We start from the raw sequence: 104,788 nt of genomic DNA on the forward strand, positions 1-104,788 counted from the left end.
TAGAAAAAAAATAATAATGGAAAATGTTCTTTAGCAGATCAGCCAGAGGAACTACGGTCGCGTTCTCCCTACGCATATGCAAAAGGTAAAAAAGCGTATTAAACACAGTTAAGCTGATATAAATAGAGCAGACCACTACAGTGTTTGCCTGGAGCAACGCCTGCTGCCCACGATAGTCACCGTACCAGCATCGGCAGGTTTGGGGACGCCAGAGGGGCAGGAAGGTACAGGCGTAAGGTAAAAGGGACCGCTTCAACGTGAAAGGGGGGATTAGGGCAGGTGTAACCAACAACTGCATCATTTCAGCAGATGAGAAACACAGTCCGAATAACAAAACTGAATATTTAAAACATCTTTAGGGCTTCTTGAGAGAGGCTTCTCAAATTCGGGCAAAAACTATGCCTCTGCATGGTCGTATTCCTCTCCTCTTGGCCGAAATCTACAATTATTAAAAATGATGGCGATCAAATAAAGATAACGTTCAACGCTGGGTCAGAAACTTAATTTAAAAAGGGGGCAAATTATATCACAAAACACCGATTCAGTCCAACGAGCTTAGACAAAAATAAGGCTTCATGTAAACTGCAAATAGTTCGGATTTTAGCCTATTCAGCAGAAATTGTTAGGTTACGAGGTTACTATGTGGGCTGAGACTACAGACGAAGAACAAAGCAAATGGTTCGGTTTCAATAGGAAATATAATAAAACCCCCTTTATCTAAAAGTCATCAGGGACAAGCACTCAATACAAGTTAACAAGCAGGAACTGATAAGATAACATTTATATGAGGTCAGAAGTCAAATGCCAGTCAAAGGCTTTTAACCTCTCGGGTCATAAACAGGAATAGTTAAAACACATAGTTAGTTATTTATCGGATTTTAAAGGTATCTGATCATTGTGAGTGAATAACGCGATGATTTAATTCATTGGGATTTATAGGAGAGGAATTCTGTCGTCGTTAACAGAAAACGCAAAGCTTCTAGCCTATAATTCTTTTTTTTTTTTTCTTTTTAATTAAATTCTCCTTTCTGTCTCTCGTAAATCTGTAAGACCAAAGCAGACAGGCGGCCAACGCGATAAACATTGTCTTAAAAGAGGCGCACACTCAGTCAATATGTGGGTTGATCTGTGCAACCCAAGCCTCGCCTGAGGATTCAATGGGCTAAATATTTACAGTCAACGTACGGAAAAAGAACAATAACCACCCTCCCTATTGTGGTGTTAATGCCACGGGAGTTTTGTTTTGTTGCTTTTCTTCGAGCCCGCTAAAGTAAAAAGAAATCTCGTTCCAGAGTAAAAATTATGGGATTTCCCTTCATAAAAAAACCGGCACCTGATACTAAAACTTTACCCAATTTTAAGCGCGTAAAAGTTGTGGGTGAATTTAGAAGAGTTTTAATTACACTTCTAACCCAGCCAGGGAACAGTAACTTCTCCTTTAAGCAGTTTTTATTTCCTCTGGCAGACTGGGTCTCCAAATGTTGTAACTTGCTTGCATTTATGACCGAACGTGCATTTTAAAGGTAACGCTAAAAAAACACCAAATAAAATATACAATATCCATCGTCCTAGAGAGAAACAGGGATTGATGGAAGGCCTTCCTAGGCCCACTGTTTCTTTAAACAGAGTTCACAATGCACTAGACGAACATTGTGGATTTAAAACGCTTTAAAATATTTATCAGAAGTATTTTATCACCATATTCAAATGACACCTGGAGTGCACTCACCTTTATTGACAATCTCTGTTCTGAAAGTCCATTTGCTTCACGAAAGCCCCCCAAGCAGAAAAACAAGGACTAACCGTTTTCATTCAGTTAATGTTTAGTAAAAAACCAAGCGACCTTAATCAGCATGCTGATTGCATCGTCAACTAACAAATAATTTACTACTCTGAGCATTGCATTCCATAAAAGCTCATTAAATTTTCTGTTCTCCAATGGGAGCTTTAGCTTTTGAACCGCATGCTTTTGCTCCGAATTTACCACTTATTCTATTTTTTTGTGTGTGTGATTTTTTGTCGTGTGTGCGTGTGTCCCCCCAACATAGGTGAGAATTTCTACATCTAGGTACACGAAAGGCATGGGAAAATAGATCTCAGATTTTGATTTCTGCTCTAAATTCAAGATCCTTGGGTGTCGGGGGCGGGGTGCGGTTGCAGAGGGAAACAGCTTTGCCAGATTCCCACTCAAGCAGTTTAACTTTGGTGAAATAACCGTCTTCCACGGAGAGGGACGGCGGGTGATTTAGGGGTGTGTGTGATCCGAACAGTTGCGGGGGGGAGAGCGGGGAATATAACACGGCATCATTTTGTCCTATAAATTGGAAGAGCTCGCTTAAACGAGAAACGAAAGGGAGGAAAAAGAAGTTAAAAAAAAAAAAAAGCAAAAAAAACAACCCAAACCAAGCCCCTTCTATTTTGTTCCTGTAAACAATGAACAAAAGAAAAATAGACCAGCCCTTTGGGGTACGGAGCGAAAAACTTCTTGCCTGTCCTAAATATCAGGGACTGTAGCTAGGATGCTTCGGGGGGCTCCTAGGGGGAGCAAAAAGCTCATCTTCCCCAGCCTCGCACACTAAGCTGCGCACAATCGTTGTATTTAATAAGTTAAAACGCAAGAAAATGTCAGCCCCTAAATTAACATGCATCTTCGGATTGCTAATTGTGCTCGTTGCAAATTTGGGTCATTTTGCATGAGTGACTCTAATGTCGGGCTGCGATTGCCGTATCGCGCGGAGGATTCCTGATTCCCCGCGCTAATCCTGGGCTCGGTGATTGTGTCAGGTGCAGTTCTGTATGCTCCAGCAGCTGGTTCATCCTCATCAATGCAAATAAGGCAACTCCTACAATCAAAGCCTCGTGAGCCTAAAGCCTGATTGCTGAGGGCAGGCGGGAGCGCTGCACAGGCTCGCTTTCAAATCACGCCAACTGACAAGACAAGTGTAATGTCCCTCTCGTTCAAAACCAGCCCTTTTTGCCAAACAAAACACACCAACGGCAAGGAAAAAAATTATATATATATAAAATACAGGGACATACATCGGTTTGGGGGGTGTAGAAGATGTAGTCGGGTCTTCCGCGGTTGGTGGGTGAAATAATAAACATATATATATACCCTCTGCACTTGAATAAAAGTGCAGCAGCGGTAATTAACGTAATATTTGAATGCTTATGAGGAAGACGGGCAGCCGGTGGCTGCATACGTAAAGCGAGGGCGGCCTCTTTTCTCAAGGTCGTTTCCTCGGGACTCCTCCAAATGGGAAAGCCCGGGGCCGTCCCGGGCGGTGGGTCCCCCCGGATGCCCCAGGGGAGCCGGGTTTATGGTGTCCCTCACCCGCCCGCGCAGCTCTCCCTCCCCGCCCTCGGGAAAACGCTAAGGAGACACCCTCTCCCTTTACTGAAATGTCCCCCCTGCCTGCCCGCAAAGTTCGGGTATTGTCCTAGCCAACCCTCCAGAAAGTCTCCAAACATGAACCAAACGTTTCTTGAAAAAGATTAAGGGCGTGATAAAGACTGTAAAAACGCACAGGGCACTCCGGCGGGTCCCAATCAACGCATATAATACGTGCCAATACTATCAATATAATGCGTGCAATAGTATCAATACACAACAGGGGGAAATCGGTTTTTGAAGCAGAAAATCACAGACCCCCACGGGCGGGGGAGAGCGGCGACCTGCCGGCCCCGCAGCACCGCCCCGGCGGCTGAAAATCCATCCCGGGCAATACCTGGTGCTGGAAAACCGCTCCGGGCAGCGGGAGCCGCGCCGCGTCCCTCCCTCCTGCCCGCAGACTGGCATCAGGTGTGCGGGGATGCGTGGATGCAGGGGATGCGGGGGTGCAGGAGTGTGGGTATGCGGGCGTGCGGTACGCAGGTGTCCGCAGCCTGGCCCGGAGGCAGGACTCCCAGCCGACCCCCGGAGAGGGAACAGGGGGAAAACACAAGTCCCTTGCAAAGTTTGGGGAAAGAAACATCAAATTTCCTTCTCCCCTTCCCTCCGCGCCTCGCCCCTCATGCCGCCCCCGTTCTGAGGGTTTCGGGGGTGTTGGGAGGAAGTGCCAGAAGGTGCGACAAGTAAACCCGACCCCAAAATCCCTGATTTCCACCGCGGTTGCAGCCACACGCCCGGTCCGCGCCCACTCGCGCCTCTCCCCCTCCCTTCCCCTAATAGGATTAACAGACATTTTCCTAAAAGCAAATCAGAATTTGTCAAATCGTGTGTGACAGTCGATTTGCTCACAATATCCACTTTCTTCCGGCAGGGAGACAGCACCGTCCTCAGACAGTTTAATCCTGGATGACACAAGGCATCTTTCAGGCAAACGTTTGCCTTGGCAAAGCACCTGGAACCCACCCGCCAACCACCTCCCCCCGAATCCTCCACATCTCCCTCGAGCAGCCCCGAGCGAGGGGCCCCGCCGCCTCGGGGACCCCGGCACCCTGATGGCGCGATCCCTGCGCGGGGTTGTTGCCGTGAAAGGATCCCTACTATTATTTTGTAATCTGTTTTCTGCTCTGTCCCAGGTTCATTAATCCCTTTTGATCTCCCCGAGCCCTGCCGGGGGGTGAGGGGTGTCCCTGCCCATCCCCTCCCCACGACCCTCCGACCTCCTCCTCCTCGCACCAGCCTTCGAACAGCGGTGCGGCTCGCAGGCGCTGCAGGAGAGCAAGCTCTGCCCATCCAGAACAGGACTGAATCCTGCAAATTGATACACCCGGAGTCCGGCTTTCAGGTACTGCCCGCTCGAAATGGGACGAGGCAGCTGCCCCCCGCGCCTCCCCTGGCCCTGGGCTAGCGGCGGGGCTGCCGGGCTCGCCACGGGCGCTGCCGGACCCCGGCGGGCTCAGGGAGGTGCTCTGCTGCCTGCAGGTGCTGCGGCTGCCCCTCCCTCCCTTTGCAGGGGGCTTGAAAAGAAAACCCCTATTCCACTCCGAAATACCTTTTACCTTAGGGGTTTCGGGTTTGTTCTGGTTTGGTTTTTTCTTTTTCTCCTTCTTACTTTCTTTTCATCCCCCGAGCAGGAAGATTTTTCGGGCTCTCTTTCTGTAAACAGGAGCAGTTCGGCAGCGGGGAAACCCCGAAGACGTCTCTTACACAGAAGCCCACACAAAGTCTCTTACTGCTTTTAACGTTACAGATAAAGTTTCTCAAGTTGATCTGAGCTCTGATTTTGGTACACGTTGTGAGGATAGAATGAGAAGTCTGTGATTATTTCACTTCCAATAACTATACACCTGCATCTCTGTAATTTTGTGCTGTTTTCTGTGTTTCTCACAGGTGAGGACAACAGATTTGAATCAAAGGTTACTTGACTTTTCAGAAACTTATCAGCTAATTAGAACTTGGTGCAAATTACAGTAAAAATTATTTAAAAGGATAATTACTTTAAATTTTCCACCAGTTGTATTCTATTCTAACGTTGTTCTCCCTCCTGCTTTAAAAAGCATTTCCTTTATTTGCAATCAATGATTTTTGAAGAGTTGGGGGGGGCAGGGATACACCTCACCAAAACGATACATTAGCTTGTGAAATGTGAAAAAATAAGAGTGAGCCTCATATCCGAGTAATTCAGCATGAGCTGATGGAACAGTAGCTCCACAGCTGGCGTCGTGAAGAACACGGCACAAAGGCTTTAAAACTGTGTCAAGAAAGAGGAAATGACACCGCATATGGAAAGAATCTTTACAGCAAGGGAGTCCCCGGCCAGGGGCAAGCTCCTGAATCCATCTGACCAGATACAGAGGCGACTCTTCCCAACATACCTTAAAGCTGGCTAAAGGCTTCCCAGGACTAGACAAGAGATTGCAAAGCAGGTAAATGCCTCCCCTCTTAGAAAGACTAAAAGCGACCTTACACGCATGTCTACAACCTTCTTGGTGGGCTTGATAAAACTCCTTGCAGCTTGAGCTAGCCTTCTGTCTTCTCCCTGACCAGCGCAGAGAGAGAGACACTAAAATCTCCCTGCTTTTTTTATGATACCAGCTGAGGATTTCTGACGTGTCCCACAGTAAGGGACACACATCACTTTTTCACCTAAGGAAAAATTGTGACAGAAGTTCACGACCATTTTAAAAAACAAAAACACTTCAAGAGTACGCTCCTGATCAGTGACTGTCCTTGAAAAGGTTGTTTGAGTATCTACTGTTAACTGACCTATTTTAACAGGGCTCAGCTGTTGCTCACGCTCCTCGGAGCCACCCCATGTAGGTGATTTTGTAGCAAACGCTCCCTCTCTATTGCTGCGTTCTTATACACCATGAGTTATCACAGCCATTACATTTTATGAGTTGGGATGTCCATTTAGCACGGGCTGAACAAACAAACCAGGCAGGTGAATAAAAAAGCAATGTAGCTCAAAAAAAAGCTAATAATGAACACATGAAGACAATCTAATGCTGAAATGGCTCAGTGATACGTACTAATCACTCAGTTTCCAGGTAACAATAGCATACTCCATGGTGAGAATCACAGTTTTGGTCAACACAGGCTATTGACCCGACAGTGCCTGGAGTGAAACGTAAGTCTTAAAGACAAACCTAAGAAGTCAGCTGCCAGGGACAGAAATTGAGCCAAGCTCATTTTTGCTTGTGGGCCAAGTGCAGAGAGGGATAAATACCAGGGTATGCACCAGAAAAGTTCAGCAAGACACAGGCTGCAAGACAGCAGGGAAAACACAGAATGACCAGGGCTAGCAAACAGGTGAGGAAGCTCCTAGCAGAGCTGGTGGGAGAGGTGTGCAGGAGGGCGTGTAGTGCTTGGTGCCAATGACTGCCTAAAAGCCCATGTACACCACACCGCCTCTCAGCTTGTCACAAAAAAAATCAGCCCTGTACAAGACATGAGGGAAAAAAGAGGTGCCAGACCATAAGGTTGTTTGAGATACATACAGGAAGCATCAGCATTTATAATTCTGCCTTTACTCTGGGTACCAACCTAGGTTTGAAAGCACAGCCATGACCTGTACACATCCACACAACTATCGCGCTGTTCCAGGACAGGTTCTCTAGTGTCTTGACTTTATCCTATTTGTACACCAAAATGCCTTAGCCAAAGTTCATATAAAAACTGGAAAATGGTCATATAAATTCTATAACGCCAACTCTGACCATTTAGGCAATACCCAGGGTGCTCTGCTGGTAGACAAAGAGGAACGATTCTTGTTACGAAGGAGTAATGTGCCAAATCAGAGCTATCAAATCAATTTCTTTTTCCATTATTTCCTGATTTTGTGCCCTTCACTGCACAGACAACTAGCTGGTATTTCAAGGAACATGGGAGGGTGGAGCTGGTTGTAACGTATTTACTCAAGTAAGTACTTGGGTCTAGTAATGAGTTTGTTTTAAAATATTCATATTATATAAATGTTAGTTGAAGTTGACAGTAAATATTGAATAGACATATCAAAAGGGCAGCATGTCATCTTCACTTCTCCTACGTCGTCTAACATTCAGGCAGCTGTTCGCTCTGTTTGTATCCATTTTCTTACAGAAAATTAATTTTTAAAAATTGTAGCAAAACGATGATTGAGTATGACAGAAGAAGAAAGAAGAAAGGAGTTTAAAGATCGTGCTGCCCACAAGAGATTGTGACCAAATTCCCAGGACTACTGTTTGATTTGTATTGATAATTAGGACTTAGTTATTAGATCTCTTTTTCAGGACGTTAGAATGCAAGTCACATGGAGAAGTGGGGTCTAAAGCTGTCATAATTTTTCAGCACAAGGGAAGCATCAGGAAAGTGCTGTTATTAAAAAAACACTTCCATCAGTTTTTTGTAAGTGATGCACGACAAGCAAGTGTTTCATAAGCATTCACGCAGATACAGCAAAGATCAAAACCACTGCTGAGACAGGGACACAAAGAAGAAAATAGGACTAAAATTGGTGTGGTAGAATGTCTCAGCTACTTGTTCCCCACCGTGTCTAAAGGCAAAATGCTCCGATTCCCTCCTGTCTTTTACAATGTGGTTTCTAAACATGGCATTACTTACCAAGAGAGCTGATACTGTTTATGTCCTCTTAAATCTAAAACAACTCTCCCACACCCAAAAGACCTCAGTGTAAATGTCTTGCCAACACTCCGGCAAGTGCTAAAGATGCTACATGCAGGAGTCTGGAATGGAGGATGGGTCCACTGGACTCAAAATATTGCTTGCATGATGTGAACAGAGATTTGAAGAGGGAAGAGAGAGTGCCATCTAATTTCCTCCTAACTGAATATTGACATAATTCTGTCTGCTACTTGTGGGTTACCGGGGGTGGATTTCACATTCCTTGTGTCCTCTACAACCCTTCAGAATTTTTATGGGTACATTGTACAAAGAGTGTGTGAATGCAAATGTATTCACAATTACATTTGTTTACCTTCATGACTAAAATACTTTTTGTTTGCTTCTCAGACTTGTTTGCAGTTCTGTTTAACCGATGTTACTATTTGCAAAGCACTTCTGAACTAATATTGCATTATGAATGCCTTCTTGTTCAGCAGCCAGCCTGAGTTCAAACATTTTTGGAGAGAACCCAGTTTTTGTGTTTTTTTTTAGCTTTTTTTTTCCTTCTCAGTAGACAACCAAACCAAAATGCTTTGAAATATTTATAAAACACTCACAAAGGGGGGGAAAAAGCCTCAAATGGTTGCAGTGAATAGAGAAGCATTTTGAAAGCCAAGGGGCTATTTAAGTATTGTCTTAGCTTTTCTTTTCCCCCCTCATAGTCAGCAAAGTCTTTCTGCAGAAAAAACTGCAGAAATCCTTCCCCCTTTAGCTGCCATGTGCAGTTTTAGTTAGAGAACTGCTATTAACTTGTTGCTGTCCCACTGTCTTACACCAACAGACGATGAAGACGCATGTAAGTGCCAGGAAATCAAGACACAGGAAGCAAAAATTATTCTTCCTGGGAGGCTTTTGCCACCAGCAAAAACTTCATGATTTTGAAGTCTCAGATTTAGTTTATTTCTGATTTGACAGAGATAGTCATAGTCTTTGGGCTGTAATTGAGAAAACACCTTCTTTGGCAAGTGCTTTCATGCCACAGGTGTGCTGGACTCACCTCTCCCCTGTAAAGGTCCACTCCTCTGCTTACCTGGAATAGAGGAGGCGGAAGGGAAGGGGAGGGAAGGGAAGCACTTGCCTGGTGCAGACATTCTGCCTGAAGACCAATATTTGCACAACAGGTACATAAACTCACATTGATAAATCCATTTTTGGATCCCTTTTCAAAGATTCAACTCAGCAGTACTCACTGGAGCCTAAGCACAAAGTCCTAAACTGAAACGCTGTTTCTCCAAATTTCAGCTAAGAAGGCGGCGATGGCATTTTGTCTAGTTTTCTGTAAATATAAATGTAAATAGTACATAGGCACACATGTACATAAACATATACAGAGATACATATCAAAGCTTTTCATACATACATACCCATATATAAAAATATATAGTATTTCTACATCTCTATATGTGCAAGACCAGGTGCAGACATGCCTTTAAGACCTGTGATGAACAATTCACGGATTATTGCAAAATAATTTTGCAGAGACAGTGCAAAAATTCTAAAAAAGACTTTAAAACAGACAACTTTTTTTTCCAGGGTGCTATTAAATGACAGGTTCAAATTTGCCCGAGTGCAAATATCACATTAGCGGCGGAGCTAATGAAGCCTGCTCTCCTTTGTGTTTGTGTCTTGTGCTTGGATTTGCTAATGTCTGAATAAGATATGAGGGCCAGCTGATGCTTTTAGCGTGCATTTAGCCTGCATTTAGCGTGCTCTTCCACGTAGATTTTAATATGGGGTGAGCTCACGTTGTAGCGCTACTCTTGCTGGTAGCAATAATGAGGGTCTCCTCTTGTCACTGGCTTCACATATTCATCAGACTTGTAGGAACTTAGCATCTTTGGGGCAGGTTTGGTAGGAATTGGGCAACAAGCTCTAAAGTACTGAGGTGAAGTGATGACAGAACTCTCGTGAGTGTCACACACCAACTAAAAGCAATGACAAACAGTTTAATTCTTCAGGAAACAGGCTGAAATGTTTAAGAACAAAAAACATGCTTTTCTCCAGTATGTTTTGAGTTCTCCTGTGCTCCACAGCATTGAAAGCTGTTAGAGAATCATTTAGAAGAGGCACCTCTACAACAGGGAGTTTGCCAGCAGAACTATTATTTTTTTGTAAATCTTTTTCAGTTTTTATTTTATTATTCCCTTTTAACCTCAGAGAACTAAAAGGGCATGACGGAAAACATTCAGCTTTTTCAAACATGTCCCAAAACTCAAGGGTCCTGGTGTTCAGAACGGTGTATTCCCAGTTAACACCAAAACGCTGGCTGTTTCAGCATTATTTACCCAAAGCCAGTTTATAAAACTCATTGATCTCTCCTCTGGATATCGGGGAACTGACGCTAACGCTGCCTCCGCCCCACTTCGCCTTACAGAGGGATGGCAGAGTTCTTCACATTTCTACCTCAGGGTGACACTGGAATCACAATAAGGCACACGAGGGCACACCTGAAAGCACTCAACAGATGTGTTGTTCTCTTCCATTTTTTAATTTCAGCCTTACATCCCGACTACATTTATTTTAGGCATTTTTGACCCAGATTCGTCCTTCGTGTGGCTGTTCTGAAATAAATGGACTTACACCAGGGATTAACTTGGCCCGTTACACTAACATCCCTATTTCTCCATAATCAGCTTGTATCGAGATGTTTTCAAGGTTTCCTTTATTTTAAACTGAGAGAAGAATCGCTCCTATAAATAACACTCTAATAGACTTAGGGGGAGGTAGAGGAAAGAGAAAAAAAAGAGATAAACAAGTACAGGCAACAAAACTCGATAGCTTTTGTTCTGTGATCACAGAGCACCGTTTCCAGCTAACACTGCTGAAGCGACCCAAGACTTTACTACTGGGTATAAGCAACTCATAATGAGCATCTATGGGACATGCAGTAACTCCCATTAGCGAGGGAAGCTCTTTGTAACTCACATGTTGGTTTACTGCTCCATTTTATTAACTCTCACTCATTAGGCGGCAGCAGGGCTTTCCGCTACGACGACAGCCAACTTCTTCAGGGCCCACTCTGCATGACGGGTTTCCCAATGCTGGCCTTTTGGGGACTTTTCTGAAGAGCGGATGGCACAGGTGAATTGCTTGGGTGTGTTGGAAAGGTAGCCGGAGCCGACAAATAAAAACAAAGGGCTACTTGGTTTTCCATGCATGCAGCCCCCGCTGCTCTCTGCACAGCTGACTGAGCCAGCCCTGTCTCCTCCCCAGACGGCAGGGGGAAGAAGATTCATCACTGACCTTGAGCTCCTCTTCTAGCAGAGGGGCTGGGACAGGGAAAACTTGCCTCCTGACCCTCATCTCCCCTCTGACAGCACGGGACTTGGACACGGAGATGCCATTGCCTGATCCCCACCCGCTCACGGTCATTCATCCTGTGGCACCTTTCGTGGTTTAGAGCCCTACAAATCATCATTCTTGTGAGGAATGCAGAGGCATGTGCTCGGAGTATCAATAGGGGGTGGAGGACTCCTAGTCCCGAGAGTTGCAAACGCTGCTCATTTCATCGAATCCATAGAATAAAGGAGAAGAATATTCTTGGAGTGTCAAGTTTTTGTTTACTTTCTTTATTTTACAAACAGAATCAGTTGAAGGCTCGTAGGAACACTTGCAAGCGCTTGGAATACACTTTTGGATGCCCAAGGAACGGAGACACGGAGCAGAGGCCTATGGCACTTCAGCTGAGCGTTTGAAGAATGCCCCTGTCAGGTTGTTAACTGGCTCCCAAGCCTCCAAGCACACCGGAGTTACTTTGTTCATTGCACTGCTTCCCCGCGAAGCAGAGGACTGATTTTAAAGTTCTCTTTCTGACCTGCAAGGCCTTCGGTGGCCCAGCTCCTGCAAACCAGCGCAAGCCCTTTTCCCCACTTGCACTGCAGATTTGCGTGTGCTGCTCATCATCTGCTGCCAGCTCTAATACTAAAATACCAAGGAACTTCACCTTTTTTTGCATTACACATCTGTGACACTTCGCCAATTTGTAGTCCGCTCACTCATGGTAAGATTTTTTACACACGAATGCTACTCCGGGAAACTGTAGCACGTACTGGCCCATAGCTGATATAATTACATTCTGACAGCTGCTGTTATGACTTCATTTTTCAAACACTTTAGTGTATATTAAAACAATGTAGACGAAACCGTAAGATACAGTACAAAGAACAAAACATCAAAACCGCTCAGTGCTATTTAAAAGGAAATCCTAATGCCACAGACATTTATTTTTAAGTTCTTTTAACATCTAGTGGTTAAGTCACAACATGCCACAGGCCTTTCTCGCACTACTGCACTGCTCAGCAAGAAGGCACTTGCAGGTCAGTAACTTGATTTTTTAGGAAAAAAAGGACATGTGCACTCACTATCATAAAGTACATTCCAAGTTAGCTTAATTGAACAGAACAGTAACAACATCAGAAGTGACACACAGTAGATAAAATGAGGAGCACCTTGTCTTAAGCGGCAAATTCGGAGCCTACGGTTTGATTTGTCTGTCGTCTGTTGTGTTCGTGTTTGGCAGAGCACGTGTTGTAGATAACAACAGTTTTCTATATGTACAAATACATATATGTGTGTGTGAATGTGTATGTCCCTGGCAAAGCTGTTGGAACCAATATATAAAAAGATGTACTTAGTTGTGTACTTTTGTAGTTAAAATAATTTGGTTGTAACTTCAAAACATGACAGAGAGGTTGGGGGTGGCGATTACTGCCTAGAAAACTCAGTCAAGACCAAGTACCTGCGCGGCGACTTACTAGATGCACACACACAAAAACGAACCCGCAGCCTTTGCAGTCATCACTTTCTGTCCCATGGCATGGTAAAACAGGTGACACCAACATGCTGCTGGCACAAAAACCCAAGCGTTTTCTCTCCCGTCTGATTTCCTCTGGGAATAAGGCATATACGGTCCTGCAGTGTGGCCATATGTAAATTCATATGGATGTGTGAATCCGTCTGCTTGTTCGCTGGTACGTGATTTTTCATTCAGTTTGGAACCCACCAGCCTGTATCAAACACATTTGTAAAGTGAAATTCTCAACTGTAATTACACTGCCTGATTGTAGGCCAGAGACATCGTAAGTGCCCCAAACAGACACTCTTAAAACAGAAACTTGCATTTCTAATCCATCAATCATGAGATAGAAATCCACAGGAAACCAAGCTTCATTAGCCCCACTATTCACAGAACCAGTTTAATTAAGCTGAGCAGCCAGCTACCTGAGTCAGAAGAACCACCAAGTAAACCCCCTTCCATTTTTTATGCTAAATGCCCATGTTTTTACTTTAAAATGCTGAGAAACGTTTTTATTTCACTCAGAAGACTCAGAACTATTAATCTAAATGGAGACTTTCCAGTCTGACAGGCTGTCTTCCAAAAAAGAAACTAAAGAATCCTCTCTGGAACAGATTTTGATGGTTTTGCCACCATTTTCCTTCAACATTCTCGTGTCAAATTAGGCTTTAGGTGAGTCTCTTAACAGTCTTTGCCTTACAAAGTGAAGTATCCCCAAAAACGGAAAGTCAAGAACAAACAGAACACATTGCAATGACACGTGTTCTGTGTTCCCTTCATAAGTAACGTTGTACTGACACAGAACTGTAAATTTTCACATATTTGGTCATTTCACATATAAAGGTTCATCTCAGATTTGTGTTCACAAAATAAAAGCAATTTCCCTCACCTGGTGGGTAAACTCTAATGCCAAATACATGAGAGATCCCCATGCTATGGTACTGGTAAGGGAGAGAAATGCCTACTGGCGCACTCAGGGCGTTGACAGGACCAGGCAAAATAAGGGAAAATTTTCAGGTGGCCAAAATTGCACCCAATCTTCAGTGGGTGAGGAGGGGGCAGACTGTTCAGTAGCTGATTTAGATCTCTGAATGACCATCAGAGACAGGTGCACCCCTCCAGTAATTAGCCAGAGAGTCTCAGGAGGTATTTAGGCTATCCAGATGTGAACCGTAAGCTTTACGGATATAATGTAAGTGCTAAAACTGGTGTTACATTTCATATCAGCTTTCAGAAGTCTGACAGCTGGCTCTGCTTCACTAGGTGGAACAGCTTCTTCACAGCAAGCTAAGACGCTCTTTTAATTTTTCTCATACATCCAATGTAAAGAACTTCCACAAATCTAGGAAAACAGACAGGAACATTCATTTCTTCAAGCAGCTCTTTTTCATCCTTTGTGGAATAACAATGGCACAGCTGGAAGAAGAGGTTCCTTAAATATGTCTCTGTGCTTGACTCAGAAGAACACAGGAAAATTCTAGTATGTTTTATGTTTTGGCTTATGCTAGACAACTCAAATCCAAGCATATCGCAGGAAGTGGAGCTCTTATTCTTTCCTCCACCTTGTTCTAAAATGTTGCTAACTATCTGCTTTCTGGGATGTTTTATTAGGTGACATGGCCTTTGCTGATCTAAACTAACCTCCTGCTTACTGCCCTGTCATCTAAGGACTAAGATGGTAGCATAATAAAATAAATATTCTCTAGCAAGGCTCGGTTGCCTTGCTGTAACATTACATTGAGACTTCTCAAGGGTTTCTAAGCGTGTCAGCTCCTTCCAGGGTCGTTTTCCAGTGGAAAATTTCTTGGGCTTTTTGCTGTGAGGGAAGCCGTGAGATAAAATGCATCTTCGCAAACTTCTATAGCATTTTATCACTTTCAAACGATGAGGATCAGATGGAAGTCACTGAAACCTTCCAACTCCTGACAACAACAGAGTGCTGTCCCGCAGATAACCATGAGATTAGATCTCCTTAGCACTTAACTTGAAAAAAGGGGAACTCCTGGGTAGAAGTCTTCCTCCTCTCTGTTTCCTTGAGGCTCTGCCTTTGTCTGGAGAAAGACAGCTGCTGAATCAGAGAGTGCAAAGTTATTTCATAACATAGCTGCGTTGGAGATCAGAAACAATTATCCCACAGCCCTGCTAATCTTCCTTTACAGCACCAATGATGTAAAGGTCTGCTGGATACAAAAGTGAGGATGATCCTTGACAACACATTGTGACCTCACGAGGAACTTCGAAGGCCAAAGACCCCTTTTAGATATTTTCCCACTAAATATGATTAAGACAATGCTGCCTCCCTTGCTGTCTTTGCTGACAGTCATTGCCCATGTGGCCACCGCAGCAGAATAAGATCTGTGGCACAGCCTCACCATGGACACACACACTCAAACTGCTGATGAAACAGCTCATCTTGAATCACAACAGTGGAAACACTCTGTGTAAAGAAGGTGCGACAGTGATCAGCTCTAATGCCAAGCTTAAGGAAGGAGCCTGTAGAGATCGTAATGAAAAGGTTCTCAGAGCTTACCAGCCTTCCGAGTCCTGCTCCTTCCTACACATGGAATATTTTTCTGAACCCTTCATGATGTGATCTCAGTGTACATTCAGCAAAACTGGCAGGCTTATGTCTGCTTAGACCTAAAGCAGAGTTTAAGTCATGCTAGTTGCCGTATAACATGTTGTATGTTTTGTGGGCAGGTTAAAGAATACTTGGTGTGGGGCAGGAAACGGAAACCTGGCGGAAAAGAGAGTTTAGCAATGTGGAATTAAGAGAATGGAGAGGCTGCTGAGACCACACCTGACAGTCTAGAAATGGCCAGGCTTTTTTTGGTAACCTTGCCCATTTCCTGAAGAATGAGGCACACACGTCCCGCTTAACCCAGCCCTGCGTTGGCAGGCCGCATGGGCAGCAAGGCCCTGCCTGCTCTAATGTGTCTCAAAACTTGCCTGCTGTGTGAGACGAGAGGGTCCAGGAGAGCACCAGCACAGGAGAGACAGCGTTTGTATCAGCGGCACTTAACAGCCCATGGGACAATCTTGTTTAGCTTGCTCGCCGCAAAGGCGCTACTCAGCCCGTATAAATCCTTCCAAAAATCTGTTTTGGCATTGTGATTACAACTTTGGCCTCACTTTTGTGTGGCTATTGTTTTTGTTAAACATCCTCCAAGCAATGTCAGAATTAAAATACTAGGGCTCTAAACTCACGCTTCTTAAGAGTCCAAGACAACCAATACACAATTCTTGTTGCAGTTGACAAAATAACTCTGCTTGTTATCAATTTTGATGGCTTATTTTTCACAAAATGCCACCGAATTCTTACCAGCAGAGAAATCTCATGCCAAAGAGTTCCACAGGTAAGTTATGAATTTCCTTTAGCACACTTTTGAGACTTTTGTATTCAGAACCGTTAAATGTGTCTCAAATAGGCCACTCTCCAAATGCATCTCATCCCTTACTCTCTCTACACCAAGACGACTAATGCTTTTCAGTTTTAACTTTGCTTTTTTAAGAACTTACTAAATTTCTTTAGTACTCTCTGTATGCCAGAAACACATGGTGTAATGGCGTAAACGAAACGCGTTTAGAATTTTATTAACTCTGCAGTACTCTTCTTGGTCATTCTTAACCACAACCACCACCAAATCAGCATTAATAAACTGGGAGGCCCAAGACTTGTTCGCTAAAATCAAATGGCTTGAAGAGGTCAAAACTGTCTTGCTTTTGTCCGTAGTACTATAATCTCTGGTATCTGAGAGGATTTCCTTTAAAACCTGTTTGCTCTATGGTTTTATTATTTTGAGTGCGTTTTGCTGGTTTTTCTTTCACCTGCATGTATGTCAAACAATTAAAAACATCAAGATGCCGCAGTTTGTAAGTCCCCATGACAGCTGTTCAGATGTTACTAAATTATCTTTTCCTGGGTATCTGCGTGGGGAGTGAGATTTAGATTCACCATGAATCCCCACTTTGGAATTCTCCGAAAGGCAGGTAAAGCTTGTCAAAATACCGATAGATGTAGACAAAATATTTTGAATAAAAATACTGTTCATGCATTCCAGCAGAACACTCGCACTTCGGTTCCAGTTCGCGCATGACGGGCCGCAGCTATACACTGAAAACAGGAGGATTTACCAGCAAGCGGGGTTGTTGAGACGGGACTACCTGCCACCCGCCTCTTTTTGGGGAGAAGCGAGGCTGGGTAGCAAGGCGCGTCCTTTTATGACAGGAACTACGCGGTGAGCGCACCGCGGATCAAAGGGCGAGCAGTGTTTTGCCTCGGAAGAGCGGCGCGAAGGGCAGGCGCGGAGGACATTTTCCTCAGGTCAAACGGCGCCTTTTCCCGCCTCCACCCCACATCGCCGGGCCCGAGAGGCGGCAGCTGGCCCCGCTCTCCCCAGAGGCTGCCCGAGCTCCGTCCCGGGCGGCGGAGCTTTTAGGAGGGCATCGCTCCGCCCTCGCACCCCTCCGGGACCCGCCGCTCCCCCAGCGGTGCGGTGCCGCCATGGCGGGGAAGGGCGGGAGCGATCCCGACCCAGCACGACTTCCAGCTTCACCTTCCTCCTCTGCGCATGCGCCTCGGCACCGCCTGCCCGGAGACGGACAGAGCGACCAGGGTGCATGCGCAGATGCGCGGGCGTGCTCCTTTCCCGCGCCGCCTTTCCTCCCCGCACAGCTGCTGAATGTCTTCCCAACCCCCCACTCCCGCGTCCCCGTTTCTCTCCTGGTGGGCACCGGCGCTGCCGCCCCGCCGCGGGTTCCCCCTCCTAGGGGTCAAGTAAGGAAGTCAGCCCTCGGGGAGATCCGCCTCACGTGGCCGGGGTCGCGCCGGTGCCCTGCCCGGTGCCGGCTGCCCTCGGCGCGCCTGACGGATGTCGCATAAAAGGACAAATGGGCCTTGTGTCCCGGTGGGGGCCTCCCCTCCCCTTATTCCTCTCCGCTCGAGGGGGCGAAACGGGGGGCATGGGAGTGGCCGGCGAGGCGTGGGGCACAGCGCGCCGCCGCCCCCATTGGCGCAGGCAGTTGTTTGGACAGCTGAGGCGGGCCTCGGCTCGGCGGGGTCCTGCCGTGACCCGCGGGGCGGGCGGGAGGCGGTGCGGCGGGGCCTGGCGGGAGCGGCGGCGGCGGCTTTATGTGCTGGGAGCGGGACCGGGCCGGGCGGCTGGAGCGGCAGCGGCGGAGGCGGCGGGGGGGGCCGGGCCCGGCGCCATGGTGAGCGGGGCAGCGCGGGGGCGACGGGGCGGGGCGGCGGGGCGAGGCCGCCCGCGGTGAGGTGAGGCGGAGGGTGGCTGCCCTCCCGTGGGGTGCTGAGGCGGGGGTCTCAGGGCCTGCCGCCCCCTGCCCGCCTCGGCTGCGGGGGTGGGGTAGGGGAGGAGGGAGACCGTTGGTGTCTGTCATCACTACTCGTGAAGAAAATAACCATGCCGTTTGCTTCCTCACCGTGATCTCACACCGGCTTCCCGGGGGACGTTTCCCCCCTTTTGCCGCTTTTGCACGGAGAAGCGGAGCGAGCGGCGTCGCTCCACGGGCCGCACCGGGAGTGAGGTGCGTGGTTGTAAGTGCGCAGAGCTGCCTGCTGTCGTCATCTGCAGAACCGCTGCAAACAGGCCGTTTGGTTAACGGATTAAAGGCATTAATCTGTTTAGCAGATCAATTAATTACCAAAGGTAATTATAATTTAGTTACCTGTGGTCTTGAGCATATCGAGAAACCTTTGCCAAACACTTTGTTCTTCATTACTACTAGTTTGCTCTCCGTGCCCTGGGTGACGCCTGTAGTGCAGCTGTAGTAGGCGCCGTGGCAGCAGGTGAATATGTTGGGTTTGTGAAAAATCCTGCCTGGGATTAAGTTTCTTGTCAGGTGTTGTAGCGCAGACACGACCTATTGCACCTGGCATAACACACAGTAAATGAACTATTGGCAGCAACAGAAGAGCAAAGTTTCAGTGGTGTAATTGCTGCTGATGACATAAACTTGATGAATATGCGTAGCTTAAATAGTGGAGGCTGAGTATTTCATGGATGGACCTCAGTTGCTGTAAAGATAAACTGAATTTTGTATTTAGGTCTTTCTTACCATTGACTTAGTTACCAAAGCACTGGAGTTGGTTGGTTCTGCTTTTAACATACTTATTTTACAGATAGGAGATAGATGGAGCACCGTAGGGATACATAAGCACAGTTATAAAGACTTATTTTGTATGTGCCATTACATATATTTATCTATCTTACGGATATAAATGCCATTGTGTCATTTTAACTATGGTGACATAGTATTTGTTCAGATGATGGAAGTCTTGCATTGGGAATACTCTTTAGAGTTATACCTTGAGTAAAATCTGACTTCTAACTGTTTGAATACTTTTAATCACCCGATTCTACTAAGGTACTTTTTAATGGTGCATGTTTTAAAATCTGAAAGGAACTGTGTTTGTTTTTTTTTCTTATTATGTCTTTTCCTGTATTCTTTTTCTTTTTATTTTCAGTAGAGGTTAGAATATTTAATCTAAAGGTCTTGAGAGACTCCTGTCATTTGTAGGCGTGCATGGGTGCTGCTGTCTAGCTCTTATATTTGAAACTACTTCTGAACAGTTGCAGGCAAATACAGCTTTTCCTCTCAGCGTAGGTCCTTATTTAAATAAACTGCGTGCTTGCTTCTGTTGCCTCATGAGGTTGAGGCAACTGCTAGCTGCTGGCAGTATGGACAAATAATTTTTGGATGTGTTTCCATGACGTAAGAGAAGGGAAAAGATGACAGTCCACTCTCATGCTGTTTGGAAGCGGTATTCTCCAGTGCCAAATCAACAGGAGAAAGAGGTGTTCATCAGTTTCTTTTGCATCAAGAGCCTTATAAATCAAGTCATCAAAAGAATTTACAGGCAGTGCTCTGCCAAGTTAGGACCGCCAGGACTCGCCTCTGTAGTGCAGTGCCAGCTATTCTCACAACTTAAGCTCTGCACAAGTATCTTAATGCTATAAGGCCATGGTGTTTTAGACTGTTAAGCAGAGATGTTGAAGACTTTTCACTTTTTATACTTGGAAGGATCCCTGTGCTGGCAAAGCCTGCTATTTAGGAAGCAAATTTCTACAGAGAGCTTTCATAGCTCCTGCTTCTGTTAATTGGGAAAATATGGGTAAACTAGATTTTTAAAAATATTTGAATACTAGTAATAGAATATAACCTTGTTTTTTTCCCTTGTAGTAGATCAGTTCTATGAACTATTTTTACTTGTAATTTAATAATACGCTGGATATGTATTGGTGTTCTGCACAACAGACATTCCGTATTGGCTTCTTCAGTAATAGTGATAATTCTACGATTTTGTAAGTGCCTGTTCCAGACATGAGATTCCTACAGCTATAACTCAATTTGCCTGACAGTCACTAGTTCTGTAATCTTTGTGCTTAGAGAGCGTCAGTGGAAAGAGAAGCAAGAACATAGGTAAAACATGACTGGCTGACCGGAATGTAGTTCTGGTTTTAAACAAAACGCCTTGTTCCAAAGGCAGTTGTACTGTTGGTGGCTGCCTCTACTTAGTAGTTTACTGCTCTCATTTTCAATATGTGGAAAGACTAGTCAAGAGGAAAGTGACCTTTGGGTGGGAAAGACCCACGAAGGTGAGCAGTTTGATGGTTGTCCGGAATTCCTTGTGTGTTCTTCACATAACTTTGTGCATCTTTTGTTCATCTCTGCTGTGTTGTAAACAGTAGCATGCGTAGGACAATACAAGCCGAGGGAAAACTTGGCCATGACAGAAGAAAAAAAAAGAAATCTGAGTTTTGAAGGGGTGGCTTGGCATAGATTTCTTTCCCAGAATTAGCTTTATGAATGTCTGATTTTTACAAATAGTAAGATTTAAACTGCCTCAGATTGCCGACTATTCAAGAGATGATTCTGACTATAGAAGTTTTGTGAAAGTAGTCTCTTTCACAGGAAGGATGCATTTTAAGAGTTTGTACAGTGACCTCAGTTTTCTCTGGCCATCCCATGTAATGTTTTCTCCTGTTTAGCAAACAATTTTGAATTGCATATATATTTCAGGAGAGCACTGCCTTGCTTTTTCAAGCTGCAGCTTGAGCGTGGACGTATACGCATGGAGAAAACTTTGTGTATGGAAAAGTCTAGTCTAATAGTAAGAGCAATAATGTGTCATCGATTAAATGGCGTTTCAGATAGGTTGTATCAACTGAGCTTCTAGGCTTCACAAATACTGCGCTTTTGGAATTACAGGTGATGAAGAGTATTTGTTGTATTCTTCTAGAGATCTTGCTGGTCACTACTAATATCAAAACTTTTCCATTTCTCACCTGAAAATTCACAACCCTGTTAGTATGTTTGTGTGCCACCATTGGAAGAGATTGATATGCCCTGAATTGACATCTGTAGAATACTCCAGTGCACTTGTGCAAAAAAAACCAAAACCAAACCTCTTGTTTTTACAAGGCTCGCTACCTCAGAAATTAAGTAGCATTGCATTTCTGAAGGTGAAGGTGTAACTAGGATTCTTCTAGCTGCTCCTTCAGGCATGCAGTTGTATAGCTGTTGCAGTCCTGGTGCATACAGTGGTTGGCTCAAGGCCCTCATCTTGAGGTGCAGGAGGTGGTTGTTGTTAGGGAATGAGTAGTTTCAAAGTCCCATGTAAATCTAGGTGTTTGAATTATGTGTGATATCTAGGTAAGCGGTAAGGAAAAAGAGGGGGAAAACCTGACCTGTTACTACAGGTGTGGGAGAATAACCTTGAGCAAGGTCAAAATGTGGGGACTGGAGTGGTGTCTTGGCATAAAACTATTAATCTTGGCTGCCTTTGCTCTGCACGCTCTGTAAATCAATTCATGTTGAAAAGACAAATGTCCTCTAGGCAGAAGTACTTTAAAAAAATCTGTTTGTTTTTTCTTTTATTTGTTCTGAGATAGCTGTCAGCATATTATAAGTGTGCTTAACTGGTAGATAAGAATATTGTAACTTTATCTTAATTGCTTATTCTTGCTTTTTGTTCTCCTAATCAGGAACTGTCTCCAGGTGTGTAGTATAAAGGTTATAGACTGAAAACCAAAGTCTAGGTTATATTTTATTCAACCTTACACTGTTGCCTTTTGGACCTGTTATCCTTTTTTCATGATTTTAAGAAATCTGGCAATCTTCCCTTTAGTGCAGCTGCTAACATGTCTCTTGTAGACTGCTTACACATTCTCTACAATGTTTTATTAAAAGCTTTGTTGTAGAACGTGCGCCGTGTTGCAGAAGCCAAAGTAAGAATGCGGTACTTACTGAAGGTCCTGGAACTGAGCACCGTGCTCAAGGCTTTTAAGGTGCCTCTAACCGAAGACCTTGCTCCGCAGCAGAAACACAGCCAGACTGCAGTTTATTAGACAGTGCAGTCCCTATGTGGTAGTACTGTTCGAGTCTCATCTTTGACCACGAGGTTGCTTTCCAGCCTCTGCTGTGCAGAGAAACTGACTTAACCATCTTACCCAGTCAGCTTTCCTTTGGGCTGAGCGCTTCTCGGCGTTACAGGTGGGCAGGAATGTCTCCCACCAGCGAGATACTGACTTCTCCCTCCAGTGTCTGGAATGGATTTCAAATTCCAAGCTGCGAAGGTGAAGTGTGATAGGCCATGGATGCCTGTGGAGTCAGAAAGTGCTGAAGGTCTTATGAAATGAATTAAAATAATGTCATTTTCCACAAACTGTTCTGTAACTGCAGACACTTCATTTAATCTGGTCAGCAGTTCCTCATCTCTAAGAGGTGAATTGTGCTTCCATTACTTTTGAGTCAAGCCTGTCAATGATTGTGTACTCAATTACTTTATCACTGATCACACAGGTTGATGTGTTCCAGGTTTTGTTCACCACAGGCTCTCAAAACCCCCATGTGATCGTGGACTTTAACCTTGAGCTGCTTCTCCCTCAATCATGTATCATACTCGGTTAAGCAGGGCTAGATTTTTCTTCAGTTGCGGATTTCTGGCTAAATTCTAACTCTGTGTCCTCTAATTTAGAATATGGCAAATAGAGGATATAAGATACTGGTGGGAACCAACACCTGATCTTCACTTATGTTCCTGAAATGAGTGGTTTTGAATTTAAACTGATATTAGTGGTAACAGGAAGACTTAAAAATATGTGGGAGACTTGATCTAGACAGAGCCTGGGTTGGAGTGGACCCCATATTTTGTGGTTTTGTGTGTGTGTAAGATGTGTTGTTGTAATATGACATAGTTTGGGATGTTGTAAATTTTTTCCCAGGGTGTATTAATAAACATATAAGTAGCCTGTAACCATGTGCAGGCAGAACAGTAGAGGTGGCAAAATACTGTGCTTTGCACATAGCATGTTATTTTGAGTGAGCATATCACCTACTGTATTCCTGTGCCATGTGTTCTTGGCTGATTGCAAGAAGATTAATGCAGTGGAATTTTTTTAATTTAATGTGACAGCTTTACTCTGTTAACATATTGCCTGTGGTTGATTACTAACCTTCAGGAATACAGAGAAAAATTCCCTGATCAAGTGAGTGGGTATATCCGTTTTTTGATTGCTTGTAGAAAAATACCAGAAGGATATTTCTACCACAAAGTCAGATTCAAAATTAAGATTAGGGATATAATTGTGGTTTTTCTTTTTTTTATTTTTCTAAAAAAAATTTTAATGGCTTAAAATTTGTTAGGCCGTTTTGATTTGTAAACTTAAATATTTTTGTAGGTATTTCTGTTTTTAAGAAACACAGTAGTAACCTTTATGGGAGTGAGCACAGTGAATTTCTGGTGAAAGGGAGTGGTGAGGATGCAGAGAGATGTTCAGTGGCTGAAGATGAAATAATCTTAATGGGTTCAGTTACAATTTACAGCCTTCCCTTGAGTAAGGAAATGGGTTTCTGTAGGTGCACTTTCAAATAGTCTGTTGAATTGTAAGTGTTTTACCTCAGCTAGTTGATGTAGCTTTTACACTGAGATAGTGAACTCTGAGGATCATGGCTTGGCAGGCAGGCTAGATGGAGGTAAAATGGTACCTCTCACATTGTGTGGAAGTGATTATCATGAAGTGGTCAGAATAAACATTTGATTTTTAAAATGCATGGTTTGTTTTATAAACAAATCAGAGGATAGATTTCCTGAGCAATTTAGTAATTTAAATATCTCAGATACATTATGCAGGCAGGTTGTTACAATAACGCTTCTTTTCATTTTAAGTACACTTCTTAGCTAGGGAATTGGTTTGAGGAATCTTATGCACAGGACTCCAAGATGCAAAGAATCACTAAAAAAGGTAGAGTGTTTATACACTCTACAGCTTTCATACAGTTCATACAGCTTTCAGTCATGATCTTGGTGACATGGAGCATAAGCAAAAGTGAGGTCTGACTTTTTGAGGTACCTCAGAGAACTGGTGGCACCAATGTAAAGGAGCACTAGAAATTTCAAGGAGGGAGGAGGGGTTAACAAAGAGGGGCGGGCTTGAGTACTAAAGAAACTTAATGATACCGTAAAAAACCCAAGGAAGGTGTTATATCAAGTTATTAAAAAGTAACAAGTACTTCTAAATGATACTTGGCACTTTGTTATGAGATGTGTGGTAACATATTGAAAGTGTTTACGAATGGTGAAAGGTAATTCATGCTATCTTAATCTCAATCATGTTTTATTAAGGAGGATACTGGGCATCACCTACAACATTTAATTTCCCTATAATGTTTTATAAAAGCAATATTGACACAATTCCTCATTTATTTAAATGAAAAGAAAAAAATGTTGAAGGGAGAAAAGAGAAGAACTTCCTTTAGTACAATATTTAAGACCAAAGACGGTATTGCTGGTGAGGAGGGGGAAGGTTGATGAAGAGTGGTGAGTCCTGTAGGTTAACAGCTGGTTGCATAACAGGCGTTGACAGCAGGGACTTGGCTTGTATGTCCGTAGATCCCACTCTGAGGTTTGAGGACTGCGAGGAAGGGACAGCATCCACCTGATTAAGTGGGGCAAAAATCTTTGCCAACAGGCTGGCCAAACTGGTGTGGAGACCTTTAGGCTAGGACTGAGACAGGAAGGAGGTGATAACTCATAAAGCAAGAGGAAAAAGTGGTGAACTGGGTTGGTAAGCAAAGACTGCAGGGTGTTGTGCAGAGAAGTCCTTGAAAACAACTAAGCAGGGCAGAGGAGGACCCACACAAGTATAGGGGCACAAATAAGGAAATACCTGTACACAGGTAGTGAGGCCATCATTATGGGGAGAAGCTTTCATACCTCTTCTGGGAAACTGGCACACTTGGGTGCATCCCTGACCTACTTATACACTAATGCATGTAGTATGGGGAGAAATTTGGAAAGCAAGGGGCTGTATGAAGGTGCAGAGCTATGATATAATTGGGATAACAAAGTTGTGATGAGATAGGTCATATGATTGGAGTGCTGCCATGAATGGATGCAAGCCCTTTAGAAGGACTGGCTGGGTTGGTGAGGAGGGGGACTTGCTCTTACGTGAAAGAGCAGCGGGGATGCATGGAGGTCTGCCATGGGACAAATTATAAGCCTCAGGTTTCCAGGCAACAGTCTTATAGGGTACTTCAGCTACCCCAGTGTCTTCTGAAGAGACAACACAGTGGGGTGCAAGCAATCCAGGAGAATTTTTTTTGTATGCTTTGATGGCAAGTTTCCTAACACAGGTGGTTGGTTGGGTAGCTGATGAGGAGAGGTGCTCTGCTGGACCTCAGACTTGCAAACAAGGAAGAACTGGTCAGTGAAGTGAAGGTTGTGCAGCCTTTGCTGCAGTGACCATTGGATGGTAGAGTTCAGGATCCTGACAGAGGAAATGAGGCAAGTAGCAGGTTCACAATGCTAGACTTCAGTAGAGCAGAATTTGGCCTGATCAGGCCTCAGTGTGGAAGTCTCCAATGGGATATAGTCTTGGAGAGAAGAGATGTAAGGGAAAGCTGCAACCAGCTGGGACGCCAAGCTTAAAGCGTTGTAGATTAGTGGTGCGAAGTCCAGCTGGAGGCTGGTCACTAGTGATGTGCCCAGGAGTTGATACTGGTGCCAGTTGTCTTCAGCATCTTCATTACTGACCTAGAAGATGGAAGGGAGTGTGCCTTCAGCAAGTTTGTGGATGGTGCAAAACTTGGAGTGGCTGCTACATCAGGTAGTTGTGTTGCCATTCAGAGGGACCTCTACAGGCTGGAGAAGTGGGTCAGCAGAGTCTCATGCAGCTCAGCAAAGGGAAGTGCCAAAATTCCTGAGGAGGAATAAGCCCAGGCATCAGTACGTGCTGGGGGTTGCCCATCTGGAAAACAGTTTGGCAGAAAAGGACTCAGGTCCTGGGGATCATTAAGTTGACCACAAGCTAGCATTAAGCCCTTGTGGCAAAGGTGGCCAACAGCATCCTGGGATGAGAATCACCATCTGGTTGACAAAGATGCTCACCTCTGCTCAGCACTAGCGAAGTACTGGAGCACTGCATCTGGTTTTGGGTTCCCCAGTACGAGAGAGATGTGGGCTTACTGGAGAGAGTCCAGCACAGGGCCACAAAGATGGTGAGGAGACTGGACCATCTGTTGCATGAGGAGAGGTTGAGAGAGCTGGGACTGTTGACCGTAGAGAAGGTTCAGGAGTCATCCGTGTGTATAAGTACCTGATGGGGAGGCGTAAAGAAGGTGGAGCAAGACTCTTCTCAATGGTGCCTCGTGAAAGAACAAGAGGTGATGGACACAACACAGGATATTCCATTTAAACATAAGAAAGAAAAAAAACTATTTAAGGTGTGGATGGTCAAACACTGGCACAGATTGCCCAGGGAGGTTGCTGAGTCTGTCCTTGGCTACATTCAAAATGAGTGTGGACATATGGCTGTGAGCAACCTGCTCTAGCTGACCTTGTTCTTGGCAGGGGGGGTTGGACTAGCTGATCTCCAGCGGCCCCTTCCAGTCTCAGCTGTTTCACCATTCTGTAAGAATTGCTCTTTCCTTTCCCAGATTATCTTTGCACTGAGAGAAATTTCTGGTAAAAATAACGTGTGGTTAAATTTCCACGAAGAGAACAGGTATGCTAGGTGGGAGAGGATGTGTTTGAGCAACAGCAGTACTGCATGCTGTGTGGCTAGTAAGATTTGTCCCTCAAAACACCTCACTCCTCCTTTTGGGGAATTGTGGGAGAAAATGTTTCTCAAGTGTATAAGCTAATCTGTGTTTTATTTGCTAGTGGTTAATTGTGTACTGCTTCCGTATGTCAAAATACTTTTGCCTCCTGACCTTCTGGAGCACATTGCATCAGTGCAAAACTAGTGGAGTGCAATTCCCAACTTCTGCAGCTATAGAGGGAGATATTTTATCCTGTGCCTGTATTCCTTTCCATGAAAGTGTTCTAAAAAGCAGTTTAAAAGAGTGGAAATAGTGTATTTGGTTGATTCTTAGTGTCTTTTCACTTGCGTGCTTTTAAGTTTCCCTTGCATATCTGTTTGATACTTTTTACTGTTGCTTGTGATGTTTTAAGCATGAAAATCTTGTGTGTAAATAGAGGAAATACAGTGTACATGCTTCATGCTGGTTTTTAATGTGGTGTTAGTATTAGCTGATGGAATTTCATGTGCAGGGTAAAAGTAATACAATGCAACATTTAACTCATTGTTATTTAGCTTTAGAAGTTTAAAGTTGCTTCATTTAAAAACAAAACAAAAAACTAAAAATCCAAAACCCCAAACCCAACCAAACCACCACCACAACAAATAGAATTAAAGCTTGCTGAGTGACTGGGAATGAGATTAGTGCTGTCTCTGCTGAAGTGCCAAATCTGATCAAGAGTTGGAGGTTAGTGAAGCTGTGCTGATTCCTGTGCTCCCTCCCCTCTCCTCCCCACCTGTGCCTGGAGTTTAGCGAGGAGCCAGGGCTCTGGAGTAACCATAGGCTGCATATCACACGTGGATGTTGTGAATTATTGTTAATTTCAGTGGGTTTGTGTGGTGTCAGCTGTTAAACCGTGTCAGAATGGAAGAGACCACAAAAACCAAGATTGTAATCAGTGATGTAATTTTAAGGCATAATATCTTGTGAAATGCCACGTCCACATGTGGCTTTGCAGTCTGTGAAAGAGGGGACGTATGTTACCAGCCTCGTGACCTGGCAAAGCCTTTTCCCTTCCATGAAGTTATGCACCTGATCATAGCAAGTTCCAGGCGATTTCTTGAAAACAGATATGGTATGTTTCTTTCCTCCTCCAGTTTAAAAAGAACCCCAAAATGGTAGGGATAACTTACAAGGTGTTTTTAATTTGTAATTTTTTTTAAAGGTACTTCAGCACTTTTCTAAAACACATAATGACTTGTTATTAACTTGTTCCTCTACAGGGTGTGATAGGTGTACAGTTGGTGGTTACCATGGTAATGGCTAGTGTCATACAGAAGATCATACCTCACTATTCGCTTGCTCGTTGGCTTCTCTGTAGTGGCAGGTAAGCTAAACAGTTGCTATACTGTGTGATTATGGTAATGCAGTTATGCATCAGAGTAGTAACAGTAAACCATGCTTATTCCGGTTGTTTTCTTGAAAAAGAATTAATCTGCTTTTCTTAAATTTATTACCATAGCATTGTGACACTTGACTTACAGGCTCAAGGTCTAAAGACAGGGTTGCTGTAAAAGAGCAGACTTGTTTGTTGCTATTAATTGTATCAGTCATAAAGTCCAAGTTTTATATTATTAAAGGCACAAGCTACATACTTTAATATTAAAAAGCTGGACTGAAGGCAAGGCACTGAAGAATGGAAGTTTTTTTCTCTACACTGCCTCAGGTTTCTTGATAATCCACCTGCTTATTAGCTTTGCATATATAAGGAGTGCTTAGGTATTTATTAAAAATTCTAATCTTTTTAGTACTTTATAGGACAAGATTAGTATAATTTTTAATATACCCCTTCCTTATAACAGTAGATCAAGCAGACATAATGAGTTGCAAGGGGAGCATTCCCTCTGTGGCTATATCCATAATAACAACGAAAACCAGCAGCTGTTTTGAATATAAATCAGTATCTTAAAAGAATCATGGACACTGTTTTTTCGTTTGGGAAGAGAAAACCTTTGTATGATTAGAAGGTACTGTGCTGTCTTTTGTAACGGTTAAAATTTTGAGAATACCAAATCTCTACTCCCTGATTTCTGAAGGAGTATCATTGAATAATGATGTCCTTCGTAGAAGTCTCAACCAAGCTCTTAGTTTTCCATTGCCTTTTTGGCTCTGCATCTCAGTTTACCAACTTTCTTTTTAATTTTCCCCACTTCATCACCCAACGAGTTGCTAATGAAAAATTACTGTAAATGTTGTTTAGATGAGTGTTAGGTATAATGGAAAACAGTAACTGTCAGGTGAATAACATGAACAGGAATCATACTCTTAACTGTTGACCAGGTTTCAATGTTGACCATGTCTGCAGGGTATTGATCACCTTTTTGTACTCTAAAAAGAGTATAAATTAATGAATATGAAATTGCTTACCATTTATTTTTAAGGTGTGTTAGTACCATTGTGTGTGTTATCAGCAATTATTCAAATGACATTTTGTATTTTTATGTCATATTTAAAAGATTTATTAAAATGTTTTTATCAAAATTTAAATATTTAATTGTTCCTTTTGAAGAATTGCTTGATGATATGCCTGTGTTTGTTCTTCATTCTTGAGAAGTTTTACTTTCTGTGTCCTTGTTCTTAGTCGTGACTTGTGCCAATGACAGGGAGAGGTTTGCTGTCCAAATATTTTTTCATAATCCTTTTCTCCTTTTATCCTCCCACACCTGCAGATTGATAAATACACAAAGCAGGATTTTTGCATTTCTGCTTATGGAATTCTGCTCCCATTGAAGTCAATGGGAACCTTTTATGTTAGTAGCCTTGAAAATCTCATGGTTGCTTTTCAGTGTTCTTCTATTTATCTGGTAACTATTTTAGTGCATTGTAATTTCAGTCATTGTGGATAACCTCTTGAATACAAGAATTATGTAAAAAGCCAGAAATAATTCTGTGTTCCAAAAATAAAAACAAGTCAGAAGCTTCACTGAAACAAGAATCTGAATTTTAATGGCAGAAAGAGAAACAGCTCTCAGCTTAGCTGAAAAACTATCTTTTATGTTAATCCATTTTCCTCAGTGATGTCTTGTTGTCATCAGTGTTTTCCTTGACGGACCTGTGTGCATGGGGTGGTGGAGGGTTTTACACACCTGTAAGCGTACAGGCACAGGCAGACATGCTCTTAAGCAGTCCAGCTTTCCTAGGAAAAGCTACTGCCTGCTCCTATTTTCCTTTGTCGATATACTTCAACTAGTTTTGGGTTCCCAAAACTGGTTTTTAAGTTAGTTGGCTTAAGTGTCTTTCTTCCAAAAGATTGGGAGGCTTTTCTAGGCAAGATAGTCTGAAGTGGCTACAGATAGTCCTTGCCAAATGGGAGGGAGGATAAACACATTACAAGACAATCCAGAAACTCTTAAGTGTCAAGAATTCTCTGAGAGTTGGAGCCCCTCTGCTACGAGGACAGTCTGAGAGAGTTGGGGTTGTTCAGGTTGGAGAAGAGAAGGCTGTGGGGAGACCTTATTGTGGCCTTTCAATACTTAAAGGGGGACTATAGGGGGGATGGGGCGAACTCTTCAGCAAGGCCTGTTGTGACAGGACAAGGGGTGATGGTTTTAGATTAAAGGAGGGTAGATTTAGACTGGGTATAAGGAAGAAATTTTTTACAATGAGGATGGAGAAGCATTGGAATAGGATGCCCAAGAGGTTGTGGAGGCCCCATCCCTGGAAACGTTCAAGGTCAGGTTGGCTGGGGCTCTGAGCAACCTGATCCAGTGGAGATGTCCCTGCTTATTGCTGTGGAGGGTGGACTAGATGACGTCTAAAGGTCCCTTCCCACCCAAAGAATTCTACGTGTCTAGGAGTTGGTTTCAAGATGCCTGTATGTGTACATTCAAAGTCCGTTAAAAGGAAATGTGGACATTTCAAAATATGAAAGAATTGTTAGAATAGACGTAATTACTCATTTACAGAATGAGCAGTTATCACTGACTGTTGAAGAACCATTTACTTAAAGAAATACAAACTTTTTCAATCATTGCTATTTTCAGGGCTTCAACAGAATTTGAATATTCATATTTATTGAAGTGGCAGCGTGGGTATGAGCATAGGCCCTTGCATTTTTAATTAATACAATGTACCTTGCCAAAATGTTGCTTTTAAGTTGCTCAGCTACATTCTATTTTCAGGCCACTTTGGGAAGACAGGAGAAAATGGATGTTTTGTTGTGCATTCATTAATGACCCTCATTCAAATTAACTGGGGCATATCTGTGCTGCTCTTGCTATTCAGACTAACTTGGATGTGTCAAAGCTGCAGACTACTCAGGGGTAGGATCTGTTTTAAATATATATAACCAGATAGGAACTACTTTTTTTTTGGCTCTACCTTGATGAAGATGTTTGTTCAGAGTTCTTAATTTTGAGATTTTAAATGCAAGGTGTATATGGTTTATTAACTAAAAAATCCCAAAACTTGTGTATCTTATTAATTGTAATTATGAATGACTTGCAACATAATTCTGTAATTAAGAGCAAATTCTGGTTTAAGTGCTTGTTTTGGGTTAGTATGTTACACAGAACAAGAATTTTGTCTGTTCTGCTGTAATAGGTATTGTTTTTCTATCTGTCCAGGAAAGATTGTGAAAAATTAGCTTCCAACACAGGTGATTCTCATCAATACAGGACTGCTTGTGGAGCTGTCATGTTGACAGTCTGAACATGCCAAGTTCAGAACTGGGAGATGGTGAATGACCAAGCAGAAAACTATTTCTCTGCTTTTTCTCTAGGTCGTGTGAAAGGTAGGAGGAAGTTAGTATCTCCAATGTAGTTTGTTGTCTTGGATGAAAAGGTAGCTACTCTGGTTTCTGTGTGATTCTCAGTCTTCACAAAGTGTCTTTTGCAGCAAAGTTTGCAAACAGCAAATTTTTCAGTTGGGACGATGCATGATAAAAATAAATGAATGAAATAAATTCCACTCTTACTGATTGCTCAGAAAAACACCTCAAACAAAATTCAGCCTCTCCACCCCAAAACTCCTTGTTCGTGCAAAGTCTGTAGTAGTTGCCACTTTCAGTTTTTGAACTGGCATTGAATTCCTTCAAGAGAAATTTGCATCATGCAATGGTTTAGGTCTCTGTGATGTATTATTGGTTGGTACTGAAGTTCTTTTCTCTTGAATAACTCCCAATATCAGCAGTACCTACTGACACAGGCTCGTGGAAGCCCTTGCTAACCAGACTGTATTCTTTGTAATATTGCTGGCTTGAACTCCTACTTACGGTTACACTAGTTTTTCAGTTATTTTAAGGTGATGTCCATGAGCTCTGTGCAACTGCCTGTTTAATGCTTGCTACACAGCAATTACACTGCTGAAATTTGGAGCTTTTCCTGAAATGTGTTGTAGTCTTGTGGCACCGTTTTAATTCATTCCCACGTCCCTGTCCTCAGCCAGGTTTAGTGTGGTGTCAAGGACAGTGTCAGGACAGAGGGGCTGTGTCTCCTGTTCAAGATCTGCCAGGCAGGCATATGCTCAGTGATTCAGACATTTCATCCAAATTGTACCTATTCTTGCTTGCAGTCTTTATATCCAGTGTCTCTTGCAGCACACCTGTACGCACGATGTGTCTGTGCCATTGTAAGGAAAATAGATGATGTATAACGTTGCTTGTTGTGGCTGCTTGCGTTTGGGACTGTTTCTGCTTTTGGCATAAGTCTCATAACAGTGGACCTCCCTCAGTATTTGTTTTGTAGGCAGTGTCCCATGAAGAATGACAAAAGTTTTTTTTATATTTACATGAAAGGCCATATTCTGCAAATATAAACCTAGGTGGACCAGACCTCCACCTGGGACAGGAGCCTTTCCAAAATAGAGTGGGGAATCAAGTGTTATCAAGTGCTTTGAGATTATTTGGATTTGATGTTTATTTTCCAAATTTGCCTTGCTATTTTTCTGAAATTGGATTAACATAATCTCTAACTTGCCAGTGTAGATTTGAGTGGTCCTACTTGATGAGGTTTTCTTAACGTGAGAAGTACTGATGGTTATGGATTCCATTAACATCTCTGACTATTACCCTATGTTAACCCATGTCACCAGTTAGTGGCCTCCAACTCCAGAAGAGTACTTCCACATAAATACAGATAAATGTCCCAAGTCTGTTCCTATTAATTAGTGGGCTCCTTTGCCTCAGCACTTCAGGATGGAGATCAGAGTGACATCCTTCCTGCATCTGGACAGGAACCCTGCCTTGTTAGTGTGGAAAAGGCCTTGTTTCAGCTACTGAGGTTCTTGACATGTGATTAAGGTAAAATGTACCATGTTAGAGACTTAACCATCTCTAGTTTTCCTCTTCAGAGTTTCCTTGCCACTACTTGCCTTTTAAATAAATGAGCAATGGATGGTGCATTGACCTGTGGAAGTGGAAAAAGTTGCAGCTCAGCTACATGTAAATTAGTGATATTTCTTTTTTTTAATAGCACCTTTTCTAGTAGGAGTTGAAGATATCACTGAGGAAAGGAATGTTGATGTTATGATCTACTTTGCCTAGCAAAAAAGACTGGTAATGGTTCTTTGATAATAGTTATTCTGGATTCTGGAAAATTACTGGGTTTTTGAGAGGCATAATTATACTTCATAAAATAATTTAGAGTATGGTTCTGATGCGTAATTGTAATGGTATAATTATTCTAGTGAACTTTTTCCAGTATCAGTACAACCTTGTTTGCTGTATTTGATAATAACTTGAAAATTTGGTGTTTTGAGAAGTGAAGGGCTTTCACTTGAATGACAAAGTGGCAAAGCTTTCTAATCATGAATAAGCATCCAGTATGCTGAAGAGAACTGAGGTTTAGCTGTGGTTGTTCAGCTCAGGCAGGGTTGGTACTTGCACACAAGGGTGTTTTCATAGAATCAGAGACTACCAGGTTGGAAGGGACCTCAGGATCATCTGGCGCAACCTTTCTTGGCAAAGGCATGGTCTAGACAAGACAGCCCAGCACCCCGTCCAGCTGAATCTTAAAAGCGTCGAGTGTTGGGGAATCCACCGCTTCCCTGGGGAGATTATTCCAAAGGCTGATTGTTCTCATTGTGAAATATTTCCCTCTTGTGTCCAATTGGAATCTACCCAGGAGTAACTTGGACCCATTACCCCATGTCTTTTCCGTGGAACTCCTTGTCAAAAGGGAGTCCCTGTCACCTTTGTAGCCACCCTTTAAATACTGGAACACAGTGATAAGGTCTCCCCCAAGCCTTCTTTTCTCAAGGTTGAACAAACCCAGCCTCCAATGCAGGCTTCCCAGTCCTGGTCACTTTTGTGGCCTTTTTCTGGACCGTCTATAGCCTGTCCACATCTTGTTCACAGAGCGGTGTCTGAAGCTGAACACAGCATTACAGGTGTGGCCTGACAAGCACTAAGTGGGATAGTGACTCCTTTATCTCTGCTGGTGATGCCCTTTTTGATGCAACCCAGCATCCTGTTGGCCTTCTTGGCTGCAGCAGCCACTGTTCACTCATGTTGAGCTTCCTGCCCACCAGGACCCCCAGGTCCCTTTCCACAGAGCTGCTCTCCAGCCAGGTGGATCCCAGTCTGTGCTGCACTCCTGGATTATGTTTTCCCAGGTGCATGATCTTATGCTTCTCCTTGTTGAACTTTGTATGGTCTTGTTCACCCACTCTTCCAGCCTATCCAGGTCTTCCTGCAGGGTGGCTCTCCCTTCCAACATGCAAATACTTCTTTTGCTTCGGTGTTGCAAATGACCATTGTTTTAATATGCATATAGATCTGTGTTGATATATAGTTAAAAAAAACCCCAACCCTGAAGAAAAAAAACCCCAAAACACTAAATTGCTAATACTGATATTGTTTTACTTGCGATTTTCTTTTTTTCTTTAGTTTACGGTGGTATCAGCATCCTACTGAAGAAGAACTACGGACTCTTGCAGGGAAACAAAGAGGAAAGACTAAAAAGGATAGGTAAATACTTGTTTGAAGATTTTTCCTTTCTTTTTTTCTTCCCCCCCCAGCATGATCCATGTAGTAACTCTGCTAGCCAGCTTTTGGTTTTGTGTGGCTTAAAAACTGCTAGTAATGACTGCCCGGCATGCATTGTCAAAGCTGTATACCAAACTGCATACTTTCAGTTTAACAGAGAGTTGAATATGCCTAAATTGTGAAGGAATGCATGATTTCCATTTCACAAAATTGGTTTGTGAAATTGCTGATTTAGTGGCAAGGAGGTTTTTTTAGTGAATGCATTAATTTGGATGAAAACTGAGGAAAGACAAATCTTCTATTAGGATTGAAGTTCTTCATCTTGAAGCAAGAGGAGAAAGATTTGAGTATATTAGTTCAACATAGGATTACTATGAGCCACCACTCTTACACAGCTGTGGAAAAGGTAAATGTGCCCCTAGGATGTATTAGGGGAGGTATTTGTAGTAGAAGAGATAGGGAGATGATAATCCTCTTGGACAAGGGGCCAGTGTAGAGCTTGATCTGGATTAATGTGTATAGTTCTGATCACTCATGTTCAAGAAAAATGAATTTGTATCTGAACAGGTGAACAGAGCACTGTTAGGATCATCCAGGAAACAGAAAGTCTGTCTTACAAGAGGAGGCTAAAAAGCTTGGCTTGTTTAACCTACCAAAAAGATGACTGAGAGGGATGGGATAGCTGTCTGTCAGCTTAAGGTGGAAACAGGTTTCTGACATTCAGGCATGAAGTTCTGGGACAACCTTCCAGAAGTACAACTGCAGCAAGAGCCAAGACATCTTGAGGTGGTAGAGCTGCTATGTTGATGCAAGATTTCTGAATCGTCTATGTCTAAAACAAACCAACCACTCTGACTTTCTTTTTGGTGACAAAGCAGCTTTCCTTTAGTCCTTTTTCTTTTATTCCAGTATGAACTCTTATAATCCACAAACTGAACATATAATCTATGCATTGTAATGTGATTTTTTTTTTCTTCTGTTTCATAACTCTTAAGCTACATGATTACCGACCTTATTTGCCACACTTCAGGGTAAAGAACTAAGTTGTTCCTTTAATATTAAATAACTTTCATTTTACATATTTTCTGCAGTATTCTTTCAAATTCAGAAGCTCATTTTGTGTAACAGTTCTCTGTAACAAATAGAGGCAAAATAATAGTGAATAGCATTACAGTTTATAAGGGTCCATTTAACCAGTAATATTTAATCACATATAAAATTAACCTTAAATACATAACTATAACTTGTAAGTCTACCCATAGGAGCCTTAAACACAAAACCACAATTGCATTGCCAAATAATAATTGTACATTTCTCTTGTTGCCTTTCCTCAGTCTTGGCAGTCTTTTGCCATCCAAAATGAGTGTTCTCACTTTGACCAGAGCAATTACATGCTTTTAGCTGAATGGAAGCATGGCATGTTAATGTAAGCTGACATATAAGCTTAAATTTTGTGATCTTTGGAAAATTTACTGTGGACTTCAGTGGGAACCTGTATCACATGTCACCTCTAGATGCGTTAAGTCCTTTTTCAGTTACTAAATGTCTACATTTAATGTTTCAAACGAGATACTATGTTTTCATGTCTGTGCAGTCAAATTTTGTCAGAGTGATTTAGTTATTACAAGGTTCATATAATTATCGTATTGTATTAACATGTAAATTGTAATAGTTGTAGTTAGTTGTGCTAGGGTAAATCTTAATCAGAGTGGGATATGAAACTTCAAAGAAATCAGGATGGTAATGTGGGGGCTTAAATGATGCTTTCTTTGCTTTGCTGTTGTAACAACAGAATGAATAATACACTTACTTTCTAGTTGATAAATATACCCCTTTGTCCTCTAAAGAAGTGGCTGTTGTTGGAGGAGAACTGTAGTTTAAAGTAGGAATTGTTCCTGTTGTGTTGGTTTGGATGTACTGGTTTAGGTTGCACAAAATGGAATACAGTGCTCCTTTTAGCCAAGGAGATGTGAAACAGATGGTGTAAGAGAAATAAGGATGTATCTATTTGAATTTCTCGTGTCTTTTCAATATAAATAATTTGATTTGTCAAGCCTGTAGTCTTGCAACATGTTGTACCTGCTCCTTACTTAAATACTTTTCTGATTTTAACTAATTAAAAGAGAAATGGTGGAAGGGGATCCCAGGAACTTGCATTAAAATGAGCCTTAGAAACAGCTGTAATGTGAATTTGTAGTCCATTTTATTCAACGAATATTACACTTTAGTGTATTATGCTGTAGGTTATAACAGCACATGAATATTAGGCAGACTTTCTCTTTCAGAATCATTTGTGTTATATTGAATTGTTAGGCTAATGAAAAGGTCCATAGCTACTATGAATTACTTTGAATTAAAGCTGTCAATGATCCTGGGTATGTTCTGACTATGTCTCTTGGATTACGGGTCCCCTGGGATAATTAAAGTGTAGGAACACCAAATTTTGTTGAGCTGAAATGGCTTCAGTGATCAAAATGCTCATCTCACTCAAGATGATGGTACTCCTGGGTGCATACAGTAGGGAAACATCAAGAGTACACCTGGGGGCAGGGAAGCGCACAGAAGCTTGCAGATAGTCAGGTGGCTGGGCAGTGTTTGGGGCTGCTTGTTTAGACTTCTGCTTTAGATTCCTATCCTCAGTTTGTCCATTAAAATTCTTGTGCTTCGGATGATACTAAGAATTAATATCACCTGAAAAAATACTTGTTAATGCCTTCTGTGTGTATTCTCATCTCACACATTAGCCAAGAGGACATAATTCCTTAAAAATAACTTCACGATGGATTTAATTGCTTTTTAATGCTTATGTCCCAATAACTGGCCTGTCTATGGAAAATCTGGCTCCCCTGTAATTTCAGAGGTGCTATTCTAAAATGTGGCAGAGTTTATGGTTTCCTTCTAGCCATTTAGGGGTTTTAAGTTTTGGTTTTGATTTCTACCCCTGCCCCCCTCCCCCCCCCGACCTAACAAAACATTTTCTGACCTGCTTTAATTTTTTTTTTTCAGTAGAGATATGGTAAGTTTTAACGTAGCTAGTAATGGTAACCTCTCAGCCCAATTTCATGTTAACTGGATTTTTTTCAGGTTCTTTTAAAAGCATACTGTTTTCTTCAATTTAAAGTCTAGTAGTGTGGGTTATTTTCAGGAAAGTGAAGACGATGATGTGGGTATAGTTTCAGAGCTCCAGATGAAAAAGCCCCTTTTAAATATGTAACCTTTTATAGTCTTTACATGTATCTCTGCTGTGAAAAATGGTCCCTTGAATATGTGTTAGTTCTAACCAACGATTTGGGAAATATAGTCTAACTTCATGTCATACATATAAGACATACTTTTGTTTATACCGCATTTCAAATATGATTCAGTAGAACTGGAAAAGGGGAGCGATGGTGGCTAGAAGAAAGGTTTCCATACAAGTGTAAGGCTTAAAAGTCTGGGATCTGGCTGAGGGAGGGTTTTGCAACACGTACATATCCAGTGCGCACAGAGGGTGGATAGGGAGCAGTAAACTTACTGCTGTGTTATACAGGGAGGCACCGAATGATGTTAGTAGAGTAGATTTAAGGACTTCTCAATTTGGGACACATGTTGTGGAACTTGGTGCCATAAGACACTATGCAGCTCAACATGTTTCAGGCTCGTTCAGAAAGAGGCAAGTTTAGGTAAATTCATGGAAGTTTTGAAAAATGCTTGTTTCAGAAGATAAAATCCCTGGCTCAGATTATCCTCAAGTTGCTTAATGCTGGAAGCCAGGAAGGGTTTGGCAGTGGGAGGATCAACCTTTGGTTGCCTTATTCCTTTGATTTGTTTAAGCAAGTAGCCACCTGTGTGATAGAAGCAAATGAACCTGCGAGCTACTCTTTATGAAGCCCCTGCGTATTGCTGTTGTGCTCTGCAGCAGTGGCTATAACCTGGAACACAGCTTTGAACCCTGGTGGTGCATTGTGATGTACTTAGCCTTGCTGTCTTCCCAGAAAGAGCACAGTGAATTATTTCTTTTCAAGATGTACTGGATCTTTAGGATTGCTAGTAATACCGCAATAAATATTTTTTCTTTTTTTTGCTTATTTTCATAAGCGGGGTGTGAATTGAAACAAGTCTATAGTATTTCTACATGTACCTTTTTAGGTTATAAAGCTATCTTACAATTGTCTTGTCTTGATGGTTAGTAGGATGGATCTTTCAAGGATCTAGGTTAGTCCAGCTCATGTGATGTGCTTGCTAAGCACCCTGTTGTGACAGAAAGGCGTAACGTTTTTTTGGGAAATGTGTTTTTTATTTTTTTCTTTATCAACTATCTTCCAAGGTAGATTACTGCTTGTTGTTTCCAGTGAATGTTCATTAAATTAACACTGCCAAGTCTGTCTTTTTTACTTATTTTCAATTCAAAGACTTTAACGCTCCTGTCTTCTAGCATCCTGGTCTAGACCTCAATTAAAAAGTCTTGGTTTAGCTTTGGTTTTCTTCAGGGTGTCTGTATGGCAGGGTGGATATATTCTGCTCTATAGTTGTACTCGTATCACTAACGTTTTGAGAATGTGGGAACCTACTAGAACACCCTGTAGCTCCCTGAACAGATGAAAATCAGTGGGCCGAAGTAAATACTGGCAACCGGATCTTGCCCTGATGCATACTTGGGATGCAGCATATAGAAGCCATTTAAACCCATACCACAGTAGTGTGTCAGAGCATTGCCAGGTAAAGCTAGGAGTCATTGACATACCTGGTTATTTCTTGAGATTTTAACTTGAATTAATGCTTTTAGCTAGATGAATAAAAATGTTTGCATTTGGCAGAAAAGTGGTCTGCATGTTTCTTAAATTTGAAATGCTGTGATATATTGAGAAAGTTTGTTTTGCCATATCCATGTGTGTATTATTTATGTATTTATTTTTACAGGAAATATAATGGTCATATTGAAAACAAACCCTTAACCATTCCAAAAGACATTGATCTTCATCTGGAAACAAAATCTGTGACTGAAAGGGATACTATCGGTAAGAATAAGAGGATGCAGATGATAATACATTATTTCAAATATATCCAGATTCTTTCTATCAAGTGGGTTTTTTTTTTGTGATGAATGCTGGCATATCTTTTTTTAATAGACGATGAATGACTAGAAGTGCAACTGATAATAGGGTTAAATGAGAAGGCAAGACTTAGGGCTAAATCTCCTTTGTTGTTCCACGCGTGACATCTTAATAGCAGTGTTACGGAAAACGGTGAGCAGGTGAAATCCAGCATAAAGCACATTTATTGTTGTATCAGGCATCCATAGTAATATGAGACAACACAGAAAAGATCACATCATAGTCTCTTTGAAATATTAGATCATAGCTTTATCCAGAAAAATGACAGTTGGTGGATGCTGAAACATACGCTTTTGGCTCATCTGTAGTGTTGAAACCTAGACCTTTCAGCCACACATCTGAAACACTGAGGTAAAATGCCTAGAAACCAGAAGTGACAGTACAGAAGTAATCAACATTAAGTGTTTTGGAAGTTGCTATTTTTTTTTAAATGACAATTTTTGATTCCTTAATCATAGCCACTCATTCTGTTACAGAAAACTCTTATGTGGGTGTGTGTGTGATACATGTTTTCTTCCTATCTACAGTTTTTATATGCATGTGTTCTCTGCATAAATATTGAAAGAAAGGAAGCGTAGTCATGTGCAGGAGATTTCTCAGCTTAAATTATTGGAGGCAGTGTAGAAAATGCAGAGTTTTTTGAAGATGGCATGTGAAACCTGTGAATGCTTTATTAAATTTGTGTTATTTGCTTGAAATTGTAGCATTTAACTGTGTCCCTTATTATTTATAGATACTGAAACAGTGTAGAGTTTAACTGTCTTTAAAAAGTAATGTGTACAAACTTATTTTGAAATAACTATGTGTTTAGATTCAACAAAAGTACAGGACTTGAAAATACCCAAGCTTGGCCAATTTCATGTGTTTGACATCAGGCAGCTTGTAGTCAACAGACAAATGCTCAGTAATGCTTTGTGACTTTTTAACAGTGTAGATGTAGGGAAGGTGTTTGGGAGGGACAGGCTGCCCTCGTTGTCACAAATTGTACTCTGCAGTTCCCAGCACCTATGGGAGCACCCTCTTCATAAACCGCCAAGCCTGCATGCAACACAGTGTGATCCCCAGAGTTTTTACAGTGGAATTTACACAATGATTTATTGCTGTACAGGAGAGATTTACAAAATCTGTAAGAACACACCATCAGCATCTTAGATTTTTTTTTTTCAAAGAAAAAGAGGAAGTGTTTATATATTGTATTTTAAATGATTGCCAATGAGCTTTTAATCTTCAACAAACACTCAGAAAAACCTCTTGCCTGGAATTGCAGCTAGACTTGACTGGAGAACAATTTCCTGTCCTGATTTTGAGATATAAATTAAGTTTGCTTTTTTAATTTAAGATGTTAATGTATAAAAGCTGTGATGATAAAATAGTAAAATCTTGTAAATTTGAGCAGCAATCAATACTGAATAACAAATGAAGAGTGATGGTCAGGTTGTTGAGTGGAAGAACTGGCTTTTTTGCTGTTGTTGCCCTTTACTTTGATCTGGGTCTCCCTAGATCTCAGTTAACTGAAAACATTTTTTTAATTGTCACTCCATTCCATATATGTCAGTAACTGCCTTAAAATGTCACACCTTTAACATTTGCAAACTTGTATTTTTCAGCATTGCATTATTTTCCGGAATATCAGTGGCTGGTGGATTTCACTGTTGCAGCCACAGTTGTGTATGTGGTGACAGAAGCCTATTACAGTGTTGTGAAGCCCTCACAAGAAATGAATATCAGTGTAGTGTGGTGTCTGCTTGTCTTGGCTTTTGCAGTGTATCCTTTTCTGTTTTCTTAAATCACTCTATCTGTTCCACATAGTTTACATGATTCTGCAGTTTATATAAAGCTCTGTATTTTTTATTGGTGGGATACACAAACATTTACCATTGGGGAAAAAGGATCATGTAAGCTGATGCCTTTGGGTAATGTATATACTGTATGTGCTGATATCAATAGCTTGTTAACATTAATACCAAACCATTTATGGAAAAAATACACATAATGTGAACATACAGTTAGTGCTCATCTGCAGTATGTAGTGTTTCTAAACTGGTTTGGTTCTGCCCAGTTTGGCAATCAAACAGATTTCTGTACAGAAAGTATTTACAACTTTTGGAGAAGTGTGCAATTTCCTGCACACTGCTTGTTTTTTTTCGTATGTTTAATCTGATACTTCCTGAACAAAATAGTAATGTGTATACTAATTCATTGCAAAGATACGTGCATGAATTCATAACTTTAAAATACATTCAGGACACTCTTATGAAGAAAATAAAATGTATAGGCAGTTGTGGGTGCTGAGGTGGTACATTTTCAAAGCTCTGAAAAGCTGAATTCTCCTCTGAAACTGAGGGAAACAAAAGCAGAGTATTTAGGAAACAGGCAATATCAAACCATAAAAAGAAGCAGCTGTTATGCTTGTTTTCACTGGAGAAGGCAATATCAGATGTGGATGCTTGCATGGTAACTAACTGCTTTCCACATACCAATCCAAATGTACTCTTTAGGGAGGAAAGTTGCTTTTTAAAGACGTGATAGGTGATAAAGCAGAGGAATTGAATAAGGGCCTGCAAGAGTGCAGGTTATGGAAAGGTGAGTTAGAAAATGAGTTTTTGCACCTCCTCTGCTCCCTCAACAGCTGACAAACAGATAAAGTGCTAAGTTAGGGTTGATATAGCACTTGACTATTCAACATTGATTCCTCAACAGAGATTCGTACTGTGTTGTTGTGGTTTATTGTTCTGATTTTTTTTGGTGTTGGCAATACCTGGTCGTGGTATGTAAAACCCTTGAACTAATCTTTGGTTCTGTTTGGATAACAGTTCTGGATATGCTTAATGCTTGTCTGTGCTTGATGATTATTAAATGTGTGCTGTCTTTATGATAAGAACAGGAATTATTTTTCTAACTAGCCTGAAGTGTAAATGATAGGCAGAACTTTCCTTGCAATGAGTAAGAACATGCTAGAAGAGGGATTTGACTCACGTTATGAAAGACTGTCAGTAGCTTGCTTCCAGACCAGGTATTTCTCCTTTGACTTGTCAGTGGACAGAGCCAGAGCCTAAAAGCTGTTTTTATTAGTCTTCTAGGGTAGCGACAGGAAAGTTGGTGTCTGGCTCTTGTGCACCTTGTAATGATGTTATAGCTATATTATTGCTAATACATAGCTGTTACACAGCCTTTGTTTTATTTGTTTGGGTGAAGTCTGGAATTCCAGTTTAATCTTGGCAGAGGGAAGGAGAGAGGCAGCTACTGCTTAAGAAATCAGAAATGAAAGCCAACACCTTTGACTCCCCTTTTGAGGATGAGGGGGAGGTTAATAGAACTAACAGAAGACCAAGCTTCAAATACTAAAGCTACAGTGCACTCTTACATTTATTGGTGGCAACGCCCCATTTGCTTCACCTTTCAAATCTCAGATGTAGCCGCCTTGAATAATACTGCGGTGACTGCAACTCTAGGTGAAACAGAGTTGTGAATTTTATACTGTAGGAAAATCCACTGCAATAATTCTAACAGTGGTATCTAAATACAATCCCAATCACTGCTTTCGTTTGGTCATCAATTTAGGGCAAAACCAAATGCAGAAATTAAAAAAGATAAAGTTGCCTGGCAGTGCAAGCTTTCTGTCTCGGTGGTGTGAACACACAAGTAGCTATTAGGGTCTTTTTTTTGATTGTTTTTCTCACCTGCCATTTTTATATGAATTGAGCCTAAACCAACATTTCCAGTTTTATCCTAATCTGGCTGAAGCACTTAAGATCCAACTGCACATATGGACCTGGAGGAGATTGAAACAGATGTAGTACTCCGTGCATGTTAGAAGCACATCAGCTGTATTTTCTTACTAGCCTTCCTACATGACTGAAAGGGAAGTAAGATCAGATAGGATAGCATTAAAAGCAAAAGGTCATGTGCTAAAAGCTAAATTTCATTTAACAAGCTGCAAACAGTTAATTGCATGCTTTAGCATTTTTGTTCCTAGGTATGTATTGTCTAAGGGACCAATATTGCTTTAAGTTTTTGGTAATAGTATACTTCAGAGAGAAAATTCTTAAAGACTTCTACCAGTTTGTTGGGGTGAGAGAAAGGTTAGAGAAGTTAAAGTTCAAAATTCATGTGGTACTTCTAAAAACATACGCGAATTTGGGAAAGCCTAGAGAAGAATGGCCTGGTATCTAGGACCAAGCCTTCAGAAATAAATAAATTCTGGGAAATAAGAAACCTCTATACAAGTGTGACCTCATGTAAGTATAATTACTTACCCAGTACTAGGTAGTTGGACAGCCATTTATTAATTATACAGAGGAAATAAATGGTCAGAACTAATTTTCTGCCACTTTGTACAACTTGTATTTACTTTTTGTGTGTGTGGCGTTAAATAGACCTTATTTTTATTGCAGGCTTCTGCTCAGAGTAGGTGATTTTGTAGAAATCCTTGTGAAGTGACTGCTTCCTAATACTGAATAGGGCTTTGCTTAATTATCTATCTGGTTCCTGGACTGATGGGATGAAGTAGTGTGATCCTGTACAGTCTTTTGGGGGTTAGTAGCAATGCAGAAGGCTGCAGTACCAGGAAGCAGAGTCTAAACTTTCTTAGAGTTAACATCTCCATAAATGTGGTAATGTAACTTATTCTGGGTGTAATAGCTTTTTGGGTGAAGGAGAATTGTGCAAAGAGTGATATACAGAGGTACTGATAACAATCCATGTGATCACGGGAACCTAGGTAGCTGAAAGATATTTCAGAAGAAAACTGATTCATTCATGTGTTGCAACATCACCCCTCTGAGATGCTGATAATACGTTAAAACTTGCACAACTACTTACTAATACAGTGTGTCAAGACCAGAAATGATTCATCATAATTTAAGTATTAGAAAAATTTGGCTGCCTCCATATTTTCAATTGAAACCAGTCACCGTGATGTGTCAAGAATTAATTCTAGAACCATTTTGCCTTTTCGTGAAAGGTGTTTCTTCTGTTTCATGGCTGTGTGTTAGGAGGTGATTGGTTGTAGTAAGGATTTGGCTGACAGAATGACCAAAAAAAGCTTAGAGAAGTTGGAGTGATGATTGGAAGACACAGCTGAAAAAATTTCCAGAAATGGATGTTTTGATTCAGTGTGGTAACCCACCATTAGCATTTTAAAATGTTTATAGTGTAGATATTCAGAAAAATTCCAGAAACTAATGTAGTCTGTACATCTGTGTGTTAACAGAAGTTTAGTCTAAAAGGAGTAATACTCTTAAGACTGGAACTCAAATAACAGATTTATATATGTCAGCATTACATTGATGGTAGCTGTGCTAGGCACAACTAAGCTGGCTTTAAACGTGTTTCATGTGCTGAAATGTTTGTGCAGCTGCATGAGCAGGTACCTCAGTGAAAGGTTCCAGGTTCCCCTGCCAGACTGGGTAGATGCTCAAGTGGCAGCAGAACAGAAAAATAAACCTTTAAATTGCTAGGTGGTTTCAGGAAGACTCAAAGGTGTTTCTTGGAGCCAGCATTTAGAAGACCTGCTGTGCCACCTGCTCAGAGTTTAATATTTTTGAAAGGCTGCAGGGTACTGTGTTTGATCACTTTTCATGCTGATAGCCAGCACTCACTGAACAATTTCCAGTACAGGAAGAGGAGTAACAAAAAATGTTGCAAAACAAAGATGTTGAGATTTTTCTAAGACAGATTATTGGTCATGACCTGCTGATTGTGAATTTTGGCTTAAAAATTAGTTTTGCAATGTTTCTTGCAAAAGTAATGGTTGTGAAAACTCATTGTGGTGTAGGCCACAATGTTTGAATTACTTTTTCTTTTATTCTTTATTTACAGTTTGCAGGTAGTAACTATTCAGATTGATGATTTCTATTATTTTGAAATTTGGAAAGTTGGCCTCTGTCAGGACAAATATTCAAAATTAGCAAGATGCATTACTGATCACAATTTTAACTGTAGCAGCTGCCACCAGCTTACTTGCAGAGGATTGGGCTTGTAAAATAACAAAACTTTATTGGTGGGAGGAAGAGCGTGCATGAGGATAGCGTAAGGTGGACAACACTGAGAGATGTTCCATTTTAATAGTAGTGTGTGCCTAAATTCAATGACTAAACTTATACAGCTATTTAAAATTAATTACTGAGGACAACTGAATAAATCAGGTTACTTGACTTTTTGCATGTAAACCTCTAAACAATGTTGTACACAGTTCTTTCTGTTGCAAAGACAAGGTATTTAGGAAAATCAATGTGGTGTAGCAAAACTTAGTATTTGGCAACTGGGAAGCTGTTGTCTGAAAGGGTTTAAATAACCTGATTTCATTGGTAGGTTAGTAAATTTCACTGGTTACTTTTGGAAAACTTATCTATGGCATAGCAAAGGAAAGCAACACTCTTCTTAACTTGACTGAAGGTTGGTCTAGGCAAAGTCCGTCAACAAATACTTTAAAATAACCTCTAAGCATTAAACTAATTTTTTTATCTACATACATGCAATTAGAAATAATGGAGGAGTTTATCTGGTTTTTAATTGTGAATCCAAAAAGTTTCATGTATTTTAATAGAAACAGAAACAGAAGGTGGGTCTTTTTCTCCTCAGTCGTGCATAAACACCAGTGGACTATATAATTCAAAAATACCATAATTACAGCAATTTAAAAGATAAAATTATTTTTGTAAAAGGGTATGCCATAAATTCTACAGGCATATGACCTCTTGTGACCAAAAAAAGGTAATAAAAGGTGGGGTGGAGAATGTGGGGAATCTATTAACTTACCACTGTATACTCCTAAATTATTCCTTCAGTGGGTCCTGAAACGTAGGTCAAGCAGTGAAAGAAAGTGATGAAGCGACCCATAATGCTTCAATTTTCCCCATCCCTGAAATAGGTGGCAGTGGTGATTATTCAATTAACAGAGGGTCTCAGTCACATATAGTTTGCATAATCATTAATTTATATATTTGGCTCTAAATCTGCAGTATAATTGGAATTTACTGTCAGCCTGCTTTATTTTTCCCTGGTTGCATTTTCCACATCCTTAAGGCACAATCCATGGAAACATGAAGCACCTAGGGCGTTCTAAACCTGTTTATAGGTTAGGACTATTGATCGCAAACTGTTATGAAGTCCTCTGTATACCTTCAAGATTTGAAATGAATGTGTTTTCAATCTGTGATCGATGCCCCTAGCTGTAAAAAGACATTTGATTTAAGAATGTATTAGAGAAACAGTGCTTTCCAGAACACAGTCTGTATGGCTTATTACATACCTCTTTTTAGGAAGAGCTAAGTCTCCCTTTAGATATGTCAGTTTTTTCTGTGAAGTATGAAGGGAGCTTAAGTTCATTGCTGTGAACGTAGAGGTATTAGATGCTGTGCTTAGGCCACCTTATTGTGTGCATATGAGTACCTCTCTGCATATACATGAAATACAGCAATGTGTATGTTAAATATGTGCTGCCTAATGAAGTGCAACGTTACATAATCATGTAGTTTCTCGAGAGATTAACTGATGACTATTCAAATGTTTTACTGAATAGATACTCTAAAGCATGCTTTCATGTAATCTAAATCTGAAAATGCTTCCAGCGTTAAAAAAAGGGCAAATATAAATGAATATGTTATTGCATAGTGGGGAAAAAAGGTTACAGTTTACATTTAATCTTCTTTTAACTTTTTCTCTTTGGTTTTTCAAAACAGGTAATGTCTGGAGTGATCTCCAAGTACTTTATATACGGACTGGATATTGCCTGCCATATTAAAAAAAATAAATTATAATGGGCTGGAGTTCATACCAATAAGAGCTGACAATATATCATGAAAAATTTGTCCTAATCTACTGTTTAGCTTTGGAGCTAATTATGTTTAGAAATGTATTAGAAAGGAGAATGCTGAATAAACATTTTAAAAATAGCTTGATAACAGAGCAGGTGATGTCTTAGATGTTTGTATTTGTGGCACTGGATGTTCATGAAAGGACTTAATATATTGTACCAGACTATATAGGCTTTTTTAATGTTGGGGTTTTTTTTCCAAGATGGGTATGGGATAGATTTTTCTTTCCTAGATAGTCCTAACCGTGTTACTGTTCCACTGTCTTTGATAGCTGAGAAAGCTTAAACATGCGCATGTGAAAGTAGGAAATATGTTTCATCTTTTCATATGTTTTCTGTTCAGTGAACAGTCATGTAAGAATGTAAGCAACAGTCCCATGCATTTTTGTCAAAGGTTTACACTCCCTGTGAGCAGAAATTCTCATAGTTGAGAAATTTTATCCCATTATTGATAGAAGTGCTTGTTGGAGCATCCTGTTGTTGCTGTTCGTATGTATACCTTAGGGTTGTGCATCCAGGAAGAACTCGTATAGCTCCTCTGTGGTTAAAAATGTGTATATTCACTTCCCTGCCATCACAGTTGTTGCATTCAAAAGTGTAATATTATGGATTTTGAAATTAAGCTGTATTAAATCTTGAATTATGTAGTTTGATGGAATATTTTTCATTTAGCTTGATATTTTGCATTGAAGATAGAATTGCCTTATTGTTTTGGTTGATGTAACTTAGTAAGCCTAAGTTAAAACTATGCTCCACCGTAGTGTATTCCTGGCTACCCATTATGTAATTATTATGCTTTACAGCATTCTGTAATTTTTACCTGAAATTGGCTGAAATAGTATTACCTTTTTTTTTTAAATTGCACATCACAGAACAGCCCTAGTGTAGGTGACCAAAATACAGCTTTATAATTCTTAAATATAGTTATTTCACAAACTTAATTTTCCTTGACCTTTTTCTTGTGTAGTAAGGTACTGTTTTCATTGACTACCCACTATTTCAAAGTTGAGGATGGAGGCGAAAGATCAGTCTGTGTTACCTTTGGTTTTTTCTTCTTCGTGAAAGCAATGGCAATTCTCATTGTGACAGAAAACTATCTAGAGTTTGGACTGGAATCAGGTAACTCCTTTCTTTAGTGTTTGCAACAGCTCTAGTGATTGCATGACCTGAAAAATTTATTTCCAGTCTTTCAGGTGTTTTTGGGAATATCTGTGTTAAAGTGAACTCTATATGTCATACATTTCTTAGAAGAAAATTTGCTTTGGAATGCAGATTCTGAAGGATACCCTGTATATTTTCCCTGCTTTCTTTTAAATAGTGTCATCTTTGCCTCGGTTGGTTGTTTTGTTAATTATATTTGCCTTCCAGTTTTACATTTAACCCATTTTGTCTTTCATAATAAAGTGAAGCTCCTTTACTGAAAAAAACCCCACCCCAAACTTATGCTTGTGAAAAATCATGTTAATATTAACTTTATTCATGTTCCTGAAGTGTACAAATATCAGAGATGCTAATAATCAAGTTTTATTGCATTATGGCATACTAATTAGCACATGAAATAGCTATGCTAGACATATGAAAATTTGTTTAAAAGATGACCTGTACATAGCATTTTATTTCAAAAAAGGGATTCTTCATTTGTACTGTAATTAAATACATACGACGTATGTGTCTCTGCAGGATTCTCGAATTTCTCGGAGAGTGCCATGCAGTTTCTTGAAAAGCAGGGTTTGGAATCCCAGTAAGTTTCAGGAAATACCTTTGTCTGTTTTACGTGTGCATGTGTAACGGAACCACTTGGATTTTCTTAGCAAGCATTTGTCTTGCAGGTTTTGCTCTTGTACATGCTTATAACCTCTATAATAACGTGAAGGAGCAGGTTAATGAGAGTAATTAATCAGTTCTCACAAGTAACTTTGTTTGCATTTGTGTGTGTTTAATTTGGAGATGGTTTCTACCCTGATGTTTTGGCTGTCATTCATAAAATACAGTTCAAAACTATAAATGCTCTTTTGATGGCAGTCCCCCTCGGCTTTGTGAGGATTGCTTAAAACAGGTGATAGGTATTTTTTGCCATTTGTGTGGTATGCAAGAGGATGAGATGAGTGTGCAAAAGCTCACAAGCTCATATGGAGCTTGTGATAAAGTTTGCATTAGGACTAAATTTTGATGTTGAGTCCTGTTCTCAGATTTTAATAGTGTTTTTGTGTTATGCAGAAACATCTGCTTGCTACAGGACATCCAAGTTCTGTAGAGACTGTCAAAGGAACATGCCATAGCTTTTGATGCTACATAAATACATCATGGCTGTTGTAGACAGCCTTTGTATATTGTAAAAGGTATTTCTATTACAGTTCTTTCCTTATACACCTGCTCTAAAATGCATTTATGGGGTACGTCATCACTGGGAGCGCAGCTTTGAATTTCTTGCTTGGAAGTTCTCAAGTATTGTGCAGAAGCTATAGAATCTATTTTTGGGGAAGTTTCCTCAAACTAGATTAGTGTGTCATTTATGAATAAACTCATGGAAATCCTGTAACTGAATCCCACGTGTTTCTTAGCCTTTCTTCACTCTGCTTTTCCTAAGGTATTGTGAGTTTACTAACTTCTATATTAATTTTCCTGTTAAGTGTTTATTTTTGAATTTTTGCAGTGCTTTGGCTGTTTACAGCAGCAGTTGAGTTGATGATGGTGTCCTTGGTGGTTCATATGATGTAGATTAGAAAGAATCTGAAATGCATGCGTATCATTAGATTTGATTTGTTCCTCTTTAATCTGTGTTAGTTATGTCACTTGGTTGGTTTATGTAATCCAGTGTTAATTCTGTAATTCAGTTGATCCTGGATATTTTTTTCTGTAATTTTAAAAATATACTCCATAGTTCATTAAAACAAACTATATTAATCACTGGGAAGAGACATGTTAATTGGCCACATGTATATTTTAGATAAATCTGTGAAAAACTGCGGTAATAAGTTTGATAGAGCTCTTTAATGGAGAAGGGTAGAATGTAAGTAGTATAACTTAAGTATTTGTTTTGTCTTTGACTAAACTCATGGTGTGTCTGTTCCTCTCTTAAAAACATAAGCAATCTATTGGCTATTTATGTTATATAATTTGTTATTAATTACAATATAAAATGATTCTTTTTTGTTCTTCTCTAGTAACAAACTTAACATCTTAAAGGCAATAGCTTAGGTTTTCCATTTTTCTAGGAAATAAATAGGTGACTTATTTTAACTCCTGATCAGTTTGTAATAAATCTGGTATTCCGGAGTAAAACTACAGAATACTGTTTGCTTTTTTTATTAAATGTTAGACACTGTTGAGTTGAAAGTAGTCTCTGATACCGCACCCCCCCCCCCAACTCCCTCCCCAAGAAAATGCTTATTTCCTTTCTTTTCTTTTAGGGGTCCTGTGTCTAAACTAACCTTCAAATTGTTCCTGGCTGTTCTGTGTTCACTTATTGGTGCTTTTTTGACATTCCCTGGCTTGCGACTGGCTCAAATGCATCTGGATGCTCTGAATTTAGCAACAGAAAAAATAACACAGTAAGAGAAAATATATGCACATAGGTATATGCTACTCAGTCTTAAATCTTTAATGTCTGAAAATAAACACAGCAAACTATTCCAACAAGAAGGTAGTGACTAAGACTTCTGTTGCTGCCTGCGTTTCGTATCTTGAGCAGACTTGCCACCTGCCTCTTCCTGCTCAACCTGTGCTCTGCCAGACTGTTATGTTCTTTGCCTTGTAATTAGCGTCCCAATTAAAGGAGCCTTCCTTTCCTTCTGCAAGAGCTGTTTCTTGACATGAATGTTTCTGCTTACTGCTTCCTTTCCCCCATCATATCTTTTTGGAAGTTAAGATAACTTTCAGGAAATAGAGGCGCAACCAGACTATTTTTTCCAGCCCCACCTCCAGGTGGGCATCATCACCCACCCAGTTCAGGGTAAGGTACAAAGAAAAGATGACCCTGAGTATTTAATAAGGGTCACATGCTAATACCAATTTAAAGGAATATTTTAATTTTCAGCTGTCCTTAAGTTTGGTAGTAAAATTATTTCTCTGATTTAACTGTTTCTGTTCAGTGTTCTCTGGTCGAGGGAGAAACTCCAAATGTCTTTCATAGATCTTGACTGTTGCTGTTTAATAAATGTTAATGACAGATTCTGCAGCATAAGCCATTGTGACCATTTAGTCTGGTCACTTTCCTGAGAGAACCATTATATTTTCTGATACAAAAATTTTTTATGTTCAAACTGCATTTTTCTTTCTTTTCCCCCAAAAAGGCCCAGCTTAAAAATCAATCTATTTAAAGTGGGTCCTTCACTCCTGGTACATCTATAACCAAATATTCTGAGTTATACTTTCAGTAATTGTAGTTGAATGCATCCAGGTACAGCTGCAAGCTGTTGGCTTGTATCAGCTGTTAAGTTCCTGTCTATGTGTAGACTGTGACTGAGTCACTTCCTACTCTGTTCTTTTCAGCTAAATAACCTGCTCAGTTCTCCATTTTTACGATTCTTAATATTGTAAAATTTCTTGCACCTTTTCTGTAAGTATCCTCTAATTTTCCATCATCTTCCTTGATCTGTGGACGCAAAATCCTAGGCAGAAATGTAAACACTCTGAAACAGAAGTTCATTAATCAAGAACTACAAGGGTAATTAATATCCAATAGAGATGAAAAATAAATCTCCTCTAACTTAACATTTAGAGGATATTGGAACTGGTGTTGAAGATAACTGTGCAACACCAAGCAAATTAGTTTCAAAAGTCTGCCAATACTTTGACTATCCAACTGGAACAATATAAAAATTATGTTAAATGGGTTAAAACTTGGTCAGATATTACTGTAATTAGCTAATGCGATTATTAACAAAGAATCATTGTCAAGTGATAGGTTCTAATTGGCCTGAAGAGATCATTATTTGCCCTTAGTGATGTGCTTTTTATCTATGAGTAAATCGTTATTGACTGTGTGGTTGCTTGACAGTGGCTAAAGGGGAGTAGTAAATGAGGATGATGTGTCACTGCTGCAGAGCGCTCTGCTTTGGGTGCAGGAAAACAGCACCTTTCTCTGCAGTCGAATACACGGTCTACTCTTTTGGGGGGCAAAACCCAACGCAAATGGCCCCCAAATCCACTCAAAGAACCCACTAGCCCACCGGCTCCCCCCAAAACCAGCAAAAAAACCCACAAAAGAAACAAAACAGGGGACGATATCCCTTTCCCATTCCACTGCAGAATGGGAGACTTAACTTACAGGGAACACTGACCAAAACAAAAAAAGTAGTAAAGATTAATGATTAACTACTACTTCACTAATATGTTCAAAATGATTAATGTGGTTCCCTTACATATGTAGGGAATAAGAATATTTTTTTTTTTTGGTTAAACAGAATAAAAATAATCTGGTGTCCCTTTTGGTTTTGATAAGATGGTTTGACTTTTTCTTCAGCAGCAGTATCTTTCCCTGCATATATTTTGGAGTCGTCTTAACCAATTTTTACCACTTTAGTGCACATTGCATCGTTTTCCAGAGCCTGCCTCAAGAGTCTTTCAGCCTTTCTCCCTCTACTGAAATAAACAGAAAGGAATTCTTGCCACCATGTCTTTTACTATACTGTCGCACAATGCAGGTAGCTCCTTTGGTTAGACCATTCAGAATAAGTCAAGTTTTCAGATACTCTAAGAGCACTTTTTAAAAGCCACAACCAGTGTGATTTCACAGTATGTGATATTACTGCTTTGTTGAAATTTAAATCATACCTATAAAATAGGGAAGTCATTTTCTTACTTACCCTTTCTCCCAACTACTTTAAAATCTGTATTTCTCCTTTTGAATCTGTACCCCCCCATTTCAACAGTATCGTAATTGTATTTAATAACTTCCCCCCCTTTTTTTCTCTTTCAGAACATTGCTACATTTAAACTTCTTGGCACCTTTATTTATGGTTCTACTGTGGGTAAAACCAATCACCAAGGATTACATTATGAACCCACCTTTGGGCAAAGAGAGTGTCCCTTTGTAAGATTCTGTTTAAAAATTCTTTCTGGGGTATTCAGAACAAAATCATAAGTCTAGTGCCCTGTGACAGTCACAAAAACGTGAAAGACTTAAAATTCAATAGCGTCTGATGTCAAAGTTGCAGCTGAGCTTCTGTTATTTTGGAAGAACAAGAATTAGTTGCATAGTGTTGAATGTTGAGGAGGTCATTCACAGACAGCCGTTACCTTCTGGCGTCTCCTTGGCAGTGATGGGTTGTTCTTCCTAAGGGTGGAATACTGCCTCACTGCCACCTTCTGGAACCTTGTGGCCTACATGTTGGTGTGGGAGAGGACTGGTGTCACTGAGGTCAGTCGAGATACCTTGGCAAGAGAACTGACCTGAGCAATTTGTCTTAAGATATGTGTGGATGAAGTGTATGTAGAATTAATAGCTAAAATATTTAAAACATTAAAAGGGAAAGAATTTTCAGGAAGAGGTGGTATCTGAAATAAGTGTTGTACAAGTAGCACAGGTAATTGTTATTGTCACTATTAGTCTAGATAATTCAGAATAGTAGTATTTAAATAGACTTGAAACAGATATGGTTGGCTGACACTTTTATTGCTTTTTAGGTCTAAGGCGGGCTTCTAAGGTGAACGTGTGACCACTGAACTATTATATAAAACATTGCAAATAAACATATTTTGTGCTTCCATTTTGTTCCTCATTTTATCTTAGCCTGTCGTAGCACAAGCCTCATTTTATCTAAGGCAACTGAAGTACACATTTGCTAACCTGTAATTTTCTGAGCAAGCTTGATTTTAGTGTCCTGTCTTCATTACTCAGAATTTAAGCATTTAAGAGCTGTTTTTGTTTACAGACAAATGGATACTGATTTGGATCTAATGCTGTAGTAGGGCTACTAAGCAGTAGCAATAGAGAGAGAAGTGGAGCGTAAAAGTGAATATTACTTACACGTGAACTTCATAACTGTAGATTGTGTTAAGCATTTTTGGCAATATGCTTCAAGATTTCTTTACACGTGATGCAAACAAATAACTCTGTAGCAGTAGGTGACCTTTGCAAAACAGTATTACCCTATTTTTTTATCTGCAGAATGTCAGAAGATACATTTGACACCATGAGGTTGTGGATTATAATCCTGCTGTGTGCTTTACGGTTGGCTATGATGCGTCACCATTTACAGGCCTATCTGAATTTAGCCCAGAAAAGTGTGGATCAGATGAAAAAAGAAGCTGGCAGAATAAATATGGTCGATTTACAGAAAATGGTAAGTATGGTGGCACTGAGGTTACATGTTTGGAGTTCTCTGTCTGTACAAATACTTTTTTTCCCTAGTTTATTATGTCTCCTTTGGCACCACAGCTGAAATCTGAATGAAGCTTCCTAAACAACATATCCTATAAAAATAGCACCATTACAGAGAAATTCCGCATACCAAACTATGCGGAGATGTATCATCCATATTATGCAGATGGCTTGTCTTAAGTGATTTGGAAGTTGTTGTAGAAGATGCCTTCATGAATTGTTCTTTACAAATATGTACAAATATGATGTGTGTGTTCAGCATGAATAGATCTTGGGGAGTGCACAGGGTGAGTGGTGACCTGTAGTTACAACTGGGGGGGGGAAGTTGAATTTAGATAGAAGGGTAAAATACTGTTGCCTAATCCCAACTGTGATTTTTAAATTGAGGCAAAATTTAAGACAAGGTGGTTATATTTTGGGATAAAATAAGACATGTTTACTTCTGTCAGACCACTTGCAAGTGTGCTAGTCTAGTTAAAAAACTGTCTGCCCATCTTGTTACGGTGGCAAAGGAAAGATATCTTTGATTTTGGGTTTTTTTTTGTTTGTTTGTTTTTTTAAGAAAAGTAATAAAACATACTGTCAACAAACTGAGGGGGTGGAAATTTGTAAGCTTGGTGTAGAATAGTGCTTCCTGCAAAATAAACTTAAATTTCTAGTGTTGCATGATAGTGCTGGCTGATGATCCTGCTGAGGTGGGGGGTGTTGCAGGAGGAATTTTGAAGTGTGCCATAAGACAAAGATTCCTCTCTTAGGATTGTCATTGTTACTTATAATCTTGTCCTTGGGTTCACTGAGTATCTGAAGGTCGTAAGCGGACTATGCAGTAGTTACCTACAAGCAAGTAGCTAGCCCTTTGCTTCAGAAAATGGTTAGGAAATACAGATAGCTGCAACTGGTTAGGACAGAACTGTGCTGATTGCTGTGAATGCGTAATTTTAGTTCCGGGAGCTTTCATCCTGTCTATGAAACAATAATGTCGTCTCTATGTGGTGTTTCCTAAATCCATTTATCCAGGAGCTCCATATCTTCCCTCTGAGAAGGCCATAGCCAGTAAATGAAGTCCTGCCTTGTTTTACCAGCCACATCTGCTTTATCTTCTTCTGGAACTTCTGCCAGTAAAGTCTTTCCTATCTATCATCTTATAGTCATCATTACTTCTTAATTTGTTCTTTTTATCATATTCTATCAATTATCTTACAGGTTTTCTGTCTCATGCTTTTTCTTCTGTCAGTGTCTTACTACTTTTTCTTCTCATGTTAGTTTTTTGATGCTTGCTCATCACAAAGCCCTTTGAGGTTTTAGAGGTATTTCCAAAAATGCCATGTCTTCCCTCATCTTTTTTGCCACCCTGTGTTCTGTTCTTTTCTAAAATCCAGTTAGCTTTATTTCATTGCTTTCTTGCTATTGATTTTGACTTTTTCCCTTCTTTATTTGGTCTAGTCTTTTAGGTCAATAGCTTATATAAAATGTGTAATGTAACAATATTGGGAAAGATATAACAGATTGGGAGCAGGGGGAGAGATAAGTCTGAGTGGACTTCAATGAACCATAATGTGTACCTGAAATAAAGACCATTTAAATGCTGTCATTGATCAGCTACTAATGAAAAATCATCTTGCCGTTGTTTTTAAAATATTGGTGTGTCACATTTGGAAATCTTAAAAATACCTTGCTTTTGAAAAGGGACTGCAGTGTTAACCAAGCTTTGGTTTCCTTTTTATGAGGCTTGCTTTCGACTGTGACTACTAGTTCTTTTTTTAAATGGGGTTTAGTTTGTGTATCACTGGGGACTTGAAAAACTAAACATACTTAGCTTTGATTCTGGTGTATTGAAATAGGAGTCTTTGAATGATGACATGCAGTTTGTAAAAGCAAAATTGATTCTGTTTTAACAGAACTGATGCTTTTAATTATTTCCTTTCAGCACTTCCTCTCGGATTTGTAAACGTCCTGAAACCTAGAGTTCATTATAGAGATTTCTTCATTAGGTATTTTGAAGATATTGCCAACGTGTGCTAGAAAACTTTTAAAAGACCTTTTAAAATGCATAAGTACTGTTTTTTAAATAAAATACTTGTTTTTCCTAGACATGTTCATAAATGTTTGCTTTGATAAGCCAGAACTCATGAATTACTCTGTTCTGTTTTCCCAGGTGGCTCGGGTATTCTATTATCTTTGCGTAATTGCACTGCAGTATGTTGCACCATTGGTAATGCTCCTTCACACAACTCTGCTCTTGAAAACACTAGGTAGGCAAAATTGGATCAACAAAAATGTGTTCTGTTCTACACAGGGCTTTTATATTTTCAGGTTACTAAAGAAAACTAGGATGTATGAGTATTTGCAATACAGAAATACATTGTAATTTCCTGCAGTTTAAAACATACTGATGTGCGGCTTTTAAGCAGTCCTCTTCTGTTGCTGCTTTTGACATCTTTCAATTATATGCTAACTTGTTTGATTTATTTCTGGGATATTGTGTAATACAACCAATTAAGCTGTTTAATTCTGTTGAAATATGTCTTTTAAGAAGTATTTTAAAAGTGAGCTGTATAAAGCATTGTTGATTTAACCTTATGAGCATCTGCTAAAGGAATCTTTTTTCAGCTTTTCAGTCTCCGGTAGGCTTTTTGAACAGAAGCTGTGAGATATGGGATTGATTTCATTATTGGGAGATCTTGTGTCACTCTGGGTTGTTTTCACTTCCTTGTGAGAGGTGTCTTTCACAGCCTGCCATGCAGTCGTGGCATTCTTTTTGCAAAATGTCAACGGAATGAGATAGGCTTTATTAGGCTGTGATTCATCCCATTCTGGAGTAGACATCTACATCTGGTGACGTGAATCATACCCAGCACTGATGGGGCCCCAAGGCAATGGTATCACATGTAGATGTTAGGATGACAAAGGTAAGATGGATGCTACCCTAATAGCTTACTGGTATGATCAGGAAGCCGTGTAGATGAATAGTTAGTGTCCAGTAAGTTAGAAAAAAAAAGTTTTTATGTCTGTGAAAAACATATATAAGCAGTACTTGAATTTAATTGTGCAAAAATCTGTTACTCCTTTCTTTTTAACAGGTAATTATTCTTGGGGTATCTACCCGGAACTGAATTCTGACACTCCAGTAGAAAACAGTCCGCTTCCCAGCTCAGTTTATTCTGAGTCTCCACCTGCTGATGGAAAGATGAAAGTAACTGTCGTACAAATAACAATGGCTTTGGGAAGCCTAAAGAATATTTTCACTCCTCTCCTGTTCCGGGGACTCCTGTCTTTCCTTACCTGGTGGATTGCTGCTTGCCTCTTCTCTACAAGCCTTTTTGGGCTTTTCTATCACCAGTACCTGACTGTGGCGTGAACAAGTCAACTGACAGAACAAGTGGGAGGTCAAACACCAGATACAAACCCAGGTACCCACGAGGAGATGAAGAGAAAAGAAGAAAACTATGTATGAAGAGAAAACATATCAGAATTTTTTTTAAACACTTCCTCTGTGTTCTCAGGGTGAATATTCTTATAATGCTTAAAATTGCAACTGGGTTTGTTACTTTTGTTAGCCAAATGGTAGGTTACTAATTGGATTCTAGTATCGGGACTGACTGATGTTATTCTGTGGCAGGTGGTGGTGAGCGTGCTGAAAAGGTGCAACCTCTGAGTATCTTGGTTTCCATAAACAGCAAGTCAACCTCAAAACTTTGTTTTAAGCATCAACAGTCAGTGACTGAGCTATGTTAGAAGGGTACTGGTTATAGTGATAGTGGCTGCCTATCGATTAAATCTTGAAACTGAGCCATACAATGGAAGGAGAAAGGGGATTTTAAAAAAAATAATTCTGTTGGATAGCTGTTGATCACTTTTCTCCATGAAAAATGAAATAATCCAACAGGACAAAAGAGATACTGTATATTACAGTAAGGAAAGTTGTATAAAATTTAAATTTAGTAGGAATAGATGTATGGACCTGACAGGTATTGCTGCCTAAATACTTTGCAGGAATGCTTGTTCAGTAAGAGGAAAGTTATAAAAATATATTATTTCAGTCCCTACAGTCATTTTGACATAATGGCCATCTGTATTGGTGCTAATATTGATCCACAAATTCTGTTTGGATCTCTTAAATTTCTTCTTTTCAGGAAATAGTTAAATTCCATTGAATTCACAAAATAATAAGGGTAGATTAGTTACACCTATCAAACATTTCAAAACAAAACAGTTCAATCCTGCTGACTGAGAGTGTATGTATCTGTGTAATGTACATATAAATATATATTATATATTAAATATATAATATATATGAAGTTATAAAGTATGGAAACTTTATTTTAAATTACTGAATGTATCTTACAGGGCCATGGGAGAGGGATGTATGTGTATCTAGTAATTTCAAGATCACTTTTGGAATAAAAGTTCAGTTGAAAGGGCTATTTGTTTTTGGTGCCCCTTCAAAGGTACTTAGCTATATTGAAGAACTTATGCTCTTTTGGAAGAAAAAAATCTACTTAAACTGTTAATCTTGAAATTTCTGCTCTGTCAGATCATCATCTTTTGCCAGTCTAATCTGTGTTAACTTGGCCGTATAGTATCAACTAATATCTCTTGGCTTCAGAAATTATTTTTCTGTGTAATAAAACAGCTATAGTAAGGAGGAGCAAAGCATTAACTTCACAAGTTTTGCTTAGCTGGAGAGGTAGATTCCAAGTATAAAACCATTGCAAAACAAAGAATGATGACAATTTTTCAGATGTTTTGTGTAACTGCAAAACAGGAATGGGGATTTATATGCAGTAGCATTTTTTAAAAGTTAATATTACACTTTGCAGAGGTCAGTGGGTTTTTTTTAACTAATACTAGCTGGTTTTATGTTACTGTTCTTTTTCTCCTGAATTTGTGTACAGCTTTGGCATATAATAAGCATTTATAAATGGAAAAGCTTAACTAAATATTTAATATGTAGCAAACCTACCATATAGGAAAATGAAGTGTCAATGAATGCAGAAAATCTAGAATTTACGCTGGTGATGAACTGTCTTACCATGTTGAATGCCTTTTAAGTTATTTATTAGTTTATTAAATTGCATTTGCTGATACTAGGGAAAGATTTACGTACACCAGCTAATACCTACCGCATGCATTTGGGATGTTCAAGAACACCTTGCATGACTCTGCCCGTTTCGTTGCAGTATAGTATTTCAGTGCTACTGGTGCTGCAAGCTTTGTTTTTTCCACACCGACATTTCATAACTAATGGGGACAAAGGCTTACCTGTGCGAACTGGCCTAAAGAAAAATATTTGACTTCATATATTCAGATCTTGAAACATTCATAGGAAATGTCTTTCAGATTAACAGAATGACAAAATGTGACACGTCCAGTGATACGGGACCCACTGTCTGTTAGTTCGAGATGTATCATTATTAACAGGGCCAGCTTTTAAGTTATAGTTAGGTATCCAATGTTAATGTTTTATTCAGGAAAAAATAAAACAATATAGTCCAGTTTGATTCTGATGGTGAACTTGGCTGAAGAATCTCACTGTGTAGGAGATGTAACCTCTTGCAGTCTGAAGGATAGGAATAAACTACTGTTAAGTAACAGTTTCTGTTGGCCTAGGCATTTATTCTGAAAGCGTGTAAGTGAAAGTGGAGTTGTATAATATTAATTCAGGAAAAGTAATTGGTTGTGTGTGTAGCAGAGCTTCTGGCAAGAGCTCGCTCTGTCTTATTCTACAGATGTCACGCTGATCACGGTGAAAAATAGGCACCTGGACGTTGCTAATGTTAAGATCAATGTTTCTGGCTGTTGCTGTTTCATTGTTCTGCAGAACTGAATGGTTGACCTTCTGGTCAGCAGTCTGGTCTGACTGGGAGATGGGCTTTCTTTGTATCCGTTTAATCCTAACATGAATCTAGGAGGCGTATTAAAATATAGCAATAAATGCCTTTTGAAATGTGAGGTGAGAGTGATACTAGAGGGAGCATATTGCTGTGGTTGTGAGCAATGCTTCCTATAACTACCCGATATGCTCGGAAGTGACTTCTAAAGGAAAGTACCAACCCTGATAGTCCTGGCTTACATGTATATTATGTAAGCTTCAGAGGAGCTTCTGCCCACTTCTTCAGTAAGTTCCTTTAAAACAGGAGCTGGCAAATGCATTTATTTTTTTTTATGGAGACCTTTATCAGCAGCTGGGGGGGTAGGGTGGCAGGCAAAGCATCTTCCAGAAATGCAAAAGCAGGCAAGACATGACTGAGAGGTTAATAGTTTTTATTCAGGATTCTATAACATTTTGTCTTGCTTTTTGCCCATTACTTGCTTAATTTCTGAGAGGTTTTACAAGGGAAGGCGCCTTTGAGAAATAATCTATGTTTCTTTCTTCCTTCCTCAGTTCAGTTTCTTACTCCACTGATGTGACTTCTTAGCTTGACTCCTTTTTCCTATCCACAGCTTTTTTTCTACATTGCCTACACAGTATTCACTGGGATAAATTAGGCCGGGATTGTATTTTCATTTTTCCTGGTTTGGTTTAAATTATTTTAGTTCCTTTAAATAGTTCAAATAACACTGAATTCCAGCTGAAATATGAACAAACTTGTGAACGATCATTTAAACACTGCACTTCTATAATAATAGAAGTCCCTTTAGGCGAAGTATGAAGGTAGTGACAAATCCAAGTCTTCCAGCAAGTTCAGGGAAGTCCAAACATAACACTTGGGCTACTTCTGAGCTTAGAAAAGTTGATTAGAAAAGGAGAATGGATTATAGCAAGCAGATTCTTCCATTTTGCAGGTGATCTTCTCAGGCAGCACTTGTCCTCTTTTCATACTTTCTCAAGCTATAGGATTTGCTAGCTTTTGAGGTATTCTTATCTACACAGTTTTTCCTCTTCTAGACTTCTCTTGCATAAGAATCAACAGATAAAGTAGTGGCGGAAAACCAGATAGTATCAGAACAAGAGAACATCCTTGTACAGAAGGTCATGCTTTAGAAAATTATTTTCTGTGGCAGTTCTTCACCTTCTTTGAGTTGCAGGTATGGGAGCAACTGTGAATAGAGATATGTGCTTACCTGGGTTGTAAAGTCAAACTCGCTTACAAACAAAAATGACACCAAGATATATCAACAATTAGGTAGCATAACCTTACTGTATAAAATAGTAAGTACAGAAATTTCAACTATCGTCAAAGGAACAATTGAAAGTTTTGTGTTTTGTCATAGTAACTACAGCTAAATGGTAATGGGAGCTCTTGGATTTACCACATAGAAAATTTAAATTATCTAATCTTAAAGCTGTTGGAAGGCTCTATGAGGCAAAAGGCCTTATGCCTCGTCATTTTCAAAGGCCTTTGTTTTACTTTTGAACATTAGCTTTTTTTTCTCCAGTATCGATTTTGGACAGTTTTCAAATGCTATGCTTCATGTTTTGTCATTTGACACAAGTTATGCGTTTACTTGTTAGCCACAAAAATTCTCGACTTAACCCCACAGTTCATGTTGTCATTACAGAAAGTTTTAGTTAAGATGGAAGAATTAAGTGCGTGGTGAAAATGGAAATGTTGAATAAAAAAGGCCAAAGAAAATTGTGTGCTTTCTTGAAGAAATCTTTGTTACAGCTGAGCAAAATCTTAATAGAGGAAGGCAACAGCATGTCACTTGTATCGTATATCAAATATTAAAGGTGAACGTTTACCATTATGTGTAAATAAGACTGTTATTTTCACCATCTGCAGCCTAAGTCATAAATCCCAAATGGTAAACTAGAAGCAATATTTCAACCTCGCTGATATTTACCCTAAAGAGCGCCTAGGCAGCAAGTATTGAAGCCAAGTGGCTGATTTAGTTAAGCAAGCTGATGCAGAGTAGTCAGTCTGCGTCGAAGTGATATTTTTTTTTTTGGTGCAGCTTCTTTAGGAAGGTCTGCCGTGCTTTGTGGCTTTGGCAGCGCACGCACTGGAGTGGATGGCATGTCTAATCTCCACCCCCAATACTAGGCTGAAAGGTCTCCCTCTGTGGGAGAGATCGTGAGGCCAAGATATTATTTCAAGGCTGCTTTTACTGACATCTGTATATGCTGCACTTAACTTTCTTCAGGTCCCTCACTGTGGACTGACAGGAGAGTAATGCTGCACTGGACACTGCGTGCCGGTGTATATGTATTTTTATAACTTTTATTTCAATGGCGTTTTTAATGGAAATGATTTTTGATTCTGATACCATGGATCATCTTTTAATTTTCTTAATTGATATCAGTGCCTGCAACTAGAAGTCAAATACTTTTCAAACTTGATGTCCAGGCTGAAGTATTAACGAGTATGCAGTTTTATATTGAAGTGTGAAATCCACCTGTAAATACCAAACTTTTTCCATATGCGATGACACATCAGTCAAGAATCCTTATTTGGATTTGCAGCATTTTTTTCAACAACATGCTATCCGTATGACTCTGCTATTTATAAAACACACACCTTGGTAGGGTTGTGAGAGTAGCCTTTTATAAACTCCTTAGGAGTAGGCCACTTCTATTTATTTTATGATGCTGCTGAGTATTTTTTAAAACCTGGCTTAAAATATCTTGTGCTTAAAGTCAACCTTGTTCTCGTTTCCTCTGTTCATTGTAATTCTGCTTCCTTTCTATGTCTGAGCTGCAAGAATGCATATTTATAGAATTTTTGATAAAAACCTAGGAGGAAGAAAAATGCACCAAAATTTTTTTCAGAAGTACAGTTCATACTCATGATGTGCCAACAAACAGTTTTTATTTTTCCTGTCTTCAATTATTCCCTTGTCCTGTTGTTAACAACCTTGCACACTTTTAGTATGTGAGGTTTTCTAGGAATAATACACGTGGGGAAATGCTGTGTAATAGCAATCGCAGGAAACTTTGTCTAATGTTTCAGTCTTCCCATTTATGTGAGCCAATATTCATGTAAAGATGCTATTAAATAATTTAAGCCTAAAATTTCTCATATGATAGACTTAAAAGTTGCACGGGGAACATCCTCCAAGTTGTAAATATTTTACTTTAAATATATCGCTTTGTTGCTGGGATCACACATAAATTCCCGGTTGTTCTGTTAATAGTCTTTTTTGTCTTTTTAAGTGAAAAGCTTGTAATATGGCCTATTCTAGACCAAACCTGAGATCAAAAGACCTCCCTCCTGTCATTTCAGTATTTGCCAAATGGGAAGGACTCTGATGTTAGTTATGTAAATTCCAGCGTCCTCTTACCACTGAATTACTGCTAAAATATGATTTGTACAGTTACAGCTTTAGAAGTTTTAAGACCGTCATGCTTCACAGTGTAGATGATATCAGATGGCTGTAGCATTACATTGGCCTGTCCTGGCTGGTGTTGCGTCACCTGCTGTTTCAAAACAGTCTCGTTTGCTTTATGCTTTAGAGATTAATAGGGTTCAGTGAACAGGGGAGCACAGCACGTGTTGGAGAAGCTGGGGAGTTGCTCTATTTCAGGTTTGGGTTTTGTGGGCATTTGTTGGCTTTCTTTTTTTTTTTAAGCCAGTGGGGATAACTTAGGTGCAATTACTACAAATAATAAACAACCTACAGTAACATTTCATTCTTTTTGTACCCTGTGGACTAAAGTGCCTAAACATGAGTGGTCTGTACAAGACTTGCTTTAAATTGGTTCTGTGTACGTTTGTAGTTATTTTGCTACATAATAGAAGGTTAAATTCTGGAAAGGTATTGCAAAGAATGCTAGCCCTAAAAATGGGGTTTGCTGTAAAATTATTGTTCCTTACAGTTTTAGTATGTAGAATATCTGTGCGTGTTTATGAGCTTTTATACTTTGGAGGCAAATAAGATTTTGAAGAAATCTTTTCCATTCGTATTTAACAATCATCTAATAGCTTTGCCCACTGCCTGCCTGGTAATGCAACACCCCGCTGCCACTGATGCATTCAGTTTTCTTTTTTTTTTATGACTGAGGGAAAGAACCTCGGCAATTCTGAAGGGTTTGACTTCAACAAAGTTTTGCAGTGGCACCCTGGGTGTAACTTATGCCCCGATTGCGTAGGCACAGGGGTGACCCCAGCGAGGTAAGTGGTTCTGTATGAGCTCAGAGACCGCACCGGAGTTCACCACATCCGCACAGGTCTGGGGCACGGAGAGTACAGAAGAGCTGGGTTGTAGCGTGGCTGGCTGGCACTGAGCAAAGCGGGTCAAAACAGGCACGAGCTACACCTTGTACCAGATTTGCAGAATGCTGTTAGGGTATCGAATAGCAAAACCACCCTTACCTTCTAATTACTTCCTCACCTGTGAGACCAGCATGAGCTGAAGGTGAAACCTGCCTGGTCGGGTTGAGCAGGGAAATGGGAAAGCGGGGAAACAGCAGGTGCCCACTCTTGAGTTCATTACGCGCTCTAAATGTGAAGTGCTTGTAAGTTGAGATGGTGTTGCTGACTCAAAGCTACCAAAGGAAGCCTTCCTCTGAGGAAGGCTTATAAAAGCATTTTGAGCTTTTAGCTCTAAAAAGTGGCTGTAGCAATCTGTACTGTATATAGTACACTGTCGGGGAAAACTTGCTCCAGTAAGCTTACTAAAGATTTCCTTACACTATGTGTAAGAAATTACATTGCTTTCTTTTACTGTAGAGCATTTAAGAAGCTGGTTGTGTCTTGCTTAATGTTACCGTGTATCAGGCAGCATTTTGTTGATGTGAAAATACTAAGAATTTGTCGCCTAAATATCTGAATTCCTTTAACACAAGTAAATTTTGCAAAATGAGGTTATACTTTCTTACTCCCCATTCCTCCCCTTGAAATGTATAATTTCACTTTGTTTTTATAATGCACACATTATTTAAATTAAACTTATATCTATTAGTTGCTAATGGTAATGCCACAGAAAATCTAAAAGAAACTGTGATATCTGCTGTATATCAAGTGCCCCATCAACCTGCTTGCCTTTGTAAAGCGTTGATCCGTGTTAGACATTTAATGTCTACTGCAGTGATGCTCACATAGTATTTTAGTATCCCTACATGTACTCTGCATGCCTTGCGTTTGTGCACGGTAAAAGGATAGGCTGTTTTACAGAACTTAGTCTAGGTTGAAAAAACCCTTCCATTATTTTATATAGTATTTCCCGTATCTAAAATAGGACAATTTCTAAAGCCAAAGATCAATAAATGTTCATTGTCTATCAGTGTGATTTTTTTTTCCCTGTTTTGTATGATACATCCCACTTGTTATCAACTTGTGCAAAATACCCAGGTTTGCCAAAGAACGTGTGGTAACCAGACATTTTCCTACTTTCTGTGCTAGCCTAAATAGTTTATCTTTTTTACAAATAATTGAGCAGGCTGTTTATTCCCCTCCTTGTTTGGGGTGCAGCAGAATAAACAACTTTCTAGTATAAATGCAGACAATATCTTAGGCACATTAACACCTGTTTACCCACAAAGAACCACTTACAGATTCAATATAAATTTTTTAATTTCTGAGTGTTTCAGAATTAAAATTTGGTAACAGTTTAACTTCCTGGGAGAAAGATTGGCTGTACACCATGGTTTGTGGTGGAAATTCTGAGTGTCCCAGTACACTCCCAGGATTTATCACCTTTCTTCTTGACCGTCACCCTTCCTCATAGGAAACCACTTAAAAAGGTGTTGTAATTCCTGTCTTAATGTGTTTAAAACACGTGTTTAAAAACAGCTGTGGTCTTTGGTTCATCCCAACAGTACTAAGAAGGAATATACTTAAAGTAGTAACCTGTAACCTTTGGGGTCGTCTTTAATTTGATTTTTGGAATATCAGATTTGGTTATGCATGGATTTTCTTTCCATGTTTGCAGCACGTACTGATGAATGATGCCAAAGCTGCCCAGACAGTTCTGCAGGAGTGAAAAAAAATAAATCCTTGAGAAAGCAGCCTTCTTTAACCTACAACCAAAGTGGTACCAAAGACTCCTTCAATTATAAAGGACAGCCCTGTTGCAGAGAACAAAAATGCCCCACAGTCCCTAGGGAGAGCCAGTCTTGGCTTTCGGGGTGGGGATTTGAAAGTGTACAAGGCGTTTGAGCTGTGGGACCCCCTCCGGAAAGCGATCAACCTGTCTCAGATGATAGTGTGAGTTTAAAGTCATGGCTGGGAGGAAGGTAACGAGCTATGGTGGGAGATGTGTTTGTGTTTCAGAAGCCACCTCAGCCTTCTGCTTTCTTCGTGCAGCCTGAAGCTTGAGACTGCCGTGGGACTCTACAATCCCCAAGACTTTGTGGTAGAATGGGTGTTTAGCCTGGCATGTTCTTCCCAAGAGTCGTTAAGGTCCATACTTCTCCTTCGGATAATGTGTTGATGCTAGTTCGCTACTGCAAGTTGATCAGTGGGTGCTGACACAGTGTAGGTGTTCCTCAAGATATTTTCTAGGCTAGGTTTCTGCATCCCACAACGTTTGTTGTGTTTATTTAACCTTCAGCAGGACTTTGGCTGGAGCCATACTGAACACAATCGGCTTACTTGGGTTGTTCGCTCTGCAGTATCTTTTCTACCTGTGAAGTGTTCACATGCTGCAGAGCTCAGACAACTGAGCAGCGCCCTGGAAAAATCATCCATCCCTCTGCTAGCCACAGCCTTGACTGCCACGAAGGTGCGTGCTCTGCTCTTCCAGCTCTTCGCGTTCATCCTCTCTGCAGCAAGAAACGCCTGTGAAAGCTTTGATAGCGTGTTCCTGGAGTGAGCCATTTATTTCAAGGGTTATATGAAGTCTTGCTTCTGAACCCATCAGGTTCCTGCTCGAAAGCTCCACTGATTTAAAAGGTGTTCAGCCAGGAAAACCAGTAAAGCTGATCTCTGCTGTAAAGCACAAGCATGTGTGATTCAGTGCAATAGCCTAGGGACCATCCAGCTTTCGGCAACGTTGATTTTAGCAGAGTATGTTCTGTGTAGGGAAGGCCTGGAAGTGTTCTCCAGCCAAGAGGGCAGGTGTTTGGTGCCTGTCCCGTGCTAGCTGGTCTGGGCAGGGCTGAGAGAATATAGATGTTACTGGCTTGATTCAGGTTTTATGAAGAATCTTCAAAGAAGATATAACAGAATTGTTTGCTTGCCTGCTTAGTAGACAGGATATTAGCTGGAGGACTGCAAAAGGGATGCAGTACAGACTGGGAGATTACTCTTACAGAGGAGTATTGTTTCCCTCTAAATCTACATTAAAAAATAGAAAGCGATTTGTTATACTTGCTCAGGAGTCAATCCTGCGGTATTTTCTGCTTCTAACAGTATGTGAGTGTTTAAAGACGTCTCTGAAATACAGTTTGAGGTTTACTGTTTTGCTTTCCCGTTTGCAGCCCTGATGGGTCTGGGGGAAAGGCAGCTTCTCAGTTTGGGGCTGCTTTGTAATTCTGTCTCTATTGAAAACTGAAAGGGAAAGAAAGCATCCTTCTCTGTTGAGTTACAAGATTCACAAGCTACTTGCAGTGATTCTGGGTGACCAACCCATGCCCATGTTCTTCCCACCTGTCAGATTTGGAATCAATTTTTCAGTCAATACAGAACTTGTGTGATTTCCTGAAACGCTCATTTTTACAGATGTGTAATGTGAGGCAGTTGTGTTTAGGTCAGAAATGAAAAGAATACAGGTTTTTAGTTGGAGCTAGATGTAGGATCACAGATGCCCAGTTGCTTCCCATTCTTGTGGGTTATACTGGGAATAGGGCATACCTGCAAGTTTTGGTCCTGAAATCCAGTTTTCTTCCTTCCATGAGCACGTGCTATTCCACTCCTACTCTGTTTTTGGTATCAGCCTGATTAGAACAGTAAAATAAAAAGCCTTCAGTCCAAATATGTGTCTTGTCCAGATTGCCAGTTCCCCTGCCCTCTCGTTCACGGATTGGGATTGAGCCGTTACTGTCATCTGCCAGGCAGCACGAGCTCAGAGAAGTGGGGAAGGGAGCGTGTGGGGGGCATGGCAGAGTCATTTATTGAGGAATTCGGGCTGCGGTTTACAGAATGAAGGACACAGGAAGCCGTTGGGTCTGGACAGGGATTTGCTGGCCGCAGGGAACTACAATGTGGTGATTTGGCAGTTTGATATACGCTGCCCAAAAACCATCTGGGAGTTGGGGAGTGAATGACTCAGGTAAAAAAGCAAAAAGGGTGAGTTGGAGATTACGTTCTGTAGTGCAGGATGAGCAGGACCAATGCCATAAAACTGCAGGGTGAGGTGATATGCGTTGTTGTTTTTCCTGTGAAAACCTTGAAAGCTGTGCAGGATTTAAGGACTAGAAAAATGACTTTTTATAAGAAAAGTAAAATGAACTTTGCAGACTATCAAGGGAAGATTCAGATGTTAAAGTACCTTAATGTGGAACAAAAACTGCATAGACAAGGACTCTAATCTTACAGGAAGACAGAACAGGAACCGGAGTCTGGAACCTGACACTAGATAAATTATAGTAGCAGAAAATGTGGTTTTAACAGAGTCACTAACTGCTTTACAAACTGAAGTGGCGAATTCTGCACTGGGTTGTCGTCAACCATCCTCTCTATAAGCTGTGGTGGGTGGGCAAGTTACTGCTCTCAATACAAGGACAATCAACAAAAAGTAAAAGAATCGGGACAAAAAAGCTAAACCACTGTTTAATTCAGTTTTATTCTAAAGATTGCAGTTTTGGAGCTTCTGGATTGGCACTGCTGTGGCTGATTGCCGCATGACTAGGAGGAAGTGTACAATCTTAATTTCTTTAGCCCAGACTATGTGTAGCCATTTATATTGGATAGGTTTTAATGCCTTTGAAAGGTTCTAAAAGGTGAAAGATTTTAAAATTGTTTTGCTCATATCTAGAAAAAAGGTAGTGTAAATTTGGAAATTAAATATAAAGTAAGGAAATGTAAGTGCTGTATTCTGTCTTTCTAGAGGCATAATAATATCTTAGAAAATGAAACTTTCTCTGGAAATTATTTTTCTAAAAGATGCCAAATTGAACTCCATGGCAAGAGTGGAGTCAGAGTATCACTCTTACAAAGTTAGAATAGTAAGTCTTCAGCACTTGAACTTCTAGTTCTGATGCTACAATTCTATGGTTGTTACTTCTCAGCTGAAAATAGAGCAGATGAGTTCCTGAGGTAAGCATCTTGATGAGAGATCAAGAACTGGCACTCAGATTTTAGTTCAAGATTTGGCTCTCCAAGCAGCAGAAGTTGTTGGCAGGAGCAGGGTTGCTGTTGCACTCACTGGCTTCAAGTCTGAGCTGGCAATTTCAGGTTCCACTTCTCTTAAATGCCTGGAGGTAAGAACCATTTTGTTCTTCTCCTCTGTGTATTATTATCAATATTATTCAATTTTTGGTGGTTTGTTGTTGAGACTTCTGTACTACTGTCAAGCAACTCTACTTTGGAAGACGTATCCTTCCCCTGCAACTCCATCTTCTCATCAGAACCTTCTCTGAGAAACAGATGCCTGATGGTGGTAGTTCAAGCAAGCTGTTGCCGTTTGTTTAGGATGTTTCAGTAGGAATTCAGAGGTTTCTGTTCTCAAAGTCTTCATAAGATGGATTGGAGACTCTCTCCCTTAGCAGCATCTATATTCTGTTAAACTTCTTACTCACAGATACTGTTTTTTCTTTCCTATCCTAGTTTTCACTGCGGAGTCTGCTCTCTAGAGCACAGTTTTTAGCTGAGGGGTGTTTTCAGTGGAGCAGCCTCGCAGGTGCTGGCCGCGTCCCCACGTGGGGTTTCACCCTCGGCCAGCCTGGGCACACGCTTCCCATCCATCTCTCTGCATCCCATACTCCTGTCTCCCCCTCGCCCACAGAGAGCGACACCAGGCGCGGGCGCTCCCCCACGTATCTGTAGTTACAGGTTGAGCCAGTTATGACTTACTCAGACTGCTAATGTGCTCCTGGTCTTTTTTCCTCCGGCCCTTGACTGCAAGCCCAGTTCTTTCAGCCCTCACAGATGATCACCTCCCAAGCGTTAAGACAGCCCTATTAATGTATTTTACAATTAACTCTGCCTCTTTTTTTGCAACAATTTTGCAACACTGGTTCTTACCTGGATATTTGATAATTCCCAAATTATTTTATGTAGTACTGTTGCAAGACAAGTATTTACTGTTTTTGCGTATAAACTTTTTTCTTTTTTTATCAAGTGTAGTTCTTGGCCCTTTGTTGTGTTTCTTTTTTTTTAATATTTTAGACCATTCCTCCAATGTATTAAAGTTACTTTAAATTCAGAGCAATTGTACCTTGGGTCTGTTAGATTTATTATGTGTTTTCTAGGCAAACATACTAAGGCCATACAATCGTAGAATCTTAGAATAGTTTGGGTTGGAAGGGACCTTTAAAGGTCATCTAGTCCAACCCCCAGGATGCTAAGGGAAATATTGAAGCATATTGTTCTCATCGGAATGTGCACACACACGCATTACCTAGGTTTACATGTATGTGTTTTTGTATATAAACACCGTCCCCATCACACATGTCCTGTCTAACAGTGAAATGCTCATATTAGTTCTACCGTGTTGTGTCATAACTGACATGTACCGTGCTTCATACTCTTAATCCATATATTCTAGCTGGCTTATGAAAATTTCCTGCTGGATTGCCTCCAAGACCTTAATAAAGGCAAGACAGATAGCATCTCTTACTTTCCCCTTTCTCGTCAGGCCAGTTGTGTGAAAGAAGGAAATTAGATGGGTTTGACATGATCTGTCCTTGGGAGGCCTGTGTTAGCTTTCCTTATCGCTTCGCCCTCTGAGAGTTTACAAATTGATTAGGAATCTGGGGTTTTTGTCTGGATGTTGAAGTTAGTTTGGGTGGTTTAATAACCCCAGTTACCCCACACTTTCTGTAAGTGGATGTCGTATTTCCCTGTCTTCAGCCCCATGAAACTTGTTGCCCTCCATGACCTTTTTGGGGCTGGTCAATAACCGTGTGGTGACATTTTTGGGCCATGCAGTAAATACTCCAGTGACCTTCCTCAAGCACTCCTGATGAAATATATCTAACTTTTCTTAATATTCAGTAGTGTCTTCTTTCTGTATTCTGGCCTGCCATTGTGAAAAATACACAAAACAGGAGCATTCGAGCAGCTTATTTGTTTAATTTCCCCATTAAGTAATAGGTAGCTATTTATTTTCCTTCTTCTTTCCATTGTCCCTTAGATATTTTTAGCTTTCTTGGTTCTGTCACTGTCTGTCTCTCTATCGTAGATTTTTTTTTTTAATTCTTCCTTTTATTTGTGTGCTGCTGTTTGGCTGTTTTTCTTCTGAGTTTGGTTGTGAAAGAAATCCAGCTTTATTGCTCTGGCTCCTCTCCTCCTTCCATAGTACTGTTGTGTATCATCTCTCTTTATTCTTACTAGAGAACTCACTTTTCTTATGTGTTTTATAGAATGAGTTGTTGCAAGAGTTGAAACATACTTAAGTAACCCCACAGCATAAATTTATCCTAGGGGGAAAGCAGTTAAAGTCCAGCTTTGCTGCCTTTCATGAAAACCTCCAGCCTCTCTCAGCTCCACAAGTTCCTGACGTTTGCATCTGTACAAAACAAAGTTACTCTGAACTCACAAAAGAGTTTTCTTATTACAGAATTAATAGTTGCTTTCAGCGGGATGGTCTTTATTTTTAGCAGATTTTGATTAATATGATGCTTTCCGTCTGTGTTCTCTTAATTTCCCAGTCAACGCAAAACACTTGTAGGCATTTTGTCTCCATTGCAGAGCTGTAGCAAAGGAGGAAGTAACCTTCTGTGGAAGGCATTAAATAGAAATAAATATGCCCAAAGTCAGCTGTTGATGTCTCTGATGCAGACCTATGTTAAACAGAACAGCTCTTCAGCAGGGCAGGAAGAAGGGCCCTGAAAGTTGGCTTACTTGCTTAAGTGGATTTAGTAGTATTTCTGTTTTTTAACAAAAAAATTAGGTTATGTTAACATCACTCTGAAATACTGCGAAATAAGTTTTGAAGGGCATGTGCTGCATATATAAAATGTATTTCTTCAGATTTTATTTAGTCTCTGCAATTCTGTTTTTACTTCCATCTTCTGTTTCCTTTGATTCAACTGCATAAAAGTGTAAAGGGTTTATTTTTTGCGAGCTCATTGCTGGGAGAGGGATATTATATCTGAGAAAATGACTGTGCTAGGCTTTTCAAATACAAATGTTTCATATACTTAATAAAAAATAAAATTGTCAAAATATTGAAAGAAATTTTGTCTGCAGGTGCTTCTGTGTGTCAAAGCCTGTTCTGTTGTAGATGAAAGTGCAACTGGTAGAGACAAACATATTTGTTTACTGATGTTTTCATTGTTCTGTACTCAAATAAAAATGCCAGGTGGCAGCATCAGTGTGAAAATACCAGGTTTTAGAAGCAACATTGAAGAAGCATATTTTGGTTATAAGAAAATCAGAGACTGAAGAATACAAGTGTGTTGAGGGTAAGTTACTGGTGAAGTGAAGAGGATGAGGGAGGTGGCTTAAACTGACCTGCTGAAAGTATCTGCAACCATAACTTTAGTGTCCTGTTTTTAATGCAAAGACTTTGGCATGAGAAAAGTCCTTAGGACACGAGAAAATCTTGCCCAAACACTTGACTTGGGCCAATATGCTTCCCACCTGTATGGGACTTGCCTCCCTGACCTCTGTGAGGCTTTGCACAGACCTTCTCTCCAAAAGTTCCCACCTTTCCATGGCATACTTAGTTTTGAGGACCTTATGTGGTTTCGCGCAATGAAGGCAAAAAAAAAAAAGGCAAAGCTGTGGAATTATGTAATATTAACTCTCACACTCTGTTTTAAACTCTATTTTGAGATGACTTGACTGGATTTCATGGTTACAGGGTCTCTTCAGCCTCTCTGCTACCTGGTGTAAAATTAAATGCAAGGGAGGAAGGGAGGGGTAGAAGCTCAATGCTGAAAAATGGCCACTGCTGGTGCATGTGAAAAATGATCACTATGCAAATGACCTCTTTCCTTTAGGAAATTTTAAAATAATGAAATCACTTTAATATACTTCTAGCAGGTCATTTAATTAAAAGGGTTTTAAAATTAAGTTTCCGCTGCTGAACAAACAAAATTGCAATGAATCTGGATTAGCAATGTAAATAGTTCGTTTAGTGGGTAAATATTAGACCACTGTGTGGTTGGAAACATGGAGAGGGAGTTTTACAGGGCAAAGTGTTCGACCCTGTCTGCCTCAAGGTGAGGTCTTGAATCTGTACGGAGGCCCTGGTCTTGTTTTGCTGTACTGGTGACTTTTAAACTTGGGCATATATCTAACTGGCTAAGCAGAAGCAAATTGATACTGGGTTTGAATATAGCAGCGTTGGGCCCAGTGCAACCTACAGCTGAATTCCCCTTTATTTTTCCCCATGAAAAGTCACCCCTCGGGTGAGGGCTGGACGTTGCCCCGAGGGTGAGGAGCAATCCAGGATGCAGCAGGTTCCCCTCTGACGTCCCGAGCAGAGATGGGGTCACGGTACGAGATCTACCGCGTTCACAAGAGAGTTATTTCAGTTGTAATTCCTGCAGCACGTGTGGTTCCCCTTCACAGGGCTGGCTTCAGACTGTTGAGATCCCTGAGGAATATTATTTGCATACTTTTACCTGTATTTTCTTTTTTTTATGCAGTCTTCCACAGGATTCCCATTCTGGCCCTGCTTCAACCTGTGCTTTTTCTGGTACTTTGAGAGAATTAACATGTTTTGACAGCAGTTTCCTGTTAACCTGTATTTCACTGATAAATGTATGTAGGCATTTTACATAGTATGTATGTGGAAGGTTTGTAAGGGAATCTGGGCACTGATGCTTACTTAGTCCCTACAAAATCAAAAGGGATGGAGTTTTATTAGTCTGAAAAGGGGAAAAAAACCTTTAATTGAAGTTTTTGCAATTTAGTGACTAGTTTGTGTCGTTTGATGCAAAATAGAGTTCCAAAATTAGTGTGAAATACTGGTTTTAAACTCACTTATAAAAACCAAGAGCAAGCACATTTGAAAATTGATTAGAGCTGCATGAAGCTGTTCCCCAGAGATTTGAACTCTGGTGCATATGCCCTCCCAGCTATCTTAGTCATTGCTGCTTTGCCCGTCTAGTTTGCAGCTGGCTCACCTTGTTCGTTTGTGCTGACCTAGTTTATCTGATTACTTTAGTTGGCCATGGCAGAGGAGGAGAGAGGAAGGAAAAAAAAAATAAAAATAAATTTAAAAAAAAGTTGCTTCTTCCAGTCTGGCAAGGCTTCTCCCTTCTCCCTTGCAGCCACCTCTGTTTCACATCTTTTAAGAGCAAGGTTGCTAATACACCACGCTCTGTTGCTGCATTATAGTAAGCTTCAACAGGACGTCCCTCTTCAAGGCTGTTCTCAGGGGCGGAGATGAGGATTTTTGCAGTAACAGTGTATGCAGAAATGCATATACTTGTCGACATATGTTTAGACTTTGGCAGTAAGCAGCGTGAAAGCAAGTAGTGTTTTAATAAAAAACAAAAGCCAAAAGACCATTCTGTTCAGGGGACTAAAATACTTGTGAATTTTGTGAATAATTTTGGCAAACCTTGTGTTTTCTTATTATTTTAATTTTCTTTTTTCAGAGCAGAAATTGAACTATGCTGTTCCCATCCTTATTTAAGTTTTGGATTTTTGTAATTGATTTTTTTTTAAATTGAGGTTGAATATATTTTCATGCTCTTCTGAGTTACTCTGAAATTTCTCCTCCTATACACTAATTATTTTGCTTTAGTGGCTAAACTGAGATATCCATTATTCACAGAACTCCCTAATTATAAATATCAGACCAAGACAATTCAATACTGCTCTCTGCTCTGTGGTGAAAGTTACGGGGGGGGGGGGGGGGGGGGGGGAAGATAAGCTTAACATATTTTTTAACATATTTTCAGTACCCAGAGCAGCGTGCTTCAAGTGTGTATCTTCTTCTAACCATAGAACACTTTTACTACCAAAGGCAAATCTCTGGAGTCTGTCCAGTCCCTTCTTTTTTTTTTTTTTTTTTTGTTTATGGGATGGATATTTAAAAAAAAAAAAATTGATAGCTTAGCCAACGTCACATAAGACTTGGTGAATAACAAAAATGACAAGGGAAAAATACAGCACAATTTCACACCTGAGATTGAAGGCGTTGATTACCGTCATTTTGATGATGGGCCTTTTATACATCTGTAGTGGTTAAGAAAGACTTTACGGCTTGGAGCATGAGTATTTTAGAGTGATTGAAAATTGTTGAAGAGCTACGAATTTGGTAAAGTGCTTCAATTTGTTAGTGACTCAAGCGGCATTGTAGTGAGTTGTGTAGGGCTTTTAGTCCGGTTGTATACACAACCTATAAATATTCTTGTAATCTTCCCTAGCATTTTATTCCCTACCCCGCCCCACGTGTTGGTGCTGTTGCTCGTAAGGCTTCCTCTGCAAATACCAACATTTCTGTCCGGGAGCAGTGTCCTGCGCACAGCCTCAGCCTGGCCCAGGTGAAAGGGAGGGGGATCACTGCATATCCTGATGCTGGGGGTGACATTAGTCACGCTAAAGGTGCACCACCCCCTTGCTGTGGAAAAAGAGGCTGCGTTTCACTCACGTGTTTAAAGACTAAACAGTCTGCAAAACTGAGATCAGAAAGGGCTTGCTATTTAAAAAAAACCATAATCCTGGCACAATTAAAAAAGTACTAAGTTGTCACTTTCTTACTAACTCTTATGGATATGGTATGACTTTCTTACTCAAAGTGGTCTTAGGTATTGTAGAGAAACTGTCTCCTTATGTGGTGACGTGATTTGGTTATTTTGAGTGTAAATGACAGCTTCTGCACATGCTTTATGATTTTTCTCCTCATTTTGCAAAGCAGCATGAGAATAGTCCAATTTGCTTCGCAATTGCAATTGCCCATCTTAGTCAGGCAGGAACGCCTGAAAGTTGTGGGTTTATAATACAAATGCGCTGCCTTGAAATAATGAGAAACATTCACATATCCCATCGTAGTGTGTTTCCTTCTCAGTGTTACACAGAGCAAATAAATAAATAAAGTTTCTTAACAAATTTACACTAAGCTTTCTGCAAAAACTTGAATTTTTTTTTTCTTCATCATTACACATTCGGAATGACCTATGCCTTCCCCTTCGCGGGTTGCTTTTGACTTTTGTAAATCCAGTACCATCATAGCTATGATACAAATTGCACTTTGTCTTCTGATTGAGTATAAGCCCAAGATCATAGAATCATAGAATCATTAAGGCTGGAAAAGACCCTTGAGATCCTCAAGTCCAGCTGCTAACTTATCACTGCCAAGTCCAGCACTAAACCATATCCTCAAACACCACATCTACTCTTCTTTTAAATACCGCCAGGGATGGAGACTCCACCACCTCTCTGGGCAGCCTGTTCCAATGCCTGACCACTCTTGCAGTAAAGAAATTCTTCCTAATATCCAACCTAAACCTCCCCTCATGCAGCTTGAGGCCATTTCCTCTCATTCTATCACTTGTGACTTGGGAGAAGAGACCAACCCCCACCTCACTACAGCCTCCTTTCAAGTAGTTGCAGAGAGCGATAAGGTCTCCCCCAAGCCCCCTCTTCTCCAGGCTAAACCCCCCCAGCTCCCTCAGCCGCCCCCCAGCACACTTGTGCTCCAGACCCTGCCCCAGCCCCGCTGCCCTTCTCTGGACACGCTCCAGTCCCTCAGGGGCCTTCTTGTCCCGAGGGGCCCAAACCTGAGCCCAGCATTCGAGGTGGGGCCTCCCCAGGGCCGAGCACAGGGGCCCCATCCCTGCCCGGCTCCTGCTGGCCACACCAGTGCTGACACAAGCCCGGGGGCTGGTGGCCTCCTTGGCCACCTGGGCACTGCTGGCTCATGCCCAGCCGGCTGTCAGCCAGCACCCCCAGGGCCTTCTCCGCCGGGCACTTCCCAGCCCCTCTGCCCCAGGCCTGGAGCGTTGCCTGGGGTTGGTGTGACCCAAGGGCAGGACCTGGCACTTGGTCTTGTTAAACCTCATAGAACTGGCCTCGACCCATCGACCCAGCCTGTCCAGGTCCCTCTCTGCAGAGCCTTCCTGCCCTTGAGCAGATCAACGCTCCTGCCCATCTCGGTGTCATCTGCAAACTTACCGAGGGTGCACTCGATGCCCTCATCCAGATCATCAATGAAGATATTGAACAGGACCGGCCCCAACACTGAGATCATAAACCTCCTGGTCTGAATCCTCACGGGGAGCAAGATTTATATCTGTCCATTTGGGGATGCATACTTGTTTTCTTGGGGATTGGCTGGAAGCAAGTGTCAGCACTTTGCTTCCCTCAAAGATGATGGGAACATTCACCCAAGGGGGAAAAAAAATCACCAGTATTCATATAAAATTTGTATTGGTTTTCACCCAGCTCTACCCATAATAATGAGTCTAACAAGTTTCCTCATTGGAGCACTTTTATTAAGAACACATTTATGAATTAACATGTGATTACAGGTATGCTATATTCTGTACAGTTATAATTTTGCAATACTGGCAATAAGGCACAGTGGTCTGGTTTTTATTTGTAGCCTCTGAGACATCTGACCTTTTTAGGGCTGAAAGAGCAGTGTTTAAAGAGAAAAGTGACAGTAATCCAGATGCAGTTATGCGCAGTCTTATGCAAAACAAAACAAATAAAAAAGACAAAGAAAACAAAAAAGTCTCAGCCATGAAGTTGCGAATCCCTAGCAGTGAGTCATTGCAGCGGATTAACTCTCAGTTCCATGAAAGCCGAGCTGAGCTGGTGGTGAGCGTCTGCTAAAAGCCTCACTCAAAGCTTGCTCAGACCCTCATGTGAAGGGGTGAGAGACTTGGCAGCTGGAAGGGAACGAAGGACTTGGTTTTCTATATTTCAGTTTGCAAAGTGTACCAGCCATTTGGTCAACAGGTGCCCACCCTGGGCTCTGGCTGCACCCTTAGCACTGGGAATTTGCGTTCCCACCAACAAAGCATGACATGACGTAAGGAGCGTGCAAGTCCTGGTGAGAAAAGAGAAGTGATATGAGGCCAGATGAGAATTCATGCGAGATGGCAGCAAGGGAAAAGAGATAGGGCTGCATCGGAAGCAGTGGCAGAGCAAAATACTACACTATCAGGCATGCCGCAAGGGTTTTCTTCCCCCCCACAGATCAGTGCCATCTCTCTCCAGAGGATGGTGGGCAGATGCATTGTGAAGCCATGCTCTGGCTGTGTCAGAGTCTGCCTCAGAGCATTGGCCTTCCTGCATCAAGTCAGAGCAATTCCTCTTCTTTAGGGCTGTGTTGGAGCCTCCAACAACACGATTTTATAGCTTGTACAAATCACAACCTCATGGGACCTTCTTCCATCACTTTTCCTCTCTCCTATCAAAATTATCTTCCACTGCTTGTCTTCTCTGTATTGTCTGGGTCGCTCCACATCACATGGGGCATTCCTTACCCTTTCATAGCTGTAACTTTTCATCATATGCTCCCTTTTTCAGAATTCAGCAGCATCGTTATCATTTGAGATACGTTTGCCTGCTCCAGTGATGTTTCTGTCAAACCTGGTTCCTCCATTTGCTGCAGTCACTAGTGTCTTCTGCCACGACAGCAGGTTATCACTTATTATTGCACCTGCTTTTGAATCTTGATCCCTTCCTGTATATATGTGTGTGTAGTGTTGGATATATATGAAGAAGAAGGAATAGCTGGGGGGAAGGCACAGGCAGAAAAATGACTCACCTCTTGATGTAGTGCTCACTCCTCCCATCCTACTATGCACCTTCCCTCCCCTCTGAAGGCAGAGACCTCCTGCCACCTCATACATCTCCCTGCAACTTTGTTGAAGTGAGGTTGTAGCCAGATTCCTCTCCACAAGAGAAATCTCTTCTGCAAGTTGCTGAGCTGCGGCCTCAGCAATAGGATTTGATTGATAGATAGTTTGTTCCTTCACTGAGTTATTCAGCGATGCTTATGTGGTGATGATGCCCAGGTGATGTATATGTGTCTCTGTGCATGAGGATCAAGCCATCAGCTTCTGGGGTGAGATAATTTAACTCCCTGCACCTTTTTTTGAGAGATCCTGAATGCCCAGCTGGGGATGCGGATGTAGCAGACAGCTACCTCGTTACTCATTTTAGGTCATCTTTGCAACTAGAGCTCTGCCTTGGCTCTGTTGCCATGGGGCCTTAAGTTGTTTTGTTAATAAAGAATGAAAAAAATAAATACAGGTAAGAGGGAAATAGGTGAGAAGTGCTGCTTTGTGGTACTTGGTGCTACGTGTCAGTGCTAACACGAAAGTCTTCTGGAAACCTTGTGCTGCACCTAGAACATAAAATTGTATTGCTTTTAAAAGCCAGCTTCTTGTGAGCGGTGTTGGGATGCACTGCTCAGGGAAAGGCTTTGATAAGGCACTTTAAGGATAGACAACATCATTTTTAGTGCAAAGAGTCTCAGAGGTGTAGGCAGGAATAACCTCTACCCAACACCTATTTTTAAAGACTATTACACAATGATTTGAGAATTAACCATGAGACCTCTGGGTGACAGAGCAGTCCTACATGGCCAGCTTAAGTGGTCCAAGCAGGGGGCTTTTGTTGATCGCTGAAATGCAGGATAATTGGCTGACTGAATAATTTGCTGTTTTTGTTTCTTTTTTTAATTATTGCTATGTCACCCCAAGAAAGAACCAAAAATACTGGTGCCTGGAATCAAATTCTCTGCTAGTTAAAGTTGCTGAGATCTCTTTTATCTAATAACTTATATATGCTTTACGCTACCAGATGTTCCACATTCAACAGCTCTTTATTTTGAGAGAAACAGGGCCTTTGACTAAAAGAGTAAGAATATACCAAGAGGTGTCCAGTTGAAGGCGTTCTGTTTGTACTGGTGGTTTCTCTTGGAACAGGCTGGGAAATGCAATGGCGACATCTCCCTATTTCCCTGCAAGTGACTTAAATACATGCATTGATGAAGACAACAGGATTACTCATATGTTTTATGTTAAGCATAATTAAGTATGCTTAATTAATAAACTGAAAATGCTTTTGCATCAGACTAATCAAACGTATTTTGGGAGAATCAGATAATTAAGGTCCTTATATTCCTGTACCTTTAATCAGCTGTTTAACCAAATAATTTCAAACAAGGTCTGACTTATCAGAGCAAAAAATTGTTTTGGATATTTTGAATTGCGTAATTTCAGTACTTTGCACACTTACAAATTTAAGAAACAATCCTTGAAGACTCTAAATGAGCTCTGCAATGAGTAAACTAAATAACTGCTATCAGAAAAATAAGAAAGAAAAGAACAGGAGGAAGCAAGCCTTCTGTTTCCTGTGGCTGTAGGTGTTCTTTGCTGCTGGCTGCAGGGCCAAACCCAGCAACAGCCTGTGGTATTCCTTAGTTGACTTGAACGTTTGACGTTATTAATAAGCAGGAGGCTTTAGTTCCTTTTTTTAGGCTGGGTCACGATCATGGCACATCACATGGGGCTGCCAAGGGGCTGCAGCCATTCACAGAATCACAGAATCACAGAATCCCAGGTTGGAAGGGACCTCGGGGATCATCTAGCCCAACCTTTCTGGGAAGAGCCCAGTCTAGACAAGACGGCCCAGCACCCTGTCCAGACGGCTCTTGAAGGTGTCCAATGTGGCCGAGTCAACCCCTTCCCTGGGGAGATTATTGCAGTGTTGACTGTCCTCACTGTGAAAAATTTCCCTCTCGTGTCCAATCGGAATCTCCCCAAGAGAAACTTGTGTCCCTTCCCCCTTGTCATCTCCATGGGACTCCATGTAAAAAGAGAGTCTCCACCTTCTTTGTAGCTGCCCCTTAAGTACTGGTACATGGGGATGAGATCCCCTCTGAGCCTCCTTTTCTCAAGGCTGCACAAACCCAGCTCCCCCAGCCTATCCTCGTATGGCAGCTTCCCAGTCCTCTGATCATCTTGGTGGCCCTTCTCTGGACCCCTTCCAGCCTGTCCATATCCTTTTTGTACAGCGGGGACCAGAACTGTACACAGTACTCCAGGTGTGGCCTGACAAGCGCTGAGTAGTGCGGGATGATGGCTTCTTTCTCTCTGCTGGCGATGCCCTTGTTGATGCAACCCAGCATCCTGTTGGCCTTCTTGGCCGCAGCAGCCACTGTTCGCTCATGTTGAGCTTTCTGTCCACCAGGACCCCCAGGTCCCTTTCCACAGAGCTGCTCTCCAGCCAGGTGGATCCCAGTCTGTGCTGCACTCCCGGATTATGTTTTCCCAGGTGCATGACCTCACACTTGTCCTTGTTGTACTTCATAAGGTTCTTGCTGGCCCACTCTTCCAGCCTATCCAGATCTTCCCGCAGAGCAGGTCTCCCTTCTGGAGTGTCTACTTCCCCACTCAACTTGGTGTCATCAGCAAACTTCATCAGGCTACACTGGATGCCGTTATCCAGATCACTTACGAAGATGTTGAATAACACTGGGCCCAATATCAATCCCTGGGGGACCCCACTTGTGACAGGTTGCCAGTTTGAGAAAGAGCTATTTACCACCACCCTTTGGGTGCGGCCTGTCAGCCAGTTCCCCACCCCCTGCACAGACCACTTGTCTAGGCCATAATGCATCAATTTCCCCAGGAGGAGACTGTGGGGGACCATATCAAAGGCCTTGGAGAAGTCCAGGTAGACAATGTCCACCGCCCGCCCCATGTCAACCAGGCAAGTCACTCTGTCATAGAAGGCCACCAGGTTTGTCAAGCACGATCTGCCTTTAGTGAAGCCATGTTGGCTTTTCCCAATCACGTGCTTCACTTGACTTGTGATGGCCCCCAGGAGGATTCGTTCCATAACTCTCTCAGGGACTGAAGTAAGGCTGATGGGCCTATAGTTACCCGGATCCTCCCGCGAGCCTTTCTTGTAGATAGGGGTAACATTTGCCTTCCTCCAGATCCCTTGTTCTCCACGACTTCTCAAAGATTATGGAGAGCGGCCTTGCGATGATGTCAGCCAGCTCTCTCAACACCCTTGGGGGGATGGTGTCAGGGCCCATTGATTTGTGGGGGTCAAGCTCCTGTAGTAGTTCATATACTAACTCTTCCTTCACTGATGGTGGGTCGGTGTTTGGTTGAATTGGCAATTTCGTTCCCAAAGCCTGGGACCCAACAGTGCTGGTAAAGACAGAGGTGAAGAAGGTGTTGAGGACCTCTGCCTTTTCTGCATCGTTGGTGATTGGTTCTCATTTTCTGTTTAACAGTGGGCCTATGTTTTCCTTCTTTTTCTGCTTATGGTTGACATGCCTGAAGAAACCTTTCTTGTTATTTTTGACATCTACGACTAGTTTCAATTCAAGCTGAGCTTTTGCTTTTCTGACTGCGTCTCTGCACGCTCTGGCAATGCCCTTGTATCCCTTGATAGATAATCCTCCACTTCTTCATCTCTGGTGTACTTCCCTTTTGGATTTGAGTAGACCCAGGAGGTCATGGTTGAGCCATGGGGGCCTCTTGCTGTGCTCACTTCCCTTTCCTTTTTAGGGGATAAACTGGCTTTGTGCTTCCAATAGAGAGTTCTTGAAGAACTCCAAGCTCTCACTAGCTCCTTTGTCTTCCATGGAAGCTTCCCATTGAATCCCTCCCAGCTGAGCCCTGAGTGAACTGAAGTTTGCTCTTCTAAAATCCAGAACCCTTGTCTTAGAGCTGACCTTCAGCACACTCAGCAGGATCCCGAACTCCACAATATTGTGGTCACTGCAGCCAAGGCTATCACTAACGGAGATATTACAAAGCAGGTTTTCTCGATTTGTGAAGAGCAAGTCCAGCAGCGCCTCCTTCCTGGTTGGCACGTCTATCATTTGTATCAGGAAACAGTCCTCTACGCATTCCAGGAACTTGATGGATGATATGCGAGCTGCCGTATTGTTCTTCCAGCAGGTGTCTGGGTAGCTGCAGTCCCCCATCAGGACCAGGTTCTGCTGGCCAGAAGCTTGCTTTAGTGCCCCAAGTATTGCTTCATCGGCGCTGTCATCATGGTTAGGAGGTCGATAGCAGATGCCCACTGTGAGGTCCTGCTTGGAGATGACCCCTCTGACTTCAACCCAGAGGCATTCGATAGAGCAGTCGCAGTCACCATAGTTGTCTTTGATACATTCAAGGTTTTACTTGATGTAGGGTGTGACTCCTCCACCTCTCCTACCCTGCCTGTCTTTATGAAAGAGCCTATAACTGTCCATTGTGACCCCCCAGTCGTTTGAGGTCCCACCAAGTTTCAGTTACTCCTATGATGTCATACCCTTCTGAGTGGGCACAGAGCTCCAGTGCCTCCTGTTCGTTACCTAGACTGCGTGCATTTGTGTACATACACTTGCAGTGATTGCTCTTCTGTTTCACCTCTTGGGAGACAGCTAAGGAACCTTTACCACCACACTGCTTGGCCTGACTTACTCCTCTGTTGGACGTGCTGGTGTGAGTGTTTTCACAACAGATCTCACTCCTCAAGTCCTTCAGCTTAAAGCCCACCTCACCAAGTTAACCAGCCTACTGCTGAAGATTCCCTTGCCCCTTTTAGACAGATGGATTTCATCCCTCCCTAGCATGCTGTCATTGGTGAAGAACACCCCATTGTCATAGAAGCCAAACCCCTTACGGTGGCACCAGCCACGTAGCCAGGAGTTGATATACATTATACACCTGTTTCTGGCTGCTCCCTTCCCTCGAACTGTCAAAATGGAAGAGAAGATCACCTGAGGCAGAGACATAGAGGGTTCCTCTAGTCCTTCCCTTTTTTGGCTTAGGGTCTTGCCTGCAGCATCCATGTCTCTTAAGAGGTTGAAGTGAAAGCTTGGCTTTGTGAACTGCTCATGGGCAGAGAAAAGTTTCTAAACCACAGAGCTTGCGCCGACGCCGAAGAGGGCATGGTGGCCAGGGCTCAAGTGTGTAAATTCAGCCATTGCTGTGAAATACGCTGGTCTCATCCTTGCAGCCTTCATCTCATCTGCAGCTCATCTGCTTTCTACCAGGGTCATGCCCGAGCTCAGTAAGCGCCGTGCCTGGCGGCGGTGGGCAGACCTATCGGCCCAAGCATGGGGTGAGGAACTGGGTGTTTGTGGGGCTTGAATCCACTGCAGGCAGTGGGGTTGCTGAGGCTCCCTGGTGGGGATTGAAATGGCTTCCTCGCTTTTGGGGATGCTGCTTTCATGCTGTGGGCATGCAGAAGTGGCTGAGAGCTTGCATAACCTCTGGTCTGCTAATAAGGGATTTCAGTGCCCCTTGTTGTCAGTCCTGTACCTTTCCTGGGAATGGATTTTAACTTAAAAAAAAAAATAGGTTAATTTTTTGTGAATTTGCCAACTGACAGTTCACCTTTAGTAAATGGTCCTGCATATACCTCAGTCCTGAAGGACTGAGAAGAGTCCTTCGGGGGAAAAAAAAAAAGGTAATAATAAATAATCATTTAACAAAATTTAAAAATGTATTTTTTTATCCCATTTGGCCTGTGAGAGGGCAAAATGTATTAGCTTTTTATGAAGATGTAGATTTGACAAACAAGGGTTTGCTTTCCTTTGTTGCTAATAACAATAACAATAATAATAATAACAACAACAATAATAATAGCAGCTCATATGTGTGGAAAGTAGCAAGCCCAGCTGAAACAAGTGCACTCGCTAGAAACGTTCCCGCAGTCTCCAGTGCAGCTACAAAGCATTCCAGCCTGAGTGGCAAAATCAGTGGTGGAAGTAAAGTGTCAGCAATTATTCCAGAAGTAAAACCTCTCTTTTGGAGTATTTTTTTTGTCATTTCATGCTTGTGCGTTATTTGCTGGAGGGGGTGTTTGGGTGATTAGTGGTGTGGGCAAACCTTGGCTGCAGGGTGAGCGCTGGCTGACCTGTGCTGAGGTCTCCTGCCCCAGCACCCCGCTTTCTCACCAGCCCATGCCGAATGATGGGGGGCCGCCTGGTGCTGCCCTTCAGGGATGGCTGCTGCTCTGCCAACACCCGCTGCAAGGAGCCTGACGTGCTTCAGCATCCAGATCATCAAATGAAATGAGAGTTTTCTTCTCTTGCAGATAAAGCAGACTAGGAAGACAGAAAAGTGCTTGCCTAGCAAAGTAGTGGTTTTTTTTAACAGTGCTTTGCTTTTTTGCAGCTGCCTGCAGATAGCTTCAGCAAAGCAGTGAAGCGTGTGTGGTATTTGGCCTGTTTATAGTTATTCTATTAGCCTGGTCTCTTTCCTCCCGTTCCTGCCATTCTGCACACATAGGCAGTGCATTGCTCTGTCCAAAAATGTCCCCTACTAAACCAAACAGGTTTGTACCCCGTGTGTGTGGGAGGTGGCCGGTCCCCGTTCCTTCCTACAGAATAACATCAGAAGGGAAACATGAGAAGAGTTGTGAGAAGGTAGGATTTGTGTGCCCAGCTCTGTGGCAAAGCTCCTCAACCCAAACCCTGTCAGACTTTACTCGTTTTGGTCTGCAGACCATATTCCTGTTTCCCAGAGGTGGATGTGAAGATGTTTTTATTGCTGGAGGAAGAGTATGCAGAGGGAGCATCCACAGCAGCATCTCCGGACCATCACCACACACAGATTTTCCTGACTTAGAAAAATTTCTGCAGCTAAATTTTCCAGCAGTTATGTTATTTAGAAGGAGAGCCAAGCACCTGGAAAGGATTAAAAGGGGTCTGATTTTCAATATTTCTATGAAGCTTTTTGCTTTAATACAATCACTTTCTTAGCGAATTATTTTGTAAGAGGAAGAGAGGGATCGCCACTTCCCTGCCACTGAAGTGGATCCGTCCCAGGGGCTGCTGAGGACATTACGCAAGGCATGGGGTACCCCACGCTCCACTGGCTGATGTGGAAGGCAGGCTGAAGGCTGAACGAACCTACCCTTGCTGGAGAGTTTTCCTGAAATCACAGAAAATTGTTATAGGAGTTTCAGCAATCATTTTGGTGTTTCATCCATGTGCTGGCTACCCTCACTGCCCACGCTATTTGAGGTTAGACAAGATCCCACCGATGCACAATGCAGTTCCAGAATACTGCTGAAGAAGTAGTTAATTTGTGTTAATATTTGTGGGTCTTTTTTTTTTTATTACAATGCTGTGAATACATATTTTGTAAGAATATGTATGATTTGTTCAGAACTGAAGAAAGATTACAGTCTTGTCCTGCTTTATTTTTTTGGGGGGAAAAGGCTTTCTCACTGCAAAGAAACCTTTTTTTTTTTTTAACACAATTACTTCCTAAAAATATTTCTCCAGCTGAAGGAAGGAAAGTTTCTAACAGTTGTGTAGACTGCTGACACCCACAAGGACACATCTCAAACAGTCCTCGATCGCCTAATTCATGAAACGGAGCCTTCATTCTCAAGAGAAAATTACAAAATAATGAAATGTATTAATGCACTCGACTCCAGCAGCCGCCTATCCCCCGACTGAATACTTTCAAGCCATTGCCAGGAGCAGGCGATTCTGACATGACAGACCTTTCCCATGAACTTCCCCAAGCTGCACTTTTACTGAAACAAAAGTCTCCAATGGCCTGGAGATGCCAGCACAGCTCCTTTTAGTTCACACACTGTTTGGTGCTCCGCAAAGCAGCTTTCCGTGAACTTTCTCCTCCCCGTGGAAAGGGTTTGCCATACCTGCAAAAAGCCCAGGGTTTTTCCCAGGCAAGCTTCTTCTGTCTTGACAAAGACAGAAGGTGGGGGCTGGTTTGGAAGCCCAGGTGCTGGGACTGATGCGCAGGAATAAAGCAACAGTGAAAAATCCCTGCATAAATATATTAATTTAAATTCAGTGTATTTTGGGTTAACAGCTAAAACTTTTATAAAATCAAATAACCCAGTATTCTGCGTTATTTTGCAAACATACCTTTTCTGAAAACAAAACAAAACCACACCAAAATCTGAAAACAAACCAAAAACATAAACCAAAAACAAACTATATGTCCCCACCCTTTATTAATTTAATCAGTAATTATAGTAGTAGTTTTCTGAAAACTGTAGTAAGGTTATTTGTACTTTGTGACTTAAACAACAAAGTTGGAGATTTTTTTAAGGTGCATTCTAGTTTTTACAGATACCTTTGTAATCCTGTAGTCTGTGCCAGTTGGTATGAGATTGATTAAAAATCGTACACTTCTGCTATACATCTAAACTGTATTTGTAATACTAATGCAATAGATATTGCCAAAATTTGTGTTTATTCTGTGTTTGAAAAAGTTAATAATCTTCCTGGCTTTGGAGCTCTCAGTTCCAAAATACTGCAAAATGTTGTAATTATATTTAAAGTGAAAGCAAGTTGGAAAAGCCTGTAAAAATGATGATTTAATTATACTAATCTCCTGTAATTGAAGGCCATTATGGAAAGGAAGGAGTAGGTCAGTTTATGTGAGAGCTTATCCTTCAGGAAAAAAAAAAGAAGAAATATGAAGTGTCTTTTATATTTGTATTTCATATTGATTTTAATACAGAATTCACATCTGTGTGAGAAAAATACAGGGATTTATGTCATGATTTGGCTCATTGAAGTATAAGGCATTCATTTAGTAGCAAGCTCTCCTTTTTAACAACAACAAAACAAATACTGGAATACTTGTGATCCATAAACCATCCTGGATTACTAAACAGACATAATTATGAAAAACAAATAAGTAACTTAAAGATGATTTAGAATGCATGCATGCAATGCATGCAGCAAAGCAGAGCTCCCTGCTGGGTGGGGTTCATAGCTATTGCTATTAAATTATGCAGGCAGTGTAGCATTGCTTTTTATTCTCTAAACTATTTTAATTGGGTTGTGTAAAAAGCCTTCTGGAGAGCAAAACAGGTTTGGGTTTTTTTTTTTTATATTTACAACCATCAATATGATACCTCACATTAAAGTAAACTTTTATTTACAGCTCCTTCAGCTTCAAGAGAATTTAAGCAAGAAGAGCAACAGCATTTGCTTTAAAATAAGTAAAAATAGTGTTTCTGTGCTTTCACTGTCAGTGCCCTCCCGGTCCTCCGCAGCCCGGCGGGGCAGTGGGGCTGGGCAGGGAAGGATGTGAGGATGCTACTGAACCCCTGGGATGTCGCAGGGAAACGGGACCGTGCCTTCACAGTCCCCTGCTTGCCTTCTGCTTTCCCTCATTTGTTTGGTCTGGGTTTTTTTGTCTGTTTGTTTGGGTTTTTTCTTTTGTTTACATTGCTTTTTCCCCTTTTTAAAAAAGATTTTTATTTTGCTTTGAAAGACATCTCTTTGCAGCTGAATAAGTGGCCGGGCAGCCCTGGGATGGGGGTCTGGTCTCCGGGCAGACCCCCAGCGGAGCCCCCTGGAATGCGGCTGCTCCCCCTCCCGAGAGCATCCCAAATGCCTGTCCTGTTCGCAGAATTTTGGGGCCCTTCCCTGAGTTTTGGGGACCAGCAGAGCTGGAGGGGGAAGGCTGTACCAGATCCCTCCCACACCTCGTACTGCTCAAGTTGTGGGCATGGATTGTAAGGTGTGGATGTGCAGCTCATCCCTTTGCAGTATTAAAAAGCAAGGAAAAAAAAGGAAAAAAAGGAAAAACAGAAGAAAAAAGAAAGAAAAAAGGAAAAAGTGAAACAAAGAAGAAAAACAGGAAGAAAAGAAAAGAAAAACAAGAAAAAAGAAAGAAAAGAAAAAAGAAAACAAAAAGAAAAGAAAAAAGAAGAAAAGGAGGAGGGGAAAGGAAAGGAGGGCATTTCTAGGCTGATTCTTTTCAGTGTGTGCATCCTTGGAGCTGGCAAACATTCCCCTTTATTATTCCCTTGAGGGAGCCGTGTGGCAGAAGAAATAAGCAGGGAAGGGAGGTGCGTGCCCTGGGACACCCTTGCCCAGCAAAATGGTCAGGGGTGTGGCGAGGAAAGGAGATTTCCTGTTGCCCTGTGGAGGAAGGACAGGGAAGCTCCTGGCTGTCAACAGCCTTGAAAGTTTTCTCTTTTCAGAGTGCGCGTCAGTGCACAGACACGTCTTGGGAGCGGTGCAAGGCAGGGGACAGGATTGCAGGATTAGGTAAAAGGTTTAAAAAAAATGCTACTTTTTCCCATTTGTGTGGCAGAAGTTGGATGTATTTTGTGTTTTTGTGTAGGAACTGTTGCAGGACCAACCTGCCAATAATTGCTTTCTAAGCTGGTTGTCATCACCTGGGGTTTTCACAAGTCTTCTTGACAATTTCTTACATACTTTTCGTAATGACCAGAGCCTGAGAAAAATTCTTCTACATTACAAATGCTTTTCTATAAAATGCATTTTATGTTGGGCCGTAAAAGCACTTCACACTCAAACACATGCAATACAATATGGAGCTTTTCTAAATTTTTTAAAAAATAAATATTATTTAGAATGGTCTCTTCAATGAAAGTATTCATTTCTATGTTAAGTTATTTTTGTAATGAAATAATACTCATATTAATGTCTTAATGACAAATGTAATTAACTGTAAAGTGTAACTAAATGTAAAGTGATGGGGCCCCTGTGCTCGGCCCTGGGGAGGCCCCACCTCGAATGCCGGGCTCAGGTTTGGGCCCCTCGGGACAAGAAGGCCCTTGAAGTGCTGGAGCGTGTCCAGAGAAGGGCAGCGGGGCTGGGGCAGGGTCTGGAGCACAAGTGTGCTGGGGGGCGGCTGAGGGAGCTGGGGGGGTTTAGCCTGGAGAAGAGGAGGCTGAGGGGAGCCCTTCTCGCTCTCTGCAGCTGCCTGAGAGGGGCTGGAGTGAGGGGGGGCTGGTCTCTAGTCACTAGTGTCACAAGTGATAGGACGAGAGGAAACGGCCTCCAGCTGCGTCAGGGGTTAATGGTTGGACTCGATGATCTTAAAGGTCTTTTCCAGCCTAAACAATTCTATGATTCTGTAATGTTTTACTAGTACTCTAAATTTCATCTACAGACACAACTAATGAAATAATGGAAGAAAATGAGTTTAATACAAAGTGTGAATAATGAGTGTTCTGAAAAAAATAAAAGAGAAGGGAGATTTCATTATTTTCATGTCTCCTGGGAGGTGGTTTTTTTTTTTCCAGTAGTAGGTATAAAACTGACATTGAAAGATTTTCCTCCATATAGTTGTAAGACCTAGTCATAGTGTTAATAAATAGCAATGGTATTTTACATTAACTGTGGCAAAAGAAACAAAACCTGATTCAAAAGAAGAAAGAACAGTCAACTGAGGCATCACTCTTCTCTCCACCTGCTCCACAAAACCCTCAAACTCTGCTCCACATCCCTTCATCCTCAAATGTGTTTAGTGATTTTAAGGTTCAGATATTTGATCAGAATGGCAAGGATGCAGGAAGACCATAAAAATGTGGTGCTTTTAGTTATTCTTTCTTGCAATATGACACAGATAATCTCCTCCACACGTGTCCTGCCTGTGTGCCTTCACCATCAGCAGTTCTGGGGACCCCGGGGTTCCTCTTGCTGCAGTGCAGGGTAAAGGGCTCTAGGAGTGGGCAACACACTCGGACTAAGCTCCTAAATGCATCTTATCACTTGTCATCTTTTCAGCCTTTCCTCCTCCCATTTTGGTGTTCCCCATCCTGGCTTTCCTTTTACCCACTCACTTCATGAACTTCTTGGGGGACCCAGCCTTTTCTTACCCAATGTTAGCAAAAAAAGCCTCAACAGGTGGCCACAGACAGATGCACAGATCTGTGTTCTCCTTTCTTCCCATTTAACCCCAGTCCCCAGGGGAAGAGTAGTTGAGATGCTGCACGGCGTCAGATGGACGGTCCTTCAGAGCAAGTGCTCCATCTCTGGTGGTGCCCAGTTGAATTTATGTCCGTGCCTAGGAAGGGTCAGATGTGGTGAGGTATGATCATACTAAGGGAGCCACATGTCCCTGTCAGCAGTGTCTTTCATGTATGTGACCCAAGTTTGAGACCCAAAGGGAACAGCAGAAAGGGTCTTTTTCACTAGAATTTGCCTTGAATCCCTGAGATGTTTAAAAAAATGAGCATAAGTTTCAGTGATGTAGCAGGTCACACCTGCAACATCTGATTCTGCTTTCTCCTGCTGGAGTTGGGTGAGGATTTGCTTTGTGTGATGGTTTTAAATTGGAAAGTTTTATTCCTAAGTGTGAAGAGGACAATGACAGGGTTCCTCCACCATGGTTTCATCATTTTACAAGTTAGAAAATTCAAGCTTACTGTAGAGTGGTAAGACAAAAAGTTAAAAAATGCTTGTTTGAACTAGGACCCATTTTCAGAGGCCGCATGAGTACAGAGACACCCACATCTTATTGAAATTTTACTGAGCACTGTATGAAAAGTGATCTTGAGCTCCAAGAAGGAGGAATTGGGCCTTCTGCTAGTTCTTAGTGCTTTTGAGGAGTGTGCTTATTCTGAGACTTTCCCAGCACATTCTTCAGAGCGCCATAAATTTTTACACAAGTATAGATGCAAAATTAAGTGACATCAAGAAAAAACAACCCTGAGTGAGGAAGGAAATTATCTTCCATCTCCACAATGAATTACTCTTTTTAGGAGAGATAGTAGGACCTTTAAACTATAATATAGTAGTGACATAATGCCCATTTACTGTTGGAGTTGTCGACTTGCTGTCATTGGCTTTTTTAAAAAACAAATGAGTTCAACACCTCTCAGGACAGGTTTGGGTATACTAGGCTCTGCAAAAAACCACTGAGTTATATTAGATGTCTCAAAGTACCCCTTCCCAATGTATTTTTTATAGCTTGGATATGCTGCCTTTGTCTCACATGGAAGTCATTGCATGAATGAAATCTCTTGCTTGGGTTGATGAAAACATATTTTTGGTATCTGCTCATCACAATCAGCCCACTAATTCTGGCAGTTTTTTTAACAGGGATTGAGCAATATTTGACAGTAGACATAATATTTTCATTTTTCAGCAGTGAACAATTATCCTCAGAGAAACATAGAAGGAAGGGAATGGATCCTTTTACATGATGGGAGTTATTCAGGCCATCGCCCTGATATTGACCCACATTTATGTTGATGTAGTTCTATGAATACATCTATCAAGCCTCAGGTCAGCTGGCCTTATTTTTTTGTTTCATAGAATCATGGTATCATTAAGGTTGGGAAAGACCTCTAGGATCATCAAGTCCAACCCTCAAACCAACACTGCCATGTCTCCTAAACCATGCCCTGAAGTGCCACCTCTACATGTTTTTTGAACAAGTTTCCTCCATGATTCCTATAAAACAGCCCTTCCAGAAGATGATTTCTATCATAATCTCCAAATTTCTGGTCTAAGCTTATTCATGCTTGGTTTGTATTCACTATCTTCTATGCAAAATATTTCATTTTGCTTATGTGGCTTTCTCCACTCATTTTTCCCCACCCTGCCCGTGTACTTTCAGAGGATAATTGTATTCTCCATGGTGATGGTTTTGGTAGGCCATAAGGTCTCTTTGAAGATATTCCTTTGAGACCTTAATGCACTCCTTTCCTCTGGAAGCAGAATGCAAGGTGTGCAAGATAAACCAGCATAAACGGTGAAAGCACCTAAAGCCTTTCTGTATAATACATGCATAGCAGATCTTCTGGAAGTTGCAGTTTTTAAATTCAGCAATGGTGTAAGTCCCAGTATGACAGGCTGACACTTCATGATGGCTTTGCAGAAAACTGAATTAGATTTCAACGTTTTATGAAATTCAGTGTCTTAGAGTCCTCAAACATACGTGAGGGTACCTGAACCAGAGAGAAATAATATCACAGCATGAAAGAGAAGCCAATTCTGCAAATGAATTAGCATTTCAGGTTTAGATTTAAAGACAGTAAACATGATGCTAAGGAATTTTAAGCCTTTACTTCTAAGCTGCAGTAAGCCAGCAAGAAAATTTTTTTTGCAATGCCACAGCAGTGAAATAATGACATCTCAAGGCCTGTGCGCTGCCTTAACAAGCAAGGAAAGTCCCAGAACTAGGTTGACTCAGCAGTACCTGACCAGATTGCTGGATGAGCTGAGGAAATATCATTGCCTTCAGGAATTAAATGTAGAAGCTCCTTTAGCTTGTGTAAAGTTCTCTGTAACATTTGAAAAGGCACTTGGAGAAAAAGTAGGCTGGTTTTTAATTTTAATGTTTCACTCATCTATTTAAGTACAGCTCTGGTTTGCTTTGTTAAATGTTAACAGGCGTCCCAAGTGAATAACATTTAAAAAAAATCAAATTCCTTTACTTACTCCAATATCAACTCACAAATATGGATATTAATGCCTACAGTTTCATCTTTCTAGCATTAAAACAATTTCAGCAGTTATTAAAAATATGTCACTTGATGTTATCTTCTAAATGCACAATCTCTTTATTGCATCCCAATCGAACAGGATAAAAGTGGAAGTGATATTCAGGTCCTGTTATTCTGCAGGCTGTTCCAGTTCCGATATCCAGACAGTATTTCTCCAAACACAGAACAAACAACGGCAATATTCACAGAGGGCTTTTTGCATGTGTGTGGCTACTTTCTGCAGTTGTCTTTATTCAGTTATGATTGAATTGAGTGCTTACGGGAAATAGCTGCAGTTTTCTCACCATCCCCACCTTCCGAAGCAGAACCTCATGCCTTGACTCAGCAGGATTCTCTCCAAAACCCCCCCATCTTGCAGCAGCCCAGGCTCCGTGCCCTCATTATTGCCCACTTTCTTCTTGTGCACTCTCTCCTATGATGGATGCTGCCAAGACCTCTGCCCCTGTAGTGTGGGTGATGCCAGTTGCTTCAGATTAATGGACAGCGATATTTGCTGTCGCTGGGTGGCTCAGAGGAGGCAGAGAGATGTAGTCTCACTGTTGAAAATCTTTTGTGTCCCACCCCTGTGTGAACTCCATTGGTTCTTTCTCCTTTTCAGCCACCCGCTGCATAGCTGGTGGTGAACAATACTCGATATGCCTTTGTCACTGCTGCTACCGCCAGATTGAGAGGAGAAGGGATTAGGGCTGGAAAGGAAAATGGATTAAGACAAGCCCTTATGAGGATCTGAGGAATATCAAAGCGCTGGGGAAGAGGAGCAGGGACCAGTGCTACTGCGGTGTCAACAACTATGATTTTTTTCTCAGCTTTGAGTATTCCTGGCCCTTCTTCTTGCTGTGCAAAAGACATCAGGGATGTGTCTTTACTTCTGACATTGCTCTCTTTCTGCTGTGAGGATGACCTTTCTCCTTCTAGCCCTATCTCCTCCCTGGCCAGGCCCTTCTATTTCTCCTCTCTCATCTGCTCAGAGATTTTTAATCTGTAAAAACTCTTTGCCACCTTGGACTTCTTGCTTAGATTCTCATCTCCACCCCCATGTCTCTCTCTTTTTTGCTTGGGGTTTTATTAACTCTGCAAGAAGGATTGGCACCATGTGAAAGGAACTCTCTGCCACTTTTCTCCCTCTATTTGTCTTACTGCCCTTTCTCTTTCTGATTTCACCCCCTGCTGTGCTTGGAGATTTCTAAAGTCCGCTCTGGTTCAAGTTCCTTGACTCATCCACTTGGTCCACCTGCTCCAGTCATGTTTCTTCTTCCCCTTTTTCCTCTTAAAACACTCTCTATCTCATACGGATCCCTCTTCTGGGCTCCCTATTGATCCCTCTCTGCTCTGCCCTTGGCATTCAGGTAGGCTGCTGTCCCACATCTCCTAACCGATGAACAGAGCTCATTTCTACCCTGCTCACATTGCCACCCTCCCTTGTTTTGTCTCCAGCATCCTTGATCCTATTGCTCAGTCTCAACACCCCACTTTTTCCCTTCTTTCCTTGCCACTTCTTCATTACCTTCTGGTCTGAATTTTAAATATTTCCTCCCTACAAAAACTGTCCTATGTCTTCCCTCCCCCCCATAAAGAATGGACTTAATTTTGTTCCATTTTATAGGTTTGAAGCAAAATGTGAAATGTGGGAAGGTGGCACTGACTGGGCCACTGTATACAGTAGTTCTGCCGTTAACCCTGTCTTTGTTAATGTAACTTTTCAGGAGATTTCCACCACTATATTTTTTAATACTTTCTGTCATCATTTATGCCTTGCATAGATGTTGTGTAAGATCGGACATAGGTGCTTTTTACTGTAACTAAGGAAAAGACTCTGAGTCCAACACCTCTCTATCTTTTCCCATAGTATTTCTTGGTCCAATAAGAGATTTTAGCTTTTCCTATGAACCCTGCTTTTCTACATTTAAAAGTGCTTTTCACTGGTTTCACATAACTACTTTCCAATTCAAGTCCAAGTGTGCTCAGTGTGGCACTAGGTTGAAGTTTCCAACACAGTCTTTGTGGCTGGTACAGGTTTTCTGCTGATTTGAATGAAATTTGTCCAAAGTTCTTTTGAAACTCAGAATCTCTGGGTGCTGAGATTTTCTGCTGCAGATGTGGGGCATGGAGATTTCAGAAGCCAAAGGGTAACACTGGTTTATAATTCTGCATTTGCCACTCTTGCAGTAGTAGTAGTCAGAGTAGGTTCCTAGCTCAGAAAAAGTGATTTCTAAAATTCAAAGCCCAAGTATCAGCAGCCCGTTACACCAAAATGATGGGCTTTTGGGAAATTGTTGTCTGTTTTATTTCTCTTTCCATGTTTAATCTTTATGAAAACTGAATGCATATATCTGAGGTGTGTGTTATGAGACCCACATGTTCCTTTCCAAGGAGAGTGTTGTTGTATCCCTACCCTTGTGCACCAACCGTGGGTCTCAACATACATGCTTCTAAGGGCACAACCCATGCCTCATTTTTAAGAAAAATGTGGCCTTTATTGTCTTACAGGAATTCAGATTGCCATCTTCCTGCCTGGGAGGTAGCACACCCCTGAAAGAGCTCTGCGTTGCTCCTCCAAGTCCTCAGGCAGCCTGAGGGTGTTCTCCACCAGCAAGCAAGCAATCACTGCCCTTTCTCCATTTCGTGATGGGGCAGCGATGCAGCAGCTTCCTTTCCCACCCTTTAAAAATACATTATTCACTATTAGTAAATCATACTGTCTTATATTAAACCCTGCAATACCCAGCAGAAAAGAGAGTGCTTAGGGGTGTGGGGACTTAGATTTTTACCAGCTGCTTTGAGTGCAGTTACCTGTTGGGCTTCAGCACCACAAGCAGAGACCCACCACAGGATTTGGCTAGATCAGCCCATCTGGAGCCCCTTCTGCCCACTACTGTTACTATAAGCTAAGTGCTATACCTACTGCAGATCTAACCCTGAAGCTGGGGAGCACCATGTGTTTAGTCAAGTGGCTCAGGCTTTTTGCCTTGTTCCTGCAAGTCCTGAGGATGTTTTCCTCCACCTACAGAAACTGAGAAGAGGTCCAGAGCTAAGATTTGCAAATAATAAAACTAGAGAGGATGGCAGAACGTCCTCCTTCCTGCTTGTTTTTTTTTAATGTTGCGATGTTGTGGGTTTTTTTCCATTTATATTTTCCTGGGGTGGGATGAGAGGGGAAAACATCACTGGGTATAATTAGAATGGGAACCTAATCTTTGGTTTTGACCCGTGCAGCTGAACCCATTCTCAGTTTAAACCACTGGACCTGTGCTTTCACTGCTCATGACACGAGCAAAGCCCTTCACATAGATTACTGCTTGGTAGTTACTGTTGGGCCAGCGATTATCCAGTATCTTCTATTGCTTTTGAAAAACTTAATAAACTCACCACAGGCAAGCTGCACTGTCTAACTTTATGTACATTTTCCCCTACATTTTCTAGTTTGTTTTTTTTAAGTCTGTTTCACAGGATCTGGTATTACTGCAATGCTGGTGCAGTTGTGATGCTAACATACGCCTCTTAAATGAAGGAACAATGTGCGCAACCCTGACAGCAAAGGGATTGGAAATCTTCAGGAACTGATAAATAGTATTATGAAACCATCTCTCCAGCTGAAATGAAAGAGCAAATTCTGCATGCACACCTTGTGTAGTCAGATGGATGCGGACAAGTGTTTAAGCTCTTCTCTGTAGGGCACTCACACTGAGTGAGCGTGACACATTCCAATAATCAAAATGCTATAATTAATTATTTGTTCCAGAAAGGCTGCATTCAGGTGGTTTATGAGCAGGCACAGCTTGTATGTCGTTGCTAGGTAAGCTCATATTTGACTTTTGCAGGAAGAAAGATGAGAGTTGAGAATTGCAGGGCAAACTTCAATCACATCTCTAAACTGGAAATCTCCTTTTTAAACCTGCTTGTGGTCTGGATGAGGTGCTGTGTTTGTTCACACCATTTGGAGCTGAAGCCAAAAGATGAAGCACGTTCTTCTTCGTGCTTTACTGGCCAATATTGTATATTTCTGTGTTGTAAAGGATAATGTGGCCACTTCTCTCATGGCTATAAGTAGCTTCTGGCAAGAGGACAAGTATGGTTCTGCTTTGTCTGGAAGGGGACCTGTGGTGTCACATCCCGGTGGGTGGTGGGTGGTGTGAGACAGGGCAAGCTAGGCGGGGAGGATGGAGCATCTCTTAATACACAAACCTGTTCCCTCTAGCCTCTGCTCTCCGGTGGTGCTCAGAGCCTCCTTCAGCAGTGGTGTCGCCACAGGTCTGTTTTGTCTGCAACATATATGCTTGTGCAGCACAGCAGAGAGGGAATAGTTCTTGTGCCACTTCTCCTAGGGGTGTGATGGAGAGTTGTCTGGAAAGGAAAGCTTGGCTTTCTTAGCTTGGTGTAATTGGCTTTGGGGCTAGCAGTGTTAATGTCACATTCACAATTACGATAAGACCACTTGCAGGTAAAGGCAAGAGAAGAAAATGTTGGCTTATAATCCTCTCTTATAATCCATACTGCGACATGTCCTAATTTTAGCTTAGTGTTAATTGGCTTTGGAGACGCGGGAGTTAATGAGTCATTCACAAGTGTGGTAGGATAGCTGGGATTCATTTTGTACCCGTCTCATTACACACTACATTCAGGCATGTCCTCGTTTGGACTTCTGTACGAGGAAGGCGAGTGTAGGTGACGGGCGTGGGTACGGAGAGGCATCGGGCCAGGCTGTTGGCTTGCATGTTCCTGCATTGCAGGAGAAAAAGCAGGAGAAAAAGCTTCCCCCATACCTAGCAGTGGTAGAATACCTCCAGCTTGGTCATTTGTCATGTAAAGGAGGATGAGAGGGCAGGTGAGTTAAGCATAGAGCATTAAGGGGTCGCCTTCCTGGCACAGTTAGCATAGGTGTTCTGCTCTTTGTTGTACCAGAAGAAAATTGTGATCCACAGCCTCTGGCAACAGCAAAACAGAAGTGGTGAGGCTCTGTCCTGTGGAGCACACCTCAGAAGCTCTTCCTCAAGCACCACATAGGCTTTGATTAATCTTCAGATGGCACAAATCCTACACCTTACACCTAAGACTTCGTTGAAGAAGAACATGAAGTGCCGCAGCTCGGCTATAAACATGGTAAATGCTTTGCAGATGCCAAAGATTAAACTGACTCATAGGTTTGCTTCACAAACCACGGATATTTAAGGAAATAAATGGCAGAAAAAATAAGTAGTCAACATTGCGCAAGAAAATTAAATCCTTTTACTTCAGCTGCAACTTTGCTCTTGCAAAGAACAAGTCAAGCACTTTACAGACAAGGAACACAGATGACTATAACAGGAGGTAAAAAGAGATCTTTTTACTTTTAAAGTTATGGGATTTGGATCTGGAAGTCATAGACAGCTGAAAAATCTGCAACCCATGGTACCATTTTTACAAATGCTCTTCTCAGACAAGAAGGGCACTTTTAAACCATTAAAAAAAAAAGTCCCAGGAATCAAGCAACATAAATCCCATTTTCTGTTAAAGCTTTGGGTTGTAATTCTACTATCTTATTAAAAATTTAATGTTGCAAGATAATTTGAGTTCTTAATAAAAGTATTTTAAAATTAAAAAGTAATTTGATTTTATGTACTCCAGGCTATAATTTCATGTTCCATATTCTAGAAAATGTTTTCAAATTAAATTTATCTGATGAATAGGAAGATTAATCCCGTGCTGGAAAAAAAAACTGTAAGTAATACAACAAGGGATTGAAAATAGATGTTGTCATTGTATGTCTATTTTTGTGTGGTGGCCCAGAATTGCATGATATAAATTGTCTTAACTGCCAATACTGGGATCCTTCCTCGAGGTAGGGAATATTTATAGCAATGCTACTCCAAGGAAAGGTGTTGAAGGGGAATGAGACTGTAATTCATCTTTAACGCAAAAAATAAAGTCTTTTGTTTTGTCTTGGGTGAGTGAGAAGAGCAGAACCCCCTCCACCGTGGGGAAGTCACAGTCCTGCTCCTGGCTGCCTTCTGGCCCCAGTGAGCAAGCAGTGGTTTAAGGGTCTGGGTGCAGCATATCGCTCTTCCCGTGCATCCTGCGTCAGTATCACCACCACTACGAGGTGAGATCTGGGGCTGAGTCTTCAAGTCTTGCTGCCCATGCCTGATTATCAAAGCAGGCTTTTCTCCCTTAGGACTAGAGTTGGTGGGCACCTGACAGGCACAAGACAAAAGAGGCAATAAGGCATTGCCTAATATGAGTGGGTGCAGCCAATATTGCAAAACACAGCATCATGTGAGCTGAGAAATAAAATGCAAAATAAACTTAACCAAAACAAAGCCTGTGTATGAGGATTTTTTTTTTTCCCAATTTTTATTTTCACAATTGTCTAATGATGCTTATTTGGGTTCAGTCTTCTGGAGGTAGAGTACGATGGCGATGACCAGCAACAGCAGGAAAAAACCCACCTACTTTTGCAGTGCTTTCTTATCCGTGTGACTTAAAGGACTTGTCAAGCATGTATATATCTTTGTACCTACTTTACAGATGATAATAGTGAAGAGTGGTAACTGTTGGCTCAAGTCATCTTGATTTCATTTGTGTAGCAACATTGATTTTCTGCAATTGAGGACCTGTTGTTAGGATTTAAAGGTTGGCTGGAGGCTGTAATTTGCAAAAAGTTGCATGGGAGAAAGAAAGAGGTGATGGGAGGGGTTGTAAATGCAGAGGATGGTGGTGAGTCTGATCAGCTCTGGAAAATGTGAGCTAGGAGGAAAGGCAAAAGGAAACGAGAATTACCTTCATTTAATGAAAAGGTGACTAATAGGAAGCTGATAATATTCTTTAAATGTGCCAAAAAGCTTGGAAAAAAGAGAGGAATAAACTACCTTTTTTGCCTGCTGTAAATTAGAGGGAATAATGAGTTCACATTACAAAAAATACAACTGAGGTTAAACATCATGAAAACCTAATGGACAGCACAGAGTTAAGCACTAGAATCTGAGTTTTTTTCTTCAGAAGTGCTGAAATACCAACCATGAATCATTTTTTAAGAGCAAGCTAGGAAATCTTGTATCAGGGAAGATACAGATGAGTCAGCTCTGCCTCTAGTCAGCAGTATGGATCAGAGGGTATCCTTACAGGGCTCATTTTTAAAACTTATATATGAAGAATCACTTCTGTAAGTAAATTCAGATCTGTATCAGGAGTCCAACAAGTTTTTGACAATTCAGCTAATACATGCCTAGATTTTGGAAACTAAAGATAAACTGATTCAGTAAATGAAGCTAAACTCCTGATCACTTCGAAATTCCTCCTCTACTAATTATAAAAGGTAATTTTACCCCTGGGTTGTGGTGGGGCTTTGCAAACTTTTCAGGGCTTGCCCTTGTAATTTATGGTGTAATCAGAATCCATCCACAAAAATGAAACCTTTATTCATATTCATTTTTACAGAATGTAAAATCTGCTGACAGTTTTAAAAGATGGATGTGAAAAGCATCAACAATAAAATGAGCCTTTCCTGTAGCTCAGCCATTGTGGTCTTAGCTGCCCTGCTAAACTGATAATGAGATGTTGGGTCTGTGGTTAACTGCAGCACAGTGTTACTGCGAGCAGACCGCTCTTCCTTCCATTGTTGCCCAACACAAAAGTGCTGGTGGGGCTGCTGGAGGACACGCACGCAACTTTAGACAGAAAGGTGAAAGACCATGTGCTTTCTACAGCAGCCTGTTTATTTTGGGAGACATTGCAGTTGATGGAAACAAATGTGTTCCTAGTGTAGAAACATGGCTGTGGTTTTTTTAAAGTGAGGTTGGGAAAGGGGGACATTCTGTTCTCCCCTCTCTGATCCTTAAAGAATCACCGCCAAGTGAGCACCCAGTGGCACTGTCCTTATGTTTTTCTGAGAAGCGTTGCACCTGTAACATTAAAAAAGAAGTTCGTTTTGCGTGGTGGTGGAGCCCATGCCACAGCCTGACCTGTTGGTGCAAAACAGCTCTCCTTCATAACCCGCCGAGCGTCCTTTCGCTGTCCATGCAGGGGAAGGCTGGCAGGGTCTTCCCACCGTGCTCACATCATGTTTTGTCCTGCACCAAGCGATTGTTTTAGGACAACAGGAGCACAGTGCGTGGGCCCGAGGAGGTTCACCTTATAGTCTTGAGCAGTGCATCTGAGGAAAGGCTGCCTTTTTGAGGGAGTTTCCCCACTCTTTCCCCTCCCCATTCCTGTTTCTCACTGAAGGCCCATTATTAATCCTATAGAAAGGGTTATTCATGCCCAAGTGACATCAAACACCCAGTGTGACTGTAAATTATTACATTATCTTTGAACAGGAGAATGATCATAATAAAAACAACGATAAAAAAGTTCAAGGCACAACACCAGTAAGCTGAGAGCCTCCACTAGACCCGTCAGATTTGCTTCCATCATGAAAGGGTGGCTTATTTCTCCCCCCTCCCCCACCAAGTTTGAGGCCCATACATCACTGGTGCTGTCAGGAGTTTCTGTAGGATCAGCCGATGCGGCTGGGAGAAGCAGCTGCCCGGGGGCTTTGGGATGCAGGGCTGGGACAGGAGTTGCTGGGGCGCAGGAGCTGCAAGCATCCTCCCGCAGACGGGCGCCCCAGAGAGCCGTCCCGCCGCTGCCCTCTGTAAGTCACAACCAGAAGTGAACTGCTGTCACCGAGATGAAAGGCTCCTTTCCTCTGATCTCTCCACTACGAAATTACTTCGGTGCCACACTGTATTTTATGTCAATACCTGTTTTATTTTTCGAAATTGAAAAAGTTATAAGTACATTGTTCCCTGAATTCCTGATGCCGGGGGTAACCTAGCAACTCCCGGTGCTGCGCGGCGTACGGCGGCGCGCTATCCTGCTGCACATTCATCTTAACAAGCGAGCAGTGCAGCATTTCACTTGCAGATGATTTAGCTAAACTCATGCTTCTCACCTCCCTTTAATTTCAGCAATGATAAAGCTCCCTCCCTCCCCACACCCTCATAGTATCCCCATCCTTGACATAACCATGGGGACAAAAATACAAAAGAAATGTGGCCATTAGGTGTTTTATTCTCTTTCTTTTGGGCAGCCCTAATTGTCCAAGGGCTCCCCGTGTTCACCAGAGCTGAATAACTGAAGCTATTTGCATGGCATCTGTAGCCTGCAGCACCCTGCAAATTGGTAATCACTGGAAACATGAGAATATATTCAGAAGCATGTTGTCACATCATGCAAAATTTGGAAGTTCAAAACGTACCTGTGGAAACAGCCTGTTGGAAGAGGGCTTTAATACAGGGATTGCGCTCAGGGGTTGGGTGGTGGAACCACAGTGGTGCAAGGTCACTCCCAGGTCACCCCCCAGGAAGGCAAGACAGTTTCTACTCTGTGCTCCTGGTGAGCAGGGCATGTAATGCCAGGGGCAGGGGGGACAGCAGCAGCTCAGGGAGGGCAGTGGTGACCCTGGTGAGGACTGGAGAGGAAGGGGGCTGGAGATGAGATGTGAAACCCCACCAAGGATCAGCTCGTCCACTCGTCTTCCATAACTCATCATGAATCAAGGTATCCTTTGGTTTTCTGATGCTGACAGCCTTTCTCAAGGAGTGTGGCATTTTCTGAAAGTCCCCTGCCTTGCCCAACACCGTGTGGGTGCCATTGTGGTGCCTTGACCACTGGGGTGAACGGTGCATGGGTCACCAGGGCTGTGCCCAGGTGTGGATGCATGCATAAATCTCTGGGAAAGGGGCCAGGAGCATTTTGCACATGCACATTCCAGGGCTGTTCTGTTAGCACAAGATACTGTGACATTTCTCTAACCCTATGGCTACCCAAGCAAGGCTACAAGAAGCCTCACAGATGCTTTAAATTAAAATAGCTGACAAACCAGGGCATTGTGTTGCTGTGAATGCTACTGGCGAGGCTACACTGGCTGGAGCCCAGGGTGTTGGGGAAGATCGGCTAGCTCCATGTTATCTGAGGAGTCTTACACAGAGGTAGAGGTAAGACAAATTTATGAAGCTTGGTAAGGCAATCCTGTTGGAAGGGGTGGTTAGTTTATTCTAATTTTGTATTTAACAAAACATACATGTGACTCTTTCTTTCTTAATTTTTAATTCAGTGGCATTAAGTATTTTTTTTAATGCATTTGGCCTCATGTTATTAATCATAAAGTAAAATTAGAAATTTTTCCCAAATTTGTTTTATATTGCTTTGCCTTTCTTCTGCCCCTGCCCTGGGAAAAGAGAGAAAAACAAACCATAGAAAAGAAATCCCAAATAAAAAGGCCACCACACTCAGGTCATTGTTTGGTGAAACATCAGAAGTTTCAGCGAGTTCCTCCAGCACTTTCGGAGCTGGAAACAATCCTTTGAATACCCATGCTGTGTTTATCTGTACTAAAAAAGAAAGTGGATGTAGTTTGAGAAAAGCGCATTTAATTGTTGATATGTCTATCTAGATGTTAATATTCTACAAGAAAAGAAAAAGTTTTCCTCTCTGTTGGCATTTTTTGCCAGTGCCATTCCCACAAATCTCTCTTTTCAGGTGCACGACGGTATTGTGATATTATGTTCACTGTCTTAGCCATACGAAATTAACCTAGGTTTACCAGTTT

The 104,788-nt window shown here is 41.4% G+C and overlaps 1 protein-coding gene across 5 annotated transcripts; it reads left to right on the forward strand.

Moving 5' to 3' along the window:
- The first annotated feature begins 17,935 nt into the window (after positions 1-17,935).
- Positions 17,936-73,266, forward strand: TMEM161B (transmembrane protein 161B). 5 transcript variants are annotated; one of them, XR_012658130.1, is made up of 13 exons: positions 17,959-18,056; positions 28,169-28,272; positions 34,771-34,851; positions 39,769-39,866; positions 41,570-41,726; positions 48,746-48,897; positions 49,459-49,519; positions 51,189-51,329; positions 53,699-53,812; positions 54,890-55,064; positions 57,258-57,354; positions 58,183-64,570; positions 66,917-73,266. XR_012658130.1 is itself a non-coding variant. In XM_075079904.1 (12 exons), the coding sequence occupies exons 1-12, from the start codon at positions 18,054-18,056 to the stop codon at positions 58,458-58,460; spliced, it is 1,461 nt and encodes a 486-aa protein (XP_074936005.1). In that variant the 5' UTR covers positions 17,959-18,053; the 3' UTR covers positions 58,461-73,266. The 5 variants fall into 5 exon arrangements, 4 of the variants coding, with proteins under 4 accessions (XP_074936006.1, XP_074936005.1, XP_074936008.1 ...); XM_075079904.1 differs by having other exon boundaries at positions 58,183-73,266; XM_075079906.1 differs by lacking the exon at positions 17,959-18,056 and adding an exon at positions 18,217-18,389 and having other exon boundaries at positions 58,183-73,266.
- The last annotated feature ends 31,522 nt before the right edge of the window (positions 73,267-104,788 follow it).

Source organism: Phalacrocorax aristotelis, chromosome Z, assembly GCF_949628215.1.
Source record: "Phalacrocorax aristotelis chromosome Z, bGulAri2.1, whole genome shotgun sequence".
Taxonomy (NCBI): Eukaryota; Metazoa; Chordata; class Aves; order Suliformes; family Phalacrocoracidae; genus Phalacrocorax; species Phalacrocorax aristotelis.

Excerpts from the sequence above, each read along its gene's own strand:
- TMEM161B (XM_075079904.1), top strand. Across the intron at positions 51,330-53,698 it reads GCAACAGAAAAAATAACACA|AACATTGCTACATTTAAACT; the intron begins GTAAGAGAAAAT and ends TTTCTCTTTCAG. Across the intron at positions 57,355-58,182 it reads TCTGCTCTTGAAAACACTAG|GTAATTATTCTTGGGGTATC; the intron begins GTAGGCAAAATT and ends TCTTTTTAACAG.